At 51.9% G+C, this 134794-nt stretch overlaps 11 protein-coding genes and 4 non-coding genes across 43 annotated transcripts; 3 read left to right on the forward strand and 12 right to left on the reverse strand.

Moving 5' to 3' along the window:
* Window positions 1-7277: 7277 nt before the first annotated feature.
* GPR32 (G protein-coupled receptor 32) lies at window positions 7278-8317 on the forward strand. Its single transcript, XM_003587304.5, is given in 2 exon segments — window positions 7278-8279; window positions 8282-8317. Coding segments are annotated over 2 exon segments (963 nt in total). The 5' UTR covers window positions 7278-7352.
* Window positions 8318-25340: 17023 nt separating this feature from the next.
* On the reverse strand, window positions 25341-25842 carry SMIM47 (small integral membrane protein 47). Its single transcript, NM_001384854.1, has 3 exons — window positions 25721-25842; window positions 25565-25624; window positions 25341-25442 (listed from the first exon to the last, which is right to left on the reverse strand). Exons 1-3 carry the CDS (start codon window positions 25733-25735, stop codon window positions 25431-25433), a joined length of 87 nt encoding a protein of 28 aa, NP_001371783.1. The 5' UTR covers window positions 25736-25842; the 3' UTR covers window positions 25341-25430.
* A 69-nt stretch (window positions 25843-25911) lies between these two features.
* On the forward strand, window positions 25912-36512 carry ACP4 (acid phosphatase 4). Of its 4 annotated transcripts, XM_059877038.1 has the most exons (13): window positions 25912-26106; window positions 26723-26803; window positions 26955-27095; window positions 27367-31475; window positions 31547-31633; window positions 32406-32552; window positions 32858-32956; window positions 33308-33403; window positions 34823-34955; window positions 35036-35118; window positions 35492-35634; window positions 35807-36045; window positions 36121-36512. In XM_059877038.1, the coding sequence occupies exons 4-13, from the start codon at window positions 31035-31037 to the stop codon at window positions 36234-36236; spliced, it is 1584 nt and encodes a 527-aa protein (XP_059733021.1). In that variant the 5' UTR covers window positions 25912-26106; window positions 26723-26803; window positions 26955-27095; window positions 27367-31034; the 3' UTR covers window positions 36237-36512. The 4 variants fall into 4 exon arrangements, with proteins under 4 accessions (XP_059733021.1, XP_059733020.1, XP_059733022.1 ...); XM_059877037.1 differs by having other exon boundaries at window positions 35807-36512; XM_059877039.1 differs by lacking the exons at window positions 25912-26106; window positions 26723-26803; window positions 26955-27095 and having other exon boundaries at window positions 31192-31299; window positions 31371-31475.
* A 1636-nt stretch (window positions 36513-38148) lies between these two features.
* Window positions 38149-44638, reverse strand: C18H19orf48 (chromosome 18 C19orf48 homolog). 3 transcript variants are annotated; one of them, NM_001244559.1, is made up of 5 exons: window positions 44587-44638; window positions 42682-42719; window positions 41223-41261; window positions 40178-40218; window positions 38149-39750 (listed from the first exon to the last, which is right to left on the reverse strand). In NM_001244559.1, the coding sequence occupies exon 5, from the start codon at window positions 39694-39696 to the stop codon at window positions 38866-38868; it is 831 nt and encodes a 276-aa protein (NP_001231488.1). In that variant the 5' UTR covers window positions 39697-39750; window positions 40178-40218; window positions 41223-41261; window positions 42682-42719; window positions 44587-44638; the 3' UTR covers window positions 38149-38865. The 3 variants fall into 3 exon arrangements, with proteins under 3 accessions (NP_001231488.1, NP_001039692.2, XP_059732691.1); NM_001046227.2 differs by having other exon boundaries at window positions 44581-44638; XM_059876708.1 differs by lacking the exon at window positions 44587-44638 and having other exon boundaries at window positions 38354-39750; window positions 42682-42720.
* On the reverse strand, window positions 39821-39912 carry LOC112442437 (small nucleolar RNA SNORD88). Its single transcript, XR_003030531.1, has one exon. It is a non-coding gene; the product is annotated as a small nucleolar RNA SNORD88 (small nucleolar RNA).
* Window positions 40305-40398, reverse strand: LOC112442440 (small nucleolar RNA SNORD88). Its single transcript, XR_003030534.1, has one exon. It is a non-coding gene; the product is annotated as a small nucleolar RNA SNORD88 (small nucleolar RNA).
* On the reverse strand, window positions 41346-41439 carry LOC112442438 (small nucleolar RNA SNORD88). Its single transcript, XR_003030532.1, has one exon. It is a non-coding gene; the product is annotated as a small nucleolar RNA SNORD88 (small nucleolar RNA).
* Window positions 42809-42899, reverse strand: LOC112442439 (small nucleolar RNA SNORD88). The gene has a single exon (XR_003030533.1). It is a non-coding gene; the product is annotated as a small nucleolar RNA SNORD88 (small nucleolar RNA).
* A 492-nt stretch (window positions 44639-45130) lies between the features above and the next one.
* Window positions 45131-58894, forward strand: TMEM277 (transmembrane protein 277). Of its 13 annotated transcripts, XM_059877108.1 has the most exons (6): window positions 45131-45335; window positions 51909-52103; window positions 54468-54668; window positions 57448-57594; window positions 57905-58067; window positions 58224-58894. In XM_059877108.1, the coding sequence occupies exons 3-6, from the start codon at window positions 54551-54553 to the stop codon at window positions 58444-58446; spliced, it is 651 nt and encodes a 216-aa protein (XP_059733091.1). In that variant the 5' UTR covers window positions 45131-45335; window positions 51909-52103; window positions 54468-54550; the 3' UTR covers window positions 58447-58894. The 13 variants fall into 13 exon arrangements, with proteins under 13 accessions (XP_059733091.1, XP_005219574.1, XP_059733094.1 ...); XM_005219517.5 differs by lacking the exon at window positions 51909-52103 and having other exon boundaries at window positions 57885-58067; XM_059877111.1 differs by lacking the exon at window positions 51909-52103 and having other exon boundaries at window positions 57885-58006.
* LOC132342715 (zonadhesin-like) lies at window positions 47358-52829 on the reverse strand. 5 transcript variants are annotated; one of them, XM_059877091.1, is made up of 5 exons: window positions 51853-52829; window positions 51132-51406; window positions 50422-50568; window positions 47929-48060; window positions 47360-47578 (listed from the first exon to the last, which is right to left on the reverse strand). In XM_059877091.1, the coding sequence occupies exons 1-5, from the start codon at window positions 52827-52829 to the stop codon at window positions 47511-47513; spliced, it is 1599 nt and encodes a 532-aa protein (XP_059733074.1). In that variant the 3' UTR covers window positions 47360-47510. The 5 variants fall into 5 exon arrangements, with proteins under 5 accessions (XP_059733076.1, XP_059733074.1, XP_059733075.1 ...); XM_059877093.1 differs by lacking the exon at window positions 50422-50568 and having other exon boundaries at window positions 47358-47578; XM_059877092.1 differs by lacking the exons at window positions 47360-47578; window positions 47929-48060 and having other exon boundaries at window positions 48530-50568; window positions 51132-51261; window positions 51853-52302; window positions 52419-52829.
* Window positions 58895-59152: 258 nt separating the features above from the next.
* On the reverse strand, window positions 59153-64249 carry KLK1 (kallikrein 1). 2 transcript variants are annotated; one of them, NM_001008416.1, is given in 5 exon segments: window positions 59157-59361; window positions 59935-60071; window positions 60202-60488; window positions 62220-62379; window positions 64171-64249. In NM_001008416.1, coding segments are annotated over 5 exon segments (786 nt in total). In that variant the 5' UTR covers window positions 64217-64249; the 3' UTR covers window positions 59157-59205.
* A 1412-nt stretch (window positions 64250-65661) lies between these two features.
* Window positions 65662-75146, reverse strand: KLK15 (kallikrein related peptidase 15). 3 transcript variants are annotated; one of them, XM_005219141.5, is made up of 6 exons: window positions 72015-75146; window positions 70655-70728; window positions 67469-67625; window positions 66883-67166; window positions 66621-66757; window positions 65662-65993 (listed from the first exon to the last, which is right to left on the reverse strand). In XM_005219141.5, exons 2-6 carry the CDS (start codon window positions 70695-70697, stop codon window positions 65841-65843), a joined length of 774 nt encoding a protein of 257 aa, XP_005219198.1. In that variant the 5' UTR covers window positions 70698-70728; window positions 72015-75146; the 3' UTR covers window positions 65662-65840. The 3 variants fall into 3 exon arrangements, with proteins under 3 accessions (XP_005219198.1, XP_059732482.1, NP_001192424.1); XM_059876499.1 differs by lacking the exon at window positions 72015-75146 and having other exon boundaries at window positions 70655-70818; NM_001205495.1 differs by lacking the exon at window positions 72015-75146 and having other exon boundaries at window positions 65841-65993; window positions 67469-67617; window positions 70650-70697.
* Window positions 75147-80843: 5697 nt separating this feature from the next.
* On the reverse strand, window positions 80844-84552 carry KLK4 (kallikrein related peptidase 4). The gene is made up of 5 exons (NM_001205621.1): window positions 84492-84552; window positions 82799-82961; window positions 82087-82340; window positions 81864-82000; window positions 80844-80996 (listed from the first exon to the last, which is right to left on the reverse strand). Exons 1-5 carry the CDS (start codon window positions 84550-84552, stop codon window positions 80844-80846), a joined length of 768 nt encoding a protein of 255 aa, NP_001192550.1.
* Window positions 84553-111029: 26477 nt separating this feature from the next.
* Window positions 111030-121001, reverse strand: KLK5 (kallikrein related peptidase 5). Of its 2 annotated transcripts, XM_005219363.5 has the most exons (6): window positions 120737-121001; window positions 120358-120441; window positions 117595-117856; window positions 115905-116161; window positions 115583-115716; window positions 111030-111531 (listed from the first exon to the last, which is right to left on the reverse strand). In XM_005219363.5, the coding sequence occupies exons 2-6, from the start codon at window positions 120428-120430 to the stop codon at window positions 111376-111378; spliced, it is 882 nt and encodes a 293-aa protein (XP_005219420.1). In that variant the 5' UTR covers window positions 120431-120441; window positions 120737-121001; the 3' UTR covers window positions 111030-111375. The 2 variants fall into 2 exon arrangements, with proteins under 2 accessions (XP_005219420.1, NP_001193209.2); NM_001206280.3 differs by lacking the exon at window positions 120737-121001 and having other exon boundaries at window positions 111031-111531; window positions 120358-120430.
* A 2880-nt stretch (window positions 121002-123881) lies between these two features.
* On the reverse strand, window positions 123882-132552 carry KLK6 (kallikrein related peptidase 6). 4 transcript variants are annotated; one of them, XM_005219306.5, is made up of 7 exons: window positions 132327-132552; window positions 131499-131663; window positions 131096-131143; window positions 130302-130458; window positions 127232-127479; window positions 125656-125792; window positions 123882-124534 (listed from the first exon to the last, which is right to left on the reverse strand). In XM_005219306.5, the coding sequence occupies exons 1-7, from the start codon at window positions 132535-132537 to the stop codon at window positions 124382-124384; spliced, it is 1119 nt and encodes a 372-aa protein (XP_005219363.2). In that variant the 5' UTR covers window positions 132538-132552; the 3' UTR covers window positions 123882-124381. The 4 variants fall into 4 exon arrangements, with proteins under 4 accessions (XP_005219363.2, XP_010813366.1, XP_010813367.1 ...); XM_010815064.4 differs by having other exon boundaries at window positions 130302-130470; window positions 132327-132458; XM_010815065.4 differs by having other exon boundaries at window positions 130302-130470; window positions 131499-131643; window positions 132327-132415.
* Between the last annotated feature and the right edge of the window lie 2242 nt (window positions 132553-134794).

The raw sequence follows: 134794 nt of genomic DNA on the forward strand, positions 1-134794 counted from the left end.
TATTCAGAGCCGAATTCAGAGCTTAATCTGCTTGGACTGCTGTACCACAATACCATAGTTGGGGGCTTATAAACAATAGAAATTTATTTCTCACAATTTCAGAGTCTGGGGAGTCTAAGATCAAGATGCCAGCAGATTCAGTGGCTGGTGAGCGCTTCCTCCTGGTTCACACTCTGCCATCTCCTTGCTGTGTCTTCCTTTGGTGAAGGGGACCGGGGGTGGGGGTGGGGGTTGCTCCCTGTGGCCTCTATTATAAGGGCACTGATCCCATTCATGAACATGCTACCTTCATGACCTTATCATCTCCTAATACCATCACATTGGGGGTTAGGATTTCAAGATAAGAATATTGCATACTAAGTCACTTGAGTTATGTCTGACTCTGTGCGACACTACGGTCCATAGCCCTCCATGCTCCTCTGTTCCTGGGATTCTCCAGGCAAGAATACTGAAGTGGGCTGCCATGCCCTCCTCCAGGGGATCTTCCCAACCCAGGGATCCAACCCACATCTCTTATCTCTCCTACATTGGCAGGCAGGTTCTTTACCACTAGCACCACTTGGGAAGCCCTTAAGGATATTGCGAGGACACAAATGTTCAGCCCACTGAAAGCCTCAAACTGAAAACAACTCAAACATCCACTAACAAGAGAATGCCTAAACACACTGTGCTATGTCCATACAGTGGCATGCGGCTGCTGCTGCTAAGTCGATTCAGTCGTGTCCGACTCTGTGCGACCCCAGAGACGGCAGCCCACCAGGCTCCCCCATCCCTGGGATTCTCCAGGCAAGAACACTGGAGTGGGTTGCCATTTCCTTCTCCAATGCATGAAAGTGGAAAGTGAAAGTGAAGTCGCTCAGTTGTGTCTGACTCTTCGTGACCCCATGGACTGCAGCCTACCAGGCTCCTCCGTCCGTGGGATTTTCCAGGCGAGAGTACTGGAGTGGGGTGCCATGGCCTTCTCCATGTAGTGGCATACTACTCAGCAATGAAAAAGGAAGCATTTCCTGATACACAGCATGGATAAATCTCAAAACATTGTACTGAGTGAAAGAAACCAGCCATAAAGATAAAAGCATTGCCAGATAAAATACAAAATGTCCAGCTAAAGTTGAATTTCAGATAAACAACTTGTTAAAAAGCATGTCCCATGAAATCTTTAAATAAATTATTTTTACTTACCTGAAATTAAAATGTAACTAGGCATCCTGTATTTTCACCTGTTAAATCTGGAAACACTAAAAGGATTATATATTTATATGGAACTTGGAAAAAGTTTTCTGATATAATCTATAATATTAGAAAACAGATTAGTGGCCATTTGGGGCCTGGGGGAACTTTGGGGAACAAAAATGTTCTAGCTCTTAATTATAGTGCTGGTTACTTCTCTGGTGGCTCAGATGGTAAGAATCTGCCTGTTATGTGGGAAACATGGGTTCAGTCCCTGGGTCAGGAAGATTCCCTGGAGAAGGGCATGGCAACCCACACCAGTATTCTTGCCTGGAGAATCCCATGGACAGAGGAGCCTGGCGGGCTACAGTTCATCAGGTTGCAAAGAGTGGGACACAATGGAATGACTAACAGTTTCTCTTTCACGTGGATGCATGTATTTAGGGGGAAAAAACGAATGTATGCTAAGAATGGGAAATTTTATTATATGTAAAGTAAACCTCAATGGAGTTTATTTTTTTGACAGACTGACAAGGTTTCGTGTGTTTTGTTGTTGGCTGGGCTTATCCCCATTCAACATTTCTCTCTGCTGAAAGGCAATTGATTTTTTAAACTATTGGACCTTCCCAAGGCTGACTTCTTGACTTCCTTGACTTTCTTCTGGGTCGATGAAAACATTTCACGCTTCCTATTCTATTTGTTGGGAATCCCTTTTGTATGTTTCTTTCCCATATTTGTGTTTTCAGCTTTATAGGTCTGCTATTTTCTCTCACTTTCAACTAAGGCAATTTTGGTGCTTGGTTTTGGAAATTCCAGCTGTCCCAAATTGCTGATAAAAGAAACCTCAGCAAGATAAAAAAGAGAAAAGTCTCTGCTGTCCCCAGGGCCTTTGCACGTGCCATTTCCACTCTCTGGGACACTGCTCCCTTCCTTTATGGCTGTTGAAAACTTATCAGCCTTCAGATCTCACCCTGAGTGTCACTTCCTCATCAAACCTCCAGCCCTGATACCATCTCCTTTGTTGCAACCCTCAACGAGTGTTTCTTCAGAACTCTTAACCCCATCTGTAAATAATACATTTGTTGTCAGTGTATTATTTCATGTCTCTCTCTCTCAGTACTCAGAATTTCCTGGAGGCAGAATTTGTGTGTCTACCCTGTTCTCCCCAACATCTAACCCAGCGCCTGGTTCATGGCAGGTGCCTAACACATAGTCAATGAAGTTTGAATGAAAGTGGCTGTTTCCCACGTGTATCAGTTAGTTTTGCCGCCAAACAAACCACCCCAAAACTTAGAGGCTTAAAACAACAACCATGTCTCCTGCTCATGATTCTGTGGGAAGTTCTGATGTGTTGGGCTTTGCTACAAATCCCTACTGACCCTAGGAATCTGGGGGAACTCCTCTTAGAGCTTTGGATTCTATGGACCACCAACCCCATGCATCAGAAAAATTAGTAGGGAGGACATATATTTTTTATGTTGGCTTATACAAAGCCAACTGTGGACAGTGACTGCAGCCATGAAATAAAAAGCCATTTTCTCCTTGGAAGGAAAGTTAAGACAAACCTAGACAGTGTATGAAAAAGCAAAGACGTCACTGCCAACAAAAGTCTGTATGGTCAAAGCTATGGCTTTTCCAGTAGTCATGGACAGATGTGAGATTTGGGCCTTAAAAAAGGCTGAGCACCAAAGAACTGATGCTTTCAAACTGTGGTGTTGGAGAAGACTCTTGAGGGTCCCTTGGACAATAAAGAGATCAGACCAGTCAACCCTAAAGGAAATCAACCCTGAATATTCATTAGAAGGACTGATGCTGAAGCTGAAGCTCCAATACTTTGGCCACTCATTGGAAAAGACTCTCATGTTGGGAAAGATGGAGGCAAAAGGAGAAGGGGGTGGCAGAGGATGAGAGAATTAGACAGCATCACTGATTCAATGGACATGAATTTGAGCAAACTCCAGAAGACAGTGAAGGACAGGGAAGCCTGGCGTGCTGCAGTCCATGGGGTCGCAAAGAGTCAGACACGACTGAGCAACTGAACAACAAGGAGAAACCTTACCCACCATTGCATCCACTATTATTTCCTAAGAGAAGGTCAACTGGAGCTCTCCAAAGTAGGGATAAGCAGGCTGAGTTTTCTTCCTGAGGTGGGGTAGGGCACTGGGGTGTTAGAAAGGACATACAAGGGGGGCTGGAGTGGTACAAAATGATCCGTCTGGAGCCCCTCTCCTCTTAGCCCCATCAAGCTCCCAGCCTCCAAAGTCTATCAGGACCCACATCTACTGATGCTTCGTGGGCTCTGATGTTGATCTCTGGGGCCACCACGATTCTTGCTCAAGACTGTTTCCTGGGTCTTATCTGCTCCAAACTCACTGACCATCTTCTGGCCATATGCCCCCTGACTCCAACACGGGCTCAAGGCTGGAGACTTCCCAGGACGGACGGAGGAGACAGAGTTTCCTCAGCCTGACACCCCTGCCCTCGGACACGGGAAACAGTCACGCTCACGAGGAACTGGTATTTGGAGGGAAGAGCCTCAGGGAGCTCAGAGGGTGGAGGTATGACAGCGAGGACAGGGGAAGCGAAGCAAGGAGGTTGGAGGAGGTGGTGGCGGCAAAAGAGATGAAAAGCTCTGAAACACCTCCTCCAGGTGAAGAGCTTTCTCATGCCTTTCATGTCGGCTCCACCAAGAAAGAGACATCTGTTTTCATCACTGCTGCTCCCCTGGTGCTTAGAGCGTGTGACACACACTGTGGGCTCAATGAGTATTCTTAGACTTTTTAATGAATGACTCCATCCTTTGGGGGACAAGGAGTGACTGTCCTCCTTAGACAATCGGTTTTCAATTGTTTATTGAGTGCTTACTATGTGCTAGGGGCTTGTGAATGAGTCACATACTAGCCGCGCCTTTATGGAGCTCAGAATCTTGTGGGGGAGACAGACATGAATCAGAGAGTCCCACAAACTCAGGTCTAATTGCTGCCAGTCATTCGGCTCAGCAGGTAAAGAATCTGTCTGCAATGCAGGAGATGCAGGAGACACGGGTTCGATCCCTGGGTCAGGAAGATCCCCTGGAGGAGGGCATAGCAACCCACTCCAGCATTCTTGCCTGGAGAATCCCCATGGACAGAGGAAACTGGCGGGCTGCAATCCATGGAGTTGCAGAGTCGGACACCACTGGGTGCTAGAGAGCAGGGCTTTCTCTGGTTGCGGGAAGCGGGTGCTACTCTCCAGCTGCAGTGCGTGGGCTTCTCTTGTTACAGAGCATGGGCCGTAGGGTGTGAGGGCTTCCGTAGTTGCAGCTTGCGGGCTCTAGAGCACAGGCTCAATACTTGCGACGAATGGACTTAGTTGCCCTGAGGGTGGGTGGGATCTTCCAGGACTAGGGATCAAACTTGTGTCTCTTGCATTGGCAGGCAGATTCTTCACCACTGAGCCACCAGGGAAGCCCCAAAGCACAGCTTTTGAGCTGGGCTTTTTTTTTTTTTTTTTCCGGCTGCACCGCGTGGCATGCGGGATCTTAGTTTTCTGACCAGGGACTGAATGCACATCCCCTGAAGTGGAAGCACCCTGAGTCTTAACCACTGGACCAAAGGGGAGGTTCCTGAGTTGGGCTTTTGAAGGATCATTCTGGCTGCAGTGTGACAAATGGCTTGCAGGGGACCAAAATATAGGAGCAGAAAGATTGGTAGTAAGTGGGAGACGCTGGGGCTCCACTCCCCTCCATTGGACGGAGGGGCTGGGGAGACAGGAAGAAGTGTACGGACACAGAGGCTTTCTGGAGGCAAAATCAACCAGGCTTTGTGGTGAATTGGAGTTAGGGGATAGGAGAAAGGTGTTCAAGGACTCTATACCCCTTTCTCAAGTGGGCAAAACTGAGGCTCAGAGAAGGAAAGCTCTTTGCCCAAGATCACACAGCCAGCCTCTCAACTAGAATTTCAACTATGACTGTCCCACGTCTAAGCTCACATGCTTTCTCCAACACCAGATGTCTGTTCTCTCTCTACACTAACCCTTGATGGTCACAGTCAGGCTCAAGGCCTCAAGAACAAGAACATTCAATTTGACTGATCCATGGTGATGTGTGGCAGAAACCAACACAACATTGTAATTATCCTTTAGTTAAAAATAAATTTAAAAAAGCATTAAAAAAAAAAAAAGAACACAAATTTTAATAATGCCCACATATCTCTAGCTGGAAACTCTCTCCTGTAATCTCACTGCCAATATCTAACTGCCTATTTGGGTGTCTAACAGGCAAACTCAGTGCGTCCAACACTCAACTCCTAGTCTTATCCTAAACTCGAACTACCCCCACCCCACCCCGACCTCAACAGTGTCTTCCCCGTCAGTTACTGGAGCTCCAGATTCCAGCTGTTCAGCCGTCTTGCGGTCACCCCTGACTCTGTTCTTCCTCTCACTCTGCACACCCAGCCCATTGGCAAATCTGCTCAGCTTTGCCTTTAAGACACATCCAAGATATGCTTCTCACTGCCTCTTCTGATGGAGCTTCCCAAGTGGCGCAGTGGTAAAGAATCGCCTGCATTGCAGGAGACGCAAGAGACATGGGTTCGATCCCTGGGTTGGGAAGATCCCCTGGAGTAGCCAATGGAGGCCCACTCCAGTATTCTTGCCTGGAAAATTCCATGGACAGAAGAGTCTGGTGGGTCACAATCCATGGGGTAGCAAAGAGTTGAACTAAATTGAGCACGCGTGCGTGCACACACACACACACACACACACCCACACCCCTCCTGTGACGTTTATCGCCATGATCACAGTCACCACCATCGCTCACCCCAATTTTTGCAGACACCTCCTCACTGGCCTCTTGCTTCCATCCTAGCCCCCTTCAGTCTAGTCTCAACTCAGAAGCTGCAGCAATTGTTAAAATCTAAGTGAGAACCGGTCCCTCCACTGGCCAAGAGTCTTCCTGCGGCTCCGGCCTCATTCTCAGTAAAAGCTGGGGGAGTCCTCCCTGTGGCCCACAGGATGCTACGTGAACTGATCACACCTGCTGTCTCGACATCACTTCCAACCCCTCTCCCCATCACTCACTGGCCTTCCCACGGCTCCTTGGACTGAGAAGGTGTGGTCTTACTTTAGGGTCTCCGCACTGCTGTTAATGCTACCTGCAACACTCTTCCTCTGGATATTCACACGGCTTTCTTCCTCGCCTCCTTCAAACCTTTGCTCAAAACTCCAAATGCTAACCTTTGTGGTAGCCAAACGACTGAAATCTCTGCTTAGTTCTTGCAAATTCCAGCTCTTGCTTCCTCACCAGGCATCCTGGGGTCTCCCTCAAGCTTAAATAATTTAGTCAAGCAAGGATTTGGATGGAGTCATATACAGATTTTGGACTTTACCTGCCCTGGGCCTCCCTTTCCCTCCACAGTTACCTCTATTTTCACTTTCTGACTGGTCTGCCGGCTTACAGCTCTCTCCTCTCACACCTGAAGCCAGCGAGGATGCAGCAATTACAAAAGGTTCACACCCAGAAGATGCAAACTCACACTGGGACCTCATCCAGTTCTCCCTATCAAGGGCTAGACTCTCCTCCAGTTTATATTTGATTTTGATCAGTCTCCAATGTCTTCAAACAATGGACTGACGTTTTAATGTTTTTGGCCAGAATGTTATAATTTTTTAATGTCAGACTGTCTGACGAAGCTACTCTGACATAAACGAAAGTCAGGGGCCACTCCTTTTTTTCTTTTGTATTCCTTTTTTCCACAGGGCTTGCAGTCTTCTAAAATAGTACATTCCGAATTTCTTTAGTCTATGCATCATGTTTCCATTCTGACACCCTCTTTAGGATGTAAGTTCTATGACGGCCTGCTTTGTTATGTGATTCAGTTCCAATTATCTAGCAGTATCAGAGTGACATGACAGGCAGTCAATAAAATATATATTGAATTGGTGGACTTCCCAGGTAGTCCAGTGGATAAGACTCTGTACTCTTAATGTAGGGAGACCAGGTTTGATCCCTGGTCATGGAACTAGATCCCACATGCCACAGTTAAGACCTGGCACAGCCTAAATAAATTTAAAAAAAATGTTTTTTAAAAAATGTATTGAATCAGAGAAATGAATGGAGGGGTCTCGGAGGGGGCTCTGGGGCTCTGAAAAGCAGTGAAATGTAACTTGTAGCCCTGACGTGTGGTCCTTCGTCCTCTAGAAGGATGACTCCTACCTCCGAGACCGAGTGCCGGCCTGAGAGGATCCAGGGCCTCCACCAGCTGACCATCGCTGTGCTGTCTGTGTCCTTTGCGGTCGGTGTGGTGGCCAACGGGCTGGTGCTCTGGATGATGGTTTTCTGAATGCCTCGCGCTGTTACCACCATCTGGTTCTCCCACCTGGCCTTCGCAGACTTCATGGCCTTACTGCCCTTGCCGATCACCATATATAGCTTGGTCACTGGCCAGTGGCCCCTCACAGCTGCAGCCTGCAAGCTCTACATCACCTTCTTGGCCATCAGCTTCTTCACCAGCATCTGGTTCCTGGTCCTCATCTCCCTGGACCGTTGCATCTCCGTTGTTTACCCGTTCTGGTCCCGAAACCACCGCACCATGCAGCGAGCAGTCTGGCTGGCGGGGTGTGTGTGGCTCCTGGCTCTTGTCACTTGCTCTCCAAACTTGATTTTCCAAGACGTTGAAAAACAGAAGGGATGTGAATACTGCAGCTTCAAGTTTACCACAAGGGCTAGGAATGACTCCAAGGCTGAGGAGGAGAGAGTCGCGGTGACCCTCATCCACATCCTGCTGGGCTTCTTGGTGCCCTTGGCGATCATCGGTACCTGTGCCTACCTCATCCGCACCCGGCTTCGGCAGGAAGGCTGTGCCCATGCCCGCCGGCGAAAGAGGCTGCTGCTCATGCTGGTGAGCGCCTTTTTCGCCTTCTGGTTCCCGTTTAACACAGTGCTGGTGGCCCGACTGTGGCAAGCCAGAGATAAGTTGCAGCCCATCCTCTGGGCTACCTTCTCCCTGGGTTGTTTCAACAGCTGCCTCAACCCTTTCCTGTATGTCTTCATTGGCAGAGATTTCCAAGAGAAGGTTTTCCAGTCTTTACCTTCTGTCTTGGCCCGGGCATTTGGCGAGGAGGGGTTTTTCAATCAGCCTGTCCCCAAGGTGAAGCCCCCAGGGGATGATGGGAACCTTCAGATACAAGCTGGAAGCCCTCCTGCTTAGTTTGCAGCCCCTTCCTGAGGCTGACTTCTGAGACTCTGCCAAATCCTGCCTCTTCTTTCAGGAAGTCTTCCTGGCAATCTCTTATCTAAATCTCTCCATTAGAAACATCTAGTTCCCCTCCCCCCCCTCCGCCCCCGCACCAAAATCTATTTCACCTTCCTTTATAGTGAGACTCCTACTTGTTTCAGGCTAATCACAAGGTTAGTCAAGGAAAAAAAGGCTTCATTCCCCAGTGTCCCTTGCAACTAGAGATGGCCCTGTGACTACTTCCTGCCAATAGTATGTGAGTGAAAGTAATCAATGTAACTTCCTTGACGTGCCCTTAATGGAAGGTGCCTGCCCTCCATTCCTCCATTTCACCGTTTCCGTTGTCTAGAATGAAAGTGTATCATTAGCTTTGCAGTGTAAAAAACATCTCCAAATCTAGAGGCTTGAAATAATAACCTTTTGTGATTTCTTTGGGTCATCACCTTGGGCAGGGCTCAGCTGAGCAGTTTTCTGTTTTGGCTGGGCTTCCTCAGACATTTGTGGTCAGCTATGGATGTGAGAAGGCAATGGCACCCCACTCCAGTACTCTTGCCTGGAAAATCCCATGGATGGAGGAGCCTGGTGCAGCCCATGGGGTCACTAAGAGTCGGACACAACTGAGCGACTTCACTTTCACTTTTCACTTTAATGCATTGGAGAAGGAAATGGCAACCCACTCCAGTATTCTTGCCCGGAGAATCCCAGGGACGGGGGAGCCTGGTGGGTTGCCGTCTATGGGGTCTCACAGAGTCGGACATGACTGAAGTGACTTAGCAGCAGCAGCAGCAGCGTGGATGTGAGAGTTGGATCTTAAAAAAGGCTGAGTGTCACAGAATTAATGCTTTCAAACTGTGGTGCTAGAGAAGCCTCTTGAGAGTCCCTTGGACTGCAAGGCAATCAAACCAGCTAATCCTAAAGGAAATCAAACCTGAATATTCATTGGAAGGACTGATGCTGAAACTGAAGCTCCAATACCTTGGCCACCTGATGTGAAGAGTCGACTCATTAGAAGACCCTAATGCTGGGAAAGATTGAAGGCAGGAGGAGAAGGGGATGACAGAGGATGAGATGGTTGGATGGCATCACCAACTCAATGGAGATGAGTTTGAGCAAACTCTGGGAGATAGTGAAGGACAGGGAAATCTGGTGTGCTGCAGTCCATGGGGTTGCAAAGAGTTGGACCACGACTGAGTGAACAACAACAAATGGGTCAGCTAAGTGAGGGTTTCTGGGAGGAGTGGCTGGCCTTCAGCTAGGATGGTGGAGTTGTTCAAGCCATGTGTTAATATTTCTCATCGTCCTGCAGGCTGACTGGGTTTTTTTTCACATGGTGGCTGGGAAGGGTTGCAAGAGTCAGAGGGGAAGCCTAAGATCTACACTTGACACTTTGCTCAACGTGACTGGCTTCAAGGGGTAGGAAAAAAGATTCCACCTCACAATGGGAAAATCTGCAAAGTGACATTGTAAAGGAGCATAGATACAGAAGAACATGCAGAACCAGGGCCATTTTTGCAATCTGCCATGGAATCCGTGCTGGTGAACTGTATGGAAAATGACATGTCCCCATACTGGCCCTGGAATACTTAACATCCATGCCGTGAAGAGAGAGATTTCCATTTCTAGCTCATTGAAGTGGTGGTTGTTTTGTGTGTCTGTTACAGCTGCTGAATCTATTCCTTAACTATTATGCTGCCAACCTCTGAACTTGTGTGAGTGACATAATAAATCTCCTTACTGTCAAAGCCCTTTGGAGTCAGGTTTTCTGTTACTGGAATCCAATAGCAGCCTATTGATACATATAATAAATACTCCTTTCTGGGAAAAGAAATCCTAGTGGTCGGTCACAGGGGACCATTCCCTTGCTTCTAGGTAGAGGCAAACTTTTTTTTTTTCACCCAAATCAAAAGCGATAATCCTACTTGTTTGTAATCAGAAGCACGAGCTCTGGTCCTGCTTTGACTAGCCCTGTGAACTCCCCACCCGGAGCCTCAGTTCTCTCAACTCGGTGAAATGAGAACAAATCCTTTCCTATTTCACAGATGGGGAGAGGATGAAACCATACAATGTCTGAGCATCAGGAAGGATAGAAGCACCTTAAAAATAAGTTGGGAAATCAGTTTATCAAAAAAATAAAACTTTAAGATAATGTGGGCACATAGTAAAAAAAAAAAAAAGAAAAGAAAATGAGTGGCTTCCGTGGTGGTCCAGTGGTTAAGGATTCGCCTGCCAACGTAGGTGACTCGTGTTCGATCCTTGGTCCTGGAAGATCCCACGTGCCGCAGAGCAACTAATCTCGTGCACCACAACTACTGAGCCTGCGCTCTAGAGCCTGGAAGCTGCAAATACTGAGTCCACCTGCCGCAACTACTGAAATTCTCGCACCTAGAGCCCACGCTCTGCAACAAGAGAAGCCACCGCAATGAGAAGCCCGCTCACGGCCGCAAAGAGCAAGCCCCGCTCACTGCAACTAGAGAAAGCCCGCAGACAGCGATGGAGATCCAGCACAGTCAAAAATAAATACATGAACCTTTTAAAAAAAAAGATGAAAAAAATGATTCTCCCCCTTCTTCCAGATCCTGCATTCCCTCTTCTTTTCGCTAGAGACTTGTCAGTTCTTGTGTATCCTTCCAGATATCCTAGGTAAGGCTGCATAAGCATTTTTAAACAGAGCATGTGTGTATGTTATCTTACATTGTGGGTGTGCATGCGTTTCATTAAAAGTGTATCTTGGAAATGCTTGGATGTAAATACAGCAGGTCTGACGTTATTTTTCAGTGCTGGTGGGCAAGTGTTTCCTGTATATACTGTGACCACAGGTATTTCACCAACCCACTACTGATGAGCATTTAGGTTGCTTTGAGTATGCTTCAGTGATATCTTGGAAACTTTAAATTATTCCATGTTATCCACATTTTGAACAACACAGAAACCGGAGTGGAAGAACTGATATATCGTGAACTGAACATCTGTGCATGAGTTTGGGCCATCTCCAGGAGTTGGTGATGGACAGGGAGGCCTGGTGTGCTGCGATTCATGGGGCCGCAAAGAGTCGGACACGACTGAGTGACTGAATTGAACTGAACGTCCATGCAATGTTGCATTACGGAGTGGAGCACCATCAGCAACCCCAGCATCCCTCTCCCTCTCCCTCCCAACCACCCCTCCATCTGCTTCAGAGATAACCTCTATCCCAACTTTTAAAATAAATCTTAAAAAAAAATTTTTTTTTTTTTGGCCGCACTATGCAACATGTGGGATCTTAGTTCCCTGACTAGGGACTGGAACTATGCCCCCTGCCTTGGAAGCTTGGAGTCTTAACCACTGGACCACCAGTGCATGCATGCTATATTGCTTCAGTCATGTCCAACTATGTGAGACCCCATGGACTGAAGTCCGCCAGGCTCCTCTGTCCATGGGATTCTCCAGGGAAGAATACTGGAGTAGGTTGCTATGCCCTCCTCCAGGGGACCTTCCCGACCCAGGGATCAAACCCACATCTCTTATGTCTCCTGCATTGGCAGGTGGATTCTTTACCACTAGTGCCACCTGGGAAGTCCCTAAATCTTTTCTCTCTTTCTCTCTCTCTGTGTTTTTTTTTTGACTTGCCTTTTTCCTCTGAATTTTTTCATTTGAAACAGCTCAAATCTACCACTACAAGAATAATACAGTATAACTTGCAACTAAATTTATCAAAGGTTAGTATTTGCCCATGTCCATATATTTTCTCTTCCATTCTCTTTCCCTCTCCCCACTACTTTCTCATCTGTGTATCTCTCTATTGCTTCTATTTCTGTCTTTCTCTGTCAGTGTCTCCTCTGTCTCTACTTCTCTGTGTATCTTTCTCTTTAAACATACACCCATCTGTCTATCTAATCTCTCCACACACACAGTTATGCACTGAGACGTATCCGCCCTGATGAACAGACCCGCAGGGAGATTGTGAAGTCTGGGAGGCCAAGGGAAGAAGCCCACAGCACAGCTGCTCTCTCTTGATGGATTCAGTGGTCAGAGGCACCTCTAGCATATTCTGAAACTTTTGAAAGTAGGGACAGACATCATGCTATTTTATCTGCACATTCTGTAATCTGAGTCTCCTAAGGATATCCATAATATCATCACCACCCTCAAGAACTTTAACACTGATATTATCTAATTAACAATCCACATTCAGACTTCCCCGGCCGTATAGTGGATAGGAATCTGCCTGCCAATGCAGGAGACACAGGTTCGATTCCCAGTCTGGGAAAATTCCACATACGCTGAGGAGCACCTAAGCCCATGAGCTAGAACTACTGAGCCGATGTGCAGAAACTACTGAAGCCCATGCGTCTAGAGCCTGTGCTCCACAACTGAGGAAGGCACTGCAAGAAGCCTGCACGTCGCAAGGAAGAGTAGCTCCGTTCGCTGCAACTACAGAAAGTCCACATGCTGCAAAAAAAAAAAAACAGAAAGAAATGAAACCAATTCACATTTGAAATTTCCTAGCTGTCTCAATAACGAACTTTATGTCCTTAAAACAAATCAGAGTCCTGCAAAGATATTCTCCACTTTCCTCAAGAATAGACTGAGTCAGAAACTTAGCACAGGTTGATTGTCAAAAGCAGAAACTATACGGGCCACATCCACATTTAGAAATTAATAACAAGGAATAACCACAAGCATTCAAATGTCTCGTACATTTCAAAACACCCTCTAAGTAACTCCTGGGCTAATAGGAAGAATAAAACTGGAGGGTCATTTATTTAGAAATGAGCATGTGTGTGTGCTGAATTGTATCTGACTCTTTGCGACCCTTTAGACTGTCACCTACTTTGCGGGTGGATTCTTTACCTGCTGAGCCATCCGGGAAGCCCTTAGAAGTGAGCACATAACACTGCAAAACTTGTGAAGCGGGGCCAAAGTTGAACTCTGAGGAAAAGCTATAGCTGCAAATGAGAATTAGGAAAAATGCTCACAGAAATGAAATGAACAAAACAACAGTCTAGAAAAAGAGCAATAAAGCAAATGCACTATAATTTTTTAAAAAACAAATTTTATTTTTCATAGGAGGAATCATTATTATTAATTTGCCATGTGGCCCGCGGGATCTTAGTTGCTTGACCAGGGATTGAACCTGTGCCCCCTGCATTGGGAGGGAGAAGTCTTAGCATCTGAACCACCATTCCTGAGTTTCCAGTCCCTGAATGCACTAACATTTGAAAGAAAGCATGGATAGATATTAATGCAGAAATTAACAAAAAAAGAAAAGAAGTGGTTAATATAAAGGTGGCACTAGTGGTAAAGAACCCGCCTGCCAATGGAAAAGATGTTAAGAGAAGCCAGTTTGATTCCTGGGTGGGGAAGATCCCCTGGAGGAGGGCATGGCAACCCGCTCCAGTATTCTTGCCTGGAGAATCCCTTGGACAGAGGAGCCTGGCGGGCTGCAGTCCATGGGGTTGCTAAAAGTCAGACACGACTGACGTGACTTACCACACATGCATAAAGAAATTTTGCATGCAAAGAGCTGACTCATTGGAAAAGACCCTGATGCTGGGAAAGATTGAAGGCAGGAGACGGGGATGACAGAGGATGAGATGGTTGGATGGCATCACCGACTCGATGGAAATGAGTTTGAGCAAGCTCTGGGAGTTGGTGATGGACAGGGAAGCCTGGCGTGCTGCAGTCCATGGGGTCGCAAAGAGTTGGACACAACTGAGCGACTGAAGTGAACTGAACTGATAAAGAAATTGGTTCTTTCTCTCTCTCCTACAATAGCATCCTGTTACATGCCTACCTGTGTAGGTTGGTGAACGCTCCATGAAGGCAGGGTGGCATGAGTGAAGTCACTCAGTTGTGTAGGACTCTTTGCGACCCCATGGACTGTAGCCCACCAGGCATGGAATTTTCTAGGCAAGAGTACTGGAGTGGGTTGCCATTTCCTTCTCCAAGGGATCTTCCCAACCCAGGGATCGAACCCGGGTCTCCAACGTCGCGGTCAGACGCTTTACCGTCTGAGCCACCAGGGACTGGCCGCGTGTAGCTGGGTGACACCGTCAAGACGCTTTCTTTCCCTACACCTCAGTTTTCGTCTACGTGAAATGGGAACAGAACGCACCGCCCTCAAAGAGTCACTGCGTTGATTAGGCGCGTTACTGTGGATAAGGCGCTCAGTTCCGTGCCTGGCACCGCGGGGGCGGGGGGGGGGGGTGACGTATTTGGTATCATCAATCTTGTCATCTGTTGTTAGAATAGATCTTTCCTCAGGGACGGGCAGGGTCAGCGGGCGTGTTAGATGTTGCTAGCAAGACTCCACCGGGAGCTCGGAAAGGCGGTTTGCTGGAGCTTGCCAACGCAACCGCGAAGTCAGCCTCTTTGATCTCCGCCTTCTCAGAGGAGAATAGTGGGATCCGGGCGAGGTTTTTAATTTGCATTGATTTCCTAATGAAATCGGTTAAGCAGTTTTCCGAGGAGACTCTGTGGTTTTCACAGCAGCTGCAGGACTCTCCTGGGGAGATTGTTGTCTTTGATCAGGAGAGCCCGTCCTGGTGGGCGAGGTGGGTTTTGGGGGCGAGGCCTGGCTTGGGAATCGGCATTTCCTTGTTCAGCCTCCGTGAAGAGGGGCAGAGGGAAGTGGAGGATGCTCCAAGCCTCGGATTCTCACTCTGTCAAACAGGGACTGAAATCCTGCTAAAAAGATTTCTATGAGGATCCAAGAGGGCGATTCACCCCTTGATTCATCCCATAAGTATGAGCTCACAGGTGTTGAGCGTGTCCTGGACACCAGGTCCTAGTGCAGAGCTTTACAAACAAGAGAATTCCAGCAACTTGATCCTATGAGGGCGATCGGACGATTATGCCCCCTTGATGAGGAAACGAAGCCCAGAGAAGTAAAGTAACCTATCAGAGGTCACACAGCAAGTAAATGATACTCAAGACTTGAGCGGTCTGACTCCACTAGTCCGCCCGCTTATGTTTATTGAATGCCTGTCAGATGAAGGGCGTGGTTCTAGGCACTAAAAATAAAAGGTGAAGAAGAGGGACTTCCCTGGTCATCCAGGGGCTAAGACTCTGTGCCCCCAGTGCAGGGGGCATGGGTTTGATCTCTGGTTGGGGAACTAGATCCCACATGCCACAACTAAGACCCTGTGCCTGTGAGTGTGCTAAGTTGCTTCAGTCGTGTCTGACTCTCTGCGACCCTATAGACTGTAGCCGGCCAGGTTCCTCTGTCCATGGGATTCTCCAGGCAAGAATACTGGAGTGGGTTGGCACACCTTCCTCCAGGGGATCTTCCTCACCCAGGGATCAAACCCGCAAATCTTACGTGTCCTGCATTGGCAGGCCGGTTCTTAACCACTAGCGCCACCTGGGAAGCCCAAGACCCTGTACAGCCAAATCAATAAATGTCTTTTTCTTCCTGAATTGTGAAGGCACAGACATCCCTGTGGGGGGAGGGGGGGCGGGGCTGACATTCAAGGGGGAGGGGCCAACATTCCAGGGGAGGGGCTATGGTTCCACCCTTGAGAACCCACAGCCTCCACGTCCACCCCATGCTGCCACGCTCTGTTCCCACAAAGTACCGACCGAGCACACAGTAGGTATAAATCTCTGCCATTCCCGGGGATTCGGGTATGCCTGCCAAGGCCTTAGCCTCTGCCCTCACACAGCTCCCAGCCTAGGAAAGACAAGCCTGAATAGTAGGATTGCACAGAAAGAGACTTACCCCCCAGTCAGGAGGGAGGCAGTTACGGCATGCTTTTAATCAGTACCTCTGTGTCTCTCAGCACCCAGAGATGGGAGGCGGTGCCCCCGATCTGGCCTGGTTTGAGACGTTCCCAGCCGTGGGAGACAGACAGACTGTCATCACATGTCGGAAAATAGGTGTCAGAAGACTGCTCACCCCCTTGACACCTGAAACCTTCTTCCCTCCGCGGCTGCCGAGTCATAGGTTCTGTTCCTGCTGACTGAGCACCCGAATCCTTTCCAGTCCTCGTGCAGCCTGACTGAGGTAGAGACTTCCTCGCCCGAGGTCTCAGCTGGGGTCAGGATGTCAAGGATCGGGTTCAAACTCAGCACCGTGGGCGACACGGTGAGCCGTGCTGTGGGTCTCCGGCTGCCCATTCTTGTTCGTGTGGAATAAAGTGAAGGCACGACAACGTGACAGTCTTACACCCTTGTCTGTTTCATTGTGTCTGTGTCCTCCGTGGGCTTCCCAGGTGGCGCTAGTGGTAAAGAACCTGACTTCCAATGCGAGAGACATAAGAGATGCAAGTTCGGTCCTGGGTCGGGAAGATCCCCTGGAGGAGGGCATGGCAACCCACTCCAGTATTCTTGCCTGGAGACTCCCCATGGACGGAGGAGCCTGGGGGGGGGGGGCTACAGTCCATGGGGTCGCATGGAGTCGGACACGACTGAGCTACTGAGCAGCAGCAGCATCAGGGTCCCCCAGGCCTGGACATGGTTTGTGGGTGTGCTGTCCCTCCCCGTCACCTCAGACTCACGCTGACCCAGACCTGGGCTTTGTTTTGTTGTTGTTGTTGTTGTTGTGTTAGTCGCTCAGTCGTGTCGGACTCTTTGCAACCCCAGGGACTGTAGCCCACTAGGCTCCTCTGTCCATTGGATTCCTCCAGCAAGAATACTGGAGTGGGTTGCCATTTCCTTCTCCAGGGGATCTTCCCCACCCAGGGATTGAACCTGCATCTCCTGCCCTGGCAGGTGGATTCTTTACCACTGAGCCACCAGGGATGGGCTGCTTATAGCTGGGTTAATAGAATGTTAAAGGATTTACGCACTTGAAAATGGGGACCCACTCCTCTCATATGCTTCCCCTGTGGTGGGTGATGCTGGGGACCCTGGAGGAGTCAGGCCAGGGCCCTTGGTCTCAGAGAGACTGACTTGCCACAGAGATGGACACAGGCAGTGAGGACTGCAGTGGTCATGGCTGTGACAGCAGGTACCAGGGGTGCAGCGCCCAGAGCTTAGGGTGATGCCATGGACAGGGAAACCGAGGGATCTGATGGGCGACAGTGGGAGAAGAGCAGGCTGAAGGGCTGGGATTTTGTCCAGGGACACTGGGTAGCCACAGAGGGTGAGCAGGGGAGGGGTGAGGCCAGCCCTGGGTGTAGAAAGACCCATCTTGGGTCCTGTGAGCATGGACACTAGCTGGGAAAAGGTCTGGGGATAGAGGAGGAGGCCTGAGCAGGGACCAGCTGGTGGGGATGGGGGTGGGGTGGACAGGACAGACAGGGCTGGAGGGGGGAAGGGAGGGAGAAGCTGGCAGTGGGCTCTAATCCAAGACCCCCTCCTCCTCCCTCCTCTCACCCCCGCCTCCCAGTCTTGGGCACTTTGAAGCCCACAGGAGCCACAAGATGAAGCCTGGCAGAGTAGGTACCCCACCTCCCTACCCACCCTCCCTGGCTCCTGCTTCTTCTTTCCCCACAGCCAGCCCCACCCCTCCCACCACAGCCTGGCCACCCTCTCCAGGCCTCCCCTTTGGCCATTTGGGGGTCCAGATGCCCCTCTCCCTGAGGCCTGTCCCCAACTTCCTACCCCCTCTTACTCAGCGATTGTGTGGCCCTCAGCAAGGCTCCAGTGGCTGGTCTACAAAAGGAGGGTATTATTTTCCTATGGTCAGTGTAACAGATTCCTACAAACTTAGTGGCTTAAAACAGCATCCATCTATCTCATGATTCCGGAGGCCAGGGGTCCGAGATGGGTGTCACCAGGCCCTGGAGGACAATCTACTTTCTCTCTTTCCCAGCTCCTGGAGCTGCCCTCATTTCATGGCTCATGGCTCTTTCCTCTGTCTTCAAAGCCTGCAGGTAGCATCTTCATTTATTATTAATTTTTTGAAAATTATTTTTGACTGTGCTGCGTCTTGGTTGCTGCACGGGCTTATCTCCAGTTGCCGTGCACAGGCTTCTCACTGCGGTGTGTTCCCTTGTTGTGGAGTACAGGCTCTAGAGCACCCGGGCTTCAGTAGTTGCGGTGCGTGGGCTCCGTAATTGCAGCTCCTGGGCTTTCGAGCACAGGCGCAGTAGTTGTGGTGCATGGGCTTAGTTTGCTCTGGGGCATGTGGGATCTTCCCAGACCAGAGGTCAAACCCATGTCCCCTGCATTAGCAGGCAGATTCTTTAGCACTGAGCCACCAGGGAAGCCCATTATTAATTTTGTTGTTGTTGTTTTTAGCTGCACCATGCAGCTTATGGGATCTTAGTTCCCTGACTAGGGATCAAACCTGCGTCTCCTGCATCAGAAGGCAGATTCTTAACCACGGGACCTCCAGGCAAGTCCCTGTGATGTGCTTATTATTCACTACCCAATTGTCTATGGACCTTTCTCCTTCAACGAGAAAACTGGAGCTCAGGGATGAGGTATATGGTCATATGAGGAGGCGGGTATCTCTGGACTCCTGGTATAGTGCTCACTCAGCCTGCTCTGGGCCCTGAAGCTTCAGCCACCTCCTTACTGGAGGACCAGCCTGAGGTGTTGTATGTCTTCCCCATCATTGGGTTATAGCCTCTTTTTCCTTCTGGTTGGTCTCCAGACCCTGAGCTGCACCTGCAAATACATCCTAAGGCCTCGTGTGAGGGTGGTCCTGAGCTGGGGGGGACTGGGGACATAGATATGAACTGGCCTTTTGGGAGCCTATTTTTCTAGGGCACAGACAGTTCCAGTCTGGAGGGATTAAGGGGATTAGAGGGAAGAAGAGGGACTGTAGGAGGACTGTGTCTGGAAAAGTCATGGAGAACATCCTGGAGGAGGAAGCATTTGCACTGGGAATTGATGTGTGAAGAGGAGTTTGCCAAGTAAAGAGGGGAATACATTCATTCACTCACTCATTCATTTTACAAACATGTCCTGGGGCATTGTGTGGGTTGGTTGTTCAAGGATGATTCATGCATTTATTCACTCAGTCTAACTTTGTTTAGGGAAAATAACACAATGGTTAAGATTTCAGATCCTGGAGTCAGTCAACCTGGATTCCTTTCTCAGTTGTTTCACTGACTGAATGGCTCAGTTATTTAAGTTTGCCTCAGCTTCCCCACCTTGATAAAATGACGACAACAATAGTACGGTCCTCACAGCGTTCTTGGAAGAGTAAATTAAAATGGGACTTCCCTGGTGGTCCAGTGGTTAAGAATCTGCCTGGCAATGCAGGGGACATGGGTTCAATCCCCGGTCAGGGAACTAGGATCCCACGTACCCAGGGGGAACTAAGCCCAAGAGCCACAATTAGAGAGTCCAAAATGAAAGATCCTGAATGCCTCAACTAAGACTCAATGCAGCCAAATAAACTAATTTTAAAAAGCTTTTTTAAAAATAAAGCATACTCTAAAAAATAAAGTATACTATTTAAAAAAAGATAGACTAAATTAAAATGAGGCCTGTGAAGGCACACTGCCCCCTACGTAATTGACACTTTGTTCCTGACTTGGCTTAGCTTGAACCTCTCAGAGACTTCACAGTGAAGTCTGATACCTGGTGTAGTCTGGTGTGGTGTGTGGTAGTAGGGAAGGGTTTCTAAGGAAGGGTGGCACTCAGTTGGGTTCTGAAGCTTGAGCAGGAGTTTGTGCGTGGGACCAATAGAGTAAAGTGGTCCAGAATGAGGAAATGGCAAGGAGAAAGCCTGGACGGGTGCCTGAAATCATGCGGCTTGTTCTAGGAACTCCGAGCAGAAGGAAGGGACCTGGTGAGCCTGGCGACTGGTGATGGGGGTGGAGCCTCTGCAGGTTAGGGCTGCAAAGGCCAGGCTGAGGAGCTCAGATCTCATCCTGGGGACGATGGGAAGGCAGTGCCCAGGCACACAAGCTGATCTTCGGTTCACAGATGGGTAAACTGAGACGCGTGCTCAGACCTGCATGGTGGCCCCTCCGATTTCCAGCCCTCTGATTTCTATCCATTTGTGAGCTGTCCCATCCTGGCTCCTCTGGGAGAGACCAGGCCTGGGGCTGTTGCTCAGATACCCTGGGAGACCCCTGCCTCCCAACTGCCAGTGAGCTCAGGACAATGATGATACAGAGTGGGGAGACGGAGGCCTGCGAACAGAGCAGGACCCCCGAGAGTTAACATCCAGACTCGGAGGTTGCACAGATGTGAGTGCACATCCAGGCTCTGCTTTGTCTGCTTTGATTTTGAGCAAGTGAATTCCCCTTCCCCAAGCCTCAGTTTCCCCATCTGGAAAATGGGGCTGTTAAGAGTACAGCCACCCTGTGGGGCTTGGCACAGCCAGGGTCCTGCAGTCCTGGAAGGATACGGGTCTCCTGAGAGGATGGACCAGGACAGCTAGTTCTGGGAGTGGTTGGATGCGACCATGCATTGAGGACAGGAAAAGGGCTGCAGAGGAGGGTGGGCCAGGGGACCACCCTGGGGTCTCCACTCTAGGATGAGGGGCGGGGACTTTGGCCAGGGGTCCGGGGGAGCCAGGGGAGGTCTCTCAGCAGGGGAGGAGGGGCAGGCTCGCTCTGGACTGGATGGGATGGTTGGAGGCAGGGAGGCCCGGGAGGAGGCTGGGCTGAGCATCCAGCCAGGTGAGTTGGAAGCCTGCACTGGTCAGGGACGGTGGGGTCGGATCAGAGGGGACAGGGCAGAGTCAGGGTGAGACTGTGAGGGGAGAGGGGAAGGGAGGGAGAGAAGACCGTGCCTGGGGCGTGGGTGGATGGTGGGGCCCTCCCTGAGATGGGGAAGTCGGTGGCGGGGGCTGGGTGTGGAGCTTGCTGATGTGGAGGCCTGGCGGTCCCCACAGCATTATCCCGCCCCTGGGGGACCCTTTGGAGACTCGGCCGTCGTCATCCCCTGGAGCCCCTAGCCCACCGGAGGCCACCCTCTTCCTCCTCTACTCCCCGGCCGCCGCCCTCATCTCGTGCTTCCTGGAGGCGGCCAGCCCCAGCCCGGTGGTCCAAGCCGCAGGGCCCTCCTGCCTCCGCCCCCATCAGCTGCCTGGTTCGGCCGCCTTCACCGTCCTCCCGCCCTTGACCCTCACCCAGACACGCTCTGGCTGGCCCCTGGGTGGCATCTTCCGCCACCTGGACCCCGGCCTGGCCTTCCTGACCCTCTACGGTGGTGGCCAGGGACTGCTACTCCTCGATGCCCCAGCAGGCCTGGGCGCAGAGCCATCGCGCAGCCCGAAGGGCGGTTTTCTGGGCCAGGGCGTTCTGCTTCCTTCTTCCGGTCCTGGGCACGCTGGTTCTACGAACTCTGCGGGGGCCCGGTGAACCGGGCTGACCCTTCTAACAGGACGCCTGCTGGGGAACCTTGTCAGCCAGGCTCATCCTCTGGCCTGACACTGAAGCAGTTTGTGTTTGGACTGGAAGGGAAATCCCTGGAGGGGTTGGGGACTTTTATGGGGACAGAGGGGGAGGGGGGTCTCCCATCTTATCAAATTCTGGAGAATGTGAGATGCTGAGAGAGATAGAGGTTTAGAGAGGGGCATAGAGACCTAGAGAGAGGGGGACAGGGATGCAGAGAGAAATCAGGCCAAGGTGGGGAGAGATGCCGGGAGGGAGAAGGGGGCGCTGACACAGATGTGACAGCGTCACACGCACGGGCGACAGACGGGGCTACGGCAGGGAGAGAATGTGAGAGACGGGTCAGGCTGTTGGGAGGGACCAAGCGGGAGACAGGACAGCAGAAGACCTGGGAGGAGGTAGAAATAGAACTCATCTAGAAGGGAAGGAGAGGCGAATGAGTGGAGAGAGACAGGTGGACAGGGGAAGACAGACAGACAGACAGACATGGGCCTGGATCTAAAGACAAAACCAACCATTCCCTGGTGGTTGAGATGGTAAATAATCTGCCTGCAATGCAGGAGACCCGGTTCGATCCCTGGGTCGGGAAGATTCCCCTGGAAAAGGGAAATGGCAACCCACTCCAGTATTCTTGCCTGGAGAATCCCATGGACAGAGGACCCTGGCAGGCTGTGGTCCATGCTAGGGCTTCCCAGGTGGCTCCCGGTTATTGCCAGGACTCAGCAATGCAATACTGGGCTATAGGACTTTCGGAGCTAAAACCGTGTAAGGCTCATGCCCACTGGGATGTCCTGGTCCCCATAGGTAGGACTGAGCAACACAGGACAGCTCTGGGCCACCAGATTTTCTGGGCCCCTGGGACACACGTTATTATTCACCTTCTCTCACTGCCTTTTGAAACACGCGTGCACCTCCTAAGCATCTCTCCAGTGGCCCAGCCTCTGGGGAAGGATGTCGTTGGTCATCTTTGGTTTTCAAACTCCCTAATGTTTCCAAACTAAAGGTTAATTTTTGCTCCACATTCTAAAGAAACCTGCTAAGCTCTAATGGGGAAAACCTCTCTCTTCTGTCTTTGGAAAACACATTGCTGGGATGCCTCTCTTGACCCTGGTCTGCCCATTAGCATCTCTGGGGGGAGCTTTTAAAATTCGAATCAATGCCCGGGCCCCACCGCCAGGTGTTGTGGTTTAAGTGGTCCAGAATAGAGCTGGGCTCTGGGAGTTTCAAAAGCTCCCCAGTGAGTCCCAGGGCTGAGTTCGGGCTGAACCCCATCCATCCCCAAGTGCCTGTGGTTGTGAAAATGCAACCTCGATAGCTCCCAGGGGACTGAGAAAGCCCAGCCCTCAATGGCTGAAAACCCTGGATGTGGGAGTGGAGGGGGGAGGACACAAAGATCAATTTCTTTGTCAATATTTGCTTCACAAACACTGATAGCCAAAACCCATGCTGGGGGTGGAAGAGGAGTCAGATCTTATTCTGCAGCCCCACCCTCAGGCTCCCAGTCACTGCAGAGAAGGGTGAGGAGCGGGGAAGGTGTGAGGAGTAGGGAGCCAGATTCTGATCGGGAGGGGTTTTAGGAAGGCTTTCAGGTGGAACTGACACAAAATAGAGGTGGATGCTCCAGGCTGGGAGCACAGCGTGTGCAATGGCCCTGGGGTGTGTTTTTCTTTTTTTTTTTTTTAAACCATCTCAGTTACTTATGGAATTTGCCTCCCAATAGAGGAGACACACTCGAGGAGACCTGGATTCGATCCTTGGTGCGGAAAGATCCCCTTGAGAAGGAAATGGCAACCCACTTCAGTAATCTTGCCTGAAAAATCCCATGTATGGAGAAGCCTGGAAGGCTGCAGTCCATGGAGTCACAAAAGAGTCAGACACAACTTAGCAGCTGGGCAAGGGTGTGCTACAGAGGGGGCGTGGGAACTGGGTGAGACTTTAAAAAGAAAGCCTGGAGGGCTGTCAGGTTAGATACACCTTGCTGCGATGCCAGTCTCCTGGGCTGGGACAGCTATCCCCAGGGGAGGGACTGTGCGCAGGGAGGGACAGGTCAGCTCTGCTTGTAGAAGGACCGCTGGGAGGACTGGAGGAGCGAGATGGGGGGCAGGGCTAAGGTCCAGGGAGAGAGGAAGCCTCAAGGAAGGCTTCCCCTCCCAGGTCACAGAATTCCGGTTTTGCAGAAATCAACTAACTTCCCTACTAGAACCAGGGGACCAAGTTCTGGCTGGGAACATGGTCCAACACCGCCCTCGTGTGGTCATTTTGCAAACAAGGTCTCCTGTAAGTGCTGTGTGCTGAGTCGCTTCTGTTGTGTTGGACTCTTTGGGACCCTATAGACTGTAGCCTGCCAGGCTCCTCTGGCTATGGGATTCTCCAGGCAAGATTACTGAAGTGGGTTGCCATGCCCTCCTCCAGGGGATCTTCCCGACCCAGGGATCGAACCCATGTCCTCTTAAGTCTCCTGCACTGGCAGGCAGGTTCTTTACCACTAGTGCCACCTGGGAAGCCAGCCCCTCTGTAAGTAAGACTACCTTTTAAATCAGGACACTTTCAAGAATTAAAGAAAGGGGCTTCCCTGATGGCTCAGTGGTAAAGAATCCGCCTGCCAGTGCAGGAGATGTGGGTTCAACTCCCAGTCCTGGAAGATCCCACATGCTGCGGAGCAACTAAACCTGTGCACCCAACTATTAGTTGCCCACTTGCTGCAACTACAGAAGCCCATGAGCCCTAGAGCCTGTGCCCTGCAACGAGAAGCGGCAGCAACGAGAAGCCTGCACACCACAACTAGAGAGGAGCCCCTGCTCGCTGCAACTAAAGAAAAGTCCTCAAAGCAATGAAGACCCAGCACAGCTAAAAATAAATAAATAAAAAAGAAGAAATAAAGAGGATACGATTCCCAATTATACTGGAATAACTGGCCCAAAGTGTTTGCATTCCGCAAGCCAAAATTGTAGTAAGACTATAAATCAATTCCTAATTAGAATTTGCTAGGCCTTCCCTGGGAAACCCAGGATGTTCAGTCACTCTGCTCAGAAGTCTCCTTTTCAAATCTTGAATTGAAATGAAATGTTTATCTGATGAAAAAAATAAATAAAGGTCAACTAAAGGCTAGCGTGTCACCCAGGGCATTCCACCTACTGGGGATGGAGACAGGGAGTGGGGAGGAGGCAGTTAGTGACGGAGGGGGTAACTGACTATGTGTTTGGAGGTCTGGATACTTTTATAGTAAGGGGCATTTACAGTGGGCATTGAAGGCTGAATAGGAGTTTGCTAAGAGAAAGATGTGCTGATACAATGTGACAGTGAAGATGACCACTACAGACCCTCCGTAGCTTGCAAATTCCATTCACATCTTTCATGTCAGGTTGTCCTTGCTACGGCCTTTTGGAGTCCAAGGAGAAAACCAAGGCTCAGAGAGAAGAAATAAATCTGAAGTACACAGCAGTCTGTGTTGGTACCAGGTGGGGAATCAGCCCTGTTATTTCTCCTCTCTGTGCTCTTGCACACAAGTTGGAATGTCTTTTCCCCTTCTAAACTCTGACAGACTCCTACTCATCCTTCAAAACTCAGCTCCATGACTGGACCCTAGCCTCAAATCTGAGAGTCTATCTTGCTAGTCCCCAACTTCCCCAGACCCAGGAATCCAGGCTTCCTCTCTCTGACCCAGAAGCCTGGACCTCAGACAGAGCTGGCTGGAGGCGGTGTGCCTGCTGGCCTGATGAGGTGGAACAGGGTGTGCTGACTCAGTCACATTTATTTGGTCTCAGAGGCAGAGTCATGGTCGGGACAGAGGCAGGACTCTTGGGTTAGGTGGTGCTCTATCTTCTCATTGCTGAGCCTACAAGAGGAAAAGAGACAGAGAGATCCACAGAAACAGGAAGGGAAGAGAGACCAAGATGATAACACAGAGGCTGAAGCGACCGAGATCTAGCCTGCCACCTCCACCCCCTTCCCACTCACCTTGTTGAAGAAGTAGATGGAAGCAAGGATGGTGAATACGGCCATGGCCAGGGTCACATTCTGGGTGGAGGAGTCAGAGGTCAGGACCTATCCCTTCCCTTCACCCCCACCCCTGCCCTGGGGCACCGCCCTCCCGCCCACTGGGCCCCTTCTCACTTCCTGAAAGTTCATGGCCATGATTTCCAGACTCTGGGTTTCTTGGCCTCCCTCTCCCTTTCCTGATCCTCTGAGCCAGACAGAGAAGACCAGCGGGCGGAACCCTGAGGGGAGACCAGAATGGTGGCCATGGTGACCGGAGAAGGGCATTCTGGGTAGAAGGGACCTCGCCCCGGAGGCTTTGGGGTAGATGGGCACTTGGATACAGGGAGCATCTGAACTCTGAGACGGGAATATTTGAGATGAGAGAAGCCAGACCTACGACCCCAGAGGGCGCTGGGGAGCCACGGGAGGGCCACAAGCAGGGGAGGAACAGGATCAGCTCTAAGTGGCAGAAACATCCCGGAGCAGGAGCAGGAGCAGGAGGAGGCTGCAGGCCAGAGCAGGTGAGGTGGCCCAGGCAAAATTTCCTCCGATGGTGTCCACCAGACGAAAGCTTGAGAGACACAGCAGTGGGGGAGCTGAGCCTTCCAGAGCCCCATCACCAGTTTTGGGGGCGGGAGCAGCAGTTGTTCAGTCTCTCGGTCGTGTCCGACTCTTTGTGACCCCATGGACTGCAGCACACCAGGCCTCCCTGTCCTTCACCATCTCCTGGAGCTTGCTCAAACTCATGCTCATTGAGTCGGTGATGCCATCCAACCATCTCATCCTCTGTCACCCCCTTCCTCTCCTGCCCTCAATCTTTCCCAGCCTCAGGGTCTTTTCCAATGAGTCAGTTCTTTGCATCAGGTAGCCAGCATACTGGAGCTTCAGCTTCAGCATCAGTCCTTCCAATTCAGGGTTGATTTCCTTTAGGATGGACTGGTTTGATCTTCTTGCTGTCCAAGGGACTCTCAAGAATCTTCTCCAACACCACAGTTTAAAAGCATCACTTTTTCAGTGCTCAGCCTACTTTATGGTCCAACTCTCCCATCCATACATGACTACTGGAAAAACCACAGCTTTGACTATACAGAACATTGTTGTCTAGGTGATGTCTCTTCTTTTTAATATGCTGTATAGGCTGGTCATAGCTTTCCTTCCAAGGAGCAACCATCTTTTCATCTCATGGAGCACCAGTTATGAAGGTAGAAATCGGCGCAGGTAACAACTTCCCCATCTCTGGGCCAAGGGCTCTGTGATGCGCCTGGGACTCCCACAGCCCTCCAGTGGTCCCTGTTGTTCACTCCACCAGCCCTCCTTCTCAGCAGGTGGTGTCTGTAGACATCTGAATCTCTTTGGGTCCATCTTTCAGGACTAATTTTGAGGTTAGGAGAGATACGGAGGACAGAGATACCAGTGCAGTCAGCCCTCGTTATCCACGATTCCATCTCTAAACAGAGTGGCTACAGTTTGAGACTGAGGACATGCACATTCCCAGCTGTGGCTGATAGAGGTGATAGTTCTCTGTTTTCCTGTTTCAGCTGTGAGCAGAGAGCAGCCCGGAGGCTGGAGACAGGAGGAAGGGGGAGGGCGGGGCTAGGGAGGAACTCCTGCTCTGGGGGCCAATGGGATGGGTTTGAATTCCAGCTCTGGCACTTGGGAGTGGGGTGGCCTTAGGCAAATTTTCTAGTTTGTAAAAAAAAAAAAAGTAAAAGCAAAAAAAAAAAAAAAGTCATCTACCTGGCTGAATAGTTTTTTATATTTGCTTTTTTTTTTTTTTCTAGTTTTTGGCCACAATGCTCTGCATACAGGATCTTTCTTTTCCCAACCAGGGATCGAACCCATGACCCCTGCAGTGAAAGTGTGGCTTCTTAACCAGTGGACTGCCAGGGAAGGCCCAGATGAGTACCTTTCTGGATTTAAAATTATAAGCTATGTGATATACACATACACTCCTAGAAGCAATGATTCAGTACTTGCTAATCTAGAGTTTCCAGTGGATTTATACAACCTAAAACCTGGAAATGACAAGAATCGGCTGTGAAATGATACCTTACCAAGAAGGTAAGACATTCAACGGGGAAACTGGCAGGGTCTCTCCAAGAAGTCTGTGTCCCCAAACAAAACAAAAGAAAAAAACCCAAGGCACATGGGCTTGCTCTACTTGAGCAAATCTGTAAGAGACACATGACCAGGTTCGATGGGTGATTTTGAACTGGGTTCTGGCTTGGATATATCAGCTGTACATGATATTTGGGAAGACATGTGGGTCCTCTGAGTGGCTATTAGATGAGGTGAAAGTACTGTTGACGTGGAAAGTAGGAGGTCGTTACAAAATTGCAGGATCTCATTTCAGTAAAAAGCACACAGATATTTTTAAAATGTGTGTTGGAACTTCCCTGGTGGTCCAGTGGTTAAGATCGTGCTCCCAAAGCAGGTAAGACTCTGTGCTCCCAATGCGGAGACACAGGTTCGATCCCTGGTCGGGGAACTAAGATCTTGCATACAGCTCGGCACAGCAAATAAATAACATTAAAAAATATATATGTGTTGAAAAATCTGGAAGGATGTTCTGTCTCAGTGTTGCAGCAGAAAGTGGCAGGTGCAGTTCAAAAAGGTTTAATGCAGGGCTCATGTTCACAGCTGGCGGGATGGTACAGTGCTGGGCTTAGAAAAATCAGGGAGCTGTTGCCACCTGGTAGGAATTGAACTGAATCCCCCCGCCCCAAAGGTCAGTTCAAGTCCTCTCCCCTGGTACCTGTGAAAGTGACTTCATTTCAAAATAGGGTCTTTGCAGATGTAAATCCAGTTAAGATCAGGTCATAGCCAGTGTCCTTATAAGAAGAGAAGAGACCCAGAGACAGACACACATGGAGAGGCCCACGTTTTGACAGAGACTGGAGTGATGCTCCTGAAAGCCAGGGACCGTCAGTGACCCCGGAAGCTAGGGAGAGCCTGGGAACCTATCCTTCCTCCCAGGAGGGACCAACTTCCTGCTGACACCTTGATTTCGGACTCCTGGCCTCCAGAACTGTGAGACAATAAATTTCTGTGGTCCAGTGGTTAAGAATCTGCCTTCCAATGCAGGGGACTCTGCATTGATCCCTGGTCAGGGAACTAAGATCCCACAAGCTCGAGACAACTAAACCTGCACTCCACAACTACGGAGAAGCCCACACTGCAGCTAAGATGCAACACAGCCATATAAACAGACAAATATTTTTTAAAAATTAATTAATTTCTGGTGCCTAAACCAGCCCTTTTGCGGTCGTTTGTTACGGCAGCCCTAGTGAATCAATACACACGCCTAGGCATCAAGGGGGCTTCCCCGGTGGCTCAGCTGTAAAGGATCCACCTGCAATGTAGGAGCCATAGGAGACATGGGTTCAATCCCTGGGTCAGGAAGATCCCCTGGAGGAGGGCATGGCAACCCACTCCAGTATTCTTGCCTGGAGAATCCCCATGGACAGAGGAGCCTGGTGGGCTACAGTTCATAGGGTTGCAAAGAGTTGGACACAACTGAAGCGACTTAGCACATGCACCATAGGCTACAACGGGTGAGATCCATGTCACCAGACCCTCAAAGGACAGGGTCCTCCCCTAAGAAAGCTGTGTTACAGCCAGCACCACCCTCAGAGCTCCTGCTCCCCTCACTGGCTGACCCCAAAGGGGACCCAGAGAGTAGAGGGGCCAGGATGGTGCTGAAGACAGATGGCTTTCTTAAAGGCATGGAACAGGGAGGAGAAGGGCAGAAAGTGGGTCAGAGGGGTGGAGCGGGCCACCCCTTATTTACTTGTGTGGTGGGCTGAGTCATAACCCCAAACTGCCCACACCCCAACCCCCAGAACCCCCACATGGCTTAAGGGACTTTGCAGCAATGATTACCTTAAGGATCTTGAGTTGGGGCTTGTCTTAATCCATCTGAGCCACTCTAACAGAATACCATTCTGTTAGAGAAGGCAACGGTACCCCACTCCAGTACTCTTGCCTGGAAAATCCCATGGACGGCGGAGCCTGGTAGGCTGCAGTCCATGGGGTCGCTGAGGGTCGGACACGACTAAGTGACTTCACTTTCACTTTTCACTTTCCTGCATTGGAGAAGGAAATGGCAACCCACTCCAGTATTCTTGCCTGGAGAATCCCAGGGACGGGGGAGCCTGGTGGGCTGCCGTCTATGGGGTCGCACAGAGTCGGACACGACTGAAGCGACTTAGCAGTAGCAGCAACAGAATACCATAGATGAGGTGGCTTCTAAACAACACAAATCTCTTTCTCGTAGTTCTGGAAGCTGGAGATCCAGAGATCAAGGTCCCGGCAGATTCAGTGTCTGGTGAGAGCTGGCTTCTTGGTTCACAGATGGCCAGTTACTTAATGTCTCCTCTTGTGATGGGAGAGACCAGGGAGCTCTCTGTGGTCTCCTTCATTTATTTGGCTGCGCCAGGTCTTAGTTGCCGTACGCAGGATCTTTAGCTGTGGCGTGCGGGGATCTAGTTCCTTGGCGCACAGGCTTAGTTGCTCCAGGGCATGTGGAATCTTCCCAGACCAGGGATCGAAGCTGGAAGCTGTGTCCCTGCATTGGAGGGCAGATTCTTATCCACTGCACCACAAGGGAAGTCCTCATTATGTTTTACAGTGATCTGTTACACAGCAATAAATCACTGACACTATTGAGTAGTTACTCTGCAAACCCTTGGATTAAGTGCCGAATATATTGCATTGCATTGCGTGCATGCTTGACCCCCATGGACTGTAGCCTGCCAAGCTCCTCTGTCCATGGGATTTTTCAGGCAAGCATACTAGAGTGGGTTGCCATTTCTTCCTCGGGGGGATCTTCCCGACCTAGGGATCAAATCTGCGTCTCCTACATTTCCTGCATTGGTAGGCAGATTACCACTGAGCTAGTAGGACTCCCAATCTATTAGAACTTGTCAATTCTCAAAGAACCTCTCTGAGGTACAGACCATGTTTGTCCCCATTTTATGAATGAGAAAACAAAGGCAGAGACAGGGGCAGTAACTTGCCCCAAATCACACAGCTTTATATGTGGCAAAGCTGGGGTTTGAACCCAACCTGTCTCAGCTCCAGGGTATGGGTGTTCAGCCTCTGGGCCATGCTGGCTTTGGCCAGCTGTGAGTGGCACTGAAAGAAGATGAAATCACCAAGAAGTTCAAGAGAACCTCAAAGAACAGACGTGGCAGGCAGAGCAGGGAGCAAGGAGAAGGCAGGGTCTAGAATGTGGGGCAGGGGTGGGGGTCTCCCTCCCTCTGCACCCACTCTCAGGGCACTAGGTTCAGATCCCAGCTCTGCCACTCACTAGCTGTGTTCCCTCAGGCAGACTGCCTACCCTGACGGTGCCTCAGTTTCCCCATCCACACCACGGAGACAGAGGCAATCAGATCAACATCTCCTGGGGTTGCGGGAAAGATTAAACGGACACATCCCCGGTGAATCCATGGCTGACAGAGGCCCTGGGGGATCGGGGGTTCTGGATCCAGGGGGAGGCGTGCTGGGACCTGCTCTTCTGGTGGGGGGGTGCTGGGGCGGGGGTAATGAGCAGGTGGGGCTGCGGTGCAGACAGTGCGCTGAGCTCAGCGTCTGGCTGTGTGGAGATGGCCGGGCCAGGGTTTCGGGGCCACCCCGCCGGACCTCTCCTGCTGCTGCTGCTGCTACTGCTGCCCCCAGCCCTGACGGAAGGACCCCTGGTCTTCGTGGCGGTGGTGAGGTGCCCCCTGCCCCGTCCCAGCCCCTCACGTCCCCCAGCCTGGCCCTGACCTGGTCCCCTCCCCAGGTGTTCCGCCATGGCGACCGGGCCCCACTGGCCTCCTACCCCACTGACCCGCACAAGGAGGTTGCATCCACCCTGTGGCCACGTGGCCTGGGCCAGCTGACCGAGGTGAGACACTCAGATGGAGTCTGGGGTGGGGTGGGGTGGGGAGGGGTCCGCTGAACCGGCTCTGTCCCCAGGAGGGGGTCCGCCAGCAGCTGGAGCTGGGCCGCTTCCTGAGGAGCCGCTACGAGGACTTTCTGAGCCCCGAGTACCGGCGGGAAGAGGTACAGCCATGCTGACCTTCAGCCTACCTCATGACCTCTCACCTCTGACCTCCACTGACTCCAGTGCCTCCCTGGGCCTCCATCTCTGGCCCTTGACCCCCATCCACCTGACCTGAACCTTAGGTCTGATCTCTGACCCCCGGAACCATCAACTAACCCATACTGACCCCTGACTCTATCTCAACCTGAGTCACATCTTGACCTCTGACCTCCATCAACTCTGACTTTTATTTTCAGATCTCCACCTCTGTGTTCTGACTCTCACTGACTCCAGCCAGGCCCTCTGACTTCGAAACTTGATTGATTCTGTCTTTGGCCTTCATTGATTCTACCTGCTCTCTGACTCCAACCTTTGACCTCTACCCTTCATCAAATCTGACTTTTCTATATCTTCCTCTGTCTCCTGACAGATGACCATAGGATCATTCCTGCTGATATGATCTCATGACCTCCAACCTGCCCTCCTCTCTTGACCTCTAACTTTCCACCTTCAGTGACTCTAATCTTCCTTTCTGACTTTCATTGGCTCAACTGATCCCCTTAATCCTCAGTGTCCATCCAACTTCCCACCTCAACTGCTCTTGACATTAACCTCTGACCCTTGATACCAACTTCTAATGTTGAAGGCCAGGTCCTTGAACCTGCCCTGAGTTTTGACCCCTAACACCTGACCTTCGACCCTGAGCTGAATCTGAAGCTTTTGGTTTGCTACTGTAGTTGACCTCTGACCCCGACAGTGGTCTTCTGGCCTGTCCTCTCACCCCCTATCCAGGTGTACATTCGCAGCACAGACTTTGACCGGACACTGGAGAGTGCTCAGGCCAACCTGGCGGGGCTGTTCCCTGAGGCCGCCCCAGGGCGCTCCGAGGCCACCTGGAGACCCATCCCTGTGCACACGGTGCCGGTCACTGAGGACAAGGTCAGGGGGCTGGACTGGCCTGGGGGCGGGAGGGATGGAGAGAGGGACTCAGATGGAGAGGGCCAGCGGCTCAGAGACCAGGCTCGGACCCGATGGGGGTGATGGGGGGCTCCCTGGAACCACAGCAAGGAAGCCTTCCCTGGGGCTGAGTTGTCCTGATGGGGCTAGCGGCCCACCCCTCGCTGCTCAGCCATATCTGGGAGAAACCGTGGACTGGAGACAGGACGCCCCCCCAGTCCCACTTCCCTGTCTTCAGTCGGGCCCCGGTCACACTTTTGTCCCCTCTGAGCCTCAGTCTCCTCCAGCTGCTGAGGTTCCCTACGCGGAGCTGTCCCCGATACCGTGAGCTGCTGAGGGAGGCCACGGAGGCCGCCGAGTACAAGACCGCCTTGAAGGGCTGGACGGTGAGCCAAGCCGGCCCAATGCGGCAGGATGGGGAGGGACCCACAGCACAGGGCGGGGCCGGAGAGGGCGGGGCCGGCAGGCTGAAGCGGCGGGGCCGACCGGGATGGGGCGGGGCCAGTGGGATGTGGCAGGACCCACAGGACAGGGCGGGGCCGGCAGGCTGAGGGGGCGGGGCCGACCGGGTTGTGGCGGGGCCAGTGGGAGGTGGCAGGACCCACAGGACAGGGCGGGGCCGGCAGGCTGAAGGGGGCGGGGCGTGTGGGCAGGGCCAGCGGGGCCGGCCGGACACCGCTGGACCCTAGGGGTGCTGACGTCTGCCAGGCTCACCCATCCCGGTTCGGTGCTTGCAGGACTTCTTGACTCGCCTGGAGAACTTCACGGGGCTGCCGCTGGTCGGGGAGCCGCTGCGCAAGGCGTGGAAGGTCCTGGACACTCTGATTTGCCAGGTGGGCCCCTGCCCCATTCACCCAGCCGGCTAAGTCGTTAAGGGCTCTGGGTTCCAATCCCAGCGTTGCCGCTTACTACTTGTGTTCCCTCAGGCAAGTCACTTAACCTTTAGTGCCTCAATTTCTCCATCTATACGACGACAATGGCGACATTCGTATCAACTTGGGTTGCTGATTGGATCGAAAGGGGTTAATTCACGCGATGCGCTTAAAATAGCGCCTGGCACACAGTGAGGCGTTTTCGGTCTACGTGTTTGCTGTTCCAATCCTCCAGTTCCCTAATCGGAAAAGCGCAGGAAGGCAAAGCTTGGGCCCCAGGCGCTGACCTGAAGAGGCATGAGGCTGGCAGTCCTTGCTTACCCACTTAATGGGAATGCTCCTAATTGCATGGTGGGAAGAGCAAAGTGTGTGTCTAAGGCGGCTGCCCCAGCCCCCACAGAATGTGTTACGAGGTATATATTAATACTACCCTCACCACCAGACCTTTCTGAAATTGCAAACGTCTGAATTATTTTTTTTAATTAAACAATTATTTGGCTGCACTAGGTCTTAGTTGTAGCATATGAAATCTAGTCCTCTGATCAGGGATGGAACTTGGACCCCCTGCAGTGCAAGTGCAGAGTCTTAGCCACTGGGCCACCAGGGAAGTCCCCCCAAACGTCTGAATTCTGAAACAGCCCTAGCCCCAGGGGTTTCTGATAAGGGCTTCTGGAATAATGGTCATTACTATGGTTAATTAATAATCGCTATTACCCACACCAAGGACATCCTAGGTGGTGCTAGTGGTAAAGAACCGCCTGCCAATGCAAGTAGAGGTAAGAGATGCAGGTTTGATCCCTGGGTTGGGAAGATCCCCTGGAAGAGGGCATGGCAACCCCTTTCAGTATTCTTGCCTGGAGAATCCCATTGACAGAGGAGCCTGGTGGGCTACAGTCCATAGGGTCGCAAAGAGATGGACACAACTGAAGCAACTTAGCACATTACCCACACCGTAAGTTCCTGACCAGACCTCACCTATGAGGGCGTCAGAGGAGGGTTCCCTTCCCTGCTGTCACTTCAGTCGTGTCCAACTCTGTGTGACCCCATAGACGGCAGCCCACCAGGCTCCCCCGTCCCTGGGATTCTCCAGGCAAGAATACTGGAGTGGGTTGCCATTTCCTTCTCCAATGCATGAAAGTGAAAAGTGAAAGGGAAGTCGTTCAGTCGTGTCCGACTCTTCACGACCCCGTGGATTGCAGCCCACCAGGCTCCTCCGGTACTGGGATTTTCCAGGCAAGAGTACTGGAGTGGGGTGCCATCGCCTTCTCCAGAGGAGGAGGAAGAGTGAACTGCAGCTGAGGGGGGCATCGTGGTGGGTCTAAGGGGAGCATGAAGAACTCAGGACATCGCGGCCACTTTGTCCCCTCTCTCTCTCCCCAGCAAGCCCATGGTCTTTCCCTACCATCCTGGGCCTCCCCAGATGTCCTGCAGACACTAGCTCAGATCTCGGCTTTGGATATCGGAGCTCACGTGGGCCCACCCCAGGCAGCGGAGAAGGCCCAGCTGAGTGGGGGTGAGATGTGGAGCCGGGCGGCTGGGAGGCCCAGGCGCCTTCCTTTGGAGGGTTTTTAACTCTCTGACCTGCCCTGTCAGGAATCCTGCTAGATGCCATCCTGGCCAACTTCTCCCGGGTGCAGCGCTTGGGGCTGCCACTCAAGATGGTTATGTATTCCGCTGTAAGTCTTTGGGAAGGGAGGCAGTGCCATGTGGGCACAGGGATGGGGAGGGGGTGGGATTTGGGTGAGCGGGGACTGGTGGAACCTCAGCCTCATGCCTTGAGTAACATATATCTCCAAACCATACTCCCAGATCACATCACCAGATATGGAATCTGGAAGGAGGGAGGTGACAATATGATGATGGGAAAGAAATCAGTTCTTCTGGAAGGACAGCCTTTTTGGCTGAGCTGTCCACTCATTTATTAAATGACCACCTGTAACTGGTGGGGCTGCCTCCAGGGTTGAGGAGGTTTGAGGGGGGCGGGATTTGTTCTAAGGGGTCCGAGGGCCATCTGGAGGAGCCCCGACTCAGCCCTGGATCCGCCCGCAGCACGACAGCACTCTCCTGGCCCTCCAGGGGGCCCTGGGTCTCTACGATGGGCACACACCGCCTTACGCCGCCTGCCTCGGCTTTGAGTTCCGGCGGCGCTTGGGCGACGCAGACCGCGACAACGCAGACGGCGACCACTCAGGGTAAGGAAGGGGCGGTACCCGGAAATGGGCGGGGCCAGAACGCTCGCGAGGAGGAGGGATGGAGACCCCGGTACAGGGCGTGACCCAGGCACAGGCGGGGGAGTTTAAAGGGACGGTATTGGCAGGGATAGAAGTCAGAAACGCCGTGCTCCATCCAATTGCTCTTCTCCAGATTCAAAGTCAGCGGCAGGGAAGGCGAGGACGGACCAAGGTACCTCCTCTCTTCCTCCAGGAATGTCACCGTCTCCCTCTTCTACCGCAACGACTCTGCTGGTCTGCCTTTGACTCTCCGCCTCCCCGGGTGCCCAGCCCCCTGCCCACTAAGCCGATTCCGCCAGCTGACGGCCCCCGCCCGGCCTCCGGCTCACGGGATCCCCTGCCACGGCTCCCACGAGCCCGCCACCCCCGCAGGTGACGGCCCTCGGCGCTGGGGTGGGAGTGGGGGGCGCCGGTCTCGAGACTCACACCCCCGTGTTCTCCCCGCAGCCACCGTGGTGCCCCTGTTGGCTGGGGCTGTGGCCGTGCTGGCGGCCCTCAGCATGGGGCTGGGCCTACTGGCCTGGAGACCTGGCTGCTTGCGGGCCTGGGGGGGCCCCGTGTGAGCCAGGAAACCGGGCACCCCTTCCCCCACAACTGAACCTGGATCCCAACACTTCTGCTCACCCGCTCCTCTGGCTTCTGTGACTTACTGTGCGCGCCGGGGGGAACGCGGGGGCGGGCTCCCAGGCATGGAAGCCACACGTGGCCCTATGGATGACTGTGGGCTGAAGGGTGCATGGGTCTGTGTGCAGGTGCACGCGGACGGCTATCCACGCGTGCACTCCGGCACGAATGCGTGTAGTGCTTGTGTATATACATACTTTACACTCATGTGCATACTTACGTGGTCCTGTGCTTCTGTGGACAATACCTGTATGGGTGTTTCCGTGCACGTTTCTAAACATGCTTGGGAGCACAGCGTGTACGTGTGGAAACCCGTTTCTAGGTGCCATCACCTGTGCTCTGGGTCAGTCCCCCACTGTGGGTTACACACTTCTGGGAGAGCTGAGATTCAAAGCCTGGTCCCACTGCCAGCCTGCTGGGACTTGTCCAGAGGCCGTGACTTTGGGTTAACTGGTCTCTGTGCCCCCACCTGTGATGGTTGGGTGGCATCACCAACTCCATGGACATGAGTTTGAGCAGGCTCCGGGAGTTGGTGATGGACAGGGAAGCCTGGCGAGCTGAAGGTCGCAAGCGACTGAACTGAGCCCCACCTCCTTTGATGCAAAAACTCCCCCACCCCTGAAACTAACCTCCTGGGAACCAGCAGAGCAGGTGGGGACAGTAATATTGCCGGAGGGCTGCCTAGCATAGCAGGGGCTACAATGATCTGAAGGGGGAGGGACCCCACCTGAACACTGCCGGGTATGGTAGCCAGTGGCTGCCTTGAGGTCCCATTTGTACCAGTGGAAGGTACAGATCAGGAGCTTCATTTGTGGGCGGGCACTGAACCAAGGGAAGCTACCGCACACCTAATGAACAGCAGGCTCATGGGTGCTTGTCCTAGACCGGGTGATGCCAGGCCTGCTCTTGTGGGGCTTCGGTCACCCCTCAACCCAGGAGGCTCTGCCTTCCCCACACACCAAGTAGGAGTCTGGGGCACCAGCATCGTGTCGACACCCCATCTGACTGTACAAGTAGCCTGGTGTGCAGTGGGCACTCTGTAACGCCACTTGGTGCCTATTAGATGGGGCAGAGTTGGAGGACCAGGGGTGGGGGCTCGGTGTTCAGACAGACCCAGACACCCCAGGCATGGGAGAAGAAGGGCTGAGGTTAACAGCTGGGTCCTCACAGCTAGATAAGACAGGAAAATTCTCCGCCTGCCCCAAGTGGGGCCAGTACACCCTCCCTGGCACTACCCACCGCCCAGCATCGTGGGGCAGGGGAGCTGGGCCCTCCAGGTTGCCCGGGTCATGAGCACGCAGGCCACCATCACCCCTGGAGTTCCAGGACAGTCACAGGGCCTCAGGGAAGGGTTAGGAATGCTGTCTGCACTCCATGGTCTTGGGGGGTGGAGGGGGTACAGGAACATAGTCTCTTGCTTATGGATCCATGTGTGAGTGCTCAGTCATGTCCAATCCCATGGACTGTAGTCGGCTAGGCTCCACTGTCCATGGGATTTCCTGGATCAGGTTGCCATTTCTTCCTCCAGGGGGATGTTCCTGACCCAGGGATGGAGCCCGTGTCTTCTTTATTGGCAGGGAGATTCTTTACCACTGAGCCACCAGGGAAGCCCCATAGAGCCATAGAAGACCCAAGGAAAGCTCTAGATGATTCACCTAACCCTGCTGCTGGAGCAGCTCCATGGCCTACCAAGAGCCCGGTGCTCTCCTCTGCAGACAGCTGGGGGTGGGGTGGGGGAGGGGTGTCAATGGAGACCACGTAACCAACCCCTGGCCTCACTAGGGGTAGGTTCTGGCTCCAGCTTCACCCCTGCACCCAAACACCACAGCTCACAGGGAGTGACACGCGGGGTTTTTTTTTTTTTTTTTTTTAATGGATGCGTGGTACCACCTGCTAGGGCTGTCCATCCTCACAAAGCTGGGATTCTTGGCCACAGTGCCCCTCGCGCGGAGGTGACAGACCCTCCAGCCACACACGCAGCTGGAGAAACAGGAAGGGACAGGCCGTCCCCTTCGCAGGCGAGCAAAGGACAAAACTCCATTTTAAGATAAAGTCATTGCAGAAGAAAAAAAAAAGTCTTTTAAGAGACAATCCTTCACAAAGGGGGAAACGAGCACCGCTAAAAAACAAGTGTTGTCTGCTAAAGATCATAGAGTAAAAAAAATATTGCATTAAAAAAAACCAAAATAAACAACAACTTTAAGAAAAAGGGAACAAACTTCAAAGTGCTTTCATGGTGTGGGCGGCAGGGTCTCCCACTTGGCCTGTAGTGCCTGGGGGGTGGGGCTGGGGGCCATGAGGCAGAGTGGTGGGGGCAGAAGGCACACCCAGCCCACCATGCCCACTGGGCTAAAGTGTAACAGACTGGAAATGTAACAGATTCTCTCCCTGCATCCAGCAGCAGCTGCCAAGAGCCAGCCACCTGTTTTCCTCCAGCAGTGGCCGGTGATGCCCACGGGTGGCCGGGGGCACAGACACCACCCCTCTTTGGGGCTCCTTGGACACTCCGGCCAAGGCTCTGCATCTCCCCTACAAGGTCCCGGTCCCAGTCCCGAGGACAGGGGGCACCTAGTCGTGGCGCACCGGTGGCTCCTCCCCACATGCCTGGTCGGAGTACGGGGGAGGCGGAGGCTGCTCCTCCCCTAGCCCGTAGGGGGCGTGGCCGCGGCTGCGCTTCGCCTCCTTGATGTACAGCTCCAGGAGGACCTTGGTGGGCTGCTTGTCCACGCGTTCCTTGGGCACGCCGTGGCTCAGCAGCCAGCCCATGAGGTCCTTGCGCGTGGGGTTTGGCCCCAGCATGAGCTTGGCGCGGCCCGGCTGGCTCTGGCGCCAGAGCAGGCCCACGTCGGCGATGGTCTGGATCTCCATCACTGCCTCCAGCACCGTCATGCCCTTGACCAGCAGGCTGACCAGCGAGAGCCGCAGCTCGGAGGGCGCGGCTGTCAGCAGGCGCCGCTGCAGGCCCTGCGTGAAGGGCAGGTCCTCCGGCGCCAGCCGGGCGGGCTCGGGGAGCGGCGGCTCACGGTAGATCCAGTCGAGCATGCCCAGCTCGCGTACCAGCTGGATGCCCTCCTCCATGGTGGTCCAGGGACGGAAGGGCAGCTCGGTGGCCTCGAAGTGCAGGAAGGACTCCCAGCGCTGGCGCCAGGCCAGCAGCAGCCAGGCCAGCAGCGTCTTGCAGTCGCCCCGCAGGGCCTTGCAGCGGTAGTTGAAGACGGCGTCGCCGGTCAGGTCGCCCAGCAGGGCCAGCTCCCCGGAATTCAGGGACAGGGCCTGGCCACCCTGGTCATACACCCGCAGGATCCAGCTGATCATGAGCTCGTTGGGGTTCTGCCGGAAGCGCCGCGCGATGGCCAGGAGCTCGGTGTACGTGTAGTAGCGGTCGCCCCTCCCCGCCATGGCTGCTCCAGGCGCAGGGTCCAGCGAGAATGCCGAGGGGCGCGGCCGCTGGAGCTGCGGGAAGGGCACGGAGGGGCGTTGGGCAGGGAAACAGTCACCCTCCCCAAACCCCTCCCCAGAGGGGGAGCCCCTCAGATCCCCAGGTGTCAAAGGTCCTGGGGGGGCACCGTGTCCTCACGGGAGATCAGAGCCCAGTGCTGGAAATCACAGGGGCCCCAAGCACGGCCCCTTCAGGAGCCCGGATACCGGATATCTCCGCAGACCCCAAGCTGTTCCCCTTATACCTTACACCACCCACCGTGCCCCCATCATGGGGTTACTGTGAAGATTAAATGCCTTCAGTGCCTAGCACTGTGCCTGGTTCATAGTTTAGTGCTCAGCATCTGCCTGTACGGATACCACCACCACCACCACCATCTCTGCATTTGATAAGTTCGATACGATTACGGCATTGGCCAACCCACTAAGAACTTGTTCTTACCGGGAGGGCTGAAGGAACTGATGGACTCCTGGAGCAACTGCCTGCAGACGGGAAGGCATGGGGGTGGGGAAGAGGAGGTTGGTGGGGTGCAGCAATCACAATCCCTATCTACCTCTGCCCAGAGCCCGGGACCCTCAGACCCCTGGGTGTCAAAGGTCCCAGGGGAGCACCACGTCTGCAGAGAAGATCAGAGCCCAGTGCTAGACATCATGGGAGGTCCCCCACACGGCCCCTTCGGCACCAAGTGAGCACATCTCTCTGCAAACCAACCCCCGACCCCCCACCCCAGGCTGGCCTGTTCCTCGCCCCAGCCCTTCCTGCATCCACTTCCTCTTACCACCACCCCTCCATCTTTGCAGCGGATGCCACAGGAATTCAGGGAGCATGCATTACTTTTCAGGGTGACTTGCAAAGGTTGACTGTTCAAGGACCCCCTAGCTCTGCCACCTCCTGGGCAATCCCTAGGACTGGCTGAGGCATTAGCTACGAGCCCAGGCAGGGTGGGGCCTGGGACCTCAGGGGAGGCCGGCCCACAGCACGCACAAGCACGTACGCGCACGCACGCGCACACACACACACACCGCGCCCCAGCCCTATCCTTGCAGACACATCATGAAGGTGCCCTAATGTCAAAAGTGGCAAAACCACGAATCAAAATCCACCTCCTTGGTCCTGTATGCTCAACTGTAGGGAAGAGGGGTGACAGAGAAAGCCCCCACCACCCGGTCCCCCTGAATGTGGATGGGGGCTGCAGAAATAAGCCCCCTCCTGGCCAGAAGGAGCCGAGGATGGGTAAATCGCGATCTTTATGTGCCTCCGCCTCAGCTGTGAAGTGGTGACAAAAGTGCACCTATTTCAAATCATGAGGTTATTGGCGGGATGACTCTGGGGCTTAGAAATGCGGCCTGGCTCAGACTAAGTGCTCAGCATCCATCTTTATTAATATTACCATACTCTATACATTTTATTAACAAATTGATGCCGTTGTAAATTGGATTATGATTATTACAGTATTAATAACAAGGGGAGTCTCTTCTTTACTTACCGAAGGGTGGCCAGGCTGCTCAACTCCTGGAGGAACCACCTGCAGACAGTAAGGGGTTGGGGAGCTGGAGGTTGGTGGGGTGTGGAGCAACCACGCCCCCTCCTCCATCTCTCCCCAGAGGTGGGACCCCGCCTCAGACCCCCGGGTGTCAAAGGTCCCGGGGTGCACCGTGTCCTCAGTGGAGATCAGAGCCCAGTGCTGGCCATCACGGGGGTCCCAGTGCCCTCAAACCCCACACCCCAATCCCGCCGTCCTCAGACTGGCCGATGCAGAATAAAACGCTTCCATCTCACCAGTTCTGCTGCCTCATAAATCTACAGGTGTTACACATCCCTTAGGGCTTCCTCTTCTCAGCCCCTTCACATATCCCTGTCCAAGTGGCATCCTCCCAACTCCACACTTCCCCAGAAATTCCCTCTCGGCCCACACCACTTTGGATGAAGAGAAGAGCCCTTCCAAAAAGGTGCTCCAATGTTCCCCATTCTGAGCTAACCCTTCAGAGGACACAGCTTCTCACCCCCTCAAGTACTTGTCAGCAAGAATCTAAACCTCCCCAGAGACTACACTTCCAGTTCTCCATAGTATGTATTTAGAAAGTAATCTATTTCCATCAATTTCAAGTCAACCTTATTAGTGGGAATACAGATTTAGGCCCAGACTTCACTGAATAGAGGGGGGGGGGGGGAGGAACCCTCCTAGAACTGGGAACAGTTGTTTGTTTTCCAGTAACACACATACCCATGCCTATTTGATGATTTAGCTGTTGAAACAATTGTGAAACACTCTGTAAGACTTGAAACATTTTGAGACAGTCTCCAGATAAACCATGTTCTTTGACAGTGGCTATTGTGTAAATTGAGGGTAAACCTGATAACTGTATCAGTTTACATATGCATGATTCATGGGAAGCTGCCTAAACTCTGCTGAAAGGTACACTGTCTACAAATCCCACAACCACCACCCTACAATGTGACAATGATAGTGCTTCCAGCCTTTCTGCTTCTTTTCTGCTGAGTCTGAAAATCAGACTTTGGATTAGTCTTTCCCCCTGAAACCCAAAAACTTACACTGGGCCCTCCATATCTGTGGGGCTCTGGAACCAATCCCCATGGATACCATGGACAGACTATATATTTCCCCTTCTGCAGTCCATATTCCTTGTTATATTCAAACCCTACCTTTGAAGGCAGGGGGCATCACTATCCCCCACCCAACTGGGCAGAGGACTAGGGCCCATCTGCTCCTGATGGATTGTACCCACTCTACAGACACAGAAACTGAGGCTCAGGAGAGCAATCACTTGACTAACATCTCTAAGCCCAAGAACAGGACAGTTGGGCTTTGCATGATTGCTGGCAGATAAACTAGGTCACAGAGATGTTTGATGCAAAGTCACCCCAAATGAGGGTGAGACAGTTTAGATCTGGGTGGGTCAGGGACTGGGAGCAAGGGTTCTTACCAAGGTGGGGTGGGTGGCCCCTCAGCTTGAAGACACACCTGTAACACAGGAAGGATTTGGTGAGGGTGGGGGAAGAGAGTCTGGGGGGGAGGGGGGTTGGGGGCGGATCCAGAGAACATCAAAACCAAGGCCCCTCAGATCCCCAGGTGTCAAAGGTCCTGGGGGCACTGCGTCCTCAGGGGGTAATCAGAGCCCAGTGCTGGACATCACAGGAGCCCGGGTCCCTCTGCAACCAGGTCCCAAGGCCACTCACCGTCACCCAGTGCCTAGAGACTGGAAAACACAAAGTCCTCCACAGGGTACAAAAGCCCACAGCCTTCCCTGTGGTGACACCAAGATGCCTTCACCTCCCCAGTGTCACAGGTCCACAAAGGACTGTCCTAAACCCACGTGGAGAGAACCTGCTGACTACTCCCCTTACCCAGTTTTGCAGATTTCCAGAATTGACTCTACTGGCTACCGACCCTGAACAGTGACTACTAAGATGCAAATCCCTTGGAAGAAACTGTCCAGGGGGTGGAGGGTGGTGTATAAGGAGGCAAAGAGAAACCTTGAAGTACAAGCAGCAGAAGCAGTCACCAGAGATCCTTAAAACACAGCCAGTTTTGAACAAAACAGTGACAGACATTTTGGAAATGACAGGAACTATGACCACAAAGCAGACAGGAGATGGCCTCCTGAACGATTTAATCTCATTGAGGACGATGACACCATTGTCATTAAATAGAAAAAATGCTATTTGAGAGACACTGTGTTCACGATTTTGGATGAAATAAGAAATTTATTTCCAAAACATGAAGTACACAAAAAGCAAACATGGTGAAACGTACTGTTAAGCGTCTATTTCCCTGTATGTTTGGGGATTTTAACAACGAAAAGGCCTGAAAAGGGAATATATGGGACAGTGGCAAAGGAGTGATGAATGGATGAGAAACTGCCTTCCACTTGTGACAAGGCAACGGTTAGGATAAAATTAACTGTTTTCTAAAAGGAGAAACAAAGCTGGAGGAGATTCTTGCTGGCTTGTGGTAGAGAAACAGAAAATCTGCTAGCTATTCCTGGGCTGAATCTCCTTGGAGGAGGTGTGGTATTGCTCGGGAGTTGGGAAAACGCTATCCAGAAAGCCCCATTAGCCCAGAACTAACGCTTAACAAAACTCTGATGTTCTGAGCGAGCACAAAACTGGTATTTAAATGACTGTGTCAGAATGACTCCTGAAAGTGAACGAAGGCCCCCTTTGCTTTGTCCGACAATTACTCCCCTCTGGTTCTGACACAACCCAGTAATTCACTTAAGAGAACCCAGTAATTCACTTAAGAGATCCCACTCCTTCCTTGGCAACCCTCGAGGTCCTGTCTCTACCTCCCACGCGGCCTCTGTTGTACATCGCACAAAACGCCAGCCACATGAAATCAGAATACAGATTTCCTAAGGAAAGCACGTGTAAGCTAACACTGGAGTGGAAAACCTCCAGGCAGAAAGACTGTCATAAACCTACCTTCCCCACCTCCCCCACATCTCCCCACCCCGCAAAATAACTCCAGAAATGGACAAGATGGCGGAGCCCTGAAACGTGGGCAGCAGACACGGCGCAGCCAGACTGAGGCGCAAAGGAGGGCCAGCCCCGGGGGATCCGCGTTCGCTTCGGCAGCAGGACTCCTCCTCCACCCGCTGGGCGCCCCCAGGGAGCCACCACCCTCTCCGAGCGAGCCACTGCCCGCCCCGAAGGGAACACTCAGGGATCGCCTCGAGGTGCGGGTGCCGAGTGCTTACGAAAGCCCTGACACCGTCCCCGCCACGGCGTGCCCGCCCCGCTGCAGCCCCGGGCACACACGACACGCGTGACCCAGTCCCCAACGCGCGCCCTCCCGCAAACAGGAACCACAGGGGAAAGCTCACCCAAACCTCACTCTCTGCAACGCACGTGCGAGTCGCAGCGCGCTCTGCTTTATTGCGCGCGCCGCTCGCACGGCCCGCCCCGCGGCGCCAGGTGGGCCTGCCCCGAGGTGTCCAGCACAGACGCCGGTGTCAGAAACTGTACTTTGGTGCTTGAGGAAGGAAATAAGAATAATAATCTTCCTACAGGAGATGAGACATTGGCCCAGGAGGCGGAGAAAATGGGAGCAAGCAAATACTGGGGGCAGTTATCCTGCATTAGAGTCAGGCAATTCTGTGAACAGCACGAGAGGCGGGCCATGGGGGAGAGGCGCCTTCCGGCCCCTCCCTGAATGTGGGCGGAGCCGGAAGGCGACGCCGCTGGGATTGCCAGCGCGGCAGGGGTGAGCGCTGTGGCTGCGGGGGCGGGGCCTACTCAGACAGTCCCAGCCGCAGGGTGGGAGGCGGGGCCAGCGCGGAGATTGACAAGGGGGCGTTCCGGGAAAGCGTCTGCGTGGCGCCGAGTTAGAGGCCGAGCCTGCGCAGTGAGAGGTGGGGAGGGGGCTAGGCGGAGGCTGGAAGGCTGGCCCCCGCCCTGGGTCGAGGTAGGAGCGGGCTGCAGGCCCGGGCTCGCCTGGAAACTTAGAGTCTTGGTATGGTTGGAGATCTGAGGAGTGTCTTGCAACTGACATGATTGTAAAAGTTTTTTTTTTTTTAAACGTATGAAATGAAACCTCTACTTCAATCCTCCTACTGCGTACAGTCGCCAATGTCAACAGGTTGGTGTGGACTTTTATTTTATGGACACGTGCGGGCGCGCGCACACACACACACACACACACACACACACACGTTTTATGGGTAAAGATGCTTTTTTAAAAAAAACAAAAACAAAAAACTCCAGTTTGTCCCATACGTAGTCTCTTCCCATCAGTACACAGTGACCTCATTCCTTAAGCAGTAGCTAAGTATTCCCTTGTGTGAATAGAACACGCTTTAGCTGGTTCCCCTGATCACTGGGGTTTTCTCCCGTCTAGTGAGGAGACTGTGATCTGAAGTAAAAGGAAGAGACCTAAACTCTGCACGTTAAAGAAGTGACAACGTTTCCTTCACTGGTTCTGCCTCACTCAGGAATGCAAAGTCCCCACTGTGGCCCACACGGCCCAGAGTGACCTGGGCTCTGTTCCCTTTCTGCCCTTATCTTTCCTTCCTCTCTCTTCCTTGCTCAGGCTCCACCAGCACATTGGCCTCCCTGGTCTTTCTCGATCCTGTCAAGGACATTTCTACCCCAGGAACTTTGGTTTTGTGGTCTCCTCTGCCTGGAACTCTTTCCCCCCAATCAGTCCCCATGGCTCTGTCTCTTCAGTCCTGTTTCTGCTCAGAGGTCAACTTAGCATGGAGCCCCTGCTTGTCCACTCTATATAACAGACCCTCTCCTTTCCAGACTGGTCTCCCTGACCCTCTGTTCTTTCCCTTCATAGCTCTTCTCTCCTAACATATCTACTTGTGGGCACTTTTTGGGTTTTGCAGGGTAGGGGAGGTTTTCCTCCCTGCAAAGTTGTCAATTCCTTAAAGACTAGGATCTGTGTCCAGTTGGCTATAGACCCTGTGTCTTGCACATAGTTGCAGCTCACTTTTTGTTAAAAATGAATACATCGGAAAGCCTTTTGTGGGCGACAAGAGGAACAATTATTGTAACAACACTTAATGAGCACATACTATAGACTAAACTCTAACTAGATTAAGGTACAGTTGGTTTTCTGTGTCCACAGATTTCACATTTAAACCAATCTCAGGTGGAAAAATTGGGGGGAAAAAATAGTTCCAGAAAGTTCCAAAAAACAAAACTTGAATTTGGTGTGTGCCTCAGCAACTGTTTACATAGCGTTTCTGTTACATTACATATTATAGGTAAACCTACAGATGATTTAAAGTGTACAAGAGGATGTGCATAGTTTATATGCAAATACCCTACAATTTTAAAATCAATTTATTGCTGTGCTGGGTCTTCATTGCTGCACATGGACTTTCTCTAGATGCAGTGAGCAGGGGCTACTCTCTAGCTGTGGTACGGGGGCTTCTCATTGTGGTGGCTTTTCTTGTTGTGGAGCATGGGCTCTGGAGTGTGGGCTCAGTAATTGTGGTACATGGGCTTGGTTGCCCTATGGCACGTGGAAACTTCCTGGACCTGGGACTGAACCCATGTTCCCTGCATTGGCAGGCAGATTCTTGACCATGGGGCCACCAGGGAAATCCACTCTGCAATTTTATATAAGGGACTTGAGAATCCCCAGAGTTTGGTATCCAAGGGAGTCTTGGAACCAATTCCCTGCCGATACCGAGGGACAACTGTACTGTCTTTATCCCCCAAACCATCTGCAAAAACTGGCTACATGTAACAGCCTTTAAAATAAATAAATAGGGAAGGAGTGGGATACTGTAAAAAAATTTTTTTAAGTTAAAGGAATAGACTTGTGTGGAGAGAAGTAAGGGGTGATGGCAGGAGCTGTAAGGGGTAAGGGCAAGAGGTGAAATGTGGGTGCCAGGAAGAGCACATTGTTAGGGGGTCACAAGTGTGAAGAATGAAGCCCAGAGAGCTTGGGGAGAGTCAGCTGTTCAACAGACATTGCTTGAGCACCATCTGTATGCCAGGAACCTCTCCCGTCTCTTTCCCCCAAGTCCCTCCCCAACCCATCCCTCTCCCCAAGAGGGCCCCAAGGAGGCGTGGCATTTCCAGGGACCGCTTACAAGGTACTGAACTAAACAAACATTCTGGGTGAGAAGTACAGATTATTTGAAAATACACATCATTAATCTGAGTTGGAGGGATTTCAGAGGGGACTGAAAAAAGGACAAGACTCTTGGTGGGGGGTCGGGGGCTAGAGAGAAGGGCTGGTAGGTTGCTCGACAGGGAGCCGCCAGAGCAGACTTGAGGGTGGGGACATTCCCACTTCTTAAGTCCAGATGGCCTGGTTCGCCAGGAGGGACCAGAAATTTATGTAGTTCAAATAGGAAAAGAAACCTAGGGGAAGGAAGAGAGCAGAGAGGGTGAGGCGCAGAGTTCACCAGCCCAAGCCTGATGCCAGTCGCTTCTCCAAGCCCAGCTATGCTCCCTGTCACGTCCCCAGACTCACATCTAAACCCAAACTTAGCCCCATACCCCTATGCGGTCCCCAACCCATTCCCAAATCCAAACCCCAACCCTGCCCCTACATCCAGCCCTATGCCCATCCCCAACCCCATCTCCCTCCTCAGTCCAGTCCTCCTTGTCCACAAGCTCCCCCCCATCCCCAATCTATCCCACCCCGGTCCCCATCTGCATCCTGGAATCCATGCCCAAGCCCCAAACCCCAACCCTGCCCTGGCCCCGACCAATCATCACAAAGAAGAAGACTCCGGTCCATGCCAGGTAGAAGCTGCACCCCAGTTTGTAGGTCATGCCTTCCTGCAGGTATTCCCGGGCCTGCATCAGGTAGAACAGGATACCCAGGATCATGCTGGTCCCTGCATGAGTACAGGTGTTAGGAGGCCAGGCGTCCCGTGTGTCAGGACCCCTCCCCAGAACTGCGTGGCTGCCAGGGTCTTGCTCCTTATTTTCCCACTCGCTTTCACCTTCATGAACCTCTGCTCACAGGCAGGAAAGCAGGCTCCTGACAGTATCGTGGTGGAGGACGTGGGTAAGGGCAAGGCTTGGCTCTTTAGCCGGGCGACGGTGACGTCTAAAACCACAGGCTTTGGAGCTAGCAGACTGGAGCTCTTGCTTCTGTATCCCCCACCTCAGGGCAGCCACTCCCATCTCTCTGAGCCTCATTTCCCTCATCTGTAAAATGGGAGTAGTCGTAGGACCCATCTCCTTGGGTCGTCATGAGGAGTTATTGAGATTGGCACACAGTGGGTCCTCAAAAACTGAGGTTATCATTGCTCTATTGGGTGTTGAATTTTGGGTTTCTGAAGCAGTGGACAAGAAACTTAATCATTCTGAATATTTTAATTTTATTTTGAAATGACATGAATTTAAAGATAATTGGTGAACTTCCCCTGGTGGCCCAGTGGTTAAGAATCCGCCTGTCAATCCAGAGGAAATGGGTTCGATGCTGCTCCAGGAAGATCCCACATGCTGTGGGGCAGCTAAGCCCATGTGCCTCGACTACTGAAGACTGCTCGCCCTGGAGCCCGTGCTAAGAAGCCACCGCAAGGAGAAGCCTTGTAATCAGTGAAGAGTAGTGCCTACTCACTGCAGCCAGAGAAAGCCCATGTGCAGCAGCAAGGACCCACCAAGGTCAAAAATAAATAAATCTTAAAAAACAAAAAAAAGACAATTTGTGAAAAGGAAAAGACTCTTTTTCCTCCCCTCCTGTAGTGGAGCACAGGGTAATTTTTATGGTTTTGAAAAATAATATAGGAGATAAGTGCTTTCCATCTAATTAAAAGGGGGAGTGGGTAAAAAAAATGTTTTTTTCTGGCTGCGTTCAGTGGCACACGGGATCTCAGTTCCCCAATGAGGGATCAGAACCCATTCTTCCTGTGCTGAAAGCATGGAGTCTTAACCACCGGACAGCTGGGGAAATCCCAGATGTGATTTTCTTACAGAGAAATGTCCTACTTTAGATGACACAAAGCAGAGATGTTTTCTACACTTTGTTCCTTAAACAATCAGGAAGAGTTACTGGACAAACTGGATAAAATACCTTTTACTAGCAAGAAAACAGGAAGCTGGGTGTTCTCTCTTGTTGCCCCTACTATCACTCTCCAAAAATGTTCTTTTGATGCAACAGACTGTTGTGATCAATTATTACAGGAGACAGGAACACAATATCCTTCATTTCCAAATTAAAGTGCCCCTCCCCCCCCCCAGCCCCCTCTCCACCCCCGCCACCGCTTTTCGAAAAAAGCAGAACTTGGCACGCAAATGGAAAACTAAACTATTGTAATCAGAATATCGATTTTGAGTTATTTGGAAAAGAGAGAGGACTATCATGGCAAGGCTGTGTGCAAAGCTAAATAGCTGCCATCATGTACTGACATTTTCTAATTCAGTCCTCCCTGTGTCTCCACGTGGTAGGGAATTTCACCCCCCTCCTACAGATGAGAAAACTGTGGCTCAGAAACACGACCTAGCTTGAACAAAATCACAGAGCTGGTGGTGGCGGTGGTGATGGTGAAATAGGATCTGGGATGGAGTTGAAACTGACCACGGGGTTGAGTATTGGACAGTGGATATTTGTGGGATGGACTCTGAGGTTTAGGGGGATGAGGTTGAGCTGGGGTTGGGAATGGGGATGGATTGGAGACAGGTGAGAAGATGGGGGCGGGAATGCATTGAGTTGAGTCTGAGAGTGAGAGTCATAGGTGATCAGGGTCTGGTGGTAGTTGAGGTTGGGGATGAAGAAGACGGGATCAGAGATGGATGGGGCTTGAGTTGGAGGTTGAGACTCATAGGCGACAGGGGTGGGTTGAATTTGGCATGAGTCTTGAGGATGGGTTAGGCATGGAGCTTTGGTGTCAAGGTTTGTAAAGGGGTCGGAGATGGTAACAGGGATTGTTTGGGGGCTGGAAAGAAGGTAATGTCGAAGTGGGCGTGGGGACGAGAACGGACATCATGCATGGGAATATGAATGAATTGGAGGTGTGTTGGTGGTGGAGGCGGAAGGTGACGTGGAGGCTGGTGTCGGGGCTGGAGAAGTTGGGTTGGAAACCGATCTGTCCTAAGATGGGGTGGAGATGTGGAGGGAGACAGGCTTGGGGTGGGGGGGTGAAGGGCGAGGACGGAGGTGGGACTGGAGCGTGGTGGGGAGGGGCTGGGTATCAGGACGGGCTTTGGGCGCTCCTGACTTGGCTCCTCAGGGGAGGGTCTCAGCGCCGTGCCTGTGAGGGCTGTGATGATGACATTGGAGAAGTCCAGCAAGGGCACGTTGGAGTTGGTGGAGAAGATGATGTTTATTAGAATGATGCAGAGGATGAAGTTGGTAATGCTGGCGACCAGGAGGAAGGCCCAGGCAAAGTCCAGCAAGTCTAGGGGAGGAAGAGAAGCAGGAACACTGGGATAGGCCCTCAGGCCCCGAGCCTGGCGGGGAGAAGGTCTCCCGGGAGCCTAGGGGCATTGTTAAGCCGTCTTCCTTGAGAATTCTTTGTGCCCCCCGCCCCCCGCCGGCATTGTAAGAAAATTGAAACTGGGCTCTAGAGAAGGGAGACTGAGGCAGATAGATGCCTTCGGCATTAAGGTATGCACCTCCAGGTCAGTCAGGACAGGTTTTGGGGCAGTGATGAGCGGGGTGGGCATTGAGGAACCAACTTGATGCGATGTGGACAGATTCCTTAGGGGTAGGGTGTAAGATGTTAAGGTTGTGAGAACTGTGAGGATGAGTATCACGTAGGTGAGAATGAGCAAGGGACAGTGAGGATGATTCTGAGGCAGTGAGGACCCTCCTGGGAAAAGGGAGGACCCGCCATGGGGAGGAGGAGGACCAACCCAGGGCAGAGAGGATCAACCCTGGGGAGGCAGGAAGGCGGGGAGTGTCCCTGAAACAAAGAGGAAAGAGGAGCCCCAGGAGTAGTGAGTATAGGGCAGGCCTTACAAGCATTCTGGTCATACTCGTGCAGGCAGGCCATATCCGAGCAGCGGACGACGAAGACGGTGTCGATGGGGATGGTCCGGAAGCCAGGGTCCCCCAGGGGTGCCAGGGGCACCTGGAAGTGGATCCAGGGCTGGCCCAGAGAGATGAGACCGATGATGACTATGCTGGCCAGGCTCAGCAGTAGGTTCAGCTGGCGGCTGATCCTCTTGGCCTCGTGCAGCAGCCACCAGCCCATGGGCAGCTGACAGTGGCTGAGCCTACACTTGCCCAGATACCTGCAGTGGGCGGCGCACCACCAGGGTCAGCATCGGGTCCAGCCAGCCAGCCCAGCCGACCACCCCCGCTTCTAGGTCCTCGTGTCAGAATCCTGGGCAATCTGACATTCAGACTCTCTCTTCTCTGTGTCCATTCTCCATGCCCTGTATCCCCCAGGTCCCCCCTCTAGGACCTGCTCACCCTGGAACAGCCTTGAGGCTCCCTGGCCTCCAGATCCTAGTTTCCAGGAGCTGCCACCGCCCCTTCCAATCGCTGGGTGGAATCACAGGTCCAGGCTCTATGCCGTGCCCCATCCAGGGCCAGCCTTCATCCCTGCCACCCCTAAGTCCGACCTCTACCTTGTATACTGACCGTGCCTCCCTGGTCCCTGACTTTTGCCTGATACCCCACCTCCTAGAACTCTGGACCCCAAAGCCGCCCTACTCCCTGCACCCCTGCCTCTCACCTGCCAGCATTGTTCTCGAAGGAGGCCGATGGTAAGTTCTGAGCGTTGTTTTCCAGGATGGACTGGCTGATTTGGGAGCTGCTCAAAGAGTCTCTGATGGTCTCCTGGGAGGTCCAGACAGTTGACTCGACGCTTTTGATACTGGCCTCGGGACTGTGAGTAATTGAGAGGGGGACGTCGACTCTGGCCCGGACTGGTGACGTGGAGCTTTGAAGACTTAACTTGGGACCCTGGACACTTAGTTGGCTGTGGTAGGTCACTGATTTTATGTTGGTCAGAGGGGTGCGAGTAGTTAGCAGGGGGTTTTGGCTGCTGAAGAGGCGACTTTGGAAAACTGGGGGAGCGTCTCGGGGGTGGAACTGGCGGCTGTAGGTGACGGATAGTGGGTCTTGGATGCTGGCCCGGTGAGAGCCGATGACAGGCGTCGTGTCCTCGATACTGAGTCGGTGACTGTTGATAGATAGAGGGTCTTGGATACTGACCCGACGGTTGTGGATGATGGGCAGCGGCTCTTGGATACTGACCCGGCGAGTCGGGGTGCTGGGCTGAGGGTCTTGGATACTCACCCGGCGAGTCAGGGTGCTGGGCTGAGGGTCTTGGATACTGACCCGGCGAGTTGGGGTGCTGGGCTGAGGGTCTTGGATACTGACCCGGCGAGTCGGGGTGCTGGGCTGAGGGTCTTGGATACTGACCCGGCGGTTGTGGATGATGGGCAGCGGCTCTTGGATACTGACCCGACGAGTCAGGGTGCTGGGCTGAGGGTCTTGGATACTGACCCGGCGACTGTGGATGATAGGCAGGGGCTCTTGGATACTGACCCGGCGAGTCTCGGGGGAGGACTGAGAGTCTTGGTTACTGAGCCAGGACCTGAAGGTGCTGGATGAAAGGTTTTGGGTCTCACCTTGGGAGTTGCTGGGAGCGGCCGGGAGGGAATCCGGCTGAGTGCTCTGTTGACCAGAATGGGACCTCTGGGCCATGTGGAGATATGGGACAAGGCCGGTGCCTGGATGCACTCAACACCCTGCCAACCGCCTCATCCCCCTTTTCCAACCATCACTGTATCCTCCTGGAAGCCCATTGGTCTCTCCTGGGCCTCCTGCTCCGTCCCTCAGGGTCTGAATCTCTCTGTCCCCTCTCCTGTCGGTCGTGGTCTCTCTCACTGTCCACAGGCAGGCCTCGGAGCTTTAGTCTGGCCTGGCACTGAGGCTGGGGGGGAGGTTCCATGACAGTTGGAGGGGTTCCAGGAGGTTGGGACGTTGGCCATGGACTCATGTTCTACTCTAGCTGCTCGTGAGAGACATGGGGGCTTGGACTGGGTCAGGGTGGGCTCAGGATTGGGTCAGGAATGGGGTCACAGCTGGGTCAGAGAGCTGTCAGGACAGGGCAGGGTTAGGGGAAGAGGATCAGGAATGGTCAGGGTGAAGGCAGAGCAGGATCGGAGAGGGGCCCTGGGTGGGGTCAGGGCTAGACACAGCGGTGGCAGCGCTGGGTCACGGGCCACATCTGAGGTCAATTCTTGCAGTTTCTGGAGGGCCTGAGATCTGAATCTCTAATTCCTTCCCCCTGCCTGTTCCCACCCTTCCCCTTACCCCAGGGCCTTCTACAAATCAATTTCATCCCTTTATTCTCAATTTCTACGTGTCGTCTTGCTCTCTTTACTTCTCCTCTGCCTCTCTGTCTCCTAACCTTTCCCTGAATCTTGCCAAAGACTGGGTCTCTTCCCATAGCCCTTGGTGACTGTTGGGTGCACCACCCGTGTCCACTCTTTTATTTTTGCCTCTGCCGGGTCTTCATTGCTGCACGAGGACTTTCTCTAGTTACAGAAAGTGGGAGCTACTCTCTAGTTGCAGCGTGCAGGCTTCTCATTGCAGTGGCGTCTCTTGTTGTGGAGCTCGGGCTTCAGTAATTGCAGCACATGGACTCCACAGTTGCGGCTCCTGGCTCTAGAGCACAGGCCCAGTGGTTGTGGCGCACGGGCTTAGCTGCTCTGAGGCATGTGGGATCTTCCTGGATCATGGATCGAATGGGTGTCCCCTGCATCGCAAGGCAGATTCTTCACCACTGGACCAGCAGGGAAGCCCTGGTGGGGACTCTTTTGACATCATGGGTCTTGGCCTCGTGAGCACCCTTGGGAGCCCGTGTCACAGTTGTCCGTGTCCTGGGTTGGGATCTGAGACAGGGATGAAGATAAGGGGATGATGTTGGGAGCAGAGATTGAGCTGAGATTTGGGGAATGAGGGAACAGAAGATGAGGCTGGAGACAAAACAAGTAGATTTGGGTTTAGGATGGGTTGTAGGTGGGAGGTGACCTGCGCCGTCAGGGTCAGAGATGGGAATGGAGTTGTGTTCGGGGTTTAGGACAGGGAGCATCCTGGAGATGGCATGGGGTTGTGGATGGTGCTGGGGTGGGACAGGAAACAGAGATGAGGATGCAGCTGGGATTGGGGTTTGGGTGGGGTTGGGAAGATGGCTGTGGGTGGAAGGGAACTGCATACAGGGTAACAGGCAAGGTGAGGGTGGGCGGGCGGGGGGATGTGGTTGTGTTCGAAGGTGGAAACCAGGATTTAACAGTGGTGCAGGCTGAGCCAGGCCCCAGGAACTCTGTTCTTCCCCAGTGGAACCGATCTCTTCATGGGAGGAGGACCGCAAGTTCGTCCTGCGAGCCTGGTGTCTTGTCTTCATCATCCTGGCAACCGCGATGCTGCTCAGCGTGCTGGACGGGCGTATGGCCTACCTGCACGGCGCCTACACTGGCTACGTGGGCTTCTGGACCAACTGCAAGAAGCACACATGTGCCGACCTGCGCCAAGTCACGGGTCAGTGGGGGGATGGGGCGGGCTTTGGGGCTCTCTATGGGGTGGTGGTCTTTAGAGATGATCAACAGAGAAAACCTCTGGAGGAACCTCTTTGGGTGTTCTTGATTGCCAGGGAAATCTTTAGGATTCTTGAGGGGCTCTCTGGAAATTCTCTGAAGGCCTTGGGAGGGAGTTTCCTGGAGTTGTATGCGGCTTATGAGGCAACGGGAGTGGCACTATGCTTGGGAAGAAGAGTACTACACTTGGCCAAACCCCAATCTGCTTCATGATTAGATGGCTAAAGACACCATCATTCTCTCTCCCACTCTTTTTATTTTTATTTTTTAAAAAGAAAACAAGATGGCTTCTAGCTCCTTCAGGAATTTTTTTTTAATAACAATTTGTTTTTGGCTGTGCTGGGTCTTCATTGCTGTGTGGGCTTTTCTCTAGTTGCGGTACACGGGCTTCTCACTGCGGTGGCCTCTCTCGTTGTGGAGCACAGGCTCTAGGGCATGTGGGTTGCAGCTCCTGGGCTCTAGAGCACAGGCTCAGTAGTTGTGGTGCATGGGCTTAGTTGCCCCGAGGCATGTGGAAGTCTTCCCAGACCAGGGATCGAACCTGTGTCTCTTGCATTTGGCAGGCAGATTGTTTACTGCTGAGCCACCAGGGAAGCCCAGAAATATTTTGCTTCCTTATAGGTCTCTGCTTTTCCAGTGCTTTTGAGCATTACCACAGAGTCAGCCCAGACCCTGGAGCCAGAACACCTGAGTTTGAACCCTGGCTCAGCTACTTGGTAGCTGAGTGACCTTGGGCATATTTCTTTACCCTTGTGTGGCTTGGCTTCTTCATGTCTATAATGCCAGTGATATTGGTACCTATTTGTGGGCTGTTTGAGGAATACATGAGTTAAAACACACAAAAGAATTAGAATAGCACCTGGCACATATTACAGTAAGTGTTTCATCCAGGTTTCTTATTATCATAAGGATTTCCACCCCTGCCCCAAGTCAATGCACCTACCTTCATTTCAGATCGCAAATAAGTTCTCATAAAACTTTCAGAACATTATGTAGTATTAATCTTACTTACTTGGGATGTTTCTTTCTCTTATACCTCTCAAACTCAAGCTCGTTTCAAGTTACAGAAAAGTCCATAGGCATAAATTGTTCAGGTTCAGGTACTGCTGGATCCAGGTGCTCAAAAGGTGTCTGTCTCTTGCCATCTCTCCTTGAAGGCTTCCTGTGTGTTGGGCCCTCAGGCAAGCTGTGCTGTACAGCGGCAGTGGGGCTGTCAGCAGTTTCTGGGGTCCCATTTTGTTTTTCCTGTACACAACCATGGAGAAAAGAGAGTAACTTGTCTTCTGAGGGTCTCAGGATTGGCTCCCATAGGACCAGATTTATTACCCTGAGATTTCTCACTTCTCCCTGAACCATTTTATTGTGGTTAGGACGATGTCATTCTGTGGTTGGCTGGATTCCATGAGGCTGGATGTAAGTCTGAGGCAGTTCCCAGCTGATAATCTTCTTGATTAGAGAGGAAAGAGCTGGTACCTGACAGTTTCAGTTAGAAAAAGTCCCAGGGAAGAGTTTGGTTGGCCTTGGTCCATGTGCCCATGTTTGAGCCAATCACCACTGCCTAAGTCACTGGGGCACTGTGATTGACTCAGCCTGAGTTACATGACTACTTCTGTGATCCCAGAAGGCAGAGTATGTTGTGAAAAACACTGAACCAGGATTATGTTATTGATCCCGAGAGCACGATCTCTATTTTGTATATACATGCGGTTTTCCAGTAACAAAGCAGATGGAGTTTTAGCTCATTTGGATGAAACAGTCTTGCGCTGTTCAAAAGTAGGTAAAGTAGGAAAGGGCTAAAAGGAAGATATGTAATTCTCAGAAGGGGCTAAAACTCTTGTCATGCTGAAATGAAAACTGGATGTCAATTTCAAACTGAGTGTGATTATGTCTTTTAGGTACTTTGATTTTAGAGTATTTGGAAGTTTTCTTGTGTGTATATCTGTGTGTGCGCTCTGGGGGACATTTGGGGGGTTATTTGGAGAATGTCTGTGAGGGGCTCTAGGGGTGACCTTGGTATATCTGGGGAGGCCTAGGGGTGTGAATGGGGTCCTTAGGGAACCCTGGGGTATGAGTGGGAGAGAAGTAGGGTGACTTTACAGATTAATGTGACTGAGTTGTCCTGGGTAACTTCGAGGGTGCTATTGGGAGTGGAGGGTTGGTATTGAGGGTATAAACGTGATCTGCTGTGGGAAATCTTTTGGGAGTACGAGCAGAGTAACTTTGGGGGTGTCTGTGGGGATAATTCTAGAAATGCTAGAGATGATTCTGTGGGCTGAACTTGAGGATGTGGGTGGGGGTGACTCAGGGATCATCTGTGGGGTGATCTTAGAGGTATGTGTGGAGTTGATTATGAGAATGACTGGGGTTGACTTTGGGGGAAGGGGGTGATTTGGGACAACTTTGAGGGTGCAAGTGGGAATGACTTGTTTTAAAACTGAGGTATAGTTTACTTACAACATTATATAAGTTTCAGGTGTACAACATAGCGATTCACACTTTTTAAAGAAAGTGGGGATGATTTGGGGTTGACTTTATGGGTACATGGGGTTGACTTTGTGAGGGTGGGAATCATGGAGTTTCTAGGAGGTGACTTTGGCGATGGCATTGGGGGCGATACTGAGGATGTCTGTGGCTAAACTTCAGGGGTGTCTGTTGGGGATGACTTTGGAGGATGACCTTGGAGAGTAGGGGTGAGTCTGGGGCATTACCTCCTTTCCCCCCAGTTCTCATCCACATGAGCATGGGCTTCATGATCCTGGCCGTGATCCTGGCTCTAGTTCTCCTCCTGGCCATGGGCTTCTCCTTCCGGCCAGCACTCCGCCGTCTTAACAAGACTGACCTCGTCTTCAGTACCCTCAGCTCCTTCACTGGTAAGTGTCGCCCTGGGGAAAGGCTTCGGGGAGGCGTGTCCCAGAATTGCTGTCCTGCTGGGTCTCTGAATGTCTCTTGAGCTGGGTCTCTGAATGTCTCTTGAGCTCTGCGTCCCCCCGCCCCTGCCCCTTGCTGTAGGCTTCTCAGTTCTAACTACTATATCCCTCACTCTCTTCCTGTTTCCCCACTCCTGGTATCTTTCTGTCGTGAATGTGTGTGTCCCCGCGCACGGGCACACTAGTCATGCAGGGTGGGAGAGGATGTCTCTGGCTTGCTTCTCTTTCTGGAGGTCTCTGGGTCCCTGTCCAGCCTCGTGTCCATCTCTGGCCCCATCTCAGTGCAGGGCTCCTGATTCTCCTCAGCCTGACGCTCTTTATAGCCAACTGCGAGATGCTCAAACCGAGGCCACAGGTATCCTACCTGGTGACCACCTACCTGAGCTGGGGTGCCAGCGCCTTGATGCTGTGGGCCGGTGAGGGCGGGGTCTCGGCAGGGCAGGGGGTGGGGCCCCGGGCGAGCGTACCAGGCAGGGCCTCGGACCGGATTGGGGTGGACCCCACGGGAGGTCAGCCTACAGGGAAGGGCCGGGGCCTAGGGGGCCATCTAGCAGCTCCACTCCCGCCCCCAGGAATCCTGAGCTACTTAAACTACATGGGCATGTGGGGCAAAGGGACGTCCTCCACGGAACGGCGGATGAGCTACCGCCGGTGGGCCTCGCTGCAGAACACCCGGAAGTCCATATCCGAACAGCTGTCGTCGGACGCAGGCTCCAAGCACGCCGAGGACCTGTCCGTTTAAGAGCCTGCCCCCCGCCCCCACCCCCCACCTCCAGCCTCGTCCAAGCCTCTTGAAGCCGGCTGCACCCGAGCTTCTCAGGACACTGATAGTAACCGCCGCCAGGTGCCGGGCCACCCCTTTCACCTTGGCCTTCCCGCCCAGCAAGTCTCTCCCTGCCCCCACCCCGGAAGTCCGACGCTGCCCACTCGCGTTCGGCGCGCGGCCAGAGCGGTGTGGCCCCGCCCCCGAGCCTGGCGAGGCCCCGCCCCCGGGTGTCCGGCTCTCACTGGCGGTGGCCCAAGCCTCACTCCATTATAGGCATTTCTACCCCTCCGAGGGCTAGCACCGCCCCAGAACGTCCAGTCTGGCCCCCCGGACCGACATGACACTGCCCAGCCTTGGATGTCGCCCCGCTCATCGGCGAAACAGGCCCTACCCCGGGGGGGCGTGGCTTGCAATTACATTTCCACCGTCCTTCACGTTCCTGGCTTTCCCAGCCATTAATAAAACGTGGGTTCCTTCTCTCAGAGTCCGAGCCTCCGTTTCCTGCTCTCCCTCCAAGGAAGAGTGGGGCTCAGAGTCCTTGCCTTGCCCTTTGGGGCCTGAGCCTTTTTGTCTACACCTGCCTCTCTGACCCTTCCTTTCCCCGCTGCTCATAACTGCAAATCTCCCGCCAAGAGTCCGGGAGGGCTGGGGAGGGAGGCTCTAGTCTGGGCTGGATGGGTCCCGAGTTCCCAGGTGTCCAGCGTCTGGAAGCCCAAACGACACCAAGACTTGATGCAAATTTGATGCATATTCGATTTTACTAGGGGTAAGGGACAGGGCGGGGGCATTCAGGGGTTGTCAGTCATGGTCTTATTGATCCAATCCAGATACAAAATCACTTTGGTGTAGACGGAGGGCTTATTGGGAGTGCCACACGGGATGTGGCCCCATGACGTGATTCCTTGCAACATACCCTCGCAGATAAGCGGGCCCCCTGAGTCACCCTACAGCACAAAGGGGAGAGTGTGAGAGAGGTTAGCAAAGACTTGAGTGTTTTGCCTGGTGAGCTCTAGCACTTAGACGCGAGTGCACAGATCCAGACAGTAACTCCCCATGTCTGGAGAAAGAGATAGTTGTCTCCAGAGCCCACTCCCTTAAGAACATCAGCGCGGATTCCAACAGAGGGGACAGTGGCTGGAGTCCTGCCGATGGGGAGGGAGTCTCAGGGTCCAGTGCCTGCCCGCGATGGGCAGGATTCAGGAGCAAGATGGTCCCGGCAGGCAGGTCAGTGCGGAAGAGGAGAAGGACCCTACAGGACCCTCCCACCCTCAAGCTCATCTCTCCCCGAGGCTTTCTCTGACTGGACCGGAAATATGTGTCAGAGGGAGGAACGCGTGAACTCTGATGTGTGTGGAGGTTGGGGATACAGGAAGGAAAGGGGGCAGCGAGCTACAGCTGCGAAGCGATGCAGGATGCAGACAGATGCCTGCTTAGCTCTGAACCCCAGCGCAGAATCTGAGCCCCCTCCCCCAGCACTTGAAGGCCCCGGAGTGGGGGGGGGGTGCAGGTTGGCTCACCACGCAGGTGTCCTTGCCGCCCTCCAGGTGTCCAGCACACAGCATCCACTCTGTCACCTCCTGGGGGTGGGCTGTGGCACACTTCTCATTGGGCAGGAGGGTGAGGTCCACACACTGGAGATCGTCTGGATAAGAGACTGCGGGCCAGGGAGAGAGGCGGCTGCGGCCAGACCCCACACCTCCCTCAGACTCTGGAGTTCAGGTCCCCAGCGCCCTCCTCCCGCCCACCCCGGTGCCCGGTGCCCGGGCTCCGCGGTGCCAGCATACACTCATCTGGCTTGACGCTGCCCCAGCCGGAGGCGTAGCAGGTGGTCCCCAGTTGGGGTTCCTTGGTGGGCAGACCCAGGACCTGCACGTTCTGTGTTAGCTGGACGGGCTCCTGCAGACGGAGCAGCATGAGGTCGTGGCTGTAGTCCTCTCCTGGATGGCGGGTGTGGTTTTCCAGGAGGCTCAGGTTGAATCCTGGGTTTGGGAAGTCCTCACTGACACCGGCGAACTGGGCCGTGTCTTCGTCCTCAAACAGGTTGTGGCGACCCAGCCAGACCTGGTAATTGCTGGGGGAAGGAGAGGATAGAGACCTTGAGAGTGGGGGTGGGGTGGGGCGGGGCGGAGGAAGGGCTTCCCTGGTGGCTCAGACGGTAAAAGAACCTGCCTGCAATGCGGGAGACCCGGGTTCAATCCCTAGATCGGGAAGATCCCCTGGAGAAGGGAATGGCCACCCATTCTAGTATTCTTGCCTGGATAATTCAACGGACGGAGCAGCCTGGCGGCTACAGTCCATGGGGTCCCAAAGAGTCAGACAGGACTGACAAGCAAGCAGTGGGGGAGGAAAGGGAGACGGAGCAGGAGACCATGAGGAGGGGTCCAAAGAGAAACAGGAAAGGAGGGGCGAAGGAGAGAGAGACAGGAAAGATAGAGTCACAGAGAACAGTGAGCGCAAAAATAAGAGAATGTGACAATGTCACAGTCACAGACAAAGAAACGGAGTGAAAAAGAGCTTGGAACAGTAGAGGGGATGGGAAAGAGGTGGGAGAGACAGAGAGACAGAGCACATCGGAGATAAGGAAGAGACGGAGACGGTGAGACATAGACCAAAAAAAAGAGGAAGGGAGGGCAAAGACAGAAGGAGCAAGGAGAGCGAAAACGGGGCCACAGGAGGAGGGAGGAAGAGAGAATGAGGAACAGAGGCAGAGGAGGCGAGCGGGTCAGTTTGACAGAGAAAAGGGGGGAGGGGGCGAGGCGGGGCGGGGCGGAAGGGGGCGGGGCCTGGGACCAGCTCAGCTGCCGCGGAGGGGCTGGTTCCCTAGCGGGCAGGTGGCCTGGCCCCCGGCCCAAGGTCGGCGTCCCCTTCCTGCCCCAGCTCCCTCCCTCCCTCTTCTTCCTCCTTCCCTCCACTGCCCCCGCCTCCCCAGCTCCAGCTGACACCAGCCCTTCTCTGTGTCCCCCTAGAGCCAACCCTCTGTACACGGATGGGGACAGTCTCTTCCGTTTCTCTGGGGAGGAGGCGTGCTCAGTAGTGGTGGAAGAGGGACCGAGAGAGAGAGGCAGACAGACAGACAGACAGACACAGAGACAGACAGAGACAGAGACAGACAGAGAGAGAGAGAGACAGAGACAGGGAGAGACAGAGAGATGGGGGGCAAGGCAGAGAGATGGAGGGTGACACATGGGTGATAAAGATGGTAGCAAAGACCTTGAGATGGACAGAGACAGGGAGAGAGACAGAGATCTGGAGACAGAAGAGAGAGAGAGATAGACATAAATCGTCGTTACAGACACACAGAACCAGTTAGTGAGACTGACAGGACAGAGGGAGACGTAGAAAGACAGAGGGACACTTAGGAGGACTGACTCAAGAGACCCAGACGACCGTGGAGCAGGCTTCCCTGGGGTCATCCAGTCCCAGCCCTGCCTCTCTCGCCTTGTGACCCTGGACCACAACCCCCTCCAACCCCCGTCTCTGCCTGAGGCCCCCAGCCTCCCCTGAGGTTATCCGAGGGGACAGTGCCTGCGTGTGTGTGTGTGTGTGTGTTCCCCTGAGGTTATCCGAGGGGACAGTGCCTGCGTGTGTGTGTGTGTGTGTGTGTGTGTGTTAGTTGCTCAGTCGTGTCCGACCCTCCCTTCTCCAGGGGATCTTCCCGACCCAGGGATGGAACCCAGGCCTCCGGCATTGTGGGCAGACTCTTTCCCATCTGAGCCACCAGGGAAGCCCACCCGAGGGTCAGTGCTGGCTGCTTAATCCTGTGTGCACGGGGGCCCCCTTCAGACCCCCTGCCCCTACTCACTCGCTCTTGCAGTGAGCGGCTGTGAGCACCCACTGGGGGGCCACCAGGACGCCCCCGCACTGGAAGGTGCTGAAGTGGTATATAGCCACCTGCCAGGGCTGGGAATGCTTCTCACACTCCTGGCCTCCAACGATCCGGGACTGAATGGGGAACACAGCGCCTGCGGAGGGGGTGCGCCGGGTCAGGTGGGGAGGGTGGGCAACGCAGTGGGGCGAAGGGCCCCAGTTGTGGGATTGTAGGGCCGTGGGAGTGCCTGACCAGAGCTGGGGGTGGGCCTAAGGACATGGGCCAGGGGCCGTGCAAAGGGCCTGGAATTCTGGGGGCCATCCCTGGGGTGGTGGGGTGGTGTTGGAGGCCGATCCTGGGTGTGGAGACTCTGCAGAGCACAGAGCTGACCCCGGGGATTAGGGAGGGAATGACAAGACAGCGTGTACAGCAGGCATCTGGTGTGGGGGTTGGATGGCCTGGTTTCTTGGTTTGGAGGAAGGGAGGCTCTGGGTTCTGGGAGGGGAAACCGAGGATTAAAGTCCCCAGGAGGCTGAGTCTGAGGTTGTGGGAGGAAGGGTTCGGAGGATGAAAGGGCTCGAAGGCTGATGAAATGGTTAGGGCAGGGGCTGACTGGGGCTCTGGAAAGAAGGCAGATTTGCAGATTCAGGTTAGAGGGGCCAAGAAGAGCATCAGAGGGATCTGGGGACTCCTGGATTGGGGCTGGGAGATTTGGGAGAATCTGGGGTTCTGGATCAAAGAGTGAATGAAAGGATTAGACTGGGAAAGAAGTCCTGTGAGGGTCAGAGTCCTGCAAACCAGGAATGACAATCTAAGAAGAGTTAGAGCTCTGGAACTGGGTTGGGGTCAGATTGGGAAGGAGCTCGGGAGGAGGGAAGGTGGAATGGTGGTCATTCTGGATTCAGGTGATTCTCATGGGGATGGGGCTCTTGGGATGGGGCTCACGGTCTGGGGACCTGGGGTTCTCCTGGTGGCAGGGCCAGAATAGAAACGAAGGGGAAGACATGCCAGGGGCCAAGCAGCTGTGGGGACACAGAACTCATTTGATGGGGGAGGTTTTAGAATCGGATGTTGAGGTATCTTGGGACAGGACAGCTGGGCTGAGAAGGTGTGTGTTGGGATCTTGAAGAGGTGGCAGGGGGTCCCAGAAAACCAGAGCTGGGTGGGAGGAGTTCAGCTGGAGAAGAGCTGGCTTGTGGGGGAGGACGGAAATCCCACATGGAAAGGGGCATGTGGTTGTGCGTTCCGGATATTTTTCCTGGTGGGGAGAAGGCTGGGGGTGTGGGATGGAGATTCTGGAACAAAGAGGGGAGGAAGAGACACTTCCAAAACCTCCCACACCAGATGGGAGGCCCACCTGGTCACAGACCAGAAAGTCTGTTTTTGAAGAAGCATCGGTATCTAGTTGGAATTCGGGGATCTTGAGGAGCTTAGGGGGCATCAGATGGCAAGACTGGAGGAGCCAGTTGAGAGCTGACAGCTCGATGGGGAGAATCGCCAGGGTGTGGTAGGACTTGGGGATTCAAAAGCCAGACCATCTGGCCATAGAGAACTAGGGAGAGCAGCGGGGGCTTGGGGTCCCAGCGTCCGATGGGGTTGGGGGTGCTCCTTGGAAGAGACAGACAGACATGGACGGGGATCCACCCTATAAAGTGGACGGGGGCGGGGATCTGAGTGGGGAAGAGGAGGAAACCCTGCTTGTTTCCCAGGAGGGAGGAAGGACCTGGTGGGAGCAAGGTGACAGTGAGGAGTGACAGGCTGGATTTTAGGGTGTGGCTGGGAGAGATAAGAAAGAGCCTGGTATCCTGGTCTGGGCTGGACAGGGTTGGAGGGGTGAAGGCTGAGGTGCCAGGTGGGAGGGGAAGGAGTTACGGAGCGGGGATGGGGGGATAGCTGGAGAATCAGGGCCCAACCCCACCCTCCCCCATCTTCCCCACTGTCTCACCGGTCCCTGCCAGGGACAGGGCAAGGCACAGAACCGGGAACCACATGGTGTCCAGGGACAGGCAGGCGGTGAGCTTGGAGCTGGGGAGCCTCCCCGAAGGAGGCTTTTAAAGCCCTCCTCCCCTTCCCCAGGGCTCCACCCCTGCCCTGCTGGCAACCAGATGCTGGCTCAAGCCCTGCCCCTGCTTCCTGGGGGCTGGACAACCTTCTCCCACCCCGAGAGCTGTGGAACAGATGGGACACTGAGCACCTGTTCTTCTGCAGGCCCTCAATCGCGCTGGAAGCATTCCTGCGGCCAGAAGCCAGCCGGGGCAGGGCCTGGAGCTTGCTCGTGGGGCCAGAGCCGGTGAGCAGAGGGGGAGAGGGGTGAGTGGGGGCAGGAACAGGATGGTGGAGGAACCACTGAGTTCCACTACCAAGCCCCAGATACCTTAACCCCACATAAGGCTATGTACCCCCAAGACCCAATGCACCCTCAAATACCAGCAGTGGGGTTCTGATTCCTTTCTCCCTGAACCTCTTGGAGCCAAAGATGCCAATATCTCAGGTTCCAGCAACCTTCTAGAATATAAGTCTGGGCTTTCAGAAGGCCCTGACTCTTGAATTCCCAGGTTTGGAATCCAGGTCCCTAAATCTACTGTTCCTTTCATAATAAAGTCTTAGGTACCCCTCACCAAATCCTGGCATCTCCAGATGCAGAACTATGACATTTCAATGGTTTCCAGAGTGAATTTCCCAGCATCTCAAAATCTAATGTCCCCCCGACCCCCAGACAATGGGAGTGTTCCATTATCCACCTCCTCCTGGTTTCCCAAGTCTGGATGCTCAAAGTCATGTCCTCCAAAATCCCAGAGATCCTGGAATACCTGCCTTCCAGGGTGAAGAGATTTTCTCCACAAATTCCAACCCACCCTCCCCTCCATAAAATATTTAGGTATCAGAAGGCAGGTTCATGTGCTCCAACATTCGGTGACCTTGGGAAAAAAATCACATTTGGGGGGTCAGGAACTAGATTCAAAGCAGCTCACGGGGGCCCAACCTCTGCTGCATGTCAGGAACCTGCCTACAGAAAGGAGAGTCTTTGCCTTTTTGCCATGGCTACCAGGAAGCCCAGAACTCAATCTTGAAGAAAAGGAAGTCATTCTCGACTATCCCATGTATACTGCGTCCTTGCACTGGGGTCCGGAAATACAGTCTTTTCTCAGTGCCAGGGACTATTCAAATAAGTCCCTATGAATCACATCATTTAATCCTAAGGACAGCAACATGAGATGGGGAAAGCCAGGCTGACTGAGGTGGGATCTTTGGCTCAAGATCAAAAGGTGCTGAATGAACAGAGAGGGCCCTGCTTCATGTCGTTTCTTCTCACCTAAAGATCAGGGCAGCGGGTGAAAAGGACCAGGATCTGGTGGCTCTGGTTTCCCCTCCCAGTCTCTGACCCCTTTTTCCCTTCACCCCCAGAAGTAAGTTGCAGAAACTTCCACAGAGAAGCTTGCATCAGTGTTTTCTGTTATTTTGGTATCAAACAGGTGACCATGAGCACCAGCTCTGGTCTCAGACAGGCAAGTCCATGGCTAATCTCTGGGCTTTGGATCGGGTCTTGGGGGGATGGCCCAGTTCCGTTCCAGGCCAGGATGGGGCTGCTGGGACATAGGTGGTAGGCCCAAACGGTCAGCTTCTCTTCATGGTTTCCTTAATCCACTCCAAGTAGCTGCAGACTTTGGTATAGACACCGGGCTTGGTGGTCGTGTCGCAGGGGACATCACCCCAGGACACAATGCCCTGCAGGACACCCCCACAGACCAAAGGTCCCCCAGAGTCACCCTGTGGGAAGAAGGGGAAGCTTGCATGGGAACCCATTCCCATCTTCACCACCATTCAGAATCTCAAACAAAACCCAATCCACCTCCACCCCCATGCAAACCCATCCCAGCTCAACATACGAGGACTCAATTTAATCCAAACCATTCGAACCCAACCTCAACCCAACACAGCTCGATACAACCCATGTCCAACTGCACCCCCCCCACCCAGCAACCCAACCTGACCCCCCACCTTTGCCATTCAAAATCTAATCTAACCCACGTCCATCCTCACTTTGAACACAACCCAGCCCCAATCTTTCCGTCTTTTGGATCCCAAACAAAATTCATCTCCATCCTCCACTTAACCTCGATATATTTACCATCTGAAAACAAGCCAAACTCATACCCATCCTCAACGGCCAGCCCAAACCACATCATCCACCCCAAACACAACCCAAACCCATCACCTCTCTAAGCCCATCTCCCACCTCACCTCCATCCTAAGGGCCCTTCATTCTCCCTTCCTCAAACCTATCCTCAGCATTTTCCCTGGCCCACAGCAAGCAAAACCCGCCCCCCTGTTCTAACTCCCAAACCCCTTTCCCCGCCCTTTCCCTTCCTTCCATGGCTCCCTGTCAGCTCTGACCTCACAGGAGTTGATGCCTCCGCCCTCCACGCCCGCACACACCATGGTGTCCATCAGTCGCCCTGCATAGTCCTTGTTACAAGACGCGGTGGAGATAATGCTGATGTTGGCACAGTGCAACCTATCCGGGAGTCTCACTGCAGAGGACGGTAGAGTGGGAGCGAATCTGTAAAATTTCAGGCCCTTGTCCCCTCCGCCTGAGAGCCCTGGAGAATAAGGTCCTCGAGGGAGGCCAGACAACCAGTTCCATCCTTTTACGCACCTTGTGACTCGGGGCTCCCTGTGGCCCCAGGCTCCTTGTTAGCCACCAGGCCCCAGCCGGACACCACGCAGGCCTCTCCGGCCTGGGGGCAGCGCGCGGGCAGCGGGATCGGGCGCACTTCGGCGGTGACACGCACGGGTCGGGTTAGACGCAGTAACATCAAGTCGTGGCGGTGGTTCAGCGCTTTGTATCGCGGATGTGGGATGATGCGAGAAACAGTCCGCAGTTGCTCCGGGCCATCGCGCTTGCGCAGATTGTGCTCGCCCAAGCGCACTCTCAGGAAGCTGTGCGGGCGGGCGAGTGGTTACCAGCAAGCCCAGTGAGGAGAGGACAGAAATATCAAGGGGCGGTTAACTCGGAGTTCCCAGACCCTCTGGGAATCTGGAGATCCTGTTACGCTTTCCCTAAGGCCCTGGAGCCAATAGTTCCAGCCCCTGCCTCTCAGAGACCAAGGTGCCAAAGTCATGCACACACCCGGAACTCAATCTCCCGGTTTCAGCTCTTTTTTTTTTCTCCCTCAGAATCCACAATTCTCAGATTCCTAGACCCTCCCACCACGCCGCCTCAGGACCCTAAGCATTCATACCGAGTTTGGCAGTGGGCTGCAGACAGCACCCATTGCGGCGAGATGAGGGAAGCCCCGCAGTTGAAGCGTCCATGCTCGAAGAGGGCCACCTGCCATGGCTGGGAGTGGGGCACACACTCCTCATCCCTCCGTACCTTGTCACTGTCGTCCTGGGCCACTGAGAAAGGAGAGAGGGGCGATCCCTGAGGGAAGAGTCCTTTCCCTTGCACCCTACACTTCCTTGCACCCTGCCCTCACCACACATTCCCCCAACTTCTTCAGATGTCCCTGTTGTTGTCTGTGTTGTTGTTTCGACCAGTGGCATGCAGAACCTCCCCAGCCAGGGACCGATCCGTGGCCCCTGTAGCGGAAGCCCCGGTCTTAACCATTGGACTGCTAAGGAAATTCACCTCTGTTGATTTTTTTTTTTTTTTTTTGCCCCTGCTATTGATTTTTTAGCACAACTTTCTCTCTAGCTTTTACAACAGCTACTTTAAACAAAAAAAGGGCTTTTTTTTTTGGCCGTGTCACGTGGCATGTGGGATCTTAGTTTCCCCACCAGGGCTTGAACCAGGGTCCCCCGCGGTGGAAGCACAGAGTCTTAACCACTGGACAGCCAGGGAAGTCTCCAACTGCTGCTTGTTCCCTCCAGAACCGTGTCCCTGCCCTTAGCCCCCACCCATTTGATACAGGACTCTGGGAGCGAGGACAGGGAAAGGACAAGAGGGCAGGAAGCCGTCTGTGAGAGGAAGTGGAGACAAGGATGATAGATTCAGGTCCAGACAGATGGTCACTTGGAACCAGCCATTCAAGGTCACCCATTGAGCTGTCACAGCCATCAAAAAGATGTGGCCTCTCAATATGTATGACACAAGTCTTGGCTCCAGAGTCTGGACATCTCAGCCAAACGCAGTGTCTTACAAGGACACAGATGTGGCCACACAAGGTCATGGACAAACATAGGGGCAGTCTTCTAAACGTAGGAACTGATATTGCCAACACTTTAAGCTGAAATTCATTTGCACGTACGTGGGTTGCAGCTTTAAGAATCACAGCACAGAACTCCATGTGTGTATGTGAATAGGGATAGTTAGTGTATGTACGTGTGTGCATACACACACATTTACAGACACAGATTTGGACATAGAAGCTCAGATCAAGTCTCCTGTGTGGGTCTGCATATACAGGGTCACAGGTTTGCATACTTGCACATGGGGTCTGAACAACAAAGTGAAATCTTTAATAAGGGTACACAGGAAGAGACACCAATACACACTCAGGTCCCCAAAGACTGGTCACCAACATGAATCTATAGTGTAGTGGTTCAATCTGAAGTGATAGAGTAAAAACTCCTGTATTCAAATGTATTATCTGCAAGACTTTGAGCAAATTGACCTCTCTGTGCCTCTATTTCCTCATCTGTATAATGGGATCGTTCTAAGAATTAAGTGGGAGAGAGAGCAAGAGAGGGAAAGAGAGAGGGTGTGTATGATGCCTGGCACATTGTAACTGCTTAATAAATATTAGTTATCTTAAATAAAGGACATACAGATTTACTTATGTAGGCACACATGTGGATCTTCAAGTCATCGACACAAATTTAGCCAAAGGAAGCCAGATGTATGTGCAGATTCACATAAATATAGTCAAGGTCAAAACTGTGATTCCTTCCCAAGCCACTTTGTGGAGATTCAGAGTTATAGAACCGACCCAGAGGGCCAGAATTCAGATGTGAACCCACTAGATCAGACCCAGGGAGACATGGAACACAGAGGTGGCATTCAAGGTCAATGACACATTGCTGGAGACACAGGCAGCCAGGACAGGACACATTTATCCATCTCTAGATCAGCCTTCAAGTCACTGCCTTGGTGTTCAAGGTCACTAACTGCATTTCACAGCTGGGGACCGGGTTCACATGTGTGGTCAGGATGTAGACACATAAGGTAACCTTTGCACACACACACACTCCCCCCACCCACACTGCACTGTGCACAAGTACATGAACAGGGAAGGGTCAAGATCATGACCCCCTGCACTGGGCAATGTGGATATGTCTCCTCAAGGTGACAGCTCCCTAGGCACACAGAGACGCACACCGGGGCGGGCTTCACACAGCCATACCAAATGGCCACACGCTACCCGGCTCCGGGGTCAGGAACTGGGCCAAGGGCCCTGGCCAGGCCGGGGGAGGGGGGAGAACGCGGATGTGGTGGACAAGGGGCTTAACACGGGAAGGGTGGGGTTGTCCTACGGAGAAGGTCGGAGAGTGCGGGCTGAACAGCTGGGCACTGAGGCTGCACCTGGCCAGTTGAAGCTGGAGGAGGGTGGAGGCCCCAGTCGGGTGCAGCAGGCAGGTGGGGGGACAGGGTGGGGGCAGAGAGGAGGAATCATGGAGAGCGCCAGAGGGGAGGCTGGCAGCGGGGTTGGGGGGAGGTCTGAGGGGCCCCCAGGAGTGAGGATCATGTGGGGAGAGGTTAATTACAGTCCACCTTCTGCTTGTCCAGAGTAGAGGCATCAGGTTACACTTAATTTCTCCATGGGGGGTGGCTGAACCTGGTCTGGAGTTCTCCTGTCACCTGGGGTCACCTTGACCTAGAGGCTACCCTCTCCGAGTCACAGCCCCCTCCCCTGTCAAATGAGGGCAGTAGAACCCACCCATGGGGCTTCCCCAGGGGCTCAGCAGTAAAGAATCCATCTGCAATGCAGGAGATGCAGGAAGACGCGGGTTCAATCCCTGGGTCGGGAAGATCCCCTAGAGGAGGGCATGGCAACCCCCTCCAGTATTCTTGCCTGGAGAATCCCATGGACAGAGGAGCCTGGTGGGCTGTGGTCCATGGGGTTGCAGAGTTGGACCCAACTCAGCATGCATGCATGCCTAAGCTTTACCTATATCGTACTATGGAAACGTTGCCATTATTGTTACAGGGAGGTCATCTTCTAGAGAAGGTGCGCGAGGACCAGAAAGGGAAGCAGTTTCCTCAAGGTCACACAGCGAGAAAGGGACAGCCTCAGAACCCGAACTCAGGTCTGGGTCCTCCAAGGGCTGCGTTCATCATCACGGGGACTCCGGAGCAGCCCTGGGCCCCCGACAGAGCTTGGGGTAGGGTGGGGACCCCAGGGGGGGACGTTGGTGGGTGGCTGAGGTGGGGGTGGGGACAGGGAGCCTCAGATGGTCCCCTTGGACCCGACCTGGGCCCACCTCACCTGCAGACGCCAGCAGGAAGGAGAAGGTGAGGAGAAGACACATCGTGACGGAGGGACCAGGGCTCTGCTGAAGTCTGGGGAGGGGAGAGGGTAAGCTGGTGTGAGGCTGGCCCCTCACACCTCCACCTGGACCCCTCCAGGCACAAACTCATCCCACTTTTTCTTAAGACAAGACACCTCTTCTCAGCATCCTTGTACTCCACCCCAACTTGCTCTTCCTCCCGGGTTCCCCCTCTTGCAGGAGTCTGCTGTTCCTCCAGGCACCGAGTCAGACTCCACGGGGTCCCCATGGCCTGGCAGACGCCAACACCATCCACTTGCCCGAGGGCTCTGGTTCAAGATTCATTCTTTCTGCAAACCCTATACCAGTCCCATACCCCCCACCAGCCTGTCCTCCCACATGGCCCCCACAGAATGCCCCTGTGCTTGGAGTTGACCAGTTCCTTTTCCACTCACAGCCCTTGCAGACCCCCAGTTCCCCCGGGATAAAGTCCCAGTCCCCCCAGCCTCACTTGTGACGACCTGAGTGTTTTCTCCCCTTCCAGCCTCACTGGCTAGGTCTCTCATGACCTGGCCCTAGAGGCAGTTGATTCTTCCATTTTTTCCCTTCTTGCAATGTCATGCCTCTACACTTCTGTTCAGGCTGTTCCTCCTCCTAGGTATGCCATTCCCTCCAAGGTCCACTTCTGACCTCTGCCAAGTCAGTGGTGTCTGCCTCCCCTTCCAGACCCAGAACTCCCTAAGGGCAGTTCCAGCCTGACTGGACTCTGGAATCCCAGCACTGCATGGTGCTGGGCAAGCTTGGGGCTTAAAGTCCGTCTTCCCTTCAGCTTCTGAATTCATATTTGCCCGCTGAGGCTCAGCCCTCAGCTGAGCTGGGAGACCATGATATTGAGCAGGTATCTCTTATGAGTCCTAGAGTGCCTGCTCTGATTTCATCCCCAGGAACGCTCAGGTCAGCACCTCTCTGCGTCCCCAGCACTGCCCAGCCAGGCGCCTGGCACACGGGAGGCCTCAGGGAGATTGTGCTGAGCTGAACTGCTCCGGTGATAACTCGTGACCTTGGTTCCTGGCTCTGGTACAAATGCTTTCGAAGATGTCCTTCTGATTTGGTCCCTCCCCTCCCCCACCTCCCCACTGCAGCTCCCTCTTACATCTACAGGACATTTTCTTGGTTCAGGTCCAGCTTGGTGTCTCGGTAAAGAACACATGGACCTCCCCAGGTGCCCTTGACACGAAAATCCCTCCAGGCAGTCCATATCTGCTCCCGGGAACCCGGGCATCTCCTGTTTCCCCTAGACCAGCGCAGACCTGTGTCCCTCCTCACTCCAAGCCCTCTCCCCCATCTCAAGGATCTCACCCCCTCCAGATCCTCCAGCAGCATCTGGGGCAGCTTGGATGCCAGAAGAAAGGGAGCTGGCACCCCAATGCCTGAATTTATAAGCTCCCAGCTCCACCCGGGTCCTGGAGGAGCGGGGAGGGTGGGGTGGGAAATGGCTGGGAGTCAGTTTACAGGCGGGGACGCCTAGGTGGCTGGTGGGGTGCGGGACAAGGCCTAATGAGCATTTATGAGGCTGAAGTTTTTGTCTGAGTCTATGAGGAGGAATTTCCCTCCCAGGGGCGGTTTGTCTGGGGGGTGGGGGTAGAGGAGGCAGTAGGGCAAGAGCAGAAAATTGGAGGAGACCAAAATACAGAGCCAGGAGTCCGGAGCATGTAAACCGGGAATTTGGGGTCTGGAGTGTAGAAACTGGATTCTAGAGCCCAGCTTCCTGTGCCTGGATAAGGGTTCTGGATCTTGGACTCTGGAGCTGGACAGGGATCCCCCAAGTTCTGGACCCCTGATTCTGGATTCTCAACTCTCTGCTCTGGATCGTGGATCTCTGATTCTGGATTTTGAACAGTGGATTCTGGATCTGGATATTCAGTTCTGGATCTTGGATTCTGGACCTAGACACCCAGTTCTGGATCTTGCAGTCTGAACATCCCAATTCTGGATTCTGGATCTTTGATTCTGGATCTCCAATTCTGAATTCTGAGTTTGGGGCCTAGAACCAAGCACTCATGACCTGGAGTCAGGGGTGGATTTGGGAGTCTGACTTCTGGAATCTGTATCCTGGACTCTGGCCTTTGAGTGCCAGGTCTCAGGCTTAGATTCTAGATCTGGTGTCTCTGAATACTAGAGTCCAGATTAAGAGATTGAAGTCTGGTGTTTGGAATATAGGACTCGAGGCTCTGGGGCCTGGAATATAAATGATAAATTTTGGATTTTCAGTTTTGGGGGTCTGGATTTCTAGAGTGTGGGTCTAGACTCTGAGGTTACATGGATAGACTCTGAAATGTGAAGTCTCGTGTTTCAAATCTGTATTGTGTATTTAAAAGACTGGACTGGGAGACAGGGGCCTGGCTTCCCATGAATCTGAGATTCCTAGAATCCTGACTCTAGAGCATGACTTCAGAGACTGGGACGCTGGAGTCTATTCTGGATCCTATCGTCTTTATTGTGCTTGAAATCTGGATTCTGGTTTTCTGGAGAATGGAGATCATCACTAAGATAACCCAAAGCTTTGGAAATTTAGATTTGTTTTCTAGTCTCAGGACCATAGAGGATCCTGGGAAATTGTCTCAAGACTATCATGGCTAGTTTAATGAGGAGACACAAGGAGAAGGAGGTACTGATCTCAGATCACCCAGCAAAAGATGGGAACTGTTATAGACATAGTTCTTCCATGTTTCTGGAAATCCATCACATGTACAGGAAGGGGCTGCCTGATTGGGGCTGACTGTTAAGGATGTTAGTGCCAATGCCTAGCCCTTGACTTCTGCACAGATAATATGGGAGAATGATGGTATCTAAGCCCTCCAGATGTCTTTCAGACATTCCAGAACCACACGCTCTTAGTTATTCCAGAATCCTAAGGTCTCAGTCATTCTAGATCCATAGACCTTCAAAATCTCTAGAATGTCAGACCTTCGGATTCTAGACTAGAAAGGCTTGTTGTCATTGTTTAGTTGCTAAGTCGTGCCTGACTCTTTGTGACCCCATGGACTGCAGCATGCCAGGTTTCCCTGTCCTTCACCATCTCTTGGAGTTTGCTCAAACTCATGTCCATTGAGTCAGTGATGCCATCCAACCATCATCCTCTGTTGACCCTTTCTCCTCCTGCCCTCAAACCCAAGATAGTAAAATAATCCAGAACTGTACATCTCTAGGCATTCTAGAACCCTGTCATATTCAGATGTCCTGGGACCCCGTCTATAGTTTGACTTCCCAGGCTGGAATCTACTCTAGAACTATTTTGTCTCCTTTTCTTGCCACAAATTTGTGCTCAAAGCCATTGGACTCACAGTGGGTCACTGCTTTGGCAGTTGAGCGACTGCTGTTTATGGAGTGTTGGCCTCGCATGATCTCATTTATCGTTCTGACAGCCCCCTGAGGTGGATATTATTACGGCTTCCTCCTTAATATTGGGGCTTCTCTGGTGGCTCAGACAGTAAAGAATTTGCCTGCAATACAGGAGACCCAGGTTCGATCCCTGGGTTGGAAAGCTCCCCTGGAGGAGGAAATGGCCGCTGCAGTATTTTTGCCTGGAGAATTCCATGGACAGAGTAGCCTGGCGGGCTACAGTCCATGGGGTCGCAGAGAGTTGGACACAACCGAGTGACTCACACACATATACCATACGGTGGAGACTGAGACCCAGAGAGGGGCATCACAGCAAAGGTCACCACGGAGGGTGAGATGAACCCTGCCTTCTGTCACCTAGTTTGTCTGTTCAACTCCACCCCTGGAGCCACCTCCCTCTGCTTTAGCCGGGTGGTGGCGAGGGGTAATCATAGCAAGGGCATCCCAGGTGCCAGGCTAAGCGCTTTCCATCACCACCACACGTGTACCTGTCCCTCCCACTAGCTCTCACAGGCACGTATTCTGAGCGTCTCCCTGACACAGATGGAACTCTGAGCTCACACCAGCGTGCAGCCCAGGTTCCTACCTGAACTGAGCTCAAGCTCCTGGGGAGGGCGCCCCTTCTCACCCCGCCCCCGACGCGGTGATGTCCACGCCCCAACCCTAGCCCCGCCCACTCGGCCGAGTCAGACGTGGGGAATCAATGTCCCCCTGGGCATCTCCCCAGACATTCTTCACCTCCACTGAGGCCCTCGTCCCGCCCTAGTCTTTTAACTGCGAACACTCCCTGGAGTCTTTCTTTCATCAGCTCCATGGTTCACTCCAAGGAGTTCTCCATCTGACCCTAATACTCCAGCTTCGGGCAGCCACGCTCCTGGGAGGCACCCCCAACCCACCCGGGGGAAGCCCCAGGTCTGTCTCAGTTAGCGTGTCATAACTCATTTATCTCTTTTCCCAAACTCTCCTCCTCCCTCCTCCCACGTTTCCCGTCTCAGGGAGAGCCCCCAGTGTCCACCCAGTCATGTGGCCAGACGACTCCATCCCTCCCCTCACTCCCTACGGCCCAGTGGCATCCACCCCTGTCCTTCCCCTCCGTCCTCTTGGTCTGGCTCAGGTGCCCCGCTTTACTCCTGGACCTCGCCCCCGCTTCCACCCTGGCCTGCCATCCTCTACTCTGTCCCCTCCTGTCCCTCAGCAGTTGGCCTCAGAGGGTCTCTCTAGACACTCAGAGCCGACCCCGCCCCCTCCTTGCTCATGGCACTTCCAGGGGCAACTCCCCAGCACCCCTGAACAAACGTCTCAGCCTGGTGTTTGAGCCCCTTTGGGATTTCTCCTCCCCACCCTGACCCTGAGGGAACAGGGGGCTTCCCAGGTGGCACTAGTGGTAAAGAATCTGCTGCCCATGCAGGAGATGCAAGAGATGTGGGATCGATTCCTGGGTCAGGAAGATCCCCTGGAGTAAGAAATGGCAACTCACTCCAATATTCTTGCCTGGAAAATTCCATAGACAGAGGAATTTAGACTGGCGGGGTACAATCAAGGGGGTCGAAAAGAGTCAGACACGACTGAGCACACATGCTGAGGCAACAAGCTTCATCTTGAACCCCCTCTACCAGGGAGACAGGCACTGCATCCTGTCCCCCTCCCCAAGGGGCACTGGACTCTTGACGCTCCAGGGAACTCCCCATGTGGTGTTGGGTCTCCTCTAATTTCATCTCTCCACAACCCCCTCCCCTTCATTATGGAACCAGTCAAAAGTAGTGTTTCAGGGTCCTGGCCCTGGAGTCAGACAGCCTGGGCTCAGGCCCCTGCCCCACGGCTTACTATTTTGGAAATTCTGGTAAGTGCTTTCAGTCTCTCATCTTTAAAAAACCAGGTAATTTTACTTAATAATAATCAGATAAAATCACAGAGTTTTACAAGGAGTATCTAAGACAGATAAGTATAAGGAGCTAAGAGTAAACAATCCCACACAGGAGCAGATATATGGGGGGGAGGGTAGCACCCCAGAAGTTCAAGGTCACCCAGGCTGCAGAAGTTGGAGAGTGGGACAAGAGAATGGTCCAGAAGTCCTTGGTTCTTTGAGTGTGAAGCATCACCTCTCTCTAGTTATCATTACTCATCTGTGATGGGGCCTTAGGGTAGGGGAGGGAGTGGAGAATGGATGAGATTGGACGAGTTGATATGCATAGAGCAGGTGTGTAAATCAGAATTAGGCTGGTGTGTGAAAGACAGGTTAACAGAGGACGTGATTCAGACGTTGACTCTGACTCCAGGCAGCCTAGAGTCAAATCCTATCTCCAACACATAATGCTGTGTGTCTTTAGGCAAGTCACTTGGCTTCTCTGTGCTTCAGTCGTCCATCTAATAGATGAGACTAATAATTGCTTCTGCCTGTTCGGAGTGTTTTGAGGTGTTAGTGTGTGAAATCTGTGCCTGGCACTTAATGAGTAATCCAGGCCATCATCAGTCCTGTTTTCCGAGAATCTTGGGGAGGGGTGGTTTTGGGGTCTTTCTCAGAGCAGATTAAGACCTGAAGAAGCAAGGGCTCTCCCGTCTCTCAATTTTGGCTTCTTTTTCTGAACCCCTCCTTTTCCCAGTTTACAAATGGGGAAACTGAGGCCAGGGAGTTAAAACATGTGTGCGGCCCCAGCTTGCAAGTGTGACTCTGAGGAGGGGGAACGCCCCATGTACGGCTAGGTTTTTCCCTGAGACTTTTTATATTTCTTGTGCTGCGCGGGGCGGAACCGGAAGGAATCTCTTTTTCTCCTGTCCTGGGAGGGTTCCACAGCTAAGTGGCGCCCAACACACGGCTCTGAGGGACGGGGCGGGGTGGGGGCGGGCTGGGGCAGGCTGGGGGGCGGGGACTCCTGGGTCAGACGGAGCGGGGTGTGGGGGACCAACTCCGAATTCTGGAGATCGGGTTATGGAATTTTGTCAATTCCTAGCTTAATGACATTGTGGCCAGACAATAACCTCGGTATTTTAACATTTTGAAATGTGGTGAGACTTGCTTCATAGCTCAGTATCAGTACAATTTTTGTAAATGCTGTGCAAATGTGTGTATATATATATATATTTCCCCCCCATTCATGGATAGGTTTTTAAACCCACTTTTATTCATTAATTGTAAGTAATATAAATATTCCAAAAATAGAAACAGACACTTAATGGCGTCCTACATTTCAAGTTTTCCAATACAACAAATTAATCAAGTCATGAACCTGTAAGCAGCAAGGTAGTCAGAACCCCACAGGCCAGTCACAGTGGAAGGCAGGTCTCCCCTGCCCTCCAGAGGCATCTTGAAGGGGGTTGAGCGGCACGACATGGACAGGTCGAATCTGAGACAACTATAAGCAAAGAAGCTCCCGGAACCCAAAGAGGAGGGTCTGCTCCAGGGGTAGGCCCCACAGCATCAAAGGAGCAGAGCAGGGGGCCAGACCTCTGCCTCCCCTTCCCGGTTTGAATGTAAGTATTTACCGGTGTTAAAAAAAAAAAGACAAAACTGAAACCCCATTCTACCAAAAGCTGACTGAGAGACAACAGTGACAAATAACCAACTGAAGCGCTGAAGGGGAAAACAAGGCTTATGTTCTGTAGACACTTGACCTGGATGGGACGTGGGGTGCAAGACGATCTTGGAGGGGGCGAGGGGGTTGCCTTACTGGATGAGGCCTTGAGGTATATTTTTAAAATCATGGTGTACACAGTGCGAGGTATAGATTTCATGTTCAATGAGTTTTGATAAATGCATCCACCCAGGTAACTCTCAATCCCATCAAATTATAAAACATTGCAGTCTACTGTATAGCACAGGAAACTCTACTCAGTACTCTGTAATGATGTATATGGGAAAAGAATCTAAAAATAGTGGATATGTGTATCCATACAGAGGGTGACGGGATGAGATGGCAGGATGGCATCAGTGATTCAATGGACATGAACTTGGGCAAACTCCAGGAGATAGTGAAGGACAGGGAAGCCTCGGGTGCTGTCGTCCATGGGGTCACAGAGAGTCAGACATGACTTAGCAACTCAACAACAACAACAAGCCTTTCTATTCTAGAATCTGAAGGTCTGATAATCCAGAGATTTTGAAGGTCTATGGTTCTAGACTGACTGAGACCCTAGGATTCTGGACTAACTAAGAGTCTGTGGTTCTGGAATTTCTTAACCACTGGACCACCACGGAAGTCCCTACTCAGCATCCTGATTTTGAGGTGCACTTATACTCTTGTATGTATCAAGACTTCAGCTTTTTATTACTGAGTAACATTTTGCATTGAGTGAATAGTTCACAGTTTGTTTGCTCATTCACTCCTTCATGGACATTTGGGTTGCTTCCAGGTTGGCTGCTATGAATAAAGCTCCTATGAACATTCGTGGGAGGTGTTTTTTTTTTTCCATTGCTCTTACATGAATACCTAAGAGTGGACTTGCTGGTTATGGGGTAGACAACGTATGTTTATGTTCTAAGAAACTGCCAAACTGTCTTCCGAGGCAGTTGTACCATTTTATACTCCCCCGCCCCCAGAAATACGTGAGAATTACCGCTGCTCTACATACAACCAATACACCATGCTGTCCTTCTTTTTAGTCTTAGCCATTCTGGTAGATATGTGCAATTTGAAAAGGTTGTATATTCTTCAGATACTGGGTGCAATGTTCTATATATGATGACTAAATAAAGTTTGTTAATCACGTTGTCCAAATCATATATGTCCTTATCCACTTTTATCTTGTTTGTTCTATTATTTTTTAAGAGGCTCCTTAAAGTCCTCTTTATGTTTTTTAAAATCTTTTTTTTTTTTACTTTTGGTCGCACTGAGTGGCTGGTGGGATCTTAGTTCCTCGACCAAGGATTGAATTTGTACCTGAGCCATCAGCAGTGAAAACAGAGTCCTAGCCACTGGACTACCAGGGATTTCCCCAAGTCCTCTATCATGAGTAGGGATTTGTCTCTCTTAGTTATCTCATCACTTACTTTATATATTTGAGGATAGTGAAGAGATACAGAGAAAGTTTAATATCTCCTTAAGAATAGGTTCACAATATGTTTATGAAGATATTCCTGGATATAAATTCTTATCAGTATATTCTATTTAGTTGTTGGTTAGTCAATAAGTCGTGTCCGACTTTTTGCCACCCTGTGGTCTGTAACTGGACTGCCACCGGACTCCTCTGTCCATGGGATTCTCCAGGCAAGAATACTAAGTGAGTTGCCATTTCCTTCCCCAGGAGATCTTCCTGACCCAGGAACTGAACCTGCATCTCCTACATTGTCAGACAGATTCTTTACCATTGAGCCACCAGGGAAGCCCCATTGTATTTAGTATAATAACAGTTCTTTATGTTCTTGGGGCTTCAGTCTTTTCTCTCTCTCTGTCCTAACTCACCCCTCTCTCCATCCTCAGACTCCCCGACCCCTGCCCCCCAGATTCTTGCCACCAGTCTCCAGCTACAGCAGGTGGGTCCTGAGGCAACCACAAGAGAAAAATTCTTAAAATGCACCGAAGAAGTCAAAACCAAAATAAGTCAAGCAGTTTGGGAATCCACTGTTTTACTTTCTCAAGGGAAAATGGAATTTGGCCATGGAACTTTTAGCTACTGACAGATCTGGTGGATCATGACGCTTATAGGCCAATTTAGAAGTCATAAAACGGGTTGTTACCTTTGTTCTCCAATCGACCAAACAAGCAAAAATCACAGCAAATCTTCTCAAAGTTTCCTTTTTAGTTACTCTGAAATATAAACGGCTGTGTTCCGAAAGAGATTAAAAGCTCTGGCAGTATCATCGTATTTCACAGCAATGAAAAACATCACCATGCTCTTTGTCATTTCTCATTAATAATGTCAGAATGTCATGAAGATATTTTGGCATTTCAACTTTGCTTTTTTTCTATTTTTTTTCAAGTAATTATGCAGAACCAGAGTTAGCATTTTTACAAAAGTCTATTACTGATTTCAGGAGAAAGCAATGGCACCCCACTCCGGTACTCTTGCCTGGAAAATCCCATGGATGGAGGAGCCTGGAAGGCTGCAGTCCACGGGGTTGCTAAGAGTCGGACGCGACTGAGCGACTTCACTTTCACTTTTTCACTTTCGTGCTTTGGAGAAGGAAATGGCAACCCACTCCAGTGTTCTTGCCTGGAGAATCCCAGGGACAGCGGAGCCTGGTGGGCTGCTGTCTATGGGATCACACAGAGTCGGACACGACTGAAGTGACTTAGCAGCAGCAGCGGCAAAGTTGATTAAAAAAAATAAGGAAATCCCATTAATTTGCCATTTGCTGATTCGACTTTTCAGAAACTAGACAACATCCACAGAATCAGTTTCTCTTAACCTTCTCTCAGGTATGTCTTCTTCCAAGGGGATCCTGTGACTCTCCTGGTCATGGTCCCAATTCCCAGATGAAAAAACTGAGGCACAAAGAAGGCAAACTATCTGCTGGAATCCCTTGGATGGGAAAGGAAGCAAGGAGGACAGTATGAACAGAGCTGGTGCTCTCTTAGACTTTATTTCAGGGCTTAGGCGAAGGGACAAAAGCGGTGAAAAATCAGCTTTCTCTACCAATGGTAAGGTGGTGTCAACATCATGCCGCTAGGGGGCATCATGTATAGGAAAAGATTCTTGATGGGACAGGACTCCTGGGGTAGAGGGAGGGAGCTGGGGGTGAGGGTCTAGACTCCTGGGTCTGAGGGTGGAAGGCACTGGGAACCTAGATTCCTGAATTCCTTCAGCAGCTTATATTTTGGGGTTCAATTTCATGAATCCCAGTCGCAGGAGTTAACTGGCCTGGATGGTTTTCTGTATCCAGTCCGTGAACTTGCAGAGATTGGTGTAGACACTTGGCACGTAGGGTTGGCCACACTGGGCTTGTCCAAAGGATACCAGGCCCTGCAGGGACCCGTTGCAGACCAGGGGGCCCCCAGAGTCACCCTGTTGTGGAGAGACAGAGAATAAAGAATCCAAAACCCAGAGAGGTGGGGACGCGGCTGGCAGCCCAGTGGTTCAGAATCCCCTTCCCAAGGCAGGCAACACAAATTCGACCCCTAGTCGGGGAACTAAGCTCCCACATGCGGTGGGGCAACTAACTAGAGTGGGGCAACGGGCTACTGTGCCACAGCTAGAGAGACGCCTGAGCGCCACAAGTAGAGAAGCCAGCGTGTTGCAACGAAGATCCTGCGTGATGCAACTAAGACCCGGGTCAGGCCAATAGACAGACAAATGAATATTAAAAACAAACAAAACACAGAGAAGTGGACATAGATGTGAGATCAGAAAGGAGCCAAATGAAGAGAGGCAAAGACAGGAGAGAGAGAGGACAAAAGATAGCAACATATTCCTTAAAGGTTCCACTACAGAGCCCCGATCACACCCAATTTGGCTCCCTACGTCCTAACAGCTGGCCGATTCTCTTGCGTTTGCTGCTGTTCCATCTCTGTGTCTCTCCTTCTTTTTCTCCCAGTATAGCTTACTTCTCTATCTCAATGACTCTCTGAGTCTCTATGCAACTCTTCACCTCCTTGTATGTTGATTTTTTATCCTATTTCACTTTACATTTCATTTCTGTGTGTCAATGTATCTGTTTCTCTCTGGGTGTGCATGTGTGTATGTCTGTTTCTGCCTTACTGCATCTGTCTTTATTTCTATTTCTCACTTTCCTTGCTTCTCTTTATTTCTGTGTCTATTTCTCTTTCAGTCTCTTTCCCATATCTCTGTTTCTTCTCACTATGGGGTCCCTGTCCCCTCCCTTTTCCATCTCTCCCTGGATCTTCTCCCCTCTTCCCTTCCCCCATCTCTCACATGGCAGGAGTCCTTCTGGTCCTGGCCTCCGCCAGCGCAGAACATGCTGGGGTGGTACACGTGGGCATAGAGTTCACTGCAGATCTTCTCCGACACAACTGAGATATTCACACATTGGAGCACTTTGGGCAGTTTGCCTGGGACGCAGAGCATCAGATCAGCCTCTACTGGCTGGGCGGAGAACCCCTCAGAGAGACCAGACACATCCATCTCCCGAGCTCACCATTCACCAGCCGACCCCAGCCAGAAACCAGGCAGGAATCCCCCCCGGCGGCCGGGCACTGGGAGGCGATGCTGATGTCCTGGATGGTATCAGATGGGGGTACCGATTCTTCCAACTTGATGAGCATGAGGTCGTTGGCGAGTGATGGTTTGTTGTACTCTGGGTGCTGGATGGAGAGGTGGGCTTCTATCATCTGACTGCCTGGTTCTTGGTCGGCCTCAAGACTGTGCAGGCCCAGCCCAATGGTATAGGACCTGAGGGCCACGGGGTCGAGGGTGCGGGGGTAGCGCGGGGACAGGTTAGTTCTGTGGCAGCCACGCCATTATCTCCATTCCTGTTTTCAACCACAACCCCATCTCCGGTCCCTTGCCCCACCCCCATCTTCCTTGCTAAGTTCTGCACTACCCAGTCATGATTTCAAATCCTAATGCACAATCAATAATCCAGAGGCAAGAACTTGCCTTAATTTACTGGATACTCAGCAGTGGAACTGAGATTTCAACCCAGGATTCTGAGTCTTTCCAAAGCAAGAGCTCCCGCTTCCCTCACACAGCCTTCCTTGAGAGCGGCTTTCACTTTTAGTACCCGGAGACTGAACCTATGAAGCCCCTCTCCTCAGCTAACAGTGCATCCAGACCCTCCCTAGAACCCAAGCCCCGCCCCTGTCCCTCCTCCCCGCGCCGCCCCCCTCCCCCCCGCGCCCTGCACTCACTTCTGGAAGCAATGCGCAGCTGACAGCACCCACTGCGGATGCACCAGGACTCCCCCGCAGAAAAATTCATTTTCCAAGAACAGGGCCGCCTGCCAGGGCTGCGAGTGCGGGCGGCAGTCCTCGCCGTTGATGATGCGGCTGCTGCCGCCCCAGGCGAGGGATCCTGAGGGCGGAGGCAGGGCTGGGGGACCCTGCTCTGAGCCGAAGCGGGACTTCTGGGGGCGGGGCTCGGTGTGGGGGCGTGGTCAGGACTGAGCCAGAGGCCCAGAATGTAGGACACTAACTCCTGTGGCCTTGGCTCTAGGGGGCGTGACCACTGATGATGGGCGTGGTCGGGGCTTCTGCCGCGGTGAGGGGGCGTAGCTCAGGGTGGAAGCCGGACCAGCGGGAGAGGGGTTGGGGGCGGGGCTCTCGGTGCACGGGGGCGTGGTCAAAGCTGGGAGACAAACAGGAGGCGGGACTAGGCCTCTTGGGGCGGGGTCACAGTGCACTTCGGTGCAAGGCGGTCAGATGGGACTAGACCTCTCGGTGGGCGGGTCTGGTCAGAACCACAGGGATGGAGTCAGGGATCCTGCGGGCAGTAAGAGTCCTAGGGGCGGGGTCAAGGATTAGTGAGGAGACTGGGGAGGGGTCACAGTGCGGGGCTTTAATTCCACGCATCAGGATCCTTGGGGCGGGGGGCGGGGCGGGGGTTCGGGTTCACAGAGGTAGGGTCACTTGTCAGGGAAGAGTTTCAGCTTCGAGTTCGTCACAGCCATCTCCCAGACCCACACTCCATCGCTCTCTCTCTCACACACATAGAAGCACCACGGCAGGCCTGTGCACTGCTGGGGCCTCAATCTCCCAACACGAGCAGACGCCTCCACACAAAGTGGCAGAGGCAAGGGCGACAGAGGAAGACGCTCAGGGAGGCAGTGCCAGTATCTGTAGCCCTGGTGTCTTGCCCAACTCGGCTCAGTCCTGTCCCCCCCAGGGCAGCAGACAGCCAGCAGACACAGAAACCCCATCACACTGTCCTAATGTGGATCCCTGGGGCCTCTCAGGATTGGAGACCCAAGAAGCAGGCGCAGATTGCCAGCAGTGGGTGACTCTCCTAGAAGCGTAATCTCCCTTTCAGGGGTACCCCAGGCAAGGTCTGGTGGCTCAGACGGTAAAGAATCTGCCTGCAGTGCAGGAGATCCAGGGTTCCATCCCTGGTTCGGGAAGATCCCCTGGAGAAGCGCATGGCTACCCACTCCAGTATTCTTGCCTGGAGAATCCCATGGACAGAGAAGCCTGGGGGGCTACAGTCCATGGGGTTGCAAAGAACGAGACACGACTGAAGCGACTGACACTTTCACACTTTCCGGCTCCACGGGTCCTTGCAGCCTCATCACTCAGGTCCTCTCAGCATTGTCACTGCACAGGGTATCCAGAGGCATAGACTGTCAGAGCCGTTCCCCCAATCATGCACCGACTCTCATGGGTATGACTACACGGAGGCGTGCAAAGCCACACACATGCCAGTACACAGGTGGCACCCATGCAAACACCCTGTGATACAGGGAATCACATGTGTGCATCCAGAGAGCAACCGTCACACCGTACTGTCACCCACGCAGCTTCAGTCGGGTGCTGGAGGACCCTGAGTCGTGCCCACCCAGTAACAAGCCTCAGACACAATCTCACACACACACACACCTCACTCAGATACCTGTGACACTGAGGAGGAGATGCCCCAGGAACCAGCCCCAGGAATTTCCTGCTGTGGTCATCCTTCAGCACCTGTATAAGGGTCAGTCTCTAGGGAACCAAGTCTTTCCATCAGTCTCTCTCTCCACTCCTGCCCCCCCCCACCCCCAGGATATTATTGGATATACCACCCCCTCTCCAACACACACACACATCGCAGTGTCTGAGCTCATGGCCCAGAGACCCACAGCCTGGAGAGACTGAGAGGCTGAGAGAGAAGTGGAAAGAGAGAGAGAGTGGTGGGTGGAGAGGAAGAGATGGAGAATGTGTCTCTCCATCTGTAGACTGGGAGATGTAGGAGGATGGAGACAGGGCCTTCAAGGATGCAGAGAAGAGGGAACATCAGAGGCTGGCTGAGAGTCAGAGTCCGGGAGAGAGAGATTCAGGGAAATAGACCAGGGGAGACACAAGGAGGACTGGAGAGACCCTCCTAACTAGAGACCTATTTGGAGGAAGCAGACCTGAAGACCCAAGGTCCGGAGGCTGAGAACCACAGGGACACGGAGCTGTAGGGAGAGTAGATCATGAAGACTGCTCTTAGGGGAGTAGTGGGTGGAACGCTCACCTGGTTGCCTCTGGGCTCTGGGATCCTACACTGGGCTGGGCTCCTGCCTGCTGCCTCCAGCAGGGGCCCCCTGGGGAGCTTATAAGCATCCCCAGCTGGGCTGGCCTGCCCCCTAGGGACACACTCCTGGGGCGAGGTGCTGCCAGCTTCCAGCTCAGAGCTCTCAGGCTGCCTGGTGCCAGGCTGAGCTCAGTGAGCCAGAGGGGCCGGGAGACCCCGGTCTCACTGCCCCCTTCTTGCTTGGTGGCCTGTCCGCTTTCTCCTCTCTCTCTCTCTGGTTCTCCCTCCCTCTCTCTCTCACACACGTACACACACTCTCTGTTTTTTTTTCTTTTATTCTCCCTCTCATTAAATCTCTCTCATCCTCCCTTCCTTCCTCTCCCGGCTGTGTTTCCCCAGCAGAACCTCCCCGATTCAAATTCCCAGCAGCACATTCTGCCTTTGGAACCTTGCACACGTGACTGCACCCCTGTGAGCCTCCGTTTTCCCATCCGTAAAGTCAGGGTGATCATTGTTCCTCTGTCTCAAAATTCTTCCAAAAGACTCTGCGGGGGGGAAAATGCCTGGACACCAAGCCAGGCGTGCCATGGGAACCCAGAGAGTGGGGGGTAGGTTGAAGCCTTTGCTAGTCAAAGAGCAATTGCGCCCCTCCGAGGCTCCAAGCTGCGGGAAGGGACAAGCACATTCTGATGCTTCAGGGGTATATGTCCCAGCGGGGGAGACCGACCAACAGAAAAAAATGCAGGGACAAGCGAATATCTGGTAGTCATGTGTGTGCAGAGAACACGGCTGATATTAGAGACGGACTGGGACCAGGTGGGCTAACTGCAAATGAGGAGGTGTTGGGGCGTCTCAGAGGAGGGGACTTTTAGGCTGAGAGGCAGTGAACTTGGCAGGAAAAAGAGAGAGAAGTTGGGGGAATTCCCTTGTTGTCCAGTGGTTAGGACTTGGCATTCAGGCTGCAATGGCCTGGGTTCAATCCCTGAGAGATTTGCATGCAAGGGGAAAGAGTTTGGGTTTATTTTCAATGCAATGGATTTAAAATTATTATTATTTTTTTGCTGTGGACCATTTTAAAAGTCTTAACTGAATGTATTACAATACTGCTTCAGTTTTATGTTTCAGTTTTTATTTTTATTTATTTTTTTGGCTGCAAAGCATGTGGAGTCTTAGCTCCCCGACCAGGGATCGAACTTGCACCCTCGGTATTAAAAAGGTGACATCTTAACCCCTGGACCACCAGGGAAGTCCCTCAATGTAATGGATTTTTAAGCATGAGATAGGAGTGGTGTGATCTGATTTCTTTTTAAAAAGCATTCCGGGTTGAGAACGATGGGAGTAGGGGTGAGATGGAAGTGGAGAAACCAGCGAGGAGGTGGGAGGTGGCAACAGCCCCCCAGAAGAGAGAGGCTGTGGCTCCTGGGCGAAGAGAAAGGGGAGGGGCGAGGAGTCAAGTACCCGATGGGTGGACGGTGTTGGGGGAGGAGAAAGGAGGCGTGGAGGGTGTCTCCGCCTTGGTCTGCTGGCGGTCACACCTGTGGCGCCATCTGTGTGGAGGTGCAAGGGGGTGTGGGGGAGAAGGGCTGAGCTGAGGGCGCCCATCGGGAGCCAAGCGGTTGGACGTGTGAGCCCAGGAGGCAGACAGAGGTCGGGGTGGGTGAGGAACCGTGAGGAGTCACCTGAGGAGACGTGTGTTTAGAGCCATGGGGTTGAATGAAATCACCCAAGAAGCAGGTGTGGACCGCCCTGATGAGGGGTTGCAGGGACAGTTGAGGTGATGCTGAGGGATGACTGGGCCTCCCTCCGTCTCTCTCGGGCCCCGGTTCCCTCTGCTTTTTCTGTCTCTGGCCCCTCCCTAGCGTCTGGTTCTCCGACCCTGTCTCCATCTACCTGCCTGCGGTGTTTGGTCACCTGGGGGCACAGAAACCCCGGACCCCTCTGATCCGGGGACCTGCAGCTTTGACCATGAACATGGAGGAGGTCAGCAGGAGGGGTGTGTGTGTGGGGCGGGTGGGTGGTGCAGGGTGGGCTCAGACCTCACAGCTGCCCAGACGTGACTTAGGTCTGGGCGGTGGGAGGAGTGGGGTTGGAGCCAGAGGGAGGGACAGGGCTGGGGCGGCTGGAATGAGGGAGAAGGGGGTGGATGCGGCATCCCTCTGCCCTGCTCTGCAGCCTCACTTCTGTCCTGTCCTGCTTGAGGTTAGGCAGAGGTGACCCAGTTTTTTGGGGATGAATCCAAGAGTGAGTGTGTCTGTGTTTGAGGGGGTTAGGTCATGTCATGGAGATGCCTCCAGCCTGGCAAGTGGGAAGGGTTTGGAACGGGGGCTCCATGGGTGAAAACCCAGGCTGGGGTGGGGGGTGGAGAGAGGCAGAGACCACGAGATGCAGAGATAGGCAAGGAGACTGGGACCAGAGGCAGAGAAATAAAGGTATAGGGAGAGACAGAGAGCGAGATGGGCTTCGCTGGTGGCTCAGCAGGTAAAGAATCCTCCTGTAATGCAGGAGACCTGGGTTCGATCCCTGGGTGGGGAAGATGCCCTGGGGAAGGGAACAGCCACCCAGTCTGGTATTCTTGCCTGGAGAATCCCATGGACAGAGGAGCCTGGTGGGCTACAGTCCATAAGGTCACAAACAGTCGGATATGACTGAAGTGACTTAGCTGCAGCAGCAAGGTCACAGAGTCTGGGAAAGGTGGAGATGGACAAATGGGCTGAGATGGACAGACACAGAGCAGAAGAGAGTTGGAAACACAGCGAAAGGTAGATGCTGGAAGACACACATCTCAGGATAATGATGATTAAAAACAAAAAGATCTAACAGTTATATATCACTTTTTACTATGTGCCTTCATAACAGTTTTACGCATACCAACTAGTTTTAATCATCATGATAATCCCACGAGGTACCCATTATTATGCTTAATTTTATGAAGGTGGAAAGGGAGGCACAGAGAGGTCAATCGGCTAACCCAAAGTCACACAGCAAAGTGGCAGTGAATCCAGGCGTCTGAATCCAGAGCCCGCATCTTGAGCTCTCTGCCATGCAGCCTTCTTCATGCACATTAAGAAACAGAAAAGAAGCTGAGGAATGCATGTGCTGTCTCGGGACACAGGTTATGGGGGTTTAGAATACACCTGGGTCCACAGCCCCTCACCTGAGCCATCTGCCCTCATCCCCACCTGCAGGTGAGGGGCAGCCTCGGCCAGAGAAGACGTAGAGCATCACTGGGGAGGGGATGAGATGCGGCCATGCCAGCCCCAAGTACCCTTCTTACTGCATAATTGGAAGAGCGAGCCCTTTCCCCTCCCATAGATGGAGCTAAGAAGAGAATCTTAAATCTCCTGGACACAGTGGAGGCTGGCCACCTGCTTACAGATGTCATCTGCTCTAAGGCCCAAAGCAGCCCTCACCACGTTTTCAGGGGCGTCTGTCCCAGCCCTTAGGGTAATACTCCCCCATTCTTTTGGGGACCAGGGACCAGTTTAACAGACGACAGTTTTTCCAGAGACCGGGCATGGGGTGCAGGGAGGGTGGTTTCAGGATGACTCAAGTGCGTTACATTTATTGTGCATTTTATTTCTATTATCACATCAGCTCCACCTGAGATCATCAAGCTTTAGATCCTGGAGGTTGGGGACCCTTGCCTTAGGGAACTCACCCCCAAGTTCTACCCGGTAAACTCAGGAAATGCCTTCAGGCTGGCTCTGAACCAACTTGAGGGTGGCGGGCAGAGGGGTTGCCCCTGTTTCAGTCAATAACTAAAACCAGGTTGGCATAGATTGTATTCCCTGAAGAAAAGTGGTTTTCTCCGCTTATCACAGGCAATGGGGGATTCTGTCGGAAAACTGCCTGCTGAAAGCATCTCCCCTTCCTGCTTCTCTCCCGGGGGAGAGAGAGGCCAACACCTCGGGTGGGGGTCCACCCCGAAGCAGGGACAACGGAGACAGGGATTTGGGGAGGGGTGAGAGAGTTGGAGCCTGGAGAACTACAGAGGCCACAGCCTGCCCACTTGTGAGCTGGGGAGATGGCTGTGGATTGTGGGGACCGCTACTGGGGTGTCTCCTGAACACTTCACAGAGACAGGGGCTGGGGCTGGGGGGCTCTCAGTGAATGTCAAAGGAGCAGAAGTTAAGACAGTAGCTCTCATGGGGCTTCCCTAGTGGTCCAGCAGCTAGGACTCCATGCTCCCAATGCTGGGGACCTGGGTCCAGCCTCTGGGCAGGGAACTAGATACCCCATGCTGGAACTAAGACCTCAAATGCCACAACCATAGATCCTGAGTGTGGCGACTAGGACCCAGCACAGCTGAAAAAAAGGCAGTAAGTAGCCCTCATGGACCAGCAGCTTGGACATTTCTCTTTTTCCCGCTATTTTCAAGCTAAGTTATGTCATCCCCCTGTAGAAGAAAATGGGACCCGGCAAATGACAGACATTTCCGGCCAGACTGGTGGGATATGGGGTTGGGGGAGGACCAGTGGGCTTGAAGCAGATTAAAATCCGTTTCGATCTTCACTGCCCAAACAGCAGCAACCATCGGCGTCTATTGGGCACTTAAAACGTGGCCAGTGTGTGGTTAAAGAACTGGCTTTCACTGTTTAGATAATTTCAGCGAGTTTCAGCGTAAATGCCAACACTTGGTTCAATTATTGGGAAAGTTTTAAGTTCCTTTGGAACCAGCCGGGTACCTGAATCCACCTTTTCAACTCTTTTTAAGTTTTACAGGCTCTAAAATAAAGACCTAGAATTTCAAATGAAAATTTAGCATTCTAGTGGAGATGCTGCTGTAGGTGTGAAATAGTCACCGGATTTTCAGTTTCCTAAAATGTACTTTATTTATTTTTGTCTGTGCTGGGTCTTCGTTGCTGCTTGAGAGATTGTTCTAGCAGCAGCGAGCGAGGACTACCCTCTAGTAGCTGTGCCCGGCCTCTCACTGGGGGTGGCTTCTTTTGTTGCATAGCAACAGTAGCTACTAGAAAATTTTAAAGGACTTAGGGAGTTGCTGCTATATTTTGATTGGACAGCGCCAGTGTGGAGGGAATAGGAATCAAAAATTAGCAACACAAAAAAGCTTAAGTGCTATGTAAACTGGTGTGATTGGAGACAAGAGATGGATGTGAGAGTTGGATCATGAAGAAGCTTGAGTGCTTTCAATTTGTGGTGCTGGGGAAGACTCTTGAGGGTCCCTTGGACTGCGAGGAGATCAAACCAGTCAATCTGAAAGGAAATCAACCCTTGAATGTTCACTGGAAGGACTGATGCTGAAGCTGAAGCTTCAATACTTTGGCCATCTGATTCAAAGAGCCGACACACTGGAAAAGACCCTGATGCTGGGAAAGATTGAAGGCAGGAGGAGAAGGGGGTGACAGAGGGTAAGATGGTTGGATGGCATCACCGACTCAATAGACATGAGTTTGAGCAAACTCTTGGAGATAGTGAAGGACAGGGAATCCTGGCAAGCTACAGTCCATGGGTTTGCGGAGGCGGACATGACTGAGTGACTGAAGGACAACGTGACGGGGGACCAGTGAGTTTCTTTTTTTTCTGGGCTGTTCTTGGCACCTATGAGTTTCACTGATCTATAAAAAAAAAGCTCTGGAAATGGCAGATCTTTTGTCTGGGCTGATCCACAAATAGCCTTTAACTGTAGGAGAGACCTCTCTAAGGCATACACCTGATCCAAAGACTTCTCCTCACGCTCAGAATAGAAATTAGAAAACTTACCAGGACCCAAAGGCCCAACCAACCACACTCTATGCACCTTTGTTCTAGGTTTTCCACAAACGTTAATTCAATGTCCTCACTGTCCTATGAAATAGTGCTACCACCCCCACTTTACAGATGAAAAAAAATTATGCACAGAGAAGCAAAGAGTCATATGCAGTTGATCAAGCTGAGAAGATGCCCAACGACTGTGCAACACTGCCCCCTCGTGGATCCGGAGACACACACACGGAGAGAGTTCCGAGGTTGGGAGGGGGTCAGGGACAAAGGCGGGACCCCAGGGTCTCTTGCGTCGGTCGCCCTGGGCCCCGGCACCCAGCTCTGGACCCAGACGTCGGAGCAGAGGAGGCAGGTGCAACCCCGACTGGTGACGGGAGCAGGGACCGCCACCTGAGCTTTACCCCTGGTGAGCTCGGAGCCTTGGGCTCTGTGAGCTTGGGTCTTGATCCTGACCTTGGGTGTGTCAGGAACTAAAAAGAAGGGCTCAGAAATCTGACCTCTGGAGTCAGATTTGCTCCAGCAAGAGCTTGGGTGAGCAGCTGAGTGTTTCTGGTCTTAGAGGTCAGCCACCGTTTTCTCCAATTATTGCTACTAATACAATGAGTCAAAGAGGACTTTGTTTATTTACTTTATCTCTGTTCATTTATTTTTTTTTGGCCACAGCGTGTAGCTTGTGGGAGCTTAGTCCCCGGACCAGGGATCGAACCCAGGCCCTTAGCAGTCAAAGTGCTGAGTCCTAACCACTGGACCTCCAGGGAATTCCCATCTCTGTTTATTCTTGAATCATGGTGACCCTGGGTGTCTTCCAGAACCGTGTCCTCTGTGCACCCAGATACCCAGAAAGGATCATGCTAAAATAATGAGGATAATGAAATTAATGAGGATAATAAATCCCTCCCATGCATTGAGTGGGCTTCCCTCATAGCTCAGTCAGTAAAGAATCTGGTTGCAATGCAGGAGACCTGGGTTTGATTCTTGGGTTGGGAAGATCCCCTGGAGAAGGAGATGGCAACCCACTCCAGTATTCTTGCGTGCAAAATCCCATGGACAGAGGAGCCTGGCGGGCTACAGTCCATGGGGTCACAAGAGTCCGACTTGACTTAGCGATTAAACCAGCATGCATTGAGTGGTTCTAGTCATGGTTTCACTTGTGTTATTGTTCTTAATCTCAGGGGATAAAATTATGAGCGTGTCTTTTTACAAAAGGAGAAATAGGTTCAGAAATGTGACTTCCCCCATTACAAAAGGAAATCAGTTTTTCTCAGAAAACTCCTCGCTGGCTATATTTGTTAGGGTGGCGGGGGAGGTGGAAACAAAGTCCTTCTTTGTTTTTACATACTTGGGGGAACATGTTAACACTAATGGTTACCATATGCTGAGTGCATGCTCTGTGAAATTGTTTCAGCAGCTTCACTCAGATTAACTTGCTAATGTGCCCATTAACCTTAAGAAGTCGCTACTATTGTCTGTCTCCACTGTAAGCGGGGAAAAACCCAGGCAAAGAGAGACTAGAGTCACCTTCCGAGGCTATCACAGAAACAAATAGCTGGATTGGAACCCAGGGAGAGTTGCATGAGAATCTGTGTGCGCGTGTGTGTGTGTGTGTGTGTGTAATGTCATTCCCACTTCACTTTTCAAAAGTAGAAACAAGTAGATTTATTTAAATAAAAACAGATATATTTATCTATGTGGCTGGGTCAAGTCTTAGCTGCTGCACGTGGGATCTTCACTGTGTCCTGTGGGATCTTTCCTTGGGGAGCAGGGACTCTCTAGCTGCGGCTCCAGGGCTTTACAGCACCCAGGCTCCCAGGCTTAGCTGCCCCGCAGCACGTGGGATCTTAGTTCCCTGACCACGGATCAAACCAGAGTTCCCTGCATTGCAAGGCGGATTCTTCTTTTTTTTAATGTTGGGTTTTTTCATTTTTAAAAGCGTTTAATTTATTTATTTATATTTATTTTTGGCTGCTCTGGGTCTTCACTGCTTTCTACAGGCTTTCTCTAGTTGCGGCCAGCGGGGGTGACTCTGGAGTTGAGAAGCGCGGGTTTCTCTTTGCGGTGTCTTCTCTTGTTGCGGAGCACGGGGGTTTGGGTGTGCGGGCTTCAGTAGTCGTGGTGCACGGGCTTAGCTGCTCCGTGGCACGTGGGATCTTCGCGGGCCAGGGATCGAGCCCGTGTCCCCTGCGCTGGTAGGTGGATTCCTATCCACTTGTCACCAGGGAAATCTTCCAGGCAGGTTCTTAACCAGTGGATCACCAGGGACGTCTGTCCGACTTCATTTTTGAATAGGTATTGCTTCCACATGGCACAGAAACAAAGTATGTTTATTAAAAACGTACAGAGCGATGAACCTCCATCGTGACCTTGCCCGCCTTTGATCCTGTCCTCGCCCCTTCTTCCAAGCGTAACGACTAGAATGTCTTTCTTGAGTCATCTTCAAGGGTTTCACTGCACATGAACCATTAAACGCAGAGATGTCTTCTCATTTTTGCCTTGGTTTTAGCCACCAGGCTGGGCTTCTTGAAAAGTAAGTTGTCTCCTGGTGTTCAAAACACGTGGTGAAATGAACCATTTAGACGCTGAGAAAACAAATTGAATTTGAGAAAGTCTAACTCTTGGGCCTACATAAACGAACTGGGTCTTTGCTACATCTCCAGGGGAGATGATGAGTGTAAATAAAGAATAGCTCCTTATCTCATGTGACTGCTGTCAAAATGCATTATAAACAGAAAAGTTTTTGGAAATGGCAGTACACAGTTTATGAGAATTACAATAGATCTGCATTTGTTTCTACTGTATCTATCAGTTCAGTTGCTCAGTCATGTCCGACTCTTTGCGACCCCATGAATCGAAGCACGCCAGGCCTCCCTGTCCATCACCAACTCCCGGACTTCACTCAAACTCCCATCCATCGAGTCGGTGATGCCATCCAGCCATCTCATCCTCTGTTGTCCCCTTCTCCTTCTGCCCCCAATCCCTCCCAGCATCAGAATCTTTTCCAATGAATCAACTCTTCACATCAGGTGGCCAAAGTATTGGAGTTTCAGCTTTAGCATCATTCCTTCCAAAGAACACCCAGAGCTGACCTCCTTTAGAATGGACTGGTTGGATCTCCTTGCAGTCCAAGGGACTCTCAAGAGTCTTCTCCAACACCACAGTTCAAAAGCATCAATTCTTTGGCTCTCAGCTTTCTTCACAGTCCAACTCTCACATCCATACACGACCACTGGAAAAACCATAGTCTTGACTACAAGGACCTTTGTTGGCAAAGTAATGTCTCTGCTTTTCAATATGCTATCTAGGTTGGTCATAACTTTTCTTCCAAGGAGTAAGCGTCTTTTAATTTCATGGCTGCAATCACCATCTGCAGTGATTTTGGAGCCCCAAAAAATAAAGTCTGACACTGTTTCCACTGTTTCCCCATCTATTTCCCATGAAGTGATGGGACCAGATGCCATGATCTTAGTTTTCTGAATGTTCAGCTTTAAGCCAACTTTTTCACTCTCCTCTTTCACTTTCATCAAGAGGCTCTTTAGTTCCTCTTCACTTTCTGCCATAAGGGTGGTGTCATCTGCATATCTGAGGTTATTGATATTTCTTCCAGCAATCTTGATTCCAGCTTGTGCTTCTTCCAGCCCAGTGTTTCTCATAATGTACTCTGTATATAAGTTAAATAAGCAGGGTGACAATATACAGCCTTGATGTACTCCTTTTCCTATTTGGAACCAGTCTGTTGTTCCATGTCCAGTTCTAACTGTTGCTTCCTGACCTGCATACAGATTTCTCAAGAGGCAGGTCAGGTGGTCTGGTATTCCCATCTCTTTCAGAATTTTCCACAGTTTATTGTGATCCACACAGTCAAAGGCTTTGGCATAGTCAATAAAGCAGAAATAGATGTTTTTCTGGAACTCTCTTGCTTCTTCCATGATCCAGCGGATGTTGGCAATTTGGTCTCTGGTTCCTCTGCCTTTTCTAAAACCAGCTTGAACATCTGGAAGTTCATGGTTCACGTATTGCTGAAGCCTGGCTTGGAGAATTTTGAGTGTTACTTTACTAGCGTGTGAGATGAGGAGCCAAGAGTAGCTACCCCTGAGGTCAGGGGCAGTGGCTGAGAGTGCCAGGCTGCGACGGTGCAGGAACGGCCGAGAGGAGCTACCCTGCATCCAAGGTCAGGGGCAGCAGCCTAGAGTGCCAGGCTGTGATGGCACAGGAACCGCCGAGAGGAGCTACACCGCGTCCTAGGTCAGGGGCGGCTGGGAGGAGCTACCCCAAGTTGGAGGTCAGGGGCGGCTGAGAGGAGCTACCCAGCATCTGAGGTCAGGGGCTGCGGCCGGGAGGAGCTATCCCACGTCCAAGGAGCCGTGGCTGCGCGGGCGCAGGAGGGCCTAGAGGAGCTACTCCACATTGAGGGTCAGGAGGGGGTGAGGAGATACCCCTCGTCCAAGGTAAGGAGCAGCAGCTGCGCTTTGCTGGAGCAGCCGTGAAGAGATACCCCACGTCCAAGGTAAGAGAAATCCAAGTGAGACGGTAGGTGTTGCAAGAGGACATCAGAGGGCAGACACACTGAAACCATACTCACAGAAAACTAGTCAATCTAATTACACGGACCACAGCCTTGTCTAACTCAATGAAACTAAGCCATGCCCGTGGGGCAACCCAAGATGGGCAGGTCATGGTGGAGAGATCTGACAGAATGTGGCCTACTGGAGAAGGGAATGGCAAACCACTTCAGTATTCTTGCCTTGAGAACCCCATGAACAGTATGAAAAGGCAAAATGATAGGATACTGAAAGAGGAACTCCCCAGGTCAGTAGGTGCCCAATATGCTACTGGAGGTCAGTGGAGAAATAACTCCAGGAAAAATGAAGGGATGGAGCCAAAGCAAAAACAATACCCAGTTGTGGATGTGACTGGTGATAGAAGCAAGGTCCGATGCTGTAAAGAGCAATATTGCATAGGAACCTGGAATGTTAGGTCCATGAATCAAGGCAAATTGGAAGTGGTCAAACAAGAGATGGCAAGAGTGAACGTCGACATTCTAGGAATCAGCGAACTCAAATGGACTGGAATGGGTGAATTTAACTCAGATGACCATTATATCTACTACTGCGGGCAGGAATCCCTCAGAAGAAAAGGAGTAGCCATCATGGTCAACAAAAGAGTCTGAAATGCAGTACTTGGATGCAATCTCAAAAATGACAGAATGATCTCTGTTCGTCTCCAAGGCAAACCATTCAATATCACAGTAATCCAAGTCTATGCCCTGACCAGTAATGCTGAAGAAGCTGAAGTTGAATGGGTCTATGAAGACCTACAAGACCTTTTAGAACTAACACCCAAAAAAGATGTCCTTTTCATTATAGGGGACTGGAATGCAAAAGTAGGAAGTCAAGAAACACCTGGAGTAACAGGCAAATTTGACCCTGGAGTACGGAATGAAGCAGGGCAAAGGCTAATAGAGTTTTGCCAAGAGAATGCACTGGTCATAGCAAACACCCTCTTCCAACAACACAAGAGAAGACTCTACACATGGACATCACCAGATGGTCAACACCGACATCAGATTGATTATATTCTTTGCAGCCGAAGATGGAGAAGCTCTATACAGTCAGCAAAAACAAGACCAGGAGCTGACTGTGGCTCAGATCATGAGCTCCTTATTGCCAAATTCAGACTTAAATTGAAGAAAGTAGGGAAAACCACTAGACCATTCAGGTATGACCTAAATCAAATCCCTTATGATTATACAGTGGAAGTGAGAAATAGATTTAAGAGACTAGATCTGATCGATAAGAGTGCCTGATGAACTGTATCTTTAAGGCTGATCTAAGGAGATCAGCCCTGGGATTTCTTTGGAAGGAATGGTGCTAAAGCTGAAACTCCAGTACTTTGGCCACCTCATGCGAAGAGTTGACTCATTGGAAAAGACTCTGATGCTGGGAGGGATTGGGGGCAGGAGGAGAAGGGGACGACAGAGGATGAGATGGCTGGATGGCATCACTGACTTGATGGACGTGAGTCTGAGTGAACTCCGGGAGTTGGTGATGGACAGGGAGGCCTGGCATGTTGTGATTCATGGGGTCGCAAAGAGTCGGACATGACTGAGCGACTGAACTGAACTGAAATGTCTTATTAGATGAAAGGAAAAGTGAAAACCATATCTGATTTGTAGGAGCTTTGACATTATGTTTATATTTTGATTATTTAGTACTCATGATTTGGGGAGGACAGTCTGAACACTGTCAGTTCTTTCCTCAGCAATGCAGGCAACAAATCACCTTCACTTAATACATGTAAAAAGAGAGCTCTACCCCAGGACTGGGCGACCACTCTTCCAGGTGTTTTTTGCTCTCTGCAGCTTTTGCTCTACCTCATCCAACACAATACTTCTCTTAGGAGTGAGCCATGTCATTGCAGACTAGTCCAAGCCAGTTTTTTTATTTCTCCCCCTCAATGTACTTTCTGCTCATTCCAGGACTGTTTCACATGTATATGGTGTGTTATTATAGGTGTGGTTTATGCTGACAGACAACATATACTGGTAAAGATCATCAAAGGATCCATGTCCCCAGCCTTGCATTTGCTCAGAAGATTGGTTGATGAACGTCAATGCATATGTTTTAAGTTAAAATGCTTAATTTTTCAAAACTTGACCTCTTGCTTCAAATGACTTTTTGTTTATTGATTTCTTTGGCCATTCTGTACAACATGTTGAATCTTAGTTCCCCACCTAGGGATTGAATCTGAATCCAGTCTTAACCACTGGACCACTAGGGAAGTCCCCAGATGATTTTTTTGTTAACTACAGAGGATGAGATGGCTGGATGGCATCACCGACTCGATGGACGTGAGTTTGAGTCAACTCCGGGAGTTGGTGATGGACAGGGAGGCCTGGCGTGCTGCGATTCATGGGGTCGCAAAGAGTCGGACACGACTGAGCGACTGAACTGAACTGAAGAGTCACAGGCAGCTAACAATGAGGGTACATGAGAAAAAAAATAAACATTTGGTGAATTCTTTTTTGTGATATAAGCATCAAAAAAACTTATAATGCTGAGTTAGTTTCAAGGTTTGTGCAACACTGTTTAGATAATTACGTAAGTTATAAAACAATGGCTGGTGTGAACATTACAGATGATTCATAATTATATCTATGAACATAAAGCTCTCTACTGGGAAGGCTTCCAGTCTGGGAGAGCTCAGTGGGAGGCATTCCTCCACCCATGCCCAAGGGAGCTTGCTACTCATTCTGTGGTGACTGTTGTTGTTCAGTCGCTCAGTCCTGTCTGACTGTTTGTGACCCCATGAACTGCAGCATTCCAGGCTCCTCTGTCCTCCACTGTCTCCCAGAGCTTGCTCAATTTCATGTCCATCGAGTTGGTGAGGCTATCTAACCATCTCATCCTCTGTTGTCCCCTTCTCCTCCTGCCTTCAGTCTTTCCCAGCATCAGGGTCTTTTCCAATCAGTTGGCTCTTCAGATCAGGTGGCCAAAATATCAAAGCTTCAGCATCAGCATCAGTCCTTCCAACGAATATTCAGGACTGATTTCCTTTAGGATGGAGTGGTTGGATCTCCTGGCAGTCCAAGGGACTCTCAAGAGTCTTCTCTAGTACCACAGTTCAAAAGCATCAGTTCTTCAGTGCTCAGCCTTCTTTATGGTCCAACTCTCACATCTGTACATGACTCGTGGAGACACCATAGCTTTGACTATACAGACTTTTGCTGGCAAAATGATGTCTCTGCTTTTTAATATGCTTTCTAGTTTCATCATAGCTCTCCTTCCAAGGAGCAAGCATCTTTTCATTTCATGGCTGCAGTCACCGTCCTGTGGGTGGAAAGAGAACACTGAAAATAGAGCAAAGAAGACAGTGAAAGGTGCACATAGAGAGATCTAGAACAGTGATCACAATACACGTTCAATGCAGAAATATCTACATTGTTGGTTGCAGTATGTAGGAGCGTTAGTTGGGTCTAAAGCTCTAAAGTCATGTGAACTCATGAGTTGCAGCAAGTGGGATCTGGTTTCCTGATCAGGGATCAAACTTGCACCCCCTGCATTGGGAGTATGGAGTCTTAGCCACTGGAGCACCTGGGAAGTCCCCAAGTTTCAGTTTTGCAAGATGAAAACGTTCTGGAGATCGGTCATACGACAATGTGAATGTACTTAGCACTACCGAACTGCACGCTTACAAGTGCCCAAGATGGTACGTAATTTCACATTATGTGTTTTTACCACAAAATATTAAAAAAGACCTCCTGATGCTGGAGCTGGTTACAAAGTTTGTGACACGTCATTTAGTTAGTTAACATGAGGTATAAAACAATGATTAAGAGTGAAAATTAGAGATGACTCTCTTGTTATCACTGCAGGTAAATGATACAGCCCCAAAGCTTCCCTGGCATATTTCTTAAGGTACATTGTTTTTAAAATCTATAAAGCTCTGGACAAACTCCTCACTGTGAAGAATGAACAGTTTCACTCTTCTTTGTCTAATGCCCTGCAGGGGTGTTTTGGTAGAGTCAGTTCTTGACAGTTTTTCTTGAGTGTGTATGTGTGTGTTAGTCACTCAGTCGTGTCTGACTTTTCACGACCCCATGGACTGTAGCCATCCAGGCTCCTCTGTCCATGGGATTCTCCAGGCAAGAATACTGGAGTGGGTGGCCATTCTCTCCTCCAGGGGATCTTCCTGACCCAGGGATGGAACCTGCGTCTCTCAAGTCTCCTGCATTGGCAGGAGCGCCAATTACTATTGGCATTACCACTACTACCACTCAATGCCTCGACAGCACATATAGGAAAATGTCCACATCGGCTTTCTCTGGATGGTTGAATCACTATGTGGTTTTATTTTCTTCATTCACATACCTCCGTGTACTGTGTTCCTCCGTGTTCCACGTGTTCCTTACACGTGTTCCTCTGTGTAACTAAATAGTTGATGAGATAATTTGTAAATAGAAGAGTTCCAGATCATAAATATAGGAAAGTGATAAAGTTATAAAATCACCATTTTGCAACGCATAACGAAACAGTGCCTCTGGGCTATGGTCACGGTTGACTGCTAAAGCCAGTAGGTGGAAAGCAGATGGGAACTTATAATATATAGGTCAGGCTGACGACACTGGAATCTTAACATCACAAACAGAGACAACTTGACAGCAAGTATCTCTTGATTTATTGTGACAGTAAAGACACGGCCGCAGCTTTGAAATATTTTGCTCCCAGCTTGGACCTGAAGGAGATTGTGCTTTTTGCTCCAACTACCAGAGGATGGAGAAACATGTTAAATAGGCCTACAGGGAGCCAATCAAGAGAATCTGTGATGTGCAAACTTCCAGGATGAACAACCTGTTTTCATCAACAATAAAATTGTTCAAGATTGGGAAAGGAGTATGTCAAGGCTGTATATTGTCACCCTGTTTATTTAACTTCTATGCAGAGTACATCATGTGAAATGCCTGACTGGATGAATCACACGCTAGAATCAAGATTGCCGGGAGAAATATCAACAACTTCAGATATGCAGGTGATACTACTCTAATGGCAGAAAGTGAAGAACTAAAAAGCCTCTTGATGGAGATGAAAGAGGACAGTGAAAAAGCTGGCTTAAAACTCAACATTCCAAAAACTAAGAGAAAAGTGGAAACAGTGACAGATTTTATTTTCTTGAGCTCCAGAATCACTGCAGATGGAGAATACGGCCATGAAACCAAAAGAAGCTTACTCCTTGGAAGAAAAACTATGAAAAACCTAGACAGCATATTAAAAAGCAGACACATCACTTTGCTGACAAAGGTGCATATAGTCAAAGCTATGTTTTTTCCAGTAGTCATGTATGCATGTGAGAGCTGGACCCTAAAGAAGACTGAGAGACAAAGAATTGATGTTTTTAAATTGTGGTGCTGGAGAAGACTCTTGAGAGTCCCTTCAACTGCAAGGAAATCAAACCAGTTAATCTGAAAGAAAATCAACCTTGAATATTCATTGGAAGGACTGATGCTGAAGCTTCAATACTTTGGCCACCTGATGTGAAAAGCCGATTCATTGAGAAAAACCCTGATGCTGGGAAAGATTGAAGGCAGGAGGAGAAGGGGATGACAGAGGTTGAGATGGTTGGATGGCATCACTGACTTGATGGACATGAGTCTGAGCAAACTCCGGGAGACAGTGAAGGACGGGAAAGCCTGGCGTGCTGTAGTCCATGGGGTTGCAAAGAGTGGGACACTACTTAGTGACTGAACAACAACAATAAAACCTTTATCAGTACGTAGAACATTTATTGTCACTTCATGCCAGTGCCCCATCAATACCCACTCCCACCCAACAGGCAAGCAGTATTCTGATTTCTTTCCACTATAGGTTAGTTTTGCTTGCTGTTCATATAAATGGAGATATAAACACATCCCTTTAGTGTAAGGCGCTTTCATCTTGAGATTCACTCAGTGGTAATTTGTTCCTTTCAATGGCATATCCCATTGCTGGACTCCACCGCAGTTTCATTTATACGTTCTCCCAACTATGGATGCCTGATCTGCTTCCAGTCCTCTCCAAATAAAGCCGCTATGAACAACTCTCTGATGGTTTTCAGTTGCATTTCTCTCATGATTAAAGATGTTGCAATCTTTTCACTTGCTTTTTGCCCATTTGCCTATCTTCTGTTGTAAGTTCAATTCAGTCGCTCAGTTGTGACCCCGTGGACTGCAGCACACCAGGCTTTCCTGCTGCTGCTGCTGCTGCTAAGTCACTTCAGTCGTGTCTGACTCTGTGTGACGCCATGGACGGCAGCCCACCAGGCTCCCCCGTCCCTGGGATTCTCCAGGCAAGAACACTGGAGTGGGTTGCCATTTCCTTCTCCAATACCCTGTCCAGCACCAACTCCCCCAGCTTGCTCAAACTTTCTGTTGTAAAGTAGACCTATCTTTGATTTTTTTCTCTCAAAGAGAGGAATCTTGGACCTCCCTCATGGTCCAATGGTTAAGAATCCGCCTGCCAACACAGGGGGCACTGTTTAGATCGCTGGTCCTGGAAGAGCCCACCTGCTGCAGGGCACCTAAGCCTGCATGACTGAGCCCGAGTGATGCAAATACCGAAGCCTGTGTGCCTAGAGCCCGTGCCCTGCAAACAAGAGAAGTCACAGCAACGAGAAGCCCGCGCACCTGGCAAGAGAAAGCCTTGCACAGCCTAAATAAATAAATAAAATTTTAAAAGAAAGGGGTCTTGATACATTTTCTAATGCCCTTATTTAACTTCCCTGGTGGCTCAGACGGTAAAGAATCCTCCTGCAATGCAGGAGACCTGGGTTCGATCCTGGGGCCAGGAACATCCCCTGGAGAAGAAAATGGCAACCCACTCCAGTATTCTTGCCTGGAGAATCCCACGGACAGAGGAGCCTGGTGGGCTACAGCCCATGGGGTCATAAGGAATCAGACACGACTGAGCGACTAACACTTAATCTAACTTACACAGATGATCAACCTTCCCGTGAATATTCTTTTTCCGGGACTGCTGTAATAAGGTGTCACAAGCTGGGTGTCTGAAAACAACAGAAATTCATTCTCTTACAGTTCTGAAGGCCAGAAGTCAAGGTGTCTGCAGGGCTGAGCTCCCTCGAAAACTCGGGGTGGAATCTTTCCTTGCCTCTTCCAGCTTCTGCTGGTGGCCGGCAGTGTTTGGCTTGCAGCTGCACCCCTCCATCTCTGCCTCTGTCTTCACATGGCGTTCTCCCCCGTGAGTCTGTCTTCACATCGTCTTCCCTCTTCTCATAAAGACACCGGTTTTATTGGGTTCAGGTCCACCCTACTTCGGTATGAACTCAAGTAATTACATCTGCACTGACCCTATTTCCAAATACGGTCACATTCTGAAGTACTGGGGATTAGGACCTTGACATATCTTTCGGGGGAGCACCACTTAACCCATAATATTATCGATACGGTGATCTGCACACCCGCCCACCCCCAATTATGTGTAGGCACTAGCTGTCTTCAAAATTGGGCTGCATTCTCAAAGTGGTGGCATATTTTTCTCTGCACCAACTCTGGGGCAGACGCTGGGCAGGAGGTGGCATTGTCATCGCGGTGTTACCCGTAAGGAGTTTGATTCCATCCACAGCTCAGACGGGTCGAGGAACTTGCTCAAAGTTAGCGGAGGAATTGGTGCTCAGAATCCTGACTCCAAAAAATGTCCGGCCACGTTCAAGGCTTCCCCTAGGCGTTTCCTCAAGGGGCCTCGAGGTGGCGCCGTAGAGCAAACGGTGGATTCTAACACCGCGGCTTTTAAAACGGCTTCTTCCTGGGCGCACCTCAGACCTGAACATGAATCACCGGGGAATCTTGCAACTCTTGATTCAGTTGGTCCGAGGAGGGGACCAGGAACTGATTCTTTTAACATGCACCCAGAGGATGCCGATAGGCAAGGGCTGAAGGATCGATGCCTATCTGAGCAATTGTACAGGGCAGCTTAGGGAACTCAATAATGTTAATAATCGTTACGGAAACAACTCTTCTCACACGATCTTTCAGTGCCCAGCTCTCTGCGCTTACTTTTAAGGGTACGTTCTCTCCTTCAGTGCTCATGGTAGCTCTGTGAAATTGTCCCACGGGAACGAAACAGGAAGAGGATGCCAGTCTGCACATCAGTCCCCTCTTTACTACCAGACAGACCCGACCCACGGGGAGACTCAGCGCAGGAGCCGAGGGAAACGAGATGGGCGCTCTGGAGGCTGGTGGCAAGGCCACAGCGTTTGGGGGTGGCGGTGGGCGGAGAGACTTAGGCATCTAGAAGTGTAGGGAGAACCAGATCAAGGTCAGCCAAGGAAATCTGGGGTCAACGACTGCCCCTCTCCCAACTAAAGCTCACTGCAGGAATCCTTCCTACTTTACTGTCTCTTCCTGTGCCTCTCTTTCTTCTATCTAACCATCCTCTGCCTATCGATCTAGTATCTATCTTACCGAGTCTCTCTCTCCATCCCCTTCAGTCCTTCTCTGTAGTTCTGTTTTAGTCTTTCTCTGAGGTTTCCCAAAGGGCTGGATCCTTCTTCCCCACTCTTGAAATCTGTGTCTGATTTTAGATCACTTCTAACCTCTTTTATCCCCCCCCCCTTTTTAAAAAGATTTCTCTTTCTCTCTTTTTTGATATGGACCATTTTGTTATTCAGTCACTCAGTTGCGTCCGACTCTTTGCGAGCCCGTGGACGGCAGCAGGCCAGGCTTCCCTGTCCTTCACCATCTCCAAGGGCTTCCTCAGACTCATGTCCATGGAACTGGTGATGCCATCCAACAATCTCATCCTCAAAAGTCTTTATTGAATTCGTTACACTATTGCTTCTGTTTTATGTTTTAGATTTTTTGGCCCTCAGGCATGTGGGATCTTAAGCTCCCTGACCAGGGATGGAACCCACACCCCTGCATTGGAAGGCGAAGTCTTAGCCACTGGACCACCAGGGAAGTCCCAGCCTCTCTGTCTTTAAAGACCTCAGTCTCTCCCGCCTCCTCTCTTTCTCCCCTCATCCCTCTGCACCCCTCCCATCATCACTCATTCTCATCCCTTGTTTGGCTCTATGTCCCTCTGTTTGCTTTTGTTGGCCCAAGTGAGTTGTGGTTTCGGGCACAAGCTCAGGACTCCCACTCCTTGGGTCACATCCTAGCTCTGCCACGTACCAGCTGCAGAAATGGAGCCAGATTTACCCAATCTCATTGCCCCTCAGCCTCCTGATTTGTTGAGAGCCTCCCTCCAGAGAGGCTGCCGTCAGAACCGGAGAGACGAGGCTCACAACGCATGTGGCGAGGTGTCTGGCACTCAGTAAATGGAAGCTGTCATCATCAGCGTCATTATTATTATTACTAATACAAGGTAACCCACTGCCAGCCTCTCTGGGGCCAACAATTAGGTGCTTATCTGGTGTGTGGAATGCATGAGGAAGATCCTCCCACCACCAAAATTGGTGCCACGCCCTGACCTGGGTTTCTAGCCTGGATCTGGCACCCCCAAGAGCGAGGGCACCGGGCGGAGGACACACCAGCTTTCTGTGGACACACCCGATGACACTTTTCGCCCTTCGTCTCGGCTTCTCTGATGTCCCAAGCCAACCCCATGCCCTTGGTGTGTGTGCTGGGAGGGATGAAGCAGGGAGCCGCCATGTCAGGTTAGATTCAGAGACTCATGTAACGAGTGAGGGATATAGAGCGGTATCAGAAGGTGGCCACGGAGTAGAAACAGCACACACAGCTCCCACAGTCTTGCAGGAGAGGCTCAGCGCCTCCCTGGGCAAGATGCTGCTCGATCATTTGACGAGTTCATTTCTTTCTTTCTTTTACTGCCTTTAGACCTTAGGTCAGAGGTTGAATATCATACACACATGATTATTAACATTATCATCGCTGGTTTACACGGAATCCCTCTTTTATCTGTCTCCTCTCCCTCCCTCCTTCCATCCTTCTTTCTCTGTCTTCTCTCCTTCCCTCTTCCTTCCTTCCTCCTTCAGCCTCACAAACCATGTCATGTAGCTCTTATATGTATTTTTAACTGATGTCACTGGCGTTGGATTACACCTCTCCCTCGCTTCCTAGTCGCTTTTCAAACAAGCACTGTGTTTCTAAGACCCGATCACGCTTTTTGTGTTCCTGCGTCTGCCTCATCGCAGGAACTCCACGGAGGGTGTCCCCACGTTCACCCAAGAGTCTCCCTGGAAGCGGACACGCCATGGCTGCCAACTCCGAGACACCACAAAGAACACTTCGGGGCACATCCTCATACGTGTCCCCTTGTGGGTGTGTAAGAATTTCTTTGGGATGGATACCCATGATAGAAATGGCTGAATCATGGGGTGTGGGTATGCTTAATTTGATGAAATAGTGCCAGAATCCTTCCTCAGAGAATTGAAACCACCACACGTACCCAAGCGGCGCCTGAATATTCTAATGTCTATACATCCCTAGCAATACTTCCGCACTACGCATCCTCCTAATTTTCTCCACCCTCATGGGCGTAAAGTAGTATCTTGTTTCAGTTTACATTTCTATGATACCTAATGAGTTTGAACATCCCCTTATTTGCATAGCTTTTTTGCAAATTGCCTATTCAAGTCCTTTACCTATTTTCCCTTAAGGGTGTCCATCTTTTTGCTTATCAATTCACAGGTTGTTCTCCTTGTTGTTTAGTCGACAAGGCAAGTCGTGTCCAACTCTGCAACCTCATGGACTGCAGCATGCCAGGCTTCTCTGTCCCTCACTGTCCATTGATTCAATGACGCCATCCAACCATCTCGTCCTCTGTCACCCCCTTCTCCTCCCGTCTTCAATTTTTCCCAGCATCAGGGTCTTTTCCAATGAGTCGGCTCTTCGCATCAGGTGGCCAAAGTATTGGAGCTTCAGCTTCAGCGTCAGTCCTTCCAATGAATATTCAGGACTGATTTCCTTTAGGATGGACTGGTTGGATTTCCTGGCAATCCAAGGGATGCTCAAGAGTCTTCCCCAGCACCACAATTTGAAAGCATCGTTTCTTCAGTGCTCAGCCTATTATAGGCATTGGTCTCTTTTCCATCTTTTCCCCTGGTTCATGTTTGATTTTACAAATAAGTTCTCCCATTCTGACAAATGCCCATCAAAGGTCTGTTTTACCCTCCTTTAAACCCAAATTCTTAATTTTGTCATAATCAACCTAACCAATGTTTTGTTCTAATATCTTTGCTTTTAAAGTCTTAAGAAGTTATTCCTTGTCCCAGAGAGTCAAAGATATTCTCCTTGATTTTTTTCTACTGACTTTATAATGATATCTTTTCCATTTTGGTCCCTAATACTTCTAGACATCACTTTCTTGTGTGGCGTCAGATAGAAATCTGGGTTTATTTTCCTCCTCATAGTGAGCCAGTTTTCTTAATACCATTAATTAAGTGTACCGTATTTCCCCTATTAATAAACAGGGTTAAATAAAACTATTAAATTCCCTATTAAAATTTCCCCTATTAATTTGAGTTGCTACTTTACCGTATTTTATATATAGTATATAATATTACATTGAGTTCCCATGAGTTCTTTCTGAGCTCCTTCTCTGTGTCATTGACCCATTTATCTGTTCTTTCACTAATGCCTCACTTAAAAAATACATTCCTTTTGTTTTGCAGTATGTCTAGTAGGGCAAGAAGCTTATTTCTTGCACCACCATAACTCTATTCTCACCGCTTACATCACCGTGCAGGAAACACACTGATCCTCTCCACCCTTCATGGGAACTGTTTACTGACGCCTGCCCCATCCTGGCCTCCCCGTCGGAAAAGACACATCCTTACTCAGGAAGAGAAAGTCGAACCTGCCAAGAAAAATCTGCGCAACGTCTTTACTGGCTTTTAGTTCCTGGAAATTTTTCTCCCCACCATCTCCTCCGTATCAGCATACTAAAAACCAACTCCAGTAGCTCAGACACTTGAGGTTTATTAAAAGATACATTTATTTACTTGTTTCATTTTTGGCTGTGCTCGGTCTTCGTTGCTGCTCCTGGGGTTTCTCTAGGTGCGGCAAGTGCTGGCTACTGTGCAGCTGTGGCGCACAGGCTTCTCCCCACGGTGCCTTCTCGTTGCAGAGCACAGGGGTCTAGGCGGGCAGGCTCAGCAGTTGCAGTGCTCCGGCTCAGTTGCCCCGCGGCACGTGGGATCTTCCCAGACCAGTGATCGAACCGGTGGCCCTTGCATTCCAAGGCGGATTGTTAACCACTGGACCCTCAGGGAAGCCCCGACACTTAAGGTTTTATTCTCTCTGTTTCAAGCCCAGATGTTGGAAGTCCATGCCTGAAGCAGATACTTAAGCGAGTCACCAAGAATGCAGGATTCCTCTTGCTTCTTGCGACCCAATCTTTATCCTGTGATTTTTATCCTCATAGTGGAGGGTCTGCCTCCGGGCACCTACATGCCAAGTGGGAAGAGGGGGAAAGTCCAAACATGATGCTCTCCCTTTTATCAGCAAAACAAAAACTTCCCGGGAAAATCCAGCTGCTAGTTTTCAGCTGCTGTCTTACCCCTTAAAACTGGATCATGTGGCCACCCAGAGGTAGGGTGAACGTCTTTACTTAAGTCACGTGCCACGCCATGGAAACAGAGGGTCTCAGGTGGTGATGCGGTGCAGAGAATGACAGCCACCTCTTTGACTTCTGTCTTCTGGCCCACACACTTCCCCTCTGATCTCCTGCTGACCCTGGAGTCTAAATCCATCCAGGACATCTCTGGGTTCCACCATTAGCAGAAAGAAGAATGCGGATGGGGTGGGTGGAGAATCAAAGCACATGGCTTCTCCTAAACTCTTTTCACCATAGTTTTTTTTTTTTTTTTTGCAATTTTAGGGGCGTAATATTTATTTATTTGGGTGCACCGGGTCTTAGTTGCTGCATGTGGATTTATTTCCCTGACCAGGGATGTGGGGAGGACTGAGTCTTAGCCACTGGACCAACAGGCAAGTCCAATAGATGTTACATCAGGAAAAAGGTAAGCTGTTTAAAACTGTTGAAGAACCTAGAAACTACTCCAATACTTATCCAAAGTAAAAATGAGTAAGTAAGTTGAAGCACGTTTACATAATAACATACAGGGCAACGGTGAGAAGGAAACGTTCACATCTATAGACAAAAATCTGGATGAACTGAGAGCAAATACAATATTGAAGTCTGGATTCTGAAGACCAAAACTCCTGTCCCCAGATGGGTCTGTTTCCTCCACCGCCACACCCTGCAGCCTTCTCAAGGGCACTGCCCCGTGGGTTGCTGCTGAAGGTGGGGTGATGGACTGCTTGGCCCGTATTAGGTGGCCCCACCTCCTTAACCATAGCTGATTGGATCCAGAGTCAGCACCTGACCCACGAGCAGCCAATCAGATTTTTTCCTCTCTGTTGACTGTGAACTAAGACAACCCAATCACTGGAGCCAGTTGTCCCAGAAGTGATGAGAAAACAGAGGCCCCTTGCAGAAAATGAGAAGAGACCATGAAAGCAAGATTGCATGGGGAAAGAGTGAGCCGTCCTAGAGGCAACTATCTGTCCCATCGTTTTCCAACTGCAAGTCACGGACAGTCTGTTGATAACGCACCTCCCTTTTTAACTTTGGCCCATAAGCAGCTCCGTTTTGTTTTCCATCAATATCTGGAATGATCTGCTTAGCGTTGTCACCAGCCGGCTTTAAAACCTCTAGTGGCTTCCCGACCTTTTAGGGAAACAAACAAACCATCTTCCAGGTATACTGGCCTTCATTGCGTTCTCAGAAATACCCATTCTATCACCATCTTGCAGCCCAAGCACTTAACCTTTTATCTGGAATTCCAGGTCCCAGAAATTCTCGGGGCTGGTCACTTTTCATCTCACACGCTGTTGTTAAGTCGCTAAGTTGTGTCTGACTCTTTGGGACCCCATGGACTGTAGCCCACCAGCCTCCTTGGTCCATGGGATTTTCCAGGTAAGAATACTGGAGTGGGCTGCCATTTCCTTCTCCAGGAGATCTTCCCAACACAGGGATAGAACCTGCGTCTCCTGCGTTAGCAGACAGATTCTTTACCATTGAGCCACCAGAGAAACCCTTCATCTTGCAGGTCTCAGCTCAAATACCTCCTCCTCTGAGAGGCTCTTTACATTAGTTTCCTATTGCTGATGTAACGAATGATCACAAACTTAGTAGTACACAACAGAAATTACTGTCTTACAGTTCTGGAAGTCAGATGTTCAGTGTTGTCTCACTGGGCTAAAATCAAGGCACTGGCAGACAGGACTGAATTCCTTTGGGGAGCTCTCAGGGAGAATCCGTTTTGGAGCCTTTTTCATTATCTGCATTCCTAGGCTCATGACCCCTTCCTTCATCTTCAAAGCCATCAGCAGCCATGAAATTAAAAAACGCTTACTCCTTGGAAGGAAAAAGTTATGACCAACCTAGATAGCATATTAAAAAGCAGAGAGATTACTTTGCCAACAAAGGTCCGTCTAGTCAAGGCTATGGTTTTTCCAGTGGTCATGTATGGATTTGAGAGTTGGACTATAAAGAAAGCTGAGCACAGAAGAATTGATGCTGTTGAACTGTGGTGTTGGAGAAGACTCTTGAGAGTCCCTTGGACTGCAAGGAGATCCAACCAGTCCATCCTAAAAGAGATCAGTCCTGGGTGTTCATTGGAAGGACTGATGTTGAAGCTGAAGCTCCAATACTTTGGCCACCTGATGCAAAGAGCTGACTCATTTGAAAAGACCCTGATGCTGGGAAAGATTGAGGGCAGGAGGAGAAGGGGACAACAGAGGATGAGATGGTTGGATGGCATCACCGACGCGATGGACATAGGTTTGGGTGAACTCTGGGAGTTGGTGATGGACATGGAGGCCTGGCGTGCTGAGGTTCATGGGGTTGCAAACAGTCGGACACGACTGAGTGACTGAACTGAACTGATTCCTAGGCTCATGGCCCCTTCCTTCATCTTCAAAGCCATCAGCATAGCATCGTCCAGTCTCTCTCTCATTTTGACTCCCTACCCTGCTTCCTTCTTATAAGGGCCCTTTGGATTGTATTGGCCTCTCCCTCTCAAAATCCTTAATTTAGTCACAGCTGCAACATCCTTTGCCATGTAAAGTCATGGGACTCCCCTGGTGGCTCAGACAGTAAAGAACCTGCCCCCAATGTGGGAGACCTGGGTTCGATTTCTGGGTCAGGAAGAACCCCTGAAGAAGGAAATGGCAACACACTCCAGTATCCTTGCCTGGAGAATCTCATGGACAGAGGAGCCTGGTATGCTGCAGTCCATGGGGTTGCAAAGAGTTGAACACGACTGAGCAACTAACACACGCACGAAGTCACATATTCACAGATTCCCAGGATTAGGATGTGGACACCTTGGGACGAGGGTGGGGGTGGCTACTGCTCCCCCACACCCTTCAGACCATCGGGTATAAACATGCCCCTCCCCCAACATTCCTTTTCTTCCCCCATGCTCTGTTCTCCTTTTATTCATATCACTTACACACTTATTAGAGTATAAAATGTGTCTATCTTTTCTGTTCTGCCTGCTGTAGTATCCCCAGCATGTGGACCCATTCCTGGCAGGAAATCATCAGTTGATCAGCATTTGTGAATAAACTGAAAAGCTGATCAAAGGAATCTCTGTTTCCTGCAGTCGCGAAGATGACCCAACAGAGCAAACAGCAGTGCAGAGGGGCCAGTGACCTGCTCCTGGCCACCCGGCCTTTCAAGGAAGACTGTACACACGGAGCCCGCTTCTCAGGTGCTTTATTTCTGGGATCAAATCTGGGTCACAGCTGCAGAGAAGGTGGACTCTGGACCTGAGGAAGGAAGCACTGGGGAGACTGATGTGCAGCCTTCGCCCTGGGTGTTATGGGGACTGTCTTCAGGATCCGACCAGAAGGACTGGTCTCTCCACTGCCCGGGGAGGGGGATCTTGACTCCAGGTGGAGGGCGGCGCTGGAGAGATGAGCAACCTCAACATTTTAGGGAAGGAACTGGGGTCTGGAAGGAGTGTCAGGGTCCCTGCACAGGCGGGGACTTGTGGGGGGATCAGGGGGACGAGGGGAGTCCAGAATGCTGGATCCAGGAGTGAATCACGAATTGCACTTGATAGTGTCCTGGATCCACTTGGTGAAGCGACAGAGGTTGGTGTAGACGCCAGGTCTGTTGGGCTGGGCGCAGGGGAAGTCTCCCCAGGACACGAGGCCCTGCAGGGAGCCATTGCAGACCACGGGGCCCCCAGAATCACCCTGTGGAGGAGAGAGGGAGGCGGGGAGGTAGAGGGTGGGGGCCACACAGATGAGGAAGACACCAGAGGGCGAGACACAGGTAAAGAGACATACGGAGAGCATATTACTCTTTCACGCCAAGTCCACCCTTCAGAAACCCCCTTTGTCCCTCTCTGGGCTTCCCAGGTGGCTCAGATGGTATAGAATCTGACTGCAATGCAGGAGACCTGGGTTTGATTACCTGGATCAGGAAGACCCCCTGGAGAAGGGAATGGCTACCCACTCCAGTATTCTTGCCTGGAGAACCCCATGGACAGAGGAGGCTGGTGGGCTACAGTCCATGGGGTTGCAAGGAGTCGGACACGACTGAGTGACTAACACGCGCTGACCCTTTGTCCCTCTCTACCCAAAGCCTCTCTTTTCTGTCTGTCTCCCTCGTGGCCTGTCTTTCCTTCTATTTCTTTCTCCCTCTTCCCTCCAACTGAGTTTCTCCTCCTGGACACGCCTTCCTTTCCCTTCCTCACTCTTTACCCATCCTTGACATCAATCCGCCTTGTACCTATACCTCACTTTTGCAGAGGAGCAGCCGTCAACCCCTGGGTGAAGCTTTTTCAGCCTGGCACTGCTAACATTCTGCAGGCTCGCTCAGTCATGTAGTCGTGTCTGACTCTTTGCAATCCCATGGACTGTGGCCCGCCAGGCTCCTCTGTCCATGAGATTCTCCCGGCAAGAATACTGGAGTGGGTTGTTATTTCCTCCTCCAAGGGAGCTTCCTGACTCAGGGATGGAACCTGTGCCCCCGGTGGCTTTTGCACTGGCAAGTGGATTCTTTACCACTGAGCCACCTGGGAAACTTACTGGGACCACAGTTCTTCACTGTGGGCGGCTGTCCTGTGCATTGTTAGGCCTTTAGCAGCAGCCCTCCAGCCACTACACACCAGGTGCTCCCTCCCTCCCCAGACACATTGAGACGACCAAAAACATCTTCAGTCATTGTCACATGTCCCCCGAGGGTTCAGAATTGAGGATCGCTCTCGAGGACTAATTTGGGTTGCCTGTGCTTAATTCCCTTAGCTCCCTGTAATTACCCTTCCTATAATAATACTCTGCATTTTTCCTGTCACTTCTTGTTTATGTTTATGCAAAATCCCTCCGACCTGGCTTCTTCTCATATTATAATGCAGATGCTGTTTTCCAGGCAAAAAAAGCTCTGCTGCCCCAATTGCTAAATTTCCACTTTATTGTGGTTTAATTTCTCTCCTTTTTTGTTCGCTGTTGTTTAATATCCCTGCAGAGTTCCTTTCGCTCGGCAGTGAGTTAACTGCTCTGAGCCTTGGCTCCTTGTCTGTAGAACAGAGTTAATAATAATGGTTAAATGGGTTAATTGAGCTGATGCTTCTGAACCACTTAAAAAGAGTGTCTGGCAATTAATTAGCTCCTATTATTATTATAGTATTAGTATGATTGTTATTACTTCTTGCTTTTAGTGTCCACGCCCAGACCGCATTCGGGTATGAAAAAGCCACTTGAGGTTTAGGAAAAAAAAAAAAACCAAGGTACTACCCTTGGCTACAGAAAGGCTACGCATTTTACGATGTTGACATCTGGATGCTGAGTGAAGTAAGACAGACAGAGAAGGAGAAACATCTCTTTTATGTGGAATCTAAAAAGAAATGATACACATGATCTTATTTACAAAGCAGAAAGAGACTCACAGGCTTAGAGAACAATTTACGCGTGCCAAGGGGAACGGATAGTTAGGGAGTTTGGGATGGACATGTACATGCTGCTCTAGTTCAAATGGATAACCAATAAGGACCTATTGTAGAGAATGCGGAACTCAATGTCATGTGGTAGCCTGGATGGGAGGGGAGTTTGGGGGGAGAATGGATACATGTATGTGTGTGACTGGGTCCCTTTGCTGTTCGCCTGAAACTGTCACAACATTGTTAATTGGCTCCACCCCAATACAAAATTTAAAGCTTTTTTTTTTTAAGATTTTGGTATCTGAATCAGATGTGCTTTCTTCTCATAAAAACCCCTCCATCCAGATGTGTGTGTTTCCAGTGTTAACTGGGAATAGAGATTAAGCTGGTGGACCTGGAAAGGTTTTGCATTTGTTACATTTGTAAGATTTTTGGGGTAGGGGAGCTTTCCCCAGACATCAGAATGGGTCTGGAGTACTGTCTGAGCCCACAGCTTACTAAACACCAGTATTACTAAACATACATCCTGCCAGCAGAGAGCTTGTTAATTTACATTCCTTTAGAGGGAGAAAGATTCCTTTGGAAGGAGGGGATGTTTCCCAGGTAGCGCTAGTGGTAAAAAACCCACCTGACAAATGCAGGAGACAAAAGAGATCCAGGTTTGATCCCTGGGTTGGGAAGATACCCTGGAGAAGGAAATGGCAAGCCACTCCATTATTCTCGGCCTGGAGAGTCCCATGGACAGAGAAGCCTGGCGGGCTACAATCCATGTGATCACAAAGAGTCAGACTAGACTGAAGCAACTTAGCACGCATCCAGACCTGACTACAGGGAAGGGCCCTGAGCTGTAACATTAATTTCTGTCATCCTCAACAAATAAAGCGGCCATGAGAACATAAAGAAGCTGTGTCCTGAGAATCAAGAAGTATTTGCTGAACACTGGGTTCCACTCATCCTTCCACTCTCAACCTCTGTCCCCTAAACATGCTGGCTCTTTTTTTTTATTCTTTCAATCAGCGGAACTCCTTCCTGCCTCAGGGCCTTTGCACATGCTTTTCTTGCTCTTAACTTCTGCAAGGCTGGCTCCTGTGTGTCAATCTCTGCTCAGATGTCACCTCTTCAAGGTCCTTCCAACCACCCTTCCGTATGTTGCTCCCCCATCACTTGCTACCATAAAACTACATTTTATTTTCTTCATGGTCCTTACCACTTTCTGAAATTACACTGTTTATGCAGTTTCTTGACCATAGGATTTTTTTAAAATTTATTTACTACACCAATAACTTTGTGATCAATCTTGTCTATTAAATACTGCCTTTAAAAAAATACCCCTAGTTCCTGTTTTCCTTTTTTGAGATGTTTTACGAGCATTTGTCAGAAAACATTCCTACTACAGATTTTGTGGGGATAAGATTCTTAAGACTACACTTGCCTGAAAAGTGCCAAAATAAATAAGACAAACCTGTGATGTTTATCAGGGCTTCCCTGGTGGCTCAGACGGTAAAGAATCTGCCTGCCATGCAGGTGACCTGGGTTCGATCCCTGAGTGGGGAAGATCCCCTGGAGGAAGGCGTGGCAACCCACTCTGGGATTCTTGTCTGGGAAATCCCATGGACAGAGAAGCCTGGTGGGCTACAGTCCATGGGGTCGCGAAGAGTCAGACACGACTGAGCAACTGAACACATGTGATGTACGTGGTATGAAGGGTGGCCCCTTAGATGTGGGATCTTTTTTCAGGGCACACCCTCCCTGTCCATATAACACAGGCTTGATCTCTCCCTTGAGATGAGTGCTGTCTGACGCAGTGGCCACTAGCTATACACAGTGTTCTTGAGCACTTGAGACACGGCTAGCCCCATCTGAGATATACTGTCAGTGGAAAAGGACACACTGGTGCAAACAACAAAACAGGAAAAAGAAAAACCACTGAAAAACATCCACACTAGCTTTCAAAGACTTACTATGAGACTCAAAGGATGTAAAACACTTAATTCTTACATATTAATTACATTTTGAAATGGTGGTACTAATGGTGGGATTAAATAGGGTATATTATTATTGCTCTAGGCCACCAGGCTCCTCTGTCCATGGGATTCTCCAGGCAGGAGTATTGGAGTGGGTTGCCATTTCCTTCTCCAGGGGATTTTCCCCACCCAGGGATCAAACTTTTGTCTCCTCACTGACAGGCGCATTCTTTACCACTGAGCCACCATTATTATTATTATCATCATTATCACTGTTATTATTTGCTGGGTCTTCATCGCAGCAAGTGGGCTTAGTGGTCCCATGGCATGTGAGAGTTTCTTTCCTGAATCAGGGATCAAACCCATGTCCCCTGGAATGAATGGAGAAATCTCCAGCCTTACCTGGCAAGAGTCTCTGCCCGCCTGGTCCCCAGCGCAGAACATGGTGTTATCTATTTGATTTGGATAGGCCTTCTTGCACTGGTCGTCACTCAGCACCGTGATGTTCAGGCACTGGAGGGCTTTGGGGAAGGTAACTGTCGAACAGAGAGACCGCAGAGCGGGGCAGGGGGTGAGTGATGGAGGAAGATGGGCGGGCGGGTGGCAGGGCGGGGCGGGGAGCGGGGGCGGGGCGGGGAGACGAGGGAAAGGCAGAGTGTTCAGAGACGGAGAAGGAGAGAAGGCAGACATAGGTGGGCATCGAGAGAGAGACCCGAACACTCACCCTGGGGACTGCTGGTTGTTCCCCAGCCAGACACCAGGCAGCTGGTCCCAGCAGAGGGACAACGGGAGGCGATGTTGATGGGCCTGACATACGGAGTCTCGCGGATCCTTTTGTTCAGTTTGATGAGCATGAGGTCGTTGGAGTGGCCGGGGTGGGAGTAGCCAGGGTGGGGGATGGATTTGATGCCCTTCAACAGCTGCTGCCCGGACTCATACATGGGTGACAGCGAGTGGTGGCCAAGACGGACTCTGAAAAATCTGAGGAAGGTGGGTGCTGATCATCGCACTGACTCTGATCCCGACCCCCATATGCAATGCCAACTCCCATGCCAAAACTACCCCTAACCCCAATTTCACCCCCATCCTCAAACCCATCCCCGACACCATCTTTGCCTCCAACCTTTGCCTAACCCCGCCCCGGTCACAATGGCAAACTCGTCTCCAGCCTGTCCCCAGCGCCAACTCTAATCCTTTCCCCACAGAAAGTGAAGTGAAAGTTGCTCAGTCATGTCCGACTCTTTGCGACCCCATGGACTGTAGCCCAACATGCTCCCCTGTCCGTGAGATTCTCCAGGCCAGAATACTGGAATGGGTGGCCTTTCCCTTCTTCAGGGGGTCTTCCGAACACAGGGATCAAACCCAGGTCTCCCACATTGCAGGCGGATTCTTTACCAGTTGAGCCACAATGGAAGCCCCCCACAAAAACCATGAACAAATTCATTCTCAACCCCAAATACAGCCATCCTCAATCTCACATCTAACCATGCATGCTAAGTCGATTCAGTTGTGTCCAACTATTTGCAACTTCATGGACTGTAGCCCACCAGGCTCCTCTGTCCATGGGATTCTTCAGACAAGAATACTGGAGTGGGTTGCCATGTCTTCCTCCAGGGGATCTTCCCCACCCAGGGATCAAACCCATGTCTCTTACGTCTCCTTCATTGGCAGGCAGGTTCTTTACCACTAGTACCACCTGGGAAGCCCAATCTAACCGTGTCCAACCTCAAATCTGAACATCTCCAACCTCACCCATAGCTCTAATCCCAACTCCATTTTCAGTCCTACATCTAGTCCCAAGCCCCACCATATCCAAATTCCATTTTTATCTCCACTGCATCCCAATCTTCACCAGAGCCAAATTCCAGAGCTCTAATTCACCAGAGCTCTAATTCCAGAGCCAAACCTAATACTATCTCCATTCCAAAGCATCAGCTCAAACCCAAATTCAACCCATTCTCGACCCCAAACCAGCCCTCACCCAGGCCTAATCCTTTAAAGAAGGCATGTTCAGTCGTATCCCGCTCTTTGCGGCCCTTTGGACATGACTGTAGCCCTCCAGGCTCCTCTGTCCGTGGGATTCTCCAGGCAAGAATACTGACAGTGGGTTGCCATTTCCTCCTCCAGGGGATTTTCCCTACCCGGGGATCGAACCCACGTCTCCTGTGTCTCCTGCCTTGCATTCGTAAGCATCCAGCGCTTGCATTTCTAGCCTCAAATCCAGCTCATCCCTAACTCCCATCCCCTACCACAACCCACTCCCAGTCTAACGTCATCCCCGACCCACTCTCCTCCCCAGCTCCATTCTAAATCCCACCCCCAACTCTGCCACCTCCTGCTCCCTCGACTCCATCCCATCCTCACCAGACCCCCCATGCCCTTCCCCCCGCCCTCCTCTTGGAGCCCCCACTCACTGCTTGCGGCAGTGGGCAGCCGTGAGCAGCCACTGCGGGTCCACCAGCACGGCCCCACAGTAGAGCTTGTTGAATCTCACCAACAGCGCAGCCTGCCACGGCTGGCTGTTCCTCTCGCAGTCGGTCCCATTCACAATGCGGCTGCTGCTCTCATCCGCCCGGGTGTCCTCCGTCGCTCCAGGCCTGAGGTCCGGGGTGCTCCCAGAGGGCCCGAAGGCAGACGGGTCGTCGCAGGAAGCCACATCGTTTCCAAGAACCGGGTCTGGGGGCAGAAAGTGGGCGGGATGGAGCTCGGGGGCGGGGCTTGAACGCCGGGGGCGGGGCCAGTCGGTGGGTGAGGGGCGGGGCTAGGGCCCTAAGGGGTGGGGCCTAGTTTCCAAAAGTGAGGAAGTCAAGCCCTCTAAAGAGCCGGGTCTGGGCTTGTGTGGGCAGGGCCTGAGATATGGGTGGGGCTTGAAATCGATCTGGGCGAGGCCAAGGCCAGGGTCAAGGGGAGGAGTGATTCTATAAAGAGCCCTGAGTTGGAGGAAGAGGCCGGAGCTGGGTTCTAGGAACTGTGGCCAGGACCGGAGGTAGAACCTGGCCCAAGGAGGTAAACCCAAAGAAGCTGGGGCCTTTCTTGGTGGAGGGGCACAGCCCAAGGACCCCGGAGTGTAGATAAAGTCTGGACCAGGGGTATGGTTGAGGAAAAGAGACAGAGCTAGGAAAAGTGCTCAGACTGGGGCAGGGGGAAGGGGTTCATCAGAGTGGGGCGGTGGAGAGCAGAGTTGTTTTGTGAATTCAAAAACACAAGTGTGCACCCTTCTTCCTCACACAAACCTGCACGAAGGGACCCAGATACCTTATTCCATCACCGGTTCTCCCATCGCGGGTTCATCGCCTGTCTGTGACGGCTGTCACAGACACGCACACACACAGCGACACGAATCATCCCCACACGCAGCTCTGCCTCGTGGTGCAGACGCTCCCCAAGTACATTCACTCGGGGGAGGCTGACACTTCTCCAGTGGGCATGTATGGGTGTGAGAGTCGGACTATAAAGAAAGCTGAGCGCCGAAGAATCGATGCTTTTGAACTGAGGTGTTGGAGAAGACTCTTGAGAGGCCCTTGGACTGCAAGGAGATCCAACCAGTCCATCCTAAAGGAGATCAGTCCTGAATATTCACTGGAGCTGAATATTCATGCTGAAGCTGAAGCTCCAATACATGGGCCACCTGTTGCGAAGAACTGACTTATTGGAATAGATCCTGATGCTGGGAAAGATTGAAGGTGGGAGGAGAAGGGGACGACAGAGGATGAGATGGTTGGATGGTGTCACCGACTTGATGGACATGCAGTCCACAGGATTGCAAAGAGTCGGACACAACTGAGTGACTGAACTGACATGATCTCACTCACCCACACACAGCATCTTAGTGACCTGTATATATATATACCTGTGCACAGACATGTAGAGACTGCCCCTCACTTCTGCACACAGCACGATAGCATAGTGACAAGGTTAGATAGACTCTGTGGACCACGCATGACACAGGGCAAGTCGCCTAGCCTCATTCACTGTCACACAGCCACTGTCTCATGATGACGGCCTCTTCCGCACACTCGGTCTGTTGCAGGAGGGATGGGAACTCCACGCACACCACTGCGTGCTCACTCATACAACCCCTACAAACACGCAGTCATGGGACTTCCCTGGTGGTCCAGTAGTGGCTAAGACTCCAAGCTCCCGATGCAGGGGGCCCAGGTTCGATCCATGGTCAGGGAGCTAGATCCTACAAACACACGGCCACATACAGTCACCCATACATAGAGCCTTAATCAGTCACACAAAGTTGTTGTTGTTCAGTCACTCAATCATGTCTGACTCTCTGCGACCCTATGGGCTGCAGCATGCCAGGCCTCCCTGTCTCTCACCCTCTCCTGAAGTTTGCCCAAGTTCATGTCCATTGCATCAGTGATGCCATCCAGCCATCTCGTCCTCTGTCATCCCCTTCTCCTCCTGCCCTCAATCTTTCCCAGCATCAGTGTCTTTTCCAATGAGTTGGCTCTTCGCATCAGGTGACCAAAATACTGGAGCTTCAGCTTCAGCATCAGTCCTTCCAATGAGTGTTTCAGGGTTGATTTCCCTTAAGATCGATTGGTTTGATCTCCTTGCTGTCAAACCAGTGAGCAATACATGTAGCTCTCACAAAGAGAGCCACCCATAACCACCCATAACCTCGCACCCAGCCACAATCACACAATCACAGATTGCTACGTGAAGGCACCTAGCCACACATTTTCACGGCGCCGAGCACTTTTGTCAGACACAATCCTGTGATGCAGGGACAGAAACCAGCTGGCATCCATACACACAGCCAAACAGCCACACACAGCCAGGCACACAGTAGCACTCACAGCACACACACAGCCACCCACACAATCATTGAGACACACACATCATCTTGGATGCACACACACTCAGTTACACAATCACATGTACAGTCTCAAAGGGTAGTCCCATCTGTCACAGATAGTCACTTGATATGGGAAAAGGCACCACACACACACTTACACTCACACAAACACACACACACGCTCACATACATAGCTGTCCCACCGCCACACAAAATCACAAATGCAGGTTCACAGTCACCCGACCCTGGTGGCCATAACTGGTCACACGGGGTCCCCCTGGATCACAGAGTCCCTGACAGCTCCCTGGCCCTCCTCCCCCCTCCCCAGCACGGTTGGCTTGTGTGCACACACTGAGGTCCTGGTTACCTTTCGCCCCCAGAATCAGGGCTGCGATTAGGGCATGGACCATCCAGGACCAGGGGGCTCCTGCTGCGGCCATGGTCTTTGCACCTGATGGAGGTGGGTGGGGGAGAAGAGGGTGGGCGGGTGATTCTGGGACCACTTATCCCACCCCCATCTCCTTCCACACCCTGTGGCTCAGAGCAGAGAGGGGCCATGAGCACGTGGTCCACCCAGAGTGCTGAGTTGAGGCTAGGGGGAAATTCTAGACTTCGGAGCATCCTCCAGTCTCCGGTCTCCGAGCGAGGATGGACATGGGATGGAGAGAGGACCCGGACGCATCCTTCCCAGACCAGACCCCACGCGGAGCCGTCTCTCCGTCCCTTCGCCCCTCCCCAGGGCTCACCTGCCGCGACCCCCAGGTGGCGGGTGGGGACCCGGCTCCCGGCTCAGCCGCAGACTCTCAGGCCGCCGCCGCCGCCGCCGCCGCCGCCGCCGCCGCCGCGGTCCTGCAGCAGCCACCTCCTCCTCCTCCTCCTCCTCGGCTCCCGGCACCGGCCTGGGTTATAACCACCCAATGATCCCCGGGGCGCATTCCCGGGTAGTGAGGCGCCCTACAGGGCTTTAGCAACCACTCCTCCGGCCTTCCCCCCACCTCCGCCCCCAAAGCATCCCCCCACCCAGTCCCGAAAGCCACTCCCTGCCTCCCTGGCCCCGGGATGGGGAGGGGTCTCCAGAGTTCTGGCCCCGGGGCCTCCCCGAGCCTCAATCCCAGCGCCTCGCCCGCTCGGAGGCGCGCTGGGCTCGGTTTTCCGTCTTCCCTGTGCCTTATCTCGTTCGGCTTCCCCTGCCCGCCTCCCTCTGCTCTAGGCTTCTCTCTGTGTTCCGCTGGCCTTGGAATCTTTCTGAGTCTCTTTCAGTATTAAGGCGCCCAACCGGTGTCTCTTTCTGCTTTATTTCGTACAGCTTTATTGAGGTATGACTGAGCTACAATAAAATGCTCATGTTCAATATGTACAACGTGATGCGTTCTGACTCGCATTCATCCAACCACCACCCCAACCAGGATAACAAATGTATCCATCACCTCCAAAATTTGTTCATGCCGTTTTGTGTGTTTCTGTGCTTCTCAATTAACCTCTCTTTCTCCACACCCTGGGTCTCTTTCTGTATCTTTTCTGTTACCTCTCTCTTTTCTGACCCTACCCTTCCCTGTCTCCTATCTCTATTTCTGTCTCTGCATCTTCTTCATCTTCTTCTTCCCCTTCTTCCTCCTTCCCCCTCTCTCTCTCTGTCATTGAGTGCATGCATCTCCACATGTCTCTGACCCTCTGTCTCCCTTGCTGTCCATTTGGGGCCAGGAAGACTCTGGCTACGTTGCCGAGGGACCCCCTCAACACCTCCTCCTGACCCACATCCAGGACCTGGTGCTTTGGGGGCAGAAAGGGGCAGGGATCTGGTCTAGGGGCCCCCGCAGGTGACTTCCACAGACTGCCGTGCACAGCCAGGTGTGGGCGAGAGTTGGGCAGGGCCACCTGCCAATGGGGAAGGAAGCCAAGAGGCTGGGAGAAGGGGTGGGTGGCTCCTGGCCCCTCAGAAAATGGGGCACTGGGTGGGGACCCAAAGGGTGCCTACTCCCTCCCTGGTTCCGGGCCATCCGGGGCTGCCTCTCCTGACCTCTTACCATCCAGGCTCTTCTTTCGGTCTGCCCCCCAGCTCTCTGCATCTGCCTTTAACTGTGTCTCCAAGTCTCTGTCTCTGCTAGGATGTAAGAGCCAAGGACTCATCCGACACCTACTTTCTGAGCACCTACTGTGTGCCAACTCAGGTCTCTCTGTGAACAAAAACAGACAAGGACATCTGGAGATGCTGCTTTTGCAGAGCTCACATTCCTTGAGGGCAAAACCTGAGCTGTCTTGTTCACCTCTATAATCCAGAACCCGTTGACTGGGAGGATTTAGAGCCCCGAGGTTGGTTTTAGTGTGTAGGGAAAAAAAAAAAAAAAGTCAAAACATAAGAGTCTGAGGCTTATTTTGCCTATTGCAATGAATATTTCATGCATTAATGTGACAAACCCTGCATGCTACTTCTTTCTTAGTCTCTTAAGCTTAGCTCACTCACCTTTTTTAATTCCAAATTCCAGAAAGGGTTTTTTTTGTTTGCTTTGGTTTGTGGGGACTTCTTTTTTGCATTTTAATTTATTATTGAAGTAGAGTTGATTTACCATGTTGTGCTAATTTCAAATTTTGCCTTGATAAAATTTCACCTTCCTTTGGTTCTTGAGACATCTAAGTGTGTTTTTTTCTCAGCTCTAAAGATCTTTAGGATCTAGAGACAGTCTGGAATGGACACTCTGTGATGATTTCTGACATCATTCTACTCTGCAGGGCAAAACTAAGGTTGCCATTCATGTTGGTGAAGCAAATGGACCGTGGTCTCTGACCCTCCCTCTGATTCTTACTTCTGCTCCAAACTTCAGCTCCCCATGTTGGACCCTCGTCTCCCTTTCTCTGGGGACCCGCTTACTGCTCCGTTCAGCTTCCCGGGAGGATTGCTGGCTTAGATGGCCTTTTGTCTCTCAGAGCTCGTGCAGTGGGACTAAGTGAGGAAGGTCTTTCTGAGGACAGGGCGTGAACATCAACGTGGGGTCGTGCGCAGTGCATGTGGGTGGAAGAAGCCCAGCAGGCACATGCAAGCCTGGGTCTTTACCCGGTTCTGTCTGCTCCCCTCATTTGGGGGCTGCGTCTCTGGTCTCTCCACTTCCCTGCCCATCCCCCTCCTCTCTCCTCAACTGGACTGCAGCGCGATCTTTCACATATCTGCCTCCGATCCTGTCTGTCCTTTTCTCAAGGCCCTCAGGATCAAGGTCAAGTTCTTCGGCCTGGCACTCAGGACCCAGCGCCATCTTCCACTGACCTACATTCCCAGCCCCATCACCCACTTCTCCAGCCTCAAACCCTAGCCCCCACCATCCTGGATAATTTACCATGTCGAGGATACATCGGAAGTTCTCACCGCCCCTCTCCACCTGCAGATTTTTCTACAGGTCATTAGCATCCTGAGAATGCTCCTGACCCAAGCACCTCCATATGGTGTACTCAAATTCAGCCTCTCTTCTCCAGCCCTCCTAGCCCCAGCCCCTGCTCACCCCGCATCATCTCTCCCTTCTGGCCCATCCTGCACCTGGTCCCAGAGCTGCTCGTACTCACACTCTTTCCATGGCTCCCCGCTACCTCAGGAGAAGCCCCAGACTCCCAACCTGGGGTCTGGGGTCCTTTGGGATCTGGTCCCTGCGCTCTCCTCCCCTCTACTCTCCCATTAGTCTTACCCACTCACAGTGGCCTCCCAGCCCTCTCATCTCCCTGCTGATGCTGCTACAAGGGGAGTTTAGTGAAGAAATCCACCTTCGGGCAGGGCTGGTACAAGGTGGAGGAATCAAGGGCATCTTCCCTGAGGGGGAGGAAGATCAAGTTGGGTTGTGAAAGAGGACTAAGGATATCCGAGCCTCAGAGAGGCAGATGAGGAATAAAAGCAAAAAGCACCACAAATAATAAAATTCACTCTTTTATTGTTCACGTGGGTGTGCCAGGCACTGTTGCTTGTGTTTCACACTTTTACAACCTTCAATCTCCCCCACCACAGCCACTGCCTTATGAGGCATGTATGATTCTTATCTTCATTTTTACAGAGGAGAAAACCTACACAGTGAAGGAGGGCAGTTCCTGTGGGTACATGGCTAGCAAGTAGGGGAGCTGGGACCCCCCAACTCGACTCTGGCCAGACAAGAGACCACTTCTCTGTAGGAAGAAATTGAGCCCATGGGGTCATCAAGGGAGGAGGAGATCACTGGAAGGGAATTGTGTGTATTCTGTTAGCGGCAGGGGTAAGACCTTAGCCCGTGTCCACCATCACACCTAGCGATGAGAGGGTGGGGCTGGGGTAGAATCAGGAAGGGTCTGCACTGTGGTGTCACGGCTTTTTATTAAGCATTAGGGTCGGGTGTGGGCAGGAGGAGGGGAAGAGGTCAAGAGGTGGAGGTCACAGATCAGGATCAGTTGGCCTGAATGACTCTTTGGATCCAGTGACCGTATCTGCAGACGTCAGTGTAGACGCCCGGCTTCTCCTTGGAGCCGCAGGGGACGTTACCCCAGGACACGAGGCCTCGGAGGCGGTCGCCACATACCAGTGGACCCCCGGAGTCGCCCTGTGGGTGAAGAGGGGGAGAGAGTCAGACACAGACCCACAGGAGAAAGAAAAAGAGACGGCGACTTCCCTGGGGTGCAGTGGACCGGGAATCCGCCTGTGCAGGGGAGGTGGGTGCGATCCCTGTTCTGGCAGGAGTCCATGTGCCACGGAGCCGCTAAGGCTCTGCTGCCACTAGTGAGCCTGCGTGCCGCCACTCCTGAAGCCCGCGTGCCCAGAGTCCGTGCTCCACCATGAGAGAAGCCACCACAATAAAAAGCCCATCCACAACGAGAGAGCAGCCCCCGCTCACCGCAACTAGAGAAAGCCCCAACGAAGACCCAGGGCAACCATAAACAAATAAATAACTTTAAAAACCTACTCTAAAAAAAAAAAGAAAAACAGAAGGAGACACAGAGAGACATGTAGAGAGGGGGTGAAGATACTCAGATGGAGAGAATGACTCATATACAAAGAAAGAGAGACAGACACAAAGCCACAGTCAGGGGAATAGAGACTGAGGGAGACTCAGAAACACAGACATCTCTAAAGGGAGGACGGACAGTCTCAGAAATGCGGCTTCTCTTCCTGCCCTTTCCTTGCATCCAACTCACTGGGCATCACCTTTCTCTAGCTTTGTCTCCTTCTCCCTCTTGGCTGGTCTCTGCAGATCCTCCAATGCAGAGGGGTCAGTTTGGGCACCGGAAGGAGAGATCCAATGGACGACGTGGCAGGAACCCAAGTTAAAGGTATTTGGGAGAGAGGATGGGGCCCCTTTGCTCCCTGGCTAGGGTCTCCCTTCTGCACAGCTTGGCTATTTCCAAGCAGGACGGTGGGGGCTCTGTTAGAGGAGGGACAGTCTCCTGGCACCATCTGCCTCCTGACTGTATCTCTCTGGTTCTTGATCTCTTCATCTCCATCCTTGTCTCTGCACTTCCTGTCTCTGCTAATCGGCTCTTTGTCTCTGCCTGTCCCTGTCTGTGTTTCTGTGTATGGAATTGAATCTCTCTCTCTTTCCATGCCTCTGATTCTCACCCAACCTGACTCTATGTGTGTCTGTCCCTTCCATTTGGGCTATGTGTCTGTCTCTTCCTGCCTGTCTACCTCCTTGGCTGTGTAGCCGATGGGTCCCGGCGTCCTCACCTGGCAGGAGTCCTTCCCATGCTTCTCATCCCCGGCACACACCATATTTTGGGTGATCTGGCCAGGGTAGGCATGATCACACTTCTCACGGGACACCAGGTGGACGTACGCACACTGGATGGTGTCGGGGTATTCACCTGCAAAGAGAGATGGGCCATGATCACTTCACAGTCCACCCTTCTCACTGATCCTCCAACATCTATAAATCCTCCCTCCCCTAATGATTCCTATTTCCCACTGGTTCCATTATTCCTGTTTGTCACTCATTCTCAACACCCACTTCCACTAACTGACTCCTGATTGGTCCTTCTTCCCATCACTCTTCCCTCCCATTGGCCTGTCTTCCTCATTAATTACCCCTTCTCTTAGTCAGGTTAGTCGCTCAGTCATGTCTGACTATTTGCAACCCCATAGACTGCAGCACGCCAGGCTTCCCTGTCCATCACCAACTCCCGGAGCATGCTCAAACTCATGTGCATTGAGCTAGAGATGCCATCCAACCATCTCATCCTCTGTCGTCCCCTTCTTCTCCTGCCTTCAGCCTTTCCCAGCATCAGGGTCTTTTTCAGTGAGTCAGTTCTTCGCATCAGGTGGCGAAAGTATGGGAGCTTCAGCTTCAGCATCAGTCCTTCCAATGAATGTTCAGGATTGATTGCCTTTAGAATTGACTGGTTTGATCTCCTTGCAGCCCAAGGTATTTTTAAGAGTCTTCTCCAGCACTACAGTTCAGTCTTCATTTCCTATTGGTTTTTCCTTTCTCTTAGGTCCCGCCTCCACTTGTCACTTTTCCACTGGTCCCACCTTCTTCAGTATTCTCTTCCTCTATTAGTCGCTCCTCTGTTATATCCCGTCCTCCTTCACTGGACCTGTTTTCCCATTGGCCCATCCTGATTGGTCACCACTTGACTGTGTGCCTTTCCTAACTGGTCCCGTCTTTCCTCATTGGTTCTCCCTCCCTATTGGCCCTTCATCCAAAGCTGTGCTCCCTCATTGGTTGTTTCCTAAATGGCCTCGTGTTCCCCTATTGATTCCCCCTTCTTTTTTGGCTCTTCACTCACAGGCCCACCCTCCATGGTTCCTGCTGATCTATTGGGTTTCTTTTTGCCTCTAGTCCTTTATCTACTGACCCCTCTTGACCTTTGACTCTTCTCAATTGGTTCCTCCACCATCAGCTTTCTCTACACTGTTCGCTTTCTTGATCCACATCCTTCAGCTGGCTTCCCTGCTTTATTGATCTCTCTTCTTCCATTAGTCCCTCCTCCGTTTATCCTTTCTTGATCATCCTGATCAGTCCTTTTTGACAATTGGCCCCCTTCCTGATTGATATCTCCGCAGTGACCTTCCCTGTTCATTGACCCTTCATGTCATGTCCCACAACTCCGTTTCAACCAGCTGTTGGTCTGCGCTCTTCTCTGGCTGTTCACTTTTAGCCCAGCTCTCGTATTTGCCCTCCCTCCCCATTGAATTTTCACCCACTAATTCACTCTCCCACTGACTCTCACCGTGAACCACCTCCCCCCACCATGACCCATCACCCAGTGATGACGGGTCACCACATCATTCTCCCCTTACTGACCATCTGCCATCTTGCCCCAGCCTAGGATGTGGCAGCTGGTGTGGTTGGCTGAGCAGTCTCTTTCCAGGGCCAGAGGCTGGATGTGGTCGGAGAGCCTGGGCGGCCGTGACAGACGCAGCAGCATGATGTCCTGGTCGTGGGTGGCGGCATTGTAGCCCGGGTGGGCCACGGTCCGGATGACAGAGCTCTCCTCCTGGAAAAACTCCCTTTGCTGAAGGTTGTGCTTCCCCAGGAAGACCTGCAGATTCCTGGGAAAGGAAAGGGCGGGGTCTCGCCTGAAGCCCTTTGGACTGCAGCGGAGACTCCGGGGCGGGGCGCCTACGGTGGGAGATGGGGTAACCTGGTGCACCATGAAACATCTGGCCTGCCGCTTGCCTCGTGGGCTTCCCAGCTCAGCAAATGACAACTCCATCCTTTCAGAATAACCCCGGAGGCTATTCGCGACCCTTTATGTGTTGCTTCATATCCAAGCTGTCCAGAAATCCTTTTGTCTCTCCGAAGCATATCCAGAATCTGACCACTTCTCTCCTCCCCCATTGCTACCATCTTGGTCTGAGCCACAGTAATCTCTTACCTGGACTGCAGCCTCACTGGACTCCTGGTTTCTACCTTTAGTCCTCTCTGTCTTCTACAAAGCAGCCAGGGCTATTTTAACAATACAAGCCAGCCGTGTACTTCCTGTGCTCAGCACCCTCCCATGACTCCCATCTTGCTCAGAGTAAAAGCCAAAATTCCCACTGTGGTCCATAAAGCTCTGCACAATCTGTCCCCATTATCCGTCAGCCGTGTCCCACTCTCCTTCTCTTTCTGCTCCAGCCACACAGGCTTCCCGGCCTTTCCTTGAACACAATAGTCATCCTTTCACCCCAGGACCTTTGCACTGGTTGTTCCACCTGCCAGCAGCTCTTTCTCCCAGATACCTGCATGCCTCACTCCCTCACCTCCTTCACATGTCACCTTCTCAGTGCGGCCTTCCCTGGAAACTCAATCACAGTGCAAATATTCAGACTTCCCTGGTGGTCCAGTGGTTAACAATTCATCTGCCAGTGCAGGGGACACGGGTTCAATCCCTGGTCTGGGAAGATCCTACATGCTGTGGGGCAACCAAGCCCATGCACCACAACTACTGAGCCCATAGCCACAACTAACATCTGAAGCATCTGAAGCCCTCACACGCTACAGCCTGTGCTCTGCAACAACAGAAATGATATCAGTGAGAAGCCTTCCCACAGCAGCTAGAAAGTAGCTCTCACTTGCGCAGCAATGAGGACTCAGTATGGCCAAAAATAAAAAATATATATTACTTTAAAAAAAGATGAGATTTTTGTTTTAGTCAGATATATCCTCCTTAGCACCTAGACCAGTGTCTGGCCTATGACAGACATTGAATAAATATTTGTGAAATGGATCAAAGTGTTGCTCCCTTGCTCAGAAACTTTCTGTAGTTCCCTATTACCCTCGGAATAAAGCTCACGTGCCTAATCCCACTATTCTCTGACCCTCAGTGAACCATTTTCCTTAGAACTCTTCAGACTGTTGCCACCTCGGGTCTTTGGGCCTTCTATTTCCTCTGCCCTGGATGCTCAGCCTGCTTCTTCATTTGGTTCCCCTTTCTCATTCATTTTCTGGGCCTCAGCTTAAATTTCATCTCATCAGAAAGTCCTTCCTGATACCGTCTTCAGTCTAAAGCAGGTACTTCTGCTCTTTTCTCTCATGGAGCCACCCCTGTTTTTCCCTTTCATTGGACTTAGAGTAATTTGTGATTATATATTTCTCCCCCGCACCCCCCACCCCCACCCCCGCCTGCCCCCTCCAAGGATTCAACAGCTGTCTTCCGGTGCCTGTCTACTCCTGCGTTCCAAAGGGCAGAGACTCTGGGCAGCTCGCTGGGTCTTTGCTGAGTCCCCACGGCCCAGCTCAAATCTACCATTCATGGGCGCCCTTGGTCAATGTGCACTGAATGAATGAATGAGGATGGTGAGAGTGATGCCAGGTTTCCCTGTGTTTGGGGGAGACCACCCTGGAGGTCCTTGAGTCCCTGACCCTGCAAGGGGAGACCTCTACTGAGGTCTTCCCCTGACGCCACTGGGGCATGACACCTCTTGGTTTATCACTTGTTACTTCTCTGAGCTTCAGCTTCGACATCTACAAAATGGGTCTAAAAAGTCTGTTACTGGGCTTCCCTGATGGCTTAGATGGTAAAGCGTCTGGCGGCAATGTGGGAGACCCAGGTGTGATCCCTGGGTCGGGAAGATCCCCTGGAGAAGGAAATGGCAACCCACTCCAGTATTCTTGCCTGGAAAACTAAATTCCGTGGACAGAGGAGCCTGGTAGGCTACAGTCCATGGGCTTGCAAAGAGTCGGACACGACTGAACGACTTCACTTTCTTTCACTGTGAGGGATTCCAGGTGCCTAACTAGACACATGGCCCATAGTTAGCACTGAAAAAAAATGGAGGCTGTTGTTACTCCAGCTACTGGTTATTAGCGCCCTGAGGATTGGTCCTGGACCTGTGGTTGTTTAGTTGCTAAGTCGTGTCTGACTCTTGCGAGTCCACGGTCTGTAGCCCTCCAGGCTCCTCCGTCCATGGGATTCTCCAGGAATGAATGCTGGAATGGGTTTACATTTCCTTCTCCAGGGGATGTTTCTGAGCCAGGGGTCGAACCCATGTCTCTTACATCTCCTGCACTGGCAGGGGGGTTCTTTACCACTAGCGCCACCTGGGAAGCCCTTTCCAGAGTGCTCTTAAAAACGTAAACCGGAACTTGCTGCTTCGCTGATGAAAACCCTACGCGGCTTCCCCCTGCACTTGGAGTTAAATCCACTCTTCCCTACAGGGCCCGGTAAGATCCTCCTTCCCCATGTAGAAGGTCGGTTTATTAAAGCAGCAGTTTTGCTTGTTTTCCTCACTGCTCTGCACCCCCCAGGGCCCCAAACACTGCCTGGCACGGATACGGTACTCAATTAAATACTGGCCAGTTGAGCCTGGTTATCAGACGGCGTTACGACGTGGGAGCCATGCAGTTCTGCACGAAACCCGCAGGGCCTAGCGGCAGCGGGGACACTCACGGTTTTTTGCAGTGGGCAGCGGTGAGGACCCACAGCGGGTGAATGAGGACGCCTCCGCAGAGCAGGTGGCCCGCCGTGTAGAGGGCAGCTTGGTAGGGGTGAGACGTCTGCTCACAGGGGCCACCGTGGAGTACCTTGTCCTTCTCCTCCGCTTGGGCTGAGGGAGGGTCTGAGTGAGAGGGGAGGTCTGGAGGTGTCGGCTACACCCCCCCAAGCTGAACCCCATTGCTGCCTTGATCATCAACTTCATCCCCATCCCTAACGCCAGAGCCAAACCCATCCTTAAACTCTCCTGTCTTTAAACCTATGCGTGCCTGCTAAGCCACTTCAGTCCTGTCTGACTCTTTGCAACCCCATGGACTATATAGCACACCAGGCTCCTCTGTCCTTGGGATTCTCCAGGCGAGAATACTGGAGTGGGTTGCCCCGCCCTCTTCCAGGGGGTCTTCCTGACCCAGGGACCAAAGCTGTGTCTCTTATGTCTCCTGCATTGGCAGGCAGGTTCTCTACCACTAGCGGCCACCTGGGAAGCCCATCTTTAAACCCACCTCCTACCAGTTTCCCCATGTCCCAAACCAACCTCAACCTCTTCCCCATCTTGAAGCCCACCTCCCACCCCTTCCCCACCTGCATCCCTCATCCCTAACTTAAACTCCCCAATGGCTTCCTCATTCTAAACCCCCTCCCCAGCATACCCGTATGTGTCCCCATTCCCAATTCCAATCTCTTCCCCATCAGCCACCCCCCACCCCCCGCCCAAGCTGACTCCCTCACACCACCACCCTTTTGCCCACCTGCAGCGACCAGAACCAGTGCTATGACCAGCATCTTCACGGCCATTCCTGAGAAGGGAAGCCAAATCCTGCATTAGTCCCAGCCTCAGGGTTCGCCCAGGCTCCTCCCTCCCCATCCTCCCCGGCTGGCATGCTCTCCTGATCCTTGGCTTCCGTCCTTCCCATTTAGCCTCCTGGTTCCTTATCTTCCCAACCCATGCCTTCCATCTGAGGGTCCCACGAAGGCGGGGATGCCAGCGAGGCCCCAGGACCTGCTGCTCACCCTGCACTTCTCCTTATGTTTCTACACTCGTTCTGTTTCTCCTCTTGGCTCTGGTTCGCCTGCTCAGTAACAGGACGGAGGGCCCCTGAAGCTCTTCCCTTGCCCTGGGGTTTCTCCCCCTCCCCTTGGCTCTGAGCTTACCTGTCACTCGCCTCCACACCTGGGGCTTCTGCTGGGGCCGGCTGCGGGGGTGCGGGGGGTGGGATGGGCCGGTTCTTGGGTTGGGGCAGGGACAGGAGGTGTCCCGAGCGGATGGATGGACAGGGAGAGTCAGAAGAGCAGGGAGCTGGGCAGAGAGAAGGCACGCTGAAAGCAGAGGCAGGCAGAGATAGAGGGCCGAAAGCAGAGAATGTGGGCGCCCAGGGCCTGGCGGACAGACACCCCAGCACCCTGGCCTGCCTGGAAGAGGCCCGTCCTGTCCTCAGATGCTCCCATGCTTCCTTTTAACCCCTGCCGCCCCGGGCCCCTGGAGCAGGAGGCGGCCCCGCCCTTTCCTCCTCCGGGCCTCCCACACGCATTCCTCCCACCCCCACCACACTGCTCCTGCTGACCCCTGATCCCTGGTTCAAGGGAGGGGGTGCAGGTGCCTGAGTGCACAAGGGGGGCGACTCCCCGACTCCCAGGTCAAGGAAGGAGGGGCTGGGGGTCTGGACCCCCGGGTCTGAGGGAGGAGGGGCTGGGGGCTGAGAATTCTGGACCTCCAGGGAGAAAGGGGCCGGAAGTCTGTACACCTGGATCTAAAGGCAGGAAGGGCGGGAGCTTGTCCTCAGTTCCTAGACTTCTAGGTCCTAGAGCACGACAGGTTGGGAGGACCCCAGAAGGCCTGTGTCCCTGGCAAGCACGCAGTACCCCCGGCCTTCGGGCCTCCCACCACTCCTGTGAGCGCTCTGGGGCCTGCAGGCCATCAGTGCCCCGGGGCACGGGCCACCAGGCGGCAAGGGTTCAGTGGGGTTGGGGTGATTCACCCACCTGCCCTTAAGTTGCCTCTGTGGGTGTTCAAGAGCCTCCGTGTCCCCGCAAGACAGAGCAAGCCAACCAGCAAGAGAGCATGTGTCACCAAGCCGGTCCCCACCCCGGCCCCAGGCTGAGGTGCAGAGCCAGGCGCTATGGGGAAAAGGCCTTCGAACAATCGGGCTTTGTCCGCCCCCAGCACCCTGTGCCATGCTCCTGGCACCTCCATTTCTCAAGCTCTCTTCCGGGCAGGCGGACGGGCGGCTTCATCAATAACTTCCCTTTGTCCCTCTCTGACTGTGCTTTGATTGTCCATCCACCTCTGGCCGGATACCAGGGCTCTTGACCCTCCTGGTCCCCCTCTTCCATGTCTCTGTCTGTCCATCTCTCTCCTTGGCGGTGGTGGCGGTGCCTCCATCTCTTGTCTGTCTGCTTCTGTCTCAGCATCCTTTGCCTGTTTATCTTTTTCTCTGTATCTCTGTCTTTCCCCCTCAATTTTCTGTGTTTCCACTGACACGCTAAATCTCTCTTCTTACCTCTCCTAGCGTCCCCTGCGTTGCCAGGAGAAGCGTGTGTATGCACAGAGGGGTGTTAACTCCTGGAGAAGGGGCGACATGGAGGTGGGAGCCCCAGGGGAGCTAGTGGGACCAGGGGGACTTCAAGACTTGAAGATTCACATGTATATGGAAATAAACATGGGCCGTGGAAATAGGCAGGGATGCAGGAAGATTGGGGAGCCACGTGAGAACGTGATAAGTAATGGGGATTCAGGAAGCCATGGAGGTGTCCAGGGAAGATTTGAAGAGGTGTCTTTGAACTTGAGCTTGCGATCAGGAGGAGAATGGGGGGTAGTTCAAGGATCTGGCCCAGGTGGGGAAGCAACTGAATGGTGATGAGCTGGAGCCCTGAGGGTGTGTGTGGCCGCGTGTTGGGAAATGGGTGTGGTGATCAGATGGGAGAGGTGGGATGGAAATGGAAGCTTTTGGGAAAGTCATTGGGTAATAAGTCCAACTGATATGAATAATGTCTACCTCAGCAACTAGCGTGGGCCTGGCAGTACAGGTTAACATTTAATTCTTGCATTAAATCGAATTGTCACCACCTTTGCTCGGGCCCCGTCACCCCTGGGATGAAAACCGATTTGGCATTTGAAATGCTCTCTCTTGCCTGGAGAATCCCCATGGATAGAGGAGCCTGGAGAGCTACAGTCCATAGGGTCTCAAAGAGTCGGTCAGGGTGGAAAGCAACGGAGCACTCAAGCATGCTCTCCGGGAAGCTCCTCCCACCCCCACCTCTAGCCTCCCCCAGCCCTTCTCATTCACCTCCCCACTGAACTCAGCATCTTCTTCTCAGGACCCCCCACCCTCCCAGATATCAGGCTGGACTGCTCACAGCCACTGATCCCCAAGCACTGTCCCCCCACCTCCTCTCTCTGTGTGATCCCCTCTCTCTGTCCCCATGTCCCTCGTCCCAGGTCAAACCTGCTTCTCTCCCATCTGGACCATTATCACAAATTCTTCCCTTTCTCTGTATCCTTCACGTGACCTCAGAGGCATCTCCCTGTGTCCAGAGCTGATCCTGCCTCTGTCCTGCTCACACCCCTGGCCTGGGTCCCTCAGCATCTCCCGGAATGCCAGGGACAAGTGCACTTTTAAATTTTCTAGCAGCCACCACAATTTTTTTTAAGTAAAATATTCATTTTAATATCTCATTTAGCTCAATGCATCCAAAACAATATGATTTCAATGTGACATCAAAATACAATTTTAAGGAGGCGGTTCGCTTTCTTATTTTTCTCGTAATAAGTGTTTGAATCCCACGTGTCTTTTACACATACGCACGTGCTAAGTTGCTTCAGTCATGTCCGACTCTTTGCAACCCCATGGACTGTAGCCCACTAGGCTTCTCTGTCCGTGGGATTCTCCAGGCAAGAACCCTGGAGTGGGTTACTATGCCCTCCTCCAGGGGATCTTCCTGACTCAGGGATCAAACCTGGGTGTCCTGTATTGGCAGGTGGATTCTTTACCCTTTGAGCCACCAGGGACACCCCTTTTATGCTATGGCACCCCTCAATTGGAACTTGCCACATTTCATAAGTGCGGAGCCACCAAGGTGAGTGGCTGCCTTATTGCCCCGAGCAGCTCTGCTCCACTTGTCTTCTAGGACTCCAGCCATGGAGACTAGTTTTCATGAACCATTCATTACATGTCTTCTAACCTCTAAGCCTTCGCTTATGCTATTCCCCTCTCCCACAATGCTCTTCCCACCTCCTGCTGGCAACAACTTGTCATTGCTTCATCACTACCTCTTTCAGGAAGGCGTCCCTGAACACCACCCAACTTCCAGCCCCTTGCAGGTGGGTTAGTCACTCTCATCAAAGTTCCTACAGCAGGTGGCTCCTTCATGTCACCATCTGGGTCCATTTCCCACACTTGGACCATGAGCTCCTTGAGGGCAGACCCTAGGGCTGATTCATCCCTGTGTCC

Source organism: Bos taurus, chromosome 18 (genome assembly GCF_002263795.3).
Source record: "Bos taurus isolate L1 Dominette 01449 registration number 42190680 breed Hereford chromosome 18, ARS-UCD2.0, whole genome shotgun sequence".
NCBI lineage: Eukaryota > Metazoa > Chordata > Mammalia > Artiodactyla > Bovidae > Bos > Bos taurus.

Excerpts from the sequence above, each read along its gene's own strand:
- ACP4 (XM_059877037.1), top strand. The coding sequence starts at position 31,035 with ATGGCTGACAGAGGCCCTGGGGGATCGGGGGTTCTGGATCCAGGGGGA. Across the intron at positions 32,553-32,857 it reads TGCCGGTCACTGAGGACAAG|CTGCTGAGGTTCCCTACGCG; the intron begins GTCAGGGGGCTG and ends AGTCTCCTCCAG. Across the intron at positions 33,404-34,822 it reads TGGACACTCTGATTTGCCAG|CAAGCCCATGGTCTTTCCCT; the intron begins GTGGGCCCCTGC and ends CTCTCTCCCCAG.
- C18H19orf48 (NM_001244559.1), bottom strand. The coding sequence starts at position 39,696 with ATGGCGGGGAGGGGCGACCGCTACTACACGTACACCGAGCTCCTGGCC.
- TMEM277 (XM_059877104.1), top strand. The coding sequence starts at position 45,284 with ATGAAACCTCTACTTCAATCCTCCTACTGCGTACAGTCGCCAATGTCA. Across the intron at positions 45,336-54,467 it reads ACAGTCGCCAATGTCAACAG|TGGAACCGATCTCTTCATGG; the intron begins GTTGGTGTGGAC and ends GTTCTTCCCCAG. Across the intron at positions 54,669-57,447 it reads CGACCTGCGCCAAGTCACGG|TTCTCATCCACATGAGCATG; the intron begins GTCAGTGGGGGG and ends CTTTCCCCCCAG.
- LOC132342715 (XM_059877090.1), bottom strand. The coding sequence starts at position 52,829 with ATGGCCCAGAGGTCCCATTCTGGTCAACAGAGCACTCAGCCGGATTCC. Across the intron at positions 51,407-51,852 it reads TTCGAGAACAATGCTGGCAG|GTATCTGGGCAAGTGTAGGC; the intron begins GTGAGAGGCAGG and ends CGCCCACTGCAG. Across the intron at positions 50,569-51,131 it reads CGAGTATGACCAGAATGCTT|ACTTGCTGGACTTTGCCTGG; the intron begins GTAAGGCCTGCC and ends TTCCTCCCCTAG.
- KLK1 (XM_059876535.1), bottom strand. The coding sequence starts at position 60,715 with ATGGACTGTAGCCGCCAGGCTGCTCCGTCCGTTGAATTATCCAG. Across the intron at positions 60,489-60,671 it reads CCGTCCGTTGAATTATCCAG|CAATTACCAGGTCTGGCTGG; the intron begins GCAAGAATACTA and ends TCCTTCCCCCAG. Across the intron at positions 60,072-60,201 it reads CAGCGTCAAGCCAGATGAGT|TCTCTTATCCAGACGATCTC; the intron begins GTATGCTGGCAC and ends CCTGGCCCGCAG.
- KLK15 (XM_005219141.5), bottom strand. The coding sequence starts at position 70,697 with ATGTGTCTTCTCCTCACCTTCTCCTTCCTGCTGGCGTCTGCAG. Across the intron at positions 67,626-70,654 it reads CTTCCTGCTGGCGTCTGCAG|TGGCCCAGGACGACAGTGAC; the intron begins GTGAGGTGGGCC and ends CTCCTTTCTCAG. Across the intron at positions 67,167-67,468 it reads GCAGCCCACTGCCAAACTCG|CTTCCTGAGAGTGCGCTTGG; the intron begins GTATGAATGCTT and ends CCGCCCGCACAG.
- KLK4 (NM_001205621.1), bottom strand. The coding sequence starts at position 84,552 with ATGACCACAGCAGGAAATTCCTGGGGCTGGTTCCTGGGGCATCTCCTC. Across the intron at positions 82,341-82,798 it reads GCTGCGCATTGCTTCCAGAA|GTCCTATACCATTGGGCTGG; the intron begins GTGAGTGCAGGG and ends CGTGGCCCTCAG. Across the intron at positions 80,997-81,863 it reads ACCAGAAGGACTCCTGCCAT|GGTGACTCTGGGGGCCCCCT; the intron begins GTGAGAGATGGG and ends TCTCCACAACAG.
- KLK5 (XM_005219363.5), bottom strand. The coding sequence starts at position 120,430 with ATGGCCGCAGCAGGAGCCCCCTGGTCCTGGATGGTCCATGCCCTAATC. Across the intron at positions 117,857-120,357 it reads CCTGATTCTGGGGGCGAAAG|ACCCGGTTCTTGGAAACGAT; the intron begins GTAACCAGGACC and ends TTCTGCCCCCAG. Across the intron at positions 115,717-115,904 it reads AACAACCAGCAGTCCCCAGG|TTACCTTCCCCAAAGCCCTC; the intron begins GTGAGTGTTCGG and ends TCTGTTCGACAG.
- KLK6 (XM_005219306.5), bottom strand. The coding sequence starts at position 132,537 with ATGGAGGTGCCAGGAGCATGGCACAGGGTGCTGGGGGCGGACAAAGCC. Across the intron at positions 131,144-131,498 it reads GGTGTGGAGGCGAGTGACAG|GAATGGCCGTGAAGATGCTG; the intron begins GTAAGCTCAGAG and ends TTCCCTTCTCAG. Across the intron at positions 124,535-125,655 it reads ATGGGAAGGACTCCTGCCAG|GGCGACTCCGGGGGTCCACT; the intron begins GTGAGGACGCCG and ends CTTCACCCACAG.